A 138,375-nucleotide genomic window follows, 5' to 3' on the forward strand; every position below is an offset into this window, starting at 1 on the left:
GTGCCATAAACAAAGACGTAGGATAATTGTCTGTAGCATATATGGTCCCTGGTGTGCATGTGTCTGTCTAAAGGAAAATGAGTTTGTAAACTACGATTAATCATTCTTTCACTATAAGAATTGTCTAACCACATGGTGTAAAACAAAAGGATTATTATAATGTACAAAAAAAATGAAATGTACACAGGAAAACACAATATGGGTGGTTTATCAAAAGTGGTGTAAGGAAAAAGTAGAGGCAAAAAGCTCAAGGCAACCAATCAGATTCCAGCTCTCAATTTCTAAGGTCCTTTTGAAACCTAAAGTGACCCAATGGGTTTGTCTGGGCCACTGAGCTATATTTAAAAGGGGTACTCCACTGGAAAACATTTTTTTAACACAACTGGTGCCAGAAAGTTAAAACAGATTTGTAAACTACTTCTATTAAAAAAAATCTTCATCCTTCCAGTACTTCTGAGCTGCTGTATGATGCACAAGAAGTTATTTTCTTTTTGAATTTCCTTTCTGCCTGATCACATTGCTCTCTGCTGACACCTCTGTCCATTTTAGGAACTGTCCAGAGCAGGATAGGTTTTCTATGGGGATTTGCTTCTACTCTGGACAGTTCCTAAAATGGACAGAGGTGTCAGCAGAGAGCACTGTGGTCAGGCAGAAAGGAAATTCATGAATATAACAGATTATTATAAAGTAAAACTTCAAAGATGAAGAAGGCAATGCCCAGAGTCACTTGAATGACATAAGACGGACGAGTGTGCAGGACATTTGAATCAGACACTAAAGTCACAGATAGGAAATAAAGAAATGAGAAGCTTAGGAACCATGATGATAAACAGCTAAAGGAAATGAAACTGAGTCTTCGCCAATGGAAGACTGTGGCCTCCCAGAATTGGAAGGAAGTGTTGTGAATTCCGGAGGCACCTCATGCACCTGCACTTTCTAGTTGCCAAAAAGTCACAAACATATTAAAAGCTCTGCTATTAAACTGGCTGTAGCCATCAACAGGTTTAGAGGGTTGTACACAACTACAAAAACATGGCTGCTTTCCTTTACAAACAGTGCTACACCTGTCAATGGGTTATGTCTGGTATTGCAACTCAGGTCCACTGAAGTATGGCTGAGCTGTAATACCACACAGAACCTGTAGACCGGTATGGTGCTCTTTATAGAAAAAAGCAGCCATGCTTATTTTTAACCATATACACCCCTTTTAAAGCCAAGTACAAAAGAAGCCAAATAAATAAACCATTACATGTAGGACATCTACTATGCCACCTACCCTATGACAAGACAGGTAGATAGCATTCAGCATTAAAAACATTTTCCGTATGATGTTCTACCAAGAAAAGGATAGTTTTATTAAAGGGTGTTAAAGGGGTCACCCTACATCAGGATGTTATTCCTTATATATAGGATAGGGGATAACAACCAGATTGTGGGGATCTGACCAAGTTCTGAGCTTGGAAAAGTTTGTTGGTCCCATAGAGAATGAATGGAATTTAGGGGGGCACCATTAAATCCGGGGGGAAAAAATGGTCCCCAACCAACCAATCAGGTTGTAATCCCCTATAATATACATAGAAGATAATAACTCAAGATGGGAATACCCTTTGAATGAATCCACAGCCTGTAATAATTGCGGCCTTATAATAAATCTCTTTACTATATTCTTTTTTCCAAAAGGGGGGGGGGGGTTAGCCCATAATACAACTTCTATGAGTTAAAATGGAGACATTGTACAATAAATAGTGACAGTAAGAATTACCAAGGATGCCCATGAATAAACACACCATGCGGGAAGTCTGAAGGTGAGTGTGTTTTTGTATATTTAGTTTTGCATCTTATTGTGTTTTTTGTATCTTTTTATTATTAGATATATAAAATGATATCAGTTTTCCAGTCAGTTCTTCAGATCTTGTTTTTTAGGACTTAAAGGGGTACTCCACTGCCCCAGTGTTCAGAACATTTGGTTCCAAAAGCCCATTTAGTTCCGCCACGCCCCCTCAATGCAAGTCTATGGGAGGGGGCGTACGCCCCCTCCCATAGACTTGCATCGAGGTGGCGTGGTCGTGACATCACGACCACGCACCGAGCTTTGGGAACTAAATGGTCTGAAAGGTCGGGCAGTGGAGTACCCCTTTAAACAATGCTATGATTTATGGATCCTGTATGAATGCATATCCCAATTCACTGGATGTGAACGGATGCATTATGCGGCCAGATGTTTGCCGTTAGTCAGAACATGTAGCTCTCTATATACAATGTATTTTTTTTTATTCTTTTTCTCTTCTCTTTTTTTTCTCCTTTTTGGTGTTTTGTTTCTGAAAACAGTTTAGGTGTGACATTTATAGGGACATTTCCTACACTTCTAGGCCTCAATTCTTACAAGAACTACATGAAAAAAATCACAACGGATGGTGTGACATGTTACAATGTTGGTGCCATTTTTATTTTTTTAAAAGGGCAAGTGGACAAGTGTTTGGGACGTGGTATTCAGAGATTTAAAAAAAATGTTTTAAATATGTTGCTGTGGGGCCGGTAAAAATGGAAAATAAACTATACTAACCTTACCATGGTCCCCTGCAGCACCTGGTCCAGTGGCTTCTAGTAATCCATTGGTCTTCTCTCGTTCTACTTTTTAGATGTCTCAGCAGGACCTTCCCCTTGCCAATCACTGGCCGAGAAGGTACACCGCAGTGGCAGGCGATTGGCTGAGTGGGCAGGTCCTGCTGAAACATCTCAGCTTGGAAGTTGGAACAAGCAGAATCCAGCGGTGACCAGAAGTCACTGGACTGGGAGCTACAGGGAATCAGGGTAGATGAGTATCATTTTTTTTTAAGGTCTAATGTAAGAGATCCTGTTTTGTATAGGGTTCCTGGTTAGGTAGATAGAGCCTTTAAGCAGTGGTCTTCAAACCTTGGACCTCCAAATGTTGCAAAGCTATTGCTGCCGGGGCATGCTGGTAGTTGTAGTTTTGCACCATCTGGAGGTCAACAGTATGAACATCACAGCTCTAAGGTACCACTGTATGCCTACAATTTCAGTCAATCCATACATTGGGCACCTGACTGAGCATTACACAGGGGCCTTACAGCTCTTGACTAGGCCTCCATACCGGCTCTGTGCACAGATATAACAGTTCCTGTGCACATGTGAGGGCGGCATAAAAAATAATAAATTATTAATATAATCTGAAATAACTTGCCACCATCAATAATTAACTTTTAGCGGTAGATATTGTTGCCAACAACAGAGTCTGAACTAGGGTAAGTTCACTCTGTGGACGATATTCAGGGTCAGAGATTCCATCTGAGCGGACGCCGCCATAATCCTAGGACTGCGTTGACACCACCGACCGCAAAGCAGCCTGCGCATAATTCTGAAGAAAGAATGAACATTCTATGGGAAATGAATTTCCGTGGTGAAATTTTCTGCTGCTGAAATTCTGCAGCATGAATGGGGTCAGTATAAGGGTGGGTTCACACCACGATTTTACTATACGGTTTCGGCATATGGTTTCATAAAAAAAAAAAAAAAAAAAAATATGCAACCGTACAGAAAACTGTGCCCATAGTATATGTATATGGTTGTCTCCGTTTTTCAAACCATACGGTTTTTTACTTTTTTTTTTTTTGGTCCGGGTGAAAAACTGTATTAAACTGTATATGTTTTTTTTTTTAACATGGGAGTCAATGGGAACCGCACAGAACCGTATGTGCGTACGGTTCCATCTGGTTTTCACCATACGGTTTTTGGCTTTGCTTAGTTTTTTTTCTTGGAATTTCAATCAAACAAGTAAAACTTTATTCACAATGGAGTGAAAAGTAAAAAATGTATACGTTTTTTTCTTTACAAACGGATGCAACCGGACATCATTTTTCAAACCGTATACAGTTTTCAACCGTATACAGATAAAAATTTGTACCCACGTTTTGATACAGTTTAGTCAGGTTTTGAGGAATCCGTTTTTCATCAAAAACCTGATACAGGAACTGTCTTGCAAAAACGTAGCGTGAACCCACCCTAAGACCCATTCACACCAATGCTAGATTAGTGCGGCAGAATCTCAGAGCAGAATTCCTGAAGGGAATTCCGCGCAGAGATTCCGTAGTGTCAACGTACCTATAGTAAACATACAATGCTATAGAAATCTGTGTGGTATACCGACATTTGACTGCAAAGTCAGCTATACACTTTAATGCTCCCCGCGTCTTTTTTGAAATCCACGAGTAGGAATATCCTACAAAAAGTGACAACGTCTGCTGAAGCGTCTCTCTGGCAACATTGAAACTGTCCGACGGTTCGCTCCGCTGCCATAGCAACAAGACATCCCACCATTGTTTTGCAAATCCAGCTTTCTTTTTTATTTTATTTTGCCGACGTTTTTTTTCCCTTTTTTTATATAGCTTCGCATAATTAAAGTAGCCTATAGAGAACGTCTGCCGTCAAACCTAGATCACAAGACCCAGTAAAACATGGATGTACACTAAAAGAGCCGGGCATTCCCATACACTAGTATATTGTGCAACAGCAATTCATGAATGCATTCAATGCCCCGGGTTTCCAGTCACCATGGAAACGCCTATAAGAAACTGCAGGCTTGTGGTGCACAGATTCTCTAGGCCTCCATGTTTGTCATGTGCCCTTTACATCATGAGTTTTCACATGATCTCATCTTCCGACCGACACTAACGACACTGAATATAGATGGGGTAGATCTATCAATTTGAAGAGACCTTATCTCCAAGAAAACCAATTCTGTAGATCCTATTCATATTGGTGTTTCCAAACCAGAGTGCCTCCAGCTGTTGCAAAACTACAACTCCCAGCATGCCCGGACAGCCGTTGGCTGTCCGGGCATGCTGGGAGTTGTAGTTTTGCATCAGTTGGAGGCCCAATGGTTAGGAAACACTTGTATACATGCAAAGCTATGGCTGTGTTCACACTGTACGGTCAAATCGCAGCTTTTATGAAACGGACGAAAAAACGCTTTTTAAAAAATAAAAGGGATTTCATTGCACGTGAGAGTTTACCCTAAAAAAGTAGCTGAAAAGCAAATGTAATGTATTAAGTAGATCCTTCAAATGGAAGGCGGGCATAACAAGCGACCCTATATTGAAACCATATGTAGGTAGAAACATAAATAAGGCTAATAGAAGCCAGCAGTGGCCCCATTCTTTTTCTGGAGACAATTATATTGCTTTGTACGTGCCCTGGCCCTATTTTACAAAGCCAAAACATTTTTTTTAAAAGCTGACTGAGCAATCTATGCTCCGGTGATATAGTAAATGGCTATAGAAATATGGTGGGCTGGTTGCTTAGCAACAGATGCTACAGGGAGACGATGACACAGCCAGATCTCCGGGATTCGGAAGAATCATGTGTTGCTATTAGACAGGAGAGAATCATTTTCCCTGATTCACTGATTTACCAGTCCATAGATTATAATGGGATCAATTTGCCTATAACTTTTATTGTAAATCTTTGATTTACAAACTATATCATCAATGCGTTCTAATGGCAGGTTACTTCTGTAAATAAAAATTAAATAAAAAAATGCACAGGCAATAACCGCATGACATGGCGATTTATGGGAAAACTTTAAGGCTACATTCACACTACGGAATTTTAGGGCGGAATTTCCCACCATGAGAATCAGCATGTTCATCGGCGGAAACCAGAGTGCTTGGAAATGGTGACAGAGATGGCAGAGATATTCCAGGCGTAGATTCCATAGTGTAATTGTAGCCTTAGGCTATGTTCAAATGGCGGAACATTTGTGGAAAGCCCACCCGTGCAGACATTCCCCAAAAAGTGGGCGCCTGCTGGAACATGCCGGCACTAGGACCACTTGAAAATGCGCAGTCTACATTAAACAGCGATGCACTTCCAAACAGATTCTGCTGAAAGAATTGACAAGTCAATTCTTACGGCAGAGGCCAGAATCGGGATTTCCGCAGCGGATGTTTTCATTGTGGAAATTCCGCCATGTGCACGGTGCAGCAGATTTCTTTTGAAAACAATGGGACTCTGCTGCAACGTAATTTCCAAGCTGAATTTTTCCACTGAATATCACTTGGAAATTGCTTGTTTTCAAATGTGGTTCTCATCTGCAACAATTCAATTCGCCTTCATTTTAACAATCAATTGAACAGCTGCATTTCTATGAAATGTATTGAGTTGTATATAATCTTGTGAACTGCAGCTGTTATTCACAAAATACTGCCCAAAACACTGCCAAGTTGCCTACGGCTGGAAATATGGAAGCCACTGCAGTTTTCTTTTTTACTCTTGGCCCGACAGCGAATCTGCGACTGCAATACGTCCGTAAGATGTGGCAGCATTTTGTGCAGAAAAATGTGGCTGGGATGAGTCCACATATAACAGCCATAGCTTATACCGGCAAAAACACATGTGGGGAGATTTATGAAAACCTGTCCAGAGGAAAAGTTCCTGAGTTGCCCATAGCAACCAATCAGATCGCTCCTTTCATTTCTCAGAGGCCTTTTCAAAAATGAAAGAAGCGATCTGATTGGTTGCTATGGGCAACTCAGCAACTTTTCCTCTGGACAGGTTTTGATAAATCTCCCCCATGGCCTTTAGCATCAGTTTGAAAGCCACACCAATTTGCATTAAAACTGCATGCTGACCCGTTTGTGTGTTGTTTTTTTTTTTTCTATTTTTTGTTTTTGTTTTTTTTTTGGGGGGGGGGGGGGGGGGGGGGGGGGAGTTTGGCCGTGCTGTGACTGCAATGTCTGGACTCACCTTTGGGACGCTTTCACACTAGCATAATGCAGCCATATATTTGCCTCTATATTATGGCCAAAAGTCCACACCTGACAGCTATCAGTTTGGATCAACAGGCCCGTGGTCAGGCCGGAACTTGTGTCTGTCGTCTGGGTGCAAAAAACCCATGCACATTCCACTAGTGTAAAAGAAGACTAAAGAAAAGATGAGGCATTGGTCATAATTTGGTCGAGTTTTTCCGCTGATAGAAATGACCTGTGTAGTCTTTAGCAGGACAGGAACTAACAAAGGGTTTTACTAGAATGCAAAAAGTGCCCCAGGCAGCCGCTCAATTCATATATGGCTACAGAAATTCCAGAACTAGAACTTCATAAGAAAGAGGAGGCAGATTTTTTTCTTTCAAGGTGCAGGAGAGGTTAAGAACTGTGAATAAACAAGCATGGCCCTACGCCGTGTCATATTTCCTCTACTTATTGTATAGCTATTTCAGGAAATAGGATCCATGTACTGGACACCCCTGCAGGCTGTGGATACAAAGACTGGATAAAGGACCGCAGCTGATAATTTATTCATTTATGCTACATGATTGTGTTTAGGAAGACTGTATGGAAACTGGCAACTGCTACCTTTATACTGTGTTTTGCTAAATCTACTGGTGGCTATGATCCAGATGTTATATTGGATTCCCCTCTACTTATTGGACCAAGAAAAAAGTGTACCATACGGTATGATTTAACTCATGCCTCTGTATGGAATACTGCAGCAGACTGCGCTAATCCATACAGCACAAAGGAATGTATACTTGTCCCACAAAAAGTCAGACAGACATTTTGGCCAATGTTGGGTAAATATGCATGGGGTAGGACCTGGGAGCTTTCCTGGTGCATATGGCAAACAGTCTGACAATGATGAATCTGGTTTGTTGGATTTGGTTACTTATCACATAACTGGTAAATACCAAATTCATTTATAAGATTCTATTCACATCTGTATAATGGTTTCTGTTTAGAATGGAAACCACAGGGCAGTGCTGGATCCATCACATGGCAAACACCAATAGTACCCAATCGAATGCAGATGATAACACAGTTTAAAGGAAAATGGTCACCCGTTCACCCAAACCAAATCCGATACCCCGGGTTATAGTACGGGTGAACAGGAGACCGATGCGGGGTCTCTGACTCGTATACATACCTGCTGTCCAGCGCCCGGTCCCTCTGAAGAGATCCGCTTCTTGCTGTGCTGAATTGCGCCCTGGTGGATGGCCCCCCGTATGGATTTAAATATTCATTGTTACTTGTCACATGAGTGCTCATCGGCCTCCTGTTCACCCCACACTATAACCCGGTATATCGAGTTTAGTGTGGGTGAACGGGTGACCGTTTTCCTTTAAGGGTCTATTCACACGTACAGTAACCTGCACATATTTGACGTGCAGGATTTGAAGCTGCAGAGTTTAATGTAAACTAAATGACTGAACACGGACTCAAATCTGCTGTGAAAACACCCAAAGGTGAGTACTGGGGTGCACTGAGCACCCAGGTATAATGTTGCTGAAAAGGGTAATCCACTGGAAACTTTTTTTTTTTTTTTTTTAAATCAACTGGTGCCAGAAAGTTAAACAGATTTGTAAATGACTTCTATTTAAAAATCTTAACCCTTCCAGTAGTTATGAGCTGCTGTATGTTCCAGAGGAAGTTCTTTTCTTTTTGAATTTCCTTTCTGTCTGACCACAATGCTCTCTGCTGACACCTCTGTCCATTTTAGGAACTGTTCAGAGTAGGAGAAAATCCCCATAGCAAACCATCCTGCTCTGGACAGTTCCTTACATGGACAGATGTGTCAGCAGAGAGCACTGTAGTCAGACAGAAAGGAATTTCAAAAAGAAAAGAATTTCCTCTGTAGTATACAGCAGCTAATAAATACTGGAAGGATTAAAATAGATTTTTTAAATAGAAGTATTTTACAAATCTGTTTAACTTTCTGGCACCAGTTGATTTAAAAAATGTTTTCCAGGGGAGTACCGCTTTAATACAAGATACTCAGTCAAGTGATTTCCAAAACTGTCAGTGGAGCGGGAAGTAACATAAATCATTGATAGCCTCAGGTTAAAATGACCTGATGGACCCTATTGTCTGTGTAAGGTGGAAGTAAGACCTGTGAGCCCTGTCAGGCTTTGGGATATTGCCCATCTGCTCAGTCCTAGAGTGAGAAGCTGTTGTGAAACTACAAGTACCAGCATACACTGACAGCCATCAATGGGTTGACCAAGAAGCTAACAGAGCTAATCAAATGTGCAGCAGATCGCATAATCTATGGGACCCCCAAATGCTGATCCCCACTTGCCGCTGCCCCCACAGAAGTCTATTCACTTTAGCACTGTGTTGTTTATTTGACTTTTTCCAGAACTCCTTTAAAGGTCAATGGAGGGTGAACTCACACATGGCAAAATTTCTATTGACTGTCCCATTCATTTAAATGGGGTTTGTAATCAATCACGGGGAGAGATTTATTAAAACTTGCGTAGAGGAAGAGCGGTGCAGTTGCCCATAGCAACCAATCAGCTCGCTTCTTTCATTTTTAAAGAGGCCTGTGAAAAATGAAAGCAGCAATCTGGTTGCTACGGGCAACTGCACCGCTCTTCCTCTACACAAGTTTTGATAAATCTTCCCCAATGGGGGAAGAATTATCAAAACTTGTGTAGAAGAAGAGTGGTGCAGTTGCCCATAGCAACCAATCAGCTCGCTTCTTTCATTTTTAAAGAGGCCTGTGAAAAATGAAAGTAGCGAGCTGATTGGTTGCTACGGGCAACTGCACCGCTCTTCCTCTACCCAAGCTTTGATAAATCTTCCCCCACGTGTTTGCTGCCGAAACAATCTCATTCAGGTGCTCAAATTTCTGCAACAAATCCTGTGTGCGAATTCACACCAAGCCCAGGTCCAGATTTGCTGTGCGGATTCCAAATCTGAAATTATTTTCAACACCTATGTCACCACCTTAATCGATACTCTAAATCAGTGGTTCCCAACCGGTGCGCCTCCAGCTGTTGCAAAACTACAACTCTCAGCATGCCCGGACAGCCAACGGCTGTCCGGGCATGCTGGGAGTTGTAGTTTTGCCACAGCTGGAGGCGCACTGGTGGGAAAAGCTTGTTTTAGTGATACAGATTAGATTATAGTTTGGTTTGCAGAATATAGGCACTGGTTTCCTTTATCGAAACTTTATAAATCACTAAGAACAGACAACAGTGGATATGAAATAGAACCCCCACATCCTCCTGGCATGACTAGGCTGGAAGCACAGGACTTCCTTATCTTTGACTGCAGCCTCTCTGCCCTCCACATGTTATCAGATTGTACGTTAGATAGCGCATTTCCTACCTTAACCTATCTTTCTCACAATAACACAAATTCAATACGGCAACAATGATCCTAGGCAACAAAGATCTCTTCATTACCTATTTAATTCCTTCACTTGTACGCTTAACCAGAAAGGGTGGGGGTCATTTAATTCAATCCCCCAGCCATTGTATATGGGTGTCAAAGTCAATCAGGCAGCCCCTGTCAGCAGTGAGAGATGACAGCGTTCACACACAACCATTCGGGGGCCCTTAATGCTGTCTGTATGGCTCCCAATAAAGTAACCGGCAAATATACCATTTTATTTTTTTTCCCTCTGGATGCCAGACAGCGAAGCCCCGGAGGCATCAGATTTCTAAAATTTCCACTAGAGATGGTTCGCATTAGTCGATGTGAACTCCCCCCCCCCCCCCCCCCCCCCACAAGGAAGAAAATTACAGAAAATATAGCTGCTGCAGAACCTCCAGCTCTAGTCACAGGCATATGCTAGCTCTCACGCCAAAGAGGCTCCGCAGTAGCTGCTACGACCACAAGACGGATGCCGTTTTTTCTTTTTTAACCCCCATCACCCCAGCTCATACCCTGCAATTTTTCACTTACATTTGAAACATGACCTCATTGAGGAAAACGCCATCCACTAAAGCCACATATTCATCCAGCAGGGTCCCATTTCCTTTGACCAAGGCTCCGAAAGTCTTGATCTGGGGATAAAAAAATAAATAAAATAAAAAAGCACACGTTATTGGAGACATAGCAGCACATGGGTCCGTACCTGCCCCAGCGTTGGAGGGGCAGAAGACAGAGGACTGCTTACCCAGCTCACTAGGGGACTGCTCATGAAATGTTCCAGGATTGGAGTAAAAAGATCATTCTCCATTTTCTTAATAAAACTAGTTTGATAATCCTCCCAGAGATTAAACGTAAAAAAACAATCCAAACAAATAGTCCTAATACAACAGGGTAATCCAGGGTCCGCGATGTAGTAATGCCATTATAGGAAAGGCAAAAAAATATATATATATAAAATGAAGGGAAAAAAAAATAAATAATATATAAATGATACAAATCCTGACAACACGCTTGCGGAAATCTTCTAGGTCCAAATGGGAGATCCTCCTAATAAATAAATAAAATACATTGTAATATAAGAAAAGCCCTGCTTCCCCTCCCTCCCTTCTCTCTGCAGAGGTGCAGAACTAGGGTCTGCATGCAGCACAAGTGGGAGGCATCATCTGGAGACTGGGAAAGGGGGAGGAATAGGAGGGGTGGAGAAATGGGAAAAAGGACTCTAGTCTTCAGCAGCCCTGGAAAGGAAGGAGAAAAAAAATAAAAAAAAGGCTAAATACAGGCGAATGCAGAAGGGCTCCTTCCACATCCACCCAAAGCTGGGTACTGTATAAAGCAGGCAGCATGTGACTCCTCCTCTATCGCGCTGTACGGTATCACTCATGACTCAGAATTGATGACTTTGTTCTCGATATTTTTATATATTTATATAAAACAAAGGATTTTTTTCTAGCCAGTATTTTATGACAAGAGCTGCCCCTGCACCCCTGTACCCCTCCCTTTTTCCTGTCTGCTCTTACATTGTGGCCCATTTTACTAATTCACAAGGGTCAGTGTGTCCCCTCTGGAAAATACAAAATGACAAACTCCTAGAATGCCATTCTGCTACTTAGGTAGCGCTTACTATTATTCTACCTAATGCAGATCCTCCCTCCAGCATGGCAGTATCATGCCCCTTTATTCTCACGTGTAGGGTGCACGATGGGCACCAAGGAAAATAAAATATTGGTCAATAATAAATCAAATAATAAAAGAAAGAAATAAAATACTCATCCGTGATTCTGCTCTGGTGCCAGGAGATCCCCTCTATAAAATGAGAATATGACATCATCTCCATTAATATATAGGATTAGCCTTCGGCTAATCCTATATATTAATGGAGATGATGTCATTATTATAATTTTTTTTCATTTTTAATATAAATTTCCCAGAATCCCCTAAGAGTGAGAAAAAGAAAGTGCAATGTAATTTCCAACGAGACAGCTCTACAGTCTCACAGGACCATGTGCTAAAAAGGGAGGAGGGGAGTGGGAATGATGTGTGAGTGCAGAAAACCTCTTACAGTGTTAGTAGCCCTGAGCAGGAAAAGCCTTTTTATATACCCCTCCCCCAAAGATGATCCAGATCTGCGCCTCAGCCATACATTAACTCCTGACTGACCTTGTGTTGGTCCAGCCGTCAGATAGCACTCACTACATGATAACTCACCGCCCCTACTATATCCTCTATATCCTGTATTATGTGTGTATTTGTAATGCAAAATGTCATATTATGTCTACGGAAATATTCTGTATTTATTGATAGATACATCTGAGATAGATAGATAGATAGATAGATAGATAGAAAGATAGATAATAGATAGTTATGGATAGAGTGCAGTAGATAGTTCTAGAAGGATAGATAGACAGACAGACAGGCAGACAGACAGATAGATAGACAGTAGTTATAGAAGGATAGATATGAGAGAGAGCGATAAATAGATAGGTAATGCTAGTTATGAGGTTAGATAGATATGAGATAGATATATTATAGATAGATAAATATTTATCTCGCTCTCTCTCATATCTATCTGTTTATCTATCTATCTCATATCTATCTATCTAATTTCTATCTATCTATTTATCTATCTATCTATCTCATAGCTATCTAATCTCTATCTAACTAGCTAATTTCTATCTCATATCTATCTATCTCATATCTATCTATCTCTCAGATCTATCTAATCTCTATCTAACTATCTAATTTATATCTCATATTTATATATATATATATATATATATATATATATATATATACAGTGACCCCCCGACCTATGATGGCCCCGACATACGATCATTTCAAGATACGATGGCCTCTCAGAGGCCATCGCATGTTGAAGGCAGCATCAACATACGATGCTTTTGTTTGTCGGGGCCATCGCATATACGGCTATCCGGCAGCGCAGACTGCTTCAGCTGTTGTCCGATAGCTGTTTACGGTGCCCCGACGATCACTTACATGTCCTCGGGGCTCCGGCGCGTCCTCTTCGGGGTCCCCTGCTACACCCGCGCTCTCTTTCAACGTCATCACGTCGTACCGTCATCCAATAGGAGTAGCGTGCGTAGCGACGTGATGGCGGCGACGGAGAGCGAGGATTCCGGGCAGCAGAGACGTTCCGGAGCGACGGGGACACCCCGGTGACGTGGCGACAGCGATGGAGGGCGACATCCAGGACAGCGGTGACGGGTCCGGAGTGGCAGGGACGCGTGAGTATTACCTCCTATACTTTACATTGCACAGATCCCTCAACATACGATGGTTTCAACAAACGATGGTTCATTTGGAACGGATTACCATCGTATATTGAGGGACCACTGTATATATATATATATATATATATATATATCTCATGTATCTTTGTAGTTGGGCCCACACTGTGATCCCACTCTGTAGTTAAGCCCACACACTGTGCAGGCCCCTATAATGTACCTAGGAAAAAAGAAGAACTGTCCTGGAGGCGCTGCTCAGGGGGTTGTCACAAATCGGATAGACTCAGGCCAGCACAGGGCAATAAATATTTTATTTTTGACAATACGGACGACGCGTTTCTGCACACAAGGAGTGCCATCCTCAGGTCCAAAGATACAATGCTAAAAGACAGTGATAATAAAAAGGATACCAGATAACCAGGATATCAGATAGTGGTACAAAAATGTAGGTATATGTATGAATAGCAGTAGTAAATGTATCCATATATGTCCATTAGATATGGTGTTGTACATTAATGTATAATGTCTTAATCACTTTGTTCATGGACACCCATTTTTTATTTATTTTTTAAATTATTTATGTACATATATTGCATATTTTATTGCACACCAATATGGGTCCATTCCATACATGTATTATGTCCAACACATGCGGCATATAATCTCTAACACATTTGGGGAAACCTCCATTTGTTGTCCCCAATAAATACATTTTAATTCCTTCCCTATTTATACATTAATACACAACACCATATCTAATGGACATATATGGATACATTTACTACTACTATTCATACATATACCTACATTTTTTGTACCACTATCTGATATCCTGGTTATCCTTTTTATTATTACTGTCTTTTAGCATTGTATATTTGGACCTGAAGAAGGCATCGTCGGTATTGTCAAAAATAAAATATTTATTGTCCTGTACTGGCCGATTTGTGACACCCCCCTGAGCAGCGCCTCCAAGACCGTTCTTCTTTTTTTCCTGTTACTTGCAATCTTCTGCTGGCCCCAATAAGGGAGTTCAGATCCGGTCCGAGTGCGGCAGCCATCCTTATACCTACCCCCATCCCTACTCCTACTAACCATCTGTGAGCCACGACCCCTAGGAGCCACGGGACAGAGTTACTTCACCCAATTAGCTGAGTATATCTCTTAGGTGTTGTGGAGGGTCGATATACATTACAAGGGAGGGCCCCCTGTTTTCTCTTTTTACCTCTCTCAAGATCATCTAAAATGTACCTATGCTCAGTAGATAGGCCCCCAACATACTGTTCCCCTGCGATGGCCTCTCAGAGGCCATCGCATGTTGAAGGCAGCATCAACATACGATGCTTTTGTATGTCGGGGCCATCGCATAAACGGCTATCCGGCAGCGCAGACTGCTTCAGCTGTTGCCGGATAGCTGTTTACGGTGCCCCGACGATCACTTACATGTCCTCAGGGCTCCGGCGCGTCCTCTTCGGGATCCCCTGCTACACCCGCGCTCTCCTTCAACGTCATCACGTCGAACCGTCATCCAATAGTAGTAGCGTGCGTAGCGACATGATGGCGGCGACGGAGAGCGAGGATTCCGGGCAGCAGAGACGTTCCGGAGCGACGGGGACACCCCGGGGACGCGGCGACAGCGATGGAGGGCGACATCCAGGACAGCGGAGATGAGTCCGGAGTGGCGGGGACGCGTGAGTATTACCTCCTATACTTTACATTGCACAGATCCCTCAACATACGATGGTTTCAACAAACAATGGTTCATTTGGAACGGATTACCATCGTATATTGAGGGACCACTGTGTGTATATATATATATATATATATATAAATTTTTTGTACCACTATCTGATATCCTGGTTATCCTTTTTATTATTACTGTCTTTTAGCATTGTATATTTGGACCTGAAGAAGGCATCGTCAGTATTGTCAAAAATAAAATATTTATTGTCCTGTACTGGCCGATTTGTGACCCCCCTGAGCAGCGCCTCCAAGACCGTTCTTCTTTTTTTCCTGTTACTTGCAATCTTCTGCTGGCCCCAATAAGGGAGTTCAGATCCGGTCTGTGTGCGGCAGCCATCCTTATACCTACCCCCATCCCTACTCCTACTAACCATCTGTGAGCCACGACCCCTAGGAGCCACGGGACAGAGTTACTTCACCCAATTAGCTGAGTATATCTCTTAGGTGTTGTGGAGGGTCGATATACATTACAAGGGAGAGCCCCCTGTTTTCTCTTTTTACCTCTCCCAAGATCATCTAAAATGTACCTATGCTCAGTAGATAGGCCCCCAACATACTGTTCCCCTGCCTTGCACTTTGGGCCCCATACTCTGCCCCTGCTTTTTAGAAAGGCTCCCATATGGAACCCCAAGCCCCTCCCCCCCCTTTCCAATGGGTGGTCCTAAATAGTTACTGTCAAATATTTGTTTTCACAATCATACAAAGAAGGCTGTCAGTCAGGGAGGAGCACCACCCACTGGACTCCTAAGGAATTTCAACCAATAAGTTACAAGTCATACTGAAAATTTTCCCACAATACTGCTCAGCTCCTTCTGTTTTATAACATATACCGGGTTGCTTTCACAGCACTTTTGTTAGGATTCGGCTAGCTGGATGTGGATCCACTGTGTCAGCGAGGGATTGGCGTGGACCGTGTCGGTGGACCGGTTCTAGGGATGCTACTGGTTTTCACCAGAGCCCGCCGCAAAGCGGGATGGTCTTGCTGCGGCGGTAGCAAGGTCAGACGTAGCAGAAGGTTGGGGCAGGCGGCAATGTTCGTAGTCAATGAGGATAGCAGAAGATCTGGAACACAGGCTTTGGACAACAGTAAACGCTTTCTCTGGGACAAGGCAACAAGATCCGGCAAGGAAGTGCAGGGGAAGTGAGGTAATATACACAGGGAGCAGGTGGAAGCCAATTAGACTGATTGGGCCAGGCACCAATCACTGGTGCACTGGCCCTTTAAATCTTAGAGAGCTGGCGCGCGCGCCCTAGAGAGCGGAGCCGCGCGCGCCAGAACATGACAGCCGGGGAGCGGGACGGGTAAGTGGCTTGGGGTGCGATCCGCGAGCGGGCGCGTCCCGCTATGCGAATCGCATCCCCATCGTGAATGACAGTGCAGCGCTCCCAGTCAGCGGGTCTGACCGGGGCGCTGCAGAAAGGAGAGCGCCGCGAGCGCTCTGGGGAGGAGCAGGGACCCGGAGCTCTCGGCGTAACAACTTTCATAGTGACAGGTTCCTTTTAAGTATGTATATACCCATTTGATAATAAGTGTACGAACTGCAAAGTTAGCTTTAAAAGGATACTCTGACAGCAAGTATCGCTAATAAAACACAATGAAGACAGCCTAAATGTCTCAATAAAGATCTATAAATATATGACAGGGAGATGGTGATGTAAGCTGTAGTGGCTGGTCCGAGGTGGTGACATGATTTAGGGGCAGGGCTTCAGCTCAGAAACAAGATCCAACTGTGGTGTCCCAGCACCAAAGGCTGTCCTGTGGCTTTGGACTGCTTCAGGTAGACCTGCAGCCTCGGTGTTGGGCCCACTGAGGGACTTCTTGCCACATTAATTATGTTTTGCACTTTACTAAGAAGTAATATTTTTATAAGTATTTTGTTGCTGTTATCCTTATGTATGTTATTTATGTGTTACTGTGCCTTTAAGCAGAGAGCAGTGTAAACCCCATGTGACCCTGCCTGCCAATGGGAACCCTTAAATTCTAGCCCATGTAGTGGGGGAGGAGTTGCCCCAGTTGAGTTTGCTGCTGAGCACCAGTGTGGTAAAGGTGTGAGGTGTGTTGTGTGCTCTAAAGGAAGGCCAAGATCAAATCTACTTTATCCGGTTATTCTGCAAGGATCGCCCCCAAGGTGAAAGTTCATGCCCTGGCAGAGGAAGCTACAAGACCTTAACAGAACCCTAGGTACCAGGAACATACTCCAAGTCTCAAAAGTCAGTATCAATTTATTGGGTGAAAGCACCACAAGTCCAAGCAAGGCAACAGGTCTCCCAAGGGGTTACGCTGCATCCTCTCACTCTGCACTATACTGACTCTGCACATATGCCATGACTAAGGGTCCAGTTTGACCCGAAACGCGTTGGTGTTATCTGTGTATTCCATGTGATACGTAATAAAGAACCTGTTGCATTGTATCCTGCGCTGGAAATCCTTTAGTCAGTGTAATACCATCTGCACCCTGCTTAGTACAGTTATCCATAACCCGACATTGGTGTGTTCCTTTACTCCCCGTGTCTGGCCCAGGAGAAGCTGTCTTCAACATCGGACCGTGCATATGCTAATGGTGCCCTGGCGTCACAAAGTGATAAAGTATTTCCCTAAAACACCTGTGGCTACCACACAACTACATCTCCTGAAACAGTAGAGGATTATGTGTTGTCTTGGGAGAGAAGGAGAAGCCGAGGAGCTAGAGACAACACCACACTGAAAATTAAAGAAGTACACAACTTCCTGTCAGAGATTAATCACGCAAAAGTACCCTGAAGCCCATACAATTTGTGACAACACCATATTAGTAAGTTATACAGTATGTCTTGGGATGACTGTCTTATTTAAATGCAATTTTCTTAAGCTGGAAAATTCCTTTAGGGCCCGTTCACAGGTGCAGATTTTTGCTGCAGATTTTAGTGCTGATTTTGCTGCGGGTTTTCAGCATTTTTTTTTTCTGCTGCTTATTTTTTGCTGGTAAGTCAGTGATAAAATAAGCAGCAGAAAATAAGCAGCTGAAATTAAGAAGCGGAAAATAAAAAGCAGCAGATCAGCTGCGGAAAATCCGCACAAAAATCTGCTCGTGTGAACAAGCCCTTAGGTTATATTCACGTGTGTATTTTGCTGCAGATTTGCTGAAGCTGATTTTGCTAAGTTGCAGTGCGACCTGAGACATTACATTACTAGTCACTAGTTCAAAAGGAGCCTGTCTCCTTCAAAGGGTAGAGCGACCGCTGGGTGTGGAGATCATTCTCCACAGGGCTGCAGGGAATTGTCCTAGGTGGGCTTCAATGGGTGGGGTGACTGATGTGTGGAAGGGAGAAAAGTGACCTCACACTTACAAACAAGGCATCTGTCACGATTCGGCTTACAGGTTGTGGATCCACTGTGTCAGCGAGGGATTGGCGTGGACCGTGCCGGTGGACCGGTTTTAAGATGCTACTGGTGTTCACCAGAGCCCGCCGCAAAGCGGGATGGTCTTGCTGCGGCGGTAGCAACCAGGTCGTATCCACTAGCAACGGCTCAACCTCGCTGACTGCTGAGAAGGCGTGGGACAGAAGGACTAGGCAGAGGCAAGGTCAGACGTAGCAGAAGGTCGGGGCAGGCGGCAAGGTTCGTAGTCAAAATGGATAGCAGGAGATCAGGTAACACAGGCTTGGACAACACTAAACGCTTTCACTGGCACAAGGCAACAAGATCCGGCAAGGGAGTGCAGGGGAAGTGATGTGATATAGCCAGGGAGCAGGTGGAAGCTAATTAAGCTAATTGGGCCAGGCACCAATCATTGGTGCACTGGCCCTTTAAGTCTCAGAGAGCTGGCGCGCGCGCGCCCTAGAGAGCGGAGCCGCGCGCGCCAGCACATGACAGCCGGGGACCGGGACGGGTAAGTGACTTGGGATGCGATTTGTGAGCGGGCGCGTCCCGCTGTGCGAATCGCATCCCCGCCGGCAATGTCAGTGCAGCGCTCCCGGTCAGCGGGTCTGACCGGGGCGCTGCAGGGAGAGAGACGCCGTGAGCGCTCCGGGGAGGAGCAGGGACCCGGAGCGCTCAGCGTAACAGCATCCTGGGACTAGTAGTTGGAGGGAAGGAACTCCAACGGGAAATAGCCATTTTAACAAAAAAAATCAGCAGCGTTATCGTGGACTCACAACACACATTTAGCCCTAAGACAAGTACAGATCCTTCCTAAGCATGGTCATTAGGTACCTTGTAGTTCCCCCCACATTCGGTAGGCATCATGTTCTCCCACATTAGGTAGGCAGTATAGTTCCCCCACAATAGTAGGCAGCTCCCCCACAATAGGTCGGGAGTTACCCCACATTAGGTCAGCAGTTACCACACATTAGTAGGCAGCTCCCCCACATTAGTAGCAGTTCCCCCACATTAGATGGGCAGCTCCCCCCAACAGACATACAGCTTCCAGCCATATACAGTGTATGGCTGCCGGCTGTATGTCTGTACTGGTCTTCCCCCCACAGTGTTCTGATCACCGCTCCTCCGGGCCCGGGTCACCATCTACTGCTATGGCCTATGGACCATAGCAGTAGGTGCCGGGACCGGGGAGCGGTGACCGGATCACTTAAGATAGCACGGCCAGTCACTCACCAGGCGCGCGTCCTCCTGCGGTCCTCCTGGTCCTGCGCTCCTCTGCCTCTATGGTTGTAGGCACGTGACGTCACTGACGTCCCGTGCGTACAACCATAGAGACGGAGGACCGGACCGCAGGAGGACCAAAGGAGGATCGCAGAGGACGCCGGGGAATGGAGAGTGACCGGCAGACATCCTTATGTCCCGAAAAGATTTTTCGGGACACAGGGATGTTCGGCATAGGAATACCTATGATTATCTGCCCGGACAGCCTTTGCCGTGCTGGGAGTTGTAGTTTCACAACAGCTGGAGGCACCCTGGTTTTTAGTATACAGTATTAGTTTTTACTTGCTCTGGCCGGCCCCCGCCTGCAGCCACACACGGGAGCCGGCCTGGGCAGATAATCAGAAGTTTTCCTATCCCGGACCTCAATACCCGGCGTATAAGACGACCCCCGACTTTTCAGAAGAAAATTCGGGGTTAAAAAGTCGTCTTATACGCCAGGATATACGGTAATTTCTGGCCAAGCAAAGAAATATTTGAACAAAATCCCTTCTAGGTTTTGATTCTGATGGAGCCAGAGATGGGGTTGGGAAAACTGTAAAATTGCTGAATTACTAAAAGAAAAGCCGGATCAGAATCCTTTTAAACCTGGTATTGTTTAAATCACAGATTAGAGCTGGCAGTTCATGACACTATTGTAGAAAATAATACAATAAATCAGTTTAAGGCTTTTATGGAAAGTTAAATGCGGTTTACAGTCAATTTCCCAAAAATGAGTTAAAATAAAAAAAATATTTTTGTTCTTTGAGTATTTAACTGACTGGCAGAACTGGCTGTGGTTGTCCAGTACGGGATGGTGTTTCCCCGTACCTTCCCTGTTCTGTCAGGCAGTGTCCCTCAGTGTCCTCAGGGCTCCCTACAGTTATTTCCCCCATGTAAATAGGTTTATGTATTATATTGTGTATTGTGCCTTTAATAAATGCAACATGTGATTGTTACCCAGGAGGTACTAGTGACCAGCTGACCCCAAAGGGACTTATTGGCTCCCTGCTAGTCTCCCCCATATGAGCCCTGAGTGGAGCTAGTCTCGCTTTCTTTGAGCTCTGCTCTCTCTTTGTGCTGCGGTCCAGTCAAGTCAAGTCGTGCCTATAGTGTGTGTCCAGAGCAGTGGAGGCTCAAGTTAAGTTATGCAGCCACAAGTAAAGTCCTGCAGCCTCAAGTCAAGTCCTGCAGCCTCAAGTCAAGTCCTGCAGCCTCAAGTCAAGTCCTGCAGCCTCAAGTGACGTGCAAGTAAGCTGTGGTCACTGTCCTGTCAGTCAAATCAAGTCTTCTGTCTACTCAGTGTGGCCTGCACTAAATTCTCCTGTCTACTTAAAGTCCCAGCAAACCTGTGTGGTCTCTGTTTCACTGGTCACCTCCTCGGGCCCTGGCTGTACTGTATAGACTGTAACAACTGTCTCCCCTCAGTAAAGCTACCATTGTCCGTAACTTGGCGTCAGTGTCTTCATTGCCCTGTGCCTAGCCCAGGATCCAGCAGTATATCTTCAGGTGGTTAAGGCTAAACCACACCCTGGCATCACAAACACAAGGGGTTAATACCATCGGCCCATAGGGTAACAACATCTGCCCTGCACCACACACCTCGCCACCATACCACAACTTTTGGCATCACAAACAGGATACGGGTGTGTGCCTTATGCCACAAGATCCAGTCTGAACTGTGTCCAGTATTGCCTGCAAGAAAATCGCATGCTGATGCGAGTAAAGGTCGTGCAGGAAGTGTACAGGACTTTGTTTGGTAGAAAGTGTTTTACCCGAGGCGCTTGTGAAATAGAGGGTGAGGTGAAGAAAAGACTGTTGTTTGCTACTGTGGAGTATAAAGAGTCGGTACCTGAAAGGGTTAATTTAGTCCAGTGTTTCCCGTGCGAGCGGTCGCAGCTCCGCCCCGTCAGTCCCCAGCGGTGACTCTTCTTTAGCACAGCGAGGAGGTACCAAAGAGCCGCCCTGTGTTGCACAGGGGAAGACTTTGCGACCGGACCAAAACAGGAAGTTCCCTGGGTGCAGACATATTGGAGGTTCTGACATCTACACCCGGCTCCGCTGTCTTCTATCAAAGTATCCGGTGCAGCGCAGACTCTGCCAACACCAACGATTATCAGCAGCAAGTCTCCGGTGCTGGTAGCTTTCAGCAATAACCCACTAGTGTCCATAAGTCTGGTAGCAAGACAAATTACTACCGGGTGCCTGCAATATAGAGGGGGAGCATCCATTACAGTAACCCTGCTAGCCAAGTCAAAGCCACTGCAGCACTTCCACAATTTTCTTAAAAAAGCTAGCACCTTATTCCTCATAAAATGACAGTGCACTCAAAATCCAACCAGATGTCAGAATCCAGCTCTCCAGATCAACCGGGAGACAATGCCCCTCCATCTCCAGCAGCGGGATCATCACCTGCCCCAATGGCCGGAATGTTGCTAGATTTGCCTGCAGTCCACATCAACAACCCTGGGGTTCCAGCGCCTGCACCAGTATTCATGGGGAACCCTGTCCTCCCTACCTACAATGGAGACCCCTTCACCCTGAGGGATTTCAAAGAAAGGATCCAGAGTCTGTTTGTCTTTTACTCTTTCCCTCCTAATCAACAGGTGCAATTGCTCACAGGACAATTACAAGGACCAGAGCTAGAGGAAGTCCACACCTGGCCAGCCTCCAAGAAGGCAACTGTAGAGCAGAATTTTGAAGGGCTGTACCAGGTATTTGAGTCATATTCTCCATCAGCGGTACGTCTCCGGCTGTATGAAAGGCCACAGAAGCCAGGTGAGACCCTGAGCGTATATGCCGTAGCCCTACAGAATGCCCTAGAGACAGTTCAAAAACTAGACAGTATAACTCCCGAGCAGGGCAATAAAGTGTTACTAGACAGATTTGTTTATGGGGCTCATAATAAATGGGACAAACCTCAGCTGAGAATGTTAGCAGTCCAAACTCAACATGTCATTCCCTGTTTTCAAGAGACAAGAAAATGTGTCCAGGACTAAGTTAGAGGGAGCTTGTCCACCTGTCCAAGAACCACTAGGGGTGGTAGCTAGACCTATACCACCACCATCACCAGCCTTCGCCCCAGTGTCACCTGCTTTGCCCCTCACCGCAGCCTCGGATCTAGGCATGTATCAATCTGTCAAGAAGATGCTGGCCGCCATGAAAGAGGCAGACGTCATTCAAGAAATTCAGAGCCCTTGGGCGGCGCCTCTTGTCCTGGTCAAGAAAAAAGACGGAACCATCCGCTTCTGTGTCGACTACAGGAAACTGAACAATGTCATGCATAAGGACGCTTATCCTCTGGCAAGGATTGAGGAGTCGCTCACAGCCCTTGGGTCTGCTGCTTACTTCTCCACCCTGGACTTGCAAGTGCCCATGGCCATGGAAGACCGGGAGAAGACCGCCTTCGTGACACCCATGGGACGGTTCCAGTTTAAAAGTATGCCGTTTGGGCTATGTAATGCCCCTGCTACGTTCCAGTGTTTGATGGAAAGATGCCTGGGCCACTGAATTTTCAAAGTGTCCTATTGTACCTGTACAATGTAATTGTGTATTCCAAATCCTACCAGGAGCACCTGAGTCATCTGTCATATGTTTTCCAAGTCCTGATCAAGCATGGGCTGAAGATCAAGCCATCAAAGTGTCACTTGCTTAAACCTCAGGTACACTACCTGGGCCATGTTGTCAGCACCGAGGGAGTCCAGCCCAATCCTGAAAAGGTGGAAGATGTCAAGAACTGGCCAACCCTGTGTACGGTGAAAGATGTCCAGAGCTTCTTGGGATTTGCCAGCTACTACCGCCGCTTCATTGCCCACTTCACCCAGATTGCAGAACCCCTCACAGCTAACTTATGTGGTACGGCGAAGGAGAACTACAATGGAAGACTACCTATCGAATGGGCCGAAGAGCAAGAGACAATGTTTTGAGCTCTTAAACGTTTGCTGACATCCTGGCGTATCCAGACTACAGTCAGCCGTTCCAGTTATATACCGATGCCAGTTTCGAAGGTCTGGGAGCTGCCCGGTCAAAAGTCCAGGAAGGACAGGAGCGGGTAGTTGCCTATGTCAGTTGTAATCTGCTAGAAGCCGAGAAGAACAATGCAAACTACAGCTCATTCAAATTAGAACTTCTCGCTTTGGTATGGGCCGTGACTGAAAAGTTCAAAGACTACTTGGCTGCCACGTCATTTACTGTCTACACAGATAATAACCTGTTTGCCTACCTGAACACCACCAAACAACATTGGGCTTCAATATTAGCCAATTATAGTTTCACCATCAAGTACAGAAGTGGTAAGTCGAATGTCAATGCCGATGTACTGTCTCGGATGACCCCCGGCGAAGAACCCCCTGTCCGAAACAGCTCCCAGGTCCAAAAAGGTTCAAGAAGACCTATACACCTGGAATACTCTTCAAGATGAAAGTCGAGTCATGGCGGATCTGTTGTACTACCTGCTTGCAAAAAAGGTACCAACCTGCCTACGCCGGGCCCAGTGTGATTATGAGCTGAAACGTCTGTGACAACAGTGGAAGCGACTGTTTGTGCACAAGGGACTGTTGTACCGAAATTCTTTGGATCCGGTCTTTGGTGATTGACTTCATCAGATTCTGGTTCCCCGAAGAGACGCGGCGATGGTCCTCAACGCATACCATGATAATCAGTCGGGACACTTTGGAATCCACAAGACCAAAGCTACTGTCCAGAGCATATTCTACTGGATCGGAATGTGCAGTCTGTAATGTCACCAAGAATGTAAGCAAAGACACCAAATCACCCTCTATTCCATCCAGAATGAAAGGCCTAACCAGTTGGTCATGCTAGACCATGTCAAGTTGTCTCCTACATGGTCCAGGTACACTTATGCTCTCACCATGGTGGATCACTACTCCAAATGGGTTGTTGTTGTACCCATTAAAGACCTTACAGCCAAGACAGCAGCCCAGATGTTCAACTCCAATTGGGTGCAAACCCTTGGGTGTCCAGAGTCTGTCCTAACGGACTGTGAAACGGCCTCCGAGGCCCAACTCTTTCAAGAACTGTGTCAATTCCATGTATGCAAGAAACTCCAGACTACTGCTTACCACCCCCAGAGGACCTGGCTCTGTGAACGCATCAATCAAGTCTTTATCTATATTTTGTGAGCAGCTTCTGTGTCACGACAAGAAGAGTGGCCCCGACTGCTGCCTGAACTATTGGAGATTTATAATAACACAGGCCACTGTTCTAAGGGGTACACCCCTTTTTTTGATGATGGGGTGCCATGGACAGTTGCCTAAAGACCGAACATTTGGGCTCCAAGCCCCGTTAAACAACTCTCCGCAAGCCTCCCTGAGTGGGTCTCTGACCACCAGAGAAGAATCCAAGAGGCCAAAGAAATTGTCAGTAAGAAGATGGGCAAGGCCCAGCAGAGACAACAGGAAGATTATAACAGTCATGTTTCTCCCAAACCACTTCAATTGGGCGCTAAAGTGTGGCTGCTGAGGTTTCCGAGAACCCATAAATTAGACTCTATCTGGGAGACGGAACCGTACAGGGTGACGGCCATACCCTATCCAGTGTCTGACGTGTACGATAGGTTATGTAATATATTATGTATTGTACCTTTAATAAATGTCCCATGTGATTGTTACCCAGGAGGTACTAGTGATCAGCTGACCCCAAAGTGACCTATGGGCTCCCTGCTAGTCTCCCCGATATAAGCCTGGGTGGAGCTAGCCTCGCTCTCTTTGAGCTCTTCTCTCTCTTTGTGCTGAGGTCCAGTCAAGTCAAGTCGTGCCTATAGTGTGTTTCCAGAGCAGTGGAGGCCTCAAGTCAAGTCCTGCAGCCTCAAGCCATGTTCTGCAGTCTCAAGTCAAGTCCTGCAGCCTCAAGTCAAGTCCTGCAGCCTCAAGTCAAGTCCTGCAGCCTCAAGTCAAGTCCTGCAGCCTCAAGTCAAGTCCTGCAGCCTCAAGTCAAGTCCTGCAGCCTCAAGTCAAGTGCAAATAAGCTAAGGTCACTGTCCTGTCAGTCAAGTCTTCTGTCTACTCAGTGTGGCCTGCACTAAATTCTCCTGTCTACTACAAGTCCGCGCAAACCTGTGATGTCTCTGTGTCACTGGTTACCTCCTTGGGCCCTGGCTGTACTGCATAGACTGTAACAACTGTCTACCCTCAGTAAAACTACCGTTGTCCGTAACTTGGCGTCGGTGTCTTCATTGCCCTCATGCCTAGCCCAGGATTCAGCGGTATACCTTCGGGAGGTTAAGGCTAAACCACGCCCTGGCATCACAAACACAAGGGGTTAATACCATCTGCCCTTAGGGTAACAACATCAGCCCTGCACCACACACCCTGCCGCAATACTGTATAGCCTTGCGTATAGTATATGCCACGTTAATAGCAGGACCGGCCCAAGACATCACACTTGCAAACAAGAAATCATGGGACTTGTAGTTGGAGGGAGGAAACTCAAACAGAAACTAGCCATTTCACAAAAAGAAAGCAGCTGTGTTATGGTAATCTCACAACACAGCCATTTAGGCCCAAGACAAGCATGGATCCTTCCTAAGTATGTCCATTACTGTATGGCAGGTAAGTACTAAAATTCCCTTACCTTTCCACCAAGAAGAAGTTGGTCAGAACTTACACAACCTGTCATAGTCTAAAACACTAATAAAAACCCTACACCCAGTAAATCAGGGCCGTTGTGTATGTTATTTTACAGAAATTGGTTGAAAAAGTGACTTTGATGATCTGTACATTTGTGCCTTAGAAAGCAGATGAATGTCAGGCTCTGTGCTGAATAGCCAGCAAGCCAAGAATATGATTTAGTTTAAACACCTTAATGGCATGTATAACAAAAATTTAGGTTTAACACGGACATACTTTTTAATTCTATTGTCCACTCCATTGGTAAGATATAAGCCATTTTGTTATTATGCAAATGAAGCTCAAGTGCCCAAGGGGTGTTCCTCAGTACAAGCACAACCAGGCCCAATTGCACCTATTTGACTGAAAGCCACAAGATAAAGAAGACATGGGCTGGCCTTAATTGGGCTCTTGTTCTTCTGGGTAACGCCCCCATGGCACTTCTTAAACCTCATTTCGGCAATTTGCTTATATCTCGCCGATATAGAGTACTTTTGAAATAGAAGAGGTATGCCTGGAATCCTGATGAGATGCCCTATATAGAAATGGGATTATTTACACCCAGTGTTCATGCTGTTGGATCAGATATAAGTAAACTAGTTCTTCTTGTACGTGTCACATAAATTCACAGACTAAAGGTTCAATTTACTCGACTTACTTGATGATACTGTGCGCCCTGGTGCATACAGTTCCTTCAGCTTCATGACAGCCTGATCCTGTACGGTGACAGGGAAAAACTGTGGCATTAAAAAAGACATGTAAAAACCGTGATCATAGTTTTTGCATGTGGGGCCATAATGGAGGTTTCCATAGGATCTGTTCTAGGAGTATGAATTTGAGGAGTATGACTATACTGTCAGATTTCTGCTGCATGCTTCATTCTTTGTTTGCTGTGGATTGTGCCACAGGTTTGGATGTGGAATAGTCTCATTCTTTCTTCTTGGCTTCCTGATGTGATTCTGCATGAAATACAGAAGGAATGACATCACTTATTTATCATCAGTGTGACGCAGATTATGGCAATATATAGTCCAATATGATCCTTCTAAGCTGCTTATAAAGGTGGTGACAGCTTGCATGTATAATGGATTTCTCATACAACATATATGCATTTCATTTTACACAACTCATTCAGGTGCCGTATACAGATGAGGACAGGAGAAAATATCCATCCATTTCATTATAGTAATATAATATTTTTGGTGCATTACAAATTATTATGTGGTTCATCATAATATTTCTGAATGAAAAACCTCCCGGCCCAGATATATTAACCTGCCTGAAACCAAACCTGGCTGGTTTTGTCCATAACAACCAATCACAGCTCAGCTTTTATTTTACCAAAGTTTGTTAAGATATGATATGAAAGCTGAGCTGTGATTGGTTGTTATGGGCGAAACCAGACAGTTTTGGTTTAAGGCAGACTGATAAATCTGGGCCATAGCATACCCCCCATGTCACAAGCTGCTCCCAACCCATTAACCTGTTGGCATCAACCCTGATCTTTAGAAGTGGCTCCATTGTTCCATTAAATTAATTGAAATTTATTTAAGCTAGATCCTAATCTATGTGTATTCCCTTAACAGGGAACAGCCCTGCCTGCCTTGTAGTAATGTCCTACTGCAGGATAATTATGAGGCATGGTAAAGTTCTGGTAGTGTTCTGGTGGAAACACCTGCTGCAGAGGTAAGGACTACAGATTTTCACAATGTCTGTATTGGGTGGGTGGCGGTAACCTGGACAATTGCCCAGGGCCACCATACCCAAAGGAGGCCCTCTAGGGATCCGATGTACAAAACTGTAGAGGACCTCTATAAACTGTATGCATGCCATAAAGATGTGCATACACTTGAAATCTATTACGGAGCAATGAGTCTTGCCCTATAACTTAACTCTTATTGACCACAGGGAGCATAATGTCTGCTGCCAATAAAAAGACGGGCGCCACACAGGACGTCAGTGTCTTGGCATACTAGAAGATTGGCGTCGGCACTTCCGTTGTTGGTGGTGCACGTTGGTGAGTCAAAACATAGTAAAAAAAATTATTCCCAGCATTCACCACAATTCCAGGTAAAAGTGGATTTTATTTCATATCCTCAGCAGAGGAAGGCTGAAGGGCTGAAATGCGTCCTGTTTACTCAAGGATATTAAATAAAATCCACTTTTCCATGGAATTGTGGTGAGTGCTGGGAATACTGTACCTACTGAAAGGGGGCCCTACCTACTTGGGGGTACTACCTACCTGCTTAATGGAGGGACTTATCACTGGCAGGATCATTCAGTCCGGGGGTGTGAATGTTGTACATTGAGGGGCCTGCATGGTTTATACACCCCCTGACTGTGTAATCCCGCCAATCACCTCCCGTTATTAAAATTAAGTTCACGCCCATTTGCCTGATTCCCTAAATTGTCAAACTACAGGCAAACAGGCATGCTATATATATATATTTTTTTTTTTTGATGACTCGCTCTTTCAAATTGGTGCGGTTGCAGTATAAAGGCAAGGAAACAGTACTTTTCAAATCAAAGTTCAGTGTTTTATTCACATTTGAAACACAGCAAACAGTCTTTAAATGCAGAACAAAAGAAAATGTAACAAAAGTCCACCTGTATTCCTTAGGTATTTGCTCACACCACAGACCATGCCATGCGGCATTAAAGGGGTAGTCCAGTGGTGAAAAACTTATCCCCTATCCTAAGGATAGGGGATAAGTTTGAGATCGCGAGGGGTCCGACCGCTGGGGCCCCCTGCGATCTCTCTGTACGGGGCCCCGGCTCTCGGCCCAGATAGCGGGTGTCGACCCCCGCACGAAGCGGCGGCCGACACGCCCCCTCAATACATCTCTATGGCAGAGCCGGAGATTGCCGAAGTCAGCGCTTCGGCTCTGCCATAGAGATGTATTGAGGGGGCGTGTCAGCCGCCGCCTCGTGCGGAGGTCGACACGCCCCCTTCCCCCGGGCTGTCGGGGCTCCGTACAGGAGATCGCAGGGGGCCCAAGCGGTCAGACCCCCCGCGATCTGCAACTTATCCCCTATCCTTAGGATAGGGGATAAGTTGTTAACCACTGAGTCACCACTGGACTACTCCTTTAAGCAAGTATTTCCAGGCCTCCAGGCAGACTGTTCACCAGCTTCCAACCTTGGAGCAAACACAGGGAAAAACTCCACATACAGCTCTCTCTGGCAGTGAGAGCAGCAACTAGCAAATCCCTCTCAGTTGGTGAAACAGGTTGTCTTTAAGGCCAACAAAAGGCGGCCTGGATTGTGGGGAATGACCCCTCACCCTGCACTTGGTCATTCCCAGTAAGAGCCGTCCCGGATTGGCCTTCCAGCCATACTACGGCCATAGTGTCAGACTACATTGCAGCACAGACACTGAATAATACCGGCTCTCTTACTTCACCAAAGCCAGGAGCCTTGGTGACACATATCGCCATACCACCACCATACCTTTCACCTTCTCACATATATATATATATATAAGGCAAGCAAAAAAATACAACGCTAGTGTGGTTTTCATTTTTGGAAAATCACAGAAAAAATCCCAGTAAAAACCGTAATGTGAAAACATTGTGGGACAAGTGAATACTGCATAATGAATATTATTGTGATAAGTGGAAAAGAGGAAGAATAAAGGAATTGGGGAAAGGGTCATTTTTTGGCTGTTAGTTTTATAGTTCTTTGCTACTGGTTCTTGTGGTGAGCCACGTGTGTAGTGAGGTAGATGCGGGGCAGGTGTTAGTGACCAAGGGGTAGATGGTATTGACCCCTTCGTTTTTGTGATGCCAAGGCATGGTTTTTCTATATAACCACCTGAAGGTAGTACCGCTAGTCCTAGTCCAAGGACAGGTTAAGGGTAACAGTAGACTTTACTGAGGTTAGACAGATAGTACAGTCTATACAGTTCAGTCAATATCCCAGAGAGGGGGACCTCTCAAGCTTTCTGGGACTTGCAGTGACTTGACAGACTATATTGCAGGCCACGCTGAATAGACAGTAAACTTGACTTGACTGACTTGATGACTGACAATTTGATGACTTTAGCTTACTACAATTGATAGGTGGCTGCAGACTTCAGGCTTGAGGCCTCCAATGCTCTGGACACACTCTGTAAGACGTCTTGACTGCACTGGACCTCAGGAACAACAGAGAGATTGCAGCCCCTCCCTGGTTTTATAGGGCAGCTGTGCAAGGGGCCCATAGGTCACTCAGGGGGTCAACCTGATCACTGGGTTCTCTGGGTAACAATCATATGACTTAAAAATAATCATGTGACTAACAATAAAGGTCCTTTACTCATTATATGAAAACCCTTTATGGGAAACCTATATACACAGGGGGGAGATACTGCAGGAGAGCCCCTGGGAAAGACAGGGACTCAACCTGACGGGACAGATGGACCATACAGGATCATAAACCATACTGGGACACCACATTCTATTGTGCTGCATGTGACAGCTCAAATATATGTGTCATAAATAGACCAGATGACGTTTTCCACCTTGCTGGCCTCCTGGAAGATATGAATCATATCCTTTGTGCCAATTCTTGCTTAGGTCCATTATAATAGAACTAAAACAACCAGGGAACCTGGCAAAGTCAACTCTAACTAAATGCATCAGTGGTTTCTGAATTTAGATTGCCTCCTTCCTACTAATGTCAGTCAGGGGTACAATATTTTCCATGGAGTCTTTCTCTGCAGCTTGGATTTGTAGGGTGTAGACGACACTCCAAAGTTTGCTTACATTGGGGCACAGCAAGTTTAAAGGTTACTGCCACATTAAAGGAGTAGTCCAGTGGTGATTCAGTGGTGAGCAACTTATCCCCTATCCTAAGGATAGGGGATAAGTTGCAGATCGCGGGGGGTCCGACCCCTGGGGCCCCCCGCGATCTCCTGTACGGAGCCCCGACAGCCCGCTGGAAGGGGGCGTGTCGACCTCCGCACGAGGCGGCGGCCGACACGCCCCCTCAATACAACTCTATGGCAGAGCCGAAGCGCTGCCTTCGGCAATCTCCGGCTCTGCCATAGAGATGTATTGAGGGGGCGTGTCGGCCGCCGCCTCGTGCGGGGGTCGACACCCGCTATCTCGGCGGAGAGCCGGGGCCCCGTACAGAGAGATCGCAGGGGGCCCCAGCGGTCGGACCCCCCGCGATCTCAAACTTATCCCCTATCCTTAGGATAGGGGATAAGTTTTTCACCACTGGACTACCCCTTTAAGAGGTGCACTACACTTGGTGGGTTAATTTTCACAATGTATGTAAATTCCCTTGACTAGAAGAACTGGTAAACAGTTGCAGGAATGTAAGCAGTCTGATGTTTTGGCTTGAAGAACTGTCTGCCATGCTACGAGCTGTCTGGAAGTCATATCAAGCCCAAGGTGGTGACCTTCTATGTCGCTAATGATCTAATGGAGAGAACTAAAATGCAGGAACACAGGATGACCATGACAGAGTATGGAGCCAAAGCTTTCTTGGTCAGGAGCCGTGCAGTGCCAGGTAAAGCGCAGTGCCACTGCCAAAGCAAAAACTAGTTTGGGTCAGAATGGAGAAGCACAGTACACACACATTGCACATGGTCCTCCTGCAACAATGACATCACTGGAGTAATATGTACCCAGGACTGGTTCTTAAATAAGCTGGATATACAATTCAGATCATAGCATATGTCCAACATCTCCCTTGTACCCCCCAAGAAACATCCATGGGGAGTACGGGGAAAGGAATTTTGGAAATTTTCTCTCAGGGAAGTAAAACCTTGGTCTACGGTTTTAGGTCCGGTGGGAAAACCGCATACGTTGCAAAAATGAGCCAACCGGAGTCAGTGTTTCACTCCGGTCGGCTCATTGAAATACATTACATACGGGCCACATACGGCAGGGATACGGGAGCTCCCGGTTTTAGCTCCCCCCAGCCTTATGCGGTCCCGTATTGCCTAAAACGTGATGTGAACTCAGCCTAATCCATGTGCCCTCAACAGAGGGAATCGGAGGAAAAGTGAGGCAAGCTTTTACTTTTAAAGGAAGGCTGGCAAACATATAGTAAAAAGGCCCATTTTACACGTCTGCACAAAAGAAGTCTAGGGGAACATTACAATATGTGCCTAATATAAGCCAAAAACAGGGTTTAAAGAATGCCTCAATTGTAATGCAAACCAAAGCCTGTCTTGTACTTGCCACACAGGATATTTTGCTGCAAAGTAAGTAAATAAATAGATAGATAATTTTTTTAAACAGAATAGTCACATCAGTGAGACCCCCTCCAATGTTTTGATGATTATTATTACTATTATTATTAATAATAATAATAGTGATGATAATGGACAACAAAATCAACAGTGCCCTCTAGTGTACCATAATATAACTGCAAAATGTTCATTGGATGCTGAATTCTCTGTAATGTGTTAATTCATCCATATGTGCAATGATGGGATTATCAAGGGATCTTTTTGATTTCATTATTGATTCCTTGTAACACAAAACACACCTTGTTGTGGATATAAAAGAGACCAAGGCAGCACTTATTAACCCATTCATGACCCTGCTAATAGCCTTTATAACCCAGCCCACTTGTCACATGTTAAAGGCAAATTTTGGTTGATACATGCAGTGATTATTTGGAAAAAGCTACAAAATTAAATGAAAATTTAGAAAATATTGCTTGTAAGGACGATTGTCATGGCACATAAATGAGTTAATAATCTACATTTACAATATGTCTATTGTATGTTGGTATCATTTAGTAAATAGCCGCTCACAAGGGGGGTGCCAGGGGCGGACTGACCCGCCGCCACCACTACTGAGGATCCGGGACACTCGTCCCAGATCCCCAGCAGACAGCGCTACATTCTACTGTATGCACAATACATGCACATATACCTATAGGGAAGGGGGGGGGGGGTTACTCTACATATACCTATGGGGGGGTTACTCTACATATACCTATGGGGAAGGGGAGGGGGGTTTACTCTACATATACCTAAGGGGAGGGAGGGTTACTCTACATTTATACCTAAGGGGAGGGGGGTTACTCTACATATATACCTATGGGGAGGGGGGGGTTACTCTACATATACCTATAGGGGGGGGGTTTACTCTCTACATATACCTATGGGGAAGGGGTGGGGGGGTTACTCTACATATACCTATGGGGAAGGGGAGGGGGGATTACTCTGCATATACCTATAGGGGAGGGGGGGTTACTCTACATATACCTATGGGGAAGGAGAGGGGGGTTACTCTACATATACCTATGGGGAAGGGGAGGGGGGGGTTACTCTACATATACCTAAGGGGAGGGGGGGTTACTCTACATATATACCTATGGGGTGCGGGGGTTACTCTACATATACCTATAGGGGGGGTTACTCTCTACATATACCTATGGGGAAGGGGAGGGGGGGTTACTCTACATATACCAATGGGGAGTGGGGGGAAGGGTTACTCTACATATACCTATGGGGAGGGGGGGGGGGTTACTCTACATATACCTATGGGGAAGGGGAGGGGGGTTACTCTACATATACCTAAGGGGAGGGGGGGTTACTCTACATATATACCTATGGGGAGCGGGGGGTTACTCTACATATACCTATACGGGGGGTTACTCTCTACATATACCTATGGGGAAGGGGAGGGGGGTTACTCTACATATACCTATGGGGAGGGGGGTTACTCTACATATATACCTATGGGGAGCGGGGGGTTACTCTACATATACCTATAGGGGGGGTTACTCTCTACATATACCTATGGGGAAGGGGAAGGGGGGTTACTCTATATATACCAATGCGGAAGGGGGGGGGGTTACTCTACATATACCTATGGGGAAGTGGGGGGGGGTTACTCTACATATACCTATGGGGAAGGGGGGGGTTACTCTACATATACCTATGGGGAAGGGGAGGGGGGGTTATTCTACATATACCTATGGGGAGGGGGGGGGGTTTACTCTACATATACCTATGGGGAAGGGGAGGGGGGTTACTCTACATATACCTAAGGTGAGGGGGGGTTACTCTACATATATACCTATGGGGAGCGGGGGTTACTCTACATATACCTATAGGGGGGGTTACTCTCTACATATACCTATGGGGAAGGGGAGGGGGGGTTACTCTACATATACCAATGGGGAGTGGGGGGGAAGGGTTACTCTACATATACCTATGGGGAGGGGGGGGTTACTCTACATATACCTATGGGGAAGGGGAGGGGGGTTACTCTACATATACCTAAGGGGAGGGGAGGTTACTCTACATATATACCTATGGGGAGCGGGGGGTTACTCTACATATACCTATAGGGGGGGTTACTCTCTACATATACCTATGGGGAAGGGGAAGGGGGGTTACTCTACATATACCAATGGGGAAGGGGGGGGTTACTCTACATATACCTATGGGGAAGTGGGGGGGGGGGTTCTCTACATATACCTATGGGGAAGGGGAGGGGGGGTTACTCTACATATACCTAAGGGGAGGGGGGTTACTCTACATATATACCTATGGGGAGGGGGGGGGGTTACTCTACATATACCTATAGGGGGGGGGGTTACTCTCTACATATACCTATGGGGAAGGGGGGGGGTTACTCTACATATACCTATGGGGAAGGGGAGGGGGGTTACTCTACATATACCTAAGGGGAGGGGGGGGTTACTCTACATATACCTATGGGGAAGGGGAGGGGGGGTTACTTTACATATACCTAAGGGGAGGGGGGTTACTCTACATATATACCTATGGGGAGCGGGGGTTACTCTACATATACCTATAGGGGGGGTTACTCTCTACATATACCTATGGGGAAGGGGGGGGGTTACTCTACATATACCAATGGGGAGTGGGGGGGAAGGGTTACTCTACATATACCTATGGGGAGAGGGGGGGTTACTCTACATATACCTATGGGGAAGGGGAGGGGGGTTACTCTACATATACCTAAGGGGAGGGGGGTTACTCTACATATATACCTATGGAGAGCAGGGGGTTACTCTACATATACCTATAGGGGGGTTACTCTCTACATATACCTATGGGGAAGGGGAGGGGGGTTACTCTACATATACCTAAGGGGAGGGGGGGTTACTCTACATATATACCTATGGGGAGCGGGGGGTTACTCTACATATACCTATAGGGGGGGTTACTCTACATATACCAATGGGGAAGGGGGGGGTTACTCTACATATACCTATGGGGAAGTGGGGGGGGTTACTCTACATATACCTATGGGGAAGGGGGGGGGTTACTCTACATATACCTATTGGGAAGGGGAGGGGGGGTTACTCTACATATACCTATGGGGAGGGGGGGTTACTCTACATATACCTATGGGGAAGGGGAGGGGGGTTACTCTACATATACCTAAGGGGAGGGGGGGTTACTCTACATATTTACCTATGGGGAGCGGGGGTTACTCTATATATACCTATAGGGGGGGCTACTCTCTACATATACCTATGTGGAAGGGGAGGGGGGGTTACTCTACATATACCAATGGGGAGTGGGGGGGAAGGGTTACTCTACATATACCTATAGGGAGGGGGGGTTACTCTACATATACCTATGGGGAAGGGGAGGGGGGTTACTCTACATATACCTAAGGGGAGGGGGGGTTACTCTACATATATACCTATGGGGAGCGGGGGGTTACTCTCTACATATACCTATGGGGAAGGGGAAGGGGGGTTACTCTACATATACCAATGGGGAAAGGGGTGGTTACTCTACATATACCTATGGGGAAGTGGGGGGGGGGGGTTCTCTACATATACCTATGGGGAAGGGGAGGGGGGTTACTCTACATATACCTAAGGGGAGGGGGGGTTACTCTACATATATACCTATGGGGAGGGGGGTTACTCTACATATACCTATGGGGGGGGTTACTCTCTACATTATACCTATGGGAAAGGGGGGGGTTACTCTACATATACCTATGGGGAAGGAGAGGGTGGTTACTCTACATATACCTAAGGGGAGGGGGGGTTACTCTACATATATACCTATGGGGAGGGGGGGGGTTACTCTACATATACCTATAGTGGGGGTTATTCTCTACATATATACCTATGGGGAAGGGGAGGGGGGTTACTCTACATATACCAATGGGGAAGGGGGGGGGGTTACTCTACATATACCTATGTGGAAGGGGAGGGGGGGTTACTCTACATATGCAAATGGGGAAGGGGAGGGGGGGTTACTCTACATATACCTATAGGGGAGGGGGGGTTACTCTACATATACCTATGGGGAAGGGGAGGGGGGGTTACTCTACATATACCTATGGGGAAGGGGAGGGGCTACTCTACATATACCTATGGGGAAGGGGAGGGGGGGTCACTCTACATATACCTATAGGGGAGGGGGAGTTACTCTACATATACCTTTGGGGAAGAGGAGGGGGGTTTACTCTACATATACCTATGGGGAAGGGGAGGGGGGGGTTACTCTACATATACCTATAGGGGAGGGGGGGTTACTCTACATATACCTATGGGGAAGGGGAGGGGGGGTTACTCTACATATACCTATGGGGAAGGGGAGGGGGGGGGGGTTACTCTACATATACTTATGGGGAAGAGGGGGGGGTGTAGCTGCATACACCTATGGGAAAGAGGGGAGTGTAACTGCATATACCTATGGGGAAGGGGAGAGGGGGGGGTTACTCTACATATACCTATGGGGAAGAGGGGGGGGTGTAGCTGCATATACATATGGGAAAGAGGGGGGTGTAACTGCATATACCTATGGGAAAGGGGGGGTGTATCTGCATATACCTATGGGAAAGAGGGGGGGGTGTACCTGCTTATACCTATGGGAAAGAGGGGGGGAGGTAACTCTGCCTATGACGAATATTCGTCCATATATTCGCGAGTATTCGCGAATTCGAATATGGCCTATGCCGCTCAACACTAATCATATACTGTGTAAAATCTCCTTCTATATTATGGTTTTAACCTTATATATATATGTCATGCATTTTATATCTATTTTTTTCAATCTTGATTTCTATGCTACTATTCACACCTCACCTACAGGGAGGAGAGCACAATAAGAAACATCTGCCCTCTGTAAATTAAGCTTTGTGTCTAAATTTTAGAAACCAGGACATCACACCCCCTCCCATAGACTCGCATTAAGGGGCGGGGTGTGACATCACGAGGGGGCGGGGCCGTGATGTCACGATCTGAAGCTCGCTCCATGCACAAGATGACAGGGGGTGCTGCAGGAGAGACCGCAGGGGTTCCCAGCGGCGGGACCCCCACGGTCAGACATCTTATCCCCTATCCTTTGGATAGGGGATAAGATGTCTAGGGGGCCGAGTACCCCTTTAAGGGGTTAACAGTAAAAATGACCTGTTATCTGACCCCTATCACTTTCTTATTGCTTTGTATACAGGGCTGTATGAGGGCTCCTTTTTTGTGCTGTGATCTGTAGTTTTAATTGGTACCAATTTTGCATCTATGTGAATTTTAGATTACTTTTTTATTCTTTTTTTTTTTTTCTGGAATGTACTATGACTGAAAATCAGCAATTGTGGATTTTGGTATTTTTTTACGTTTACGTCGTTCACCGTATGGGATTAGTAAAATAATATTTTAATGGATCAGACATTTCTGCACAAAGCGATACTAAGTATATTGATTTATTTTATTTTTTACATTTTTGTTTTTGTAAAAGAGGGGAAAAGAAGAGAGGGAAATTAAATTTTTAGTGGGGGAGGGGCATATTCACTTTTATTCAAACTTTTAGCTTTTTTAGTCCCCATAGGGGGCAAATTCTTTAGATTGCTAGTACCGATCAGTGTAGTTTGCGATCTACTTCTCTAGTCTGCTAGACCACAGATGAGGATTGCAGCAGATTGCCGGGAGCAGGTGGGTATTGCTCACCTATTTATAGCAGCCATTTTTACTGATCAGACCACCAGGCTTTCACTGCGGTTGGTCCGATCAGTCATCTGTATGTGATTTCCCTCTACGGGATATGTTTCTAAAGTCCTGTCAGGTTGAGTCCCTGTACATCCTCAGGGCTCTCCTGCAGCGTTCCCCATAATGTGAATAGGTTATATTAAGGGCAAAGGACCTTTGAAGTGGGTCACATGATTCTTAGTCACATGATAATGTTTGTCACATGTTTAAGTCATATGTTTGTTACTCAGAGAGCACCAGGTGACCCGCAGTTGGCCTATGGGCTCCTTGCTCAGCCCCCCTTTATAAGAGGGGGAGGTACTACAATCTCTCTCGTGTGTTTCACTTTCTGCTGAGGTCAAATCCCATCCAGATGTCTCAGGGTCAGTGTCCAGCACTTCTGGAGGCCTCAACCTAAATTGCAGCACTAATAGTCTCTCAAGGCACTGCAAGTCCCAGCAAGCTGCAAGGTCCCCCGTGTTACTGGTCACCTCTCTGGGATCCTGGCCGAACTGTATAGACTGTACCATCTGTCTACCTCAGTAAAAGCTACCGTTAACCTTAACCTGGCCTTGGACTATTATTTGCCCCTGCTTAACCTAGGACTAGTTCTCACATTCTCTGTCAGAGGTACGTTTCCAGTTGTATGAGAGGCGACAGAAGCCAGGTGAGACTTTAACAGCTTATGCCGTCGCCCTATAGAATGCCCCAGAGCAGGGGTAAACAACCTTTTGGTAGCGCTGTGCCCAAATTTTTTTCCAAGTCTCTTGGTGTTTCGGCAATATGGGTGTGGCCTGTTGTGGGTGTGGCCTGTTGCGGGTGTGGCTTGCTGTGGGTGGGGTTTGTGGGGGTGTGGCTTGTCACAGAATGGGTTTTGTACAGAATTGTCCCTATATATTGTTCTCGCTGTAAGGACCTTACAGTGAAAACAACCATTTTAACACAGACCTGAATAATACAGACCCCAAAATCAGTCCACACCACAATACAGACCCCAGAATCACCACACACTATAATACAGACCCCAGAATAAGTCCTCACCACAATACAGACCCCAGAATCACCACCCACCATAAACAGACTCCAGAATCAGACCCCACCATAATACAGACCCCAGAATCAGTTCCCACCATAATACAGACCCCAGAATCAGACCCCACCATAATACAGACCCCAGAATCAGTCCCCACCATAATACAGACCCCAGAATCAGAACCCACCATAATACAGACCCCAGAATCAGTTCCCACCATAATACAGACCCCAGAATCAGACCCCACCATAATACAGACCCCATAATCAGTCCCCACCATAATACAGACCCCAGAATCACCACCCACCATAATACAGACCCCAGAATCAGTCCCCACCATAATACAGACCCCAGATTCACCACCCACCATAATACAGACCCCAGAATCAGACCACACCATAATACAGACCCCAGAATCAGACCCCACCATAATACAGACCCCAGAATCAGATCCCACCATAATGCAGACCCCAAGATCACCACCCACTATAATACAGACCCCAGAATCAGTCCCCACTATAATACAAACCCCAGAATCACCACCCACCACAATACTGTACCCAGAATCAGACCCCACAATAACACAGACCCCAGAATCAGACCCCACCATAATACAGACCCCAGAATCAGCCCGCACCATAATACAGACCCCAGAATCAGACCCCACCATAATACAGACCTCAGAATCAGACCACACCATAATACAGACCCCAGGATCACCATCCACCATAATACAGACCCCAGAATCACCACCCACCATAATACAGACCCCAGAATCAGACACCACCACAATACAGACCCCAGAATCAGTCCCCACCATAATATAGACCTCAGAATAAGACCACACAATAATACAGACCCTAGAATCAGTCCCCACTATAATACAGACCCCAGAATCAGACCCCACAATAATACAGACCCCAGAATCAGTCCCCACCATAATACAGACCCCAGAATCAGACCCCACCATAATACAGACCCCAGAATCAGTCCCCACCATAATACAGACCCCAGAAATAGACCCCACAATAATACAGACCCTAGAATCAGTCCCCACTATAATACAGACCCCAGAATCAGTCCCCACCATAACACAGGCCCCAGAATCAGTCCCCACTATAATACAGACCCCATAATCAGACCCCACCATAATACAGACCCCAGAATCAGTCCCCACCATAATACAGACCCCAGAATCAGACCCCACAATAATACAGACCCTAGAATCAGTCCCCACTATAATACAGACCCCAGAATCAGTCCCCACCATAACACAGGCCCCAGAATCAGTCCCCACTATAATACAGACCCCATAATCAGACCCCACCATAATACAGACCCCAGAATCAGACCCCACCATAATACCCCTGAATCAGACCCCACAATAATGCAGACCCCAGAATCTGTCCCCATCATAATAAACACCCCAGAATCACCACCCACCATAAAACAGACCCCACCATAATACAGACTCCAGAATCAGTCCCCACCATAATACAGACCCCAGAATCAGACCCCACCATAATACAGACCCCAGAATCAGATCCCACCATAATGCAGACCCCAAGATCACCCACCATAATACAGACCCCAGACTAAGACCCCACTATAATACAGACCCCCGAATCAGTCCCCACTATAATACAAACCCCAGAATCCCCACCCACCATAATACTGTACCCAGAATCACCACCCACCTTAATACAGACCCCACCATAATACAGACTCCAGAATCAGTCCCCACCATAATACAGACCCCAGAATCAGACCCCACCATAATACAGACCCCAGAATCAGATCCCACCATAATACAGACCCCAAGATCACCACCCACCATAACAGACCCCAGACTAAGACCCCACTATAATACAGACCCCCGAATCAGTCCCCACTATAATACAAACCCCAGAATCCCCACCCACCATAATACTGTACCCAGAATCACCACCCACCTTAATACAGACCCCACCATAATACAGACCGCAGAATCAGTCTGCACCTTAATACAGACCCCAGAATCAGACCCCACCATAATACAGACCCCAGAATCAGTCCCCACCATAATACAGACCCCAGAATCAGACCCCACCATAATACAGACCCCAGAATCAGACCCCACCATAATACAGACCCCAGAATCCCCACCCACCATAATATAGGCCCCAGAATCAGACCCCACCATAATACAGACCCCAGAATCAGACCGCACCATAATACAGACCCCAGAATCACCCCCCACCATAATACAGACCTCAGAATCAGACCCCACCAAAATACAGACCCCAGAATCAGACACCACCACAATAAAGACCCCAGAATCAGTCCCCACCATAATATAGACCCCAGAATAAGACCCCACAATAATACAGACCCTAGAATCAGTCCCCACTATAATACTGACCCCAGAATCAGACCCCACAATAATACAGACCCCAGAATCAGACCCCACCAAAATACAGACCCCAGAATCAGACACCACCACAATAAAGACCCCAGAATCAGTCCCCACAATAATATAGACCCCAGAATAAGACCCCACAATAATACAGACCCTGGAATCAGTCCCCACTATAATACTGACCCCAGAATCAGATCCCACCATAATTCAGACTCCTGAATCAGACCCCACAATAATACAGACCCCAGAAGCAGTCCCCACTATAATACAGACCCCAGAATCAGACCCAACCATTATACAGACCCCTGAATCAGACCCCACAATAATACAGACCCCACAATCTGTCCCCATCATAATAAAGACCCCAGAATCACCACCCACCATAATACTGACCCCTCCATAAAACAGACCTCACCATAATAAAGACCCTAGAATCAGTCCACACCATAATACAGACCCCACCACAATACAGACCCCCCCCCTTACATAATGCAGACCCCAGGATCAGACCCAAGTCATGTTGCTCAATAATATACATACAGTTACATTAACTGACTCACAATCGTCTTTACGGTCAGCGTCGGCCTCTTTCCTTATGGCTCAGACCACCATGACAACTTCTTCCAGCCAAAACCCATCACTGCATCATCTGCAGGACGTAGTTTCTGCCTTTTTCCAGTGCAGTCCCCAGAAGTGCAGAATTCGGTGGAGTTTATTCCATTCCAAACAGTGTTGCAGAGCAGGCTACATTTCAGCAACCTGTCTTCGCCTTTGTCAAGCATGAGAGGCGACGAAACGTAGCCTGCTCTGTAACACTGTTTGAAATGGAATAAACTGCACTGAATTCTGCACTTTATACTTTGGTGAGCTATGATTTTCCTTGGATATAAGTAGGTAGGTAGGAAGTTATGCAGGTAGGTAAGTAGATATGGAGGTAAGTTCATAGGTAGGTAGCAAGGTAGGTAAATGGGTAGCTATGTATGTATGTAGGTACCTTGGTAGATAGGTAGGTAGTTAGGTAGCAAGTAGGTGGTTAGGTAATTAGGTTGCTATGTAGGTAGGTAGTTATGTAGGTAGGTGGGTATGTAGCCGGGAAATTCATAAGGTAGGTAGAAAGGCAGGTTATTGTATAGGAAGCCAGGTAGGGAAGTAGCCAGTGCTCCTGTACATCCAAATCATCATCACTTGCACCCCCCATCATCACTTGCACCACCCCATCATCACTTGCACCACCCCATCATCACTTGCAGTCCCCCATCATCACTTGCACCCCCCTTTACCGCTTTCCCCCTCCCGTCACCTTCCCTCCCCTGCAAATTCCAGGATAAAAAAAATAAAACTTTTACTCACCTATATTGCAGGCAGGAATCTCCTGGGCAGCACAAGCTAGCTGCGTTCTTCTCCCACTACAGTGCAGGCGCCGAAGAGTGGCATCATCTTTTCCTGCGCTGCATGCGGGCAGAGGTCACAGGTCTCCTCTCAGTGAAGCCGCAGGTCCTGCAGCTCACACTGAGAGGAAGCTTTAACTGTGTGTGTGTGCGCACACAGATTAAAGCTCCGCTCGCTCGCCTAGGGATTGGGGACAAGTGTCCTGGATCCCCATTAACGGAGCGAGCGCCTCTCCGACCGGAGCTCCACGTGCCACTCAGAAGCACCCCGCGTGCCATGAGTGGCACCCGTGCCAGGGGTTGCCGGCCCTGCCCTAGAGACTGTTCAAAAAATAAATGGTATCATGCCTGAGCAGGGTAACAAGGTGTTAATGGACAGGTTTATTGATGGGGCTCTTAATAAATGGGACAAAGCCCAAATGACAATGTTAGCGGTCCAAAATCCTAACATACCATTTCCCGCTTTCAAGAGACTGGCTATACAAGTGATTGAATCTGGGACTGAGTTAGAGGAAGTTTGAACATTTCTTACACTCCTCCAAGAGCCACTACCACCACCGTCACCTCTCCCCGCCCCAGTGTCCTCTACTTTGCCAGTCACCGCAGTCCAAGCAACCCTGTCAGTCACTACAGATTCAGACCTACAGTGTATTAAACAAGACATTGCACAATTGACTAAGGTTGTCCAGGAGCTCGCCACCTGGCCTGCTCCACTCACCCGTGAACAATCTTTGCCTAGAGAAACCCCCTCTGCTCCTGCTCCTTGTAATCCCAGTTTTCTGTGCTCCTTCACCCGGTAGATATTCTAGGAGTAATAGACCCTTCTGTACCCACTGTAATAAGTCTGGACACTGGACAATGCGCTGCTGGGTTTTAAACGGAATTCCCTCTGGGGTCCAGAAGCATTGGGATGCTCGTGTATTGTGTGAGCCTGAAGATGTTGACCTGAGAGTAGTGGCGGGTAACAGGCAACCAGTACCCAGACATGGATATTGGGAGCCAATAATTCAGTTGGGGATGAATATCATGAAAAACTGTTTCTCTGAAATTGTAGGTTCCTTGCATGCCTCCCTCCCATACATGACCCCTTCAGGCCAGCGGGCTGCGCAGCACCACTGAAAGGTCCTACAGGCAGAGAAGAAGTTTGCCAACCAGCAAGGGGAAATCTGCAGAGTATGAATCCAAGACATCAGGTCGGTGACCTTACAACCCAACACAGAAACGATCATTTGGTGCCGTGGAAAACCTGGAGTAAGAAACAAGGACTATCAAGCCCTGCTAGAGCCCATGCAGTTGGAAGACCATCTCCTAGTCAAAGCTGCAAGAAGCCTTGTCACAGTTATCAATGAGAGAGTTCCAGTCCAGTTAGTCAATCTGCCTGATGTGGCTACAGTCTTATCTAAATACACTCCAGTCGCCCACATGTATCTTTTAGAATTAAGGGACATCTTAACAGAACACAAGGAGGCCCGACAGCGGATGGCCCAAGCGACTCCGGGATCTGCTGTAAGTTCCCCTGAGCCCTGGTGGACACCGCTCCAAGTGGGAGACGAAGCCACTCCGAGAGATCAAATCAGTGGAGTCATCAATGTTGCCAAGAGGCACCACGAGGCTTTCAGTAAGCACCCCACAGACTGGACATATGTCCATGATCCAGCACCGGATTCTGACAGGCGACAGCCCACCTATCAAAGAAAGACACCATCCGGTCACGCCAGGCATGTATCAAACCGTAAAGAAGATGCTGGTTGACATGAAGGATGCGGACATCATTCAAGAGTCAGAGTCCCTGGCCGGCGCCCCTTGTCTTGGTCAAGAAGAAGGATGGAACCATCTGTTTTTTTTTGTTGACTACAGGAAACTGAACAATGTCACACATAAGGACGCTTATCCCCTTCCAAGAATCGAAGAGTTGTTTACAGCCCTCGGGTCAGCTGCCTACTTCTCCACCTTGGACTTAACCAGTGGGTATTGGCAAGTGCCTATGGCCGTGGAAGACAGCCTTTGTAACACCCATAGGACTGTTCGAATTCAAGAGTATGCCGTTCGGGCTGTGCAATGCCCCTGCTACTTTCCAGCATCTGATGGAGCGGTGCCTGGGGCATCTAAACTTTCAGAGTATCCTGTTGAACCTAGATGATGTCATCGTGTACTCCAAGTCCTACCAGGAGCACCTTAGTCATTTGTCAGACATCTTCCAAGTCTTGATCAAACAGGGGTTGAAGATTAAGCTGTCCAAGTGTCATCTGCTTAAACCTCAGGTACATTACCTAGGTCATGTTGTCAGCTCCAAGGGAGTCCAGCCTAATCCTGAGAAGATAGAGATTGTCAAGGACTGGCCTACCCCACGCACAGTGAAAGATGTCAGGAGCTTCCTGGGATTTGCCGGCTACTACCGCCGCTTCATTCCCCACTTTGCCCAGATTGCAGAACCCCTTACAGTTCTCTTATGGGGTATGTTGAAGGAGAACTACAATGGAAGCCTACCTGTTGAATGGGCCGAAGAGCATCCTGGCGTATCACAGAACCACCTATCCTGGCGTATCCAGACTACAGTCAGCCGTTCTGGTTGTATACTGATGCCAGCTTTGGAGGTCTGGGAGCTGTCCTGTCCCAAGTCTAAGAAGGGTAAGAGCGAGTGATAGGCTTTGCCAGTTTTAATCTGCAAGGAGCAGAGAAGAACAATGCCAACTACAGCTCCTTCAAGCTGGAACTCCTTGCCCTCGTATGGGCAGTAACTGAGAAGTTTAAAGACTACTTGGCTTCCATGCCATTCACTGTCTACATGGATAATAACCCATTGGCCAATCTGAATACTGCCAAACTGAGTGCCATCGAACAGCATTGGGCCTCAGGATTGGCCAACTACAACTTCACCATCAAGTACAGAAGTGGCAAGTGAAATGTCAAAGCCATACTATCTCGAATGACACCTGGCGAAGAACCACTTGTCAAAGACAAGTGGGAAGACATGGAGATGCCCCCATTTTACCAGAAGTTCATGAGTCAGAATACTGTGACCACCCTTGAAGAGGGTGAACCCAGGTCCAAGAAGGTCCAGGAAGACCTGGAAGACTCTACAAGACGAAAGTCGAGTCATGGGGGATCTGTTGGCCTACCTACTGATGAAAAAGGTTCCAACCTGTCTACTCCGGGCCCAGTTTGACTACGAGTTGAAATGTCTGTTGCAACAGAGGAAGTGACTGTTTGTGCACAAAGGATTGTTGTACAGAAACTCTTTGAATCTGGTTTCTAGTGATTGACTTCATCAGATTCTGGTTCCCTGAAGAGACGCGGCAATGGTCCTCAAGGCATATCATGATCAGTCGGGGCACTTTGGGTCCACAAAACCGAGGCTACTGTCAGACGAAGGTTCTACTGGATTGGGATACAGAGCAACATCGAGAAATGGTGCAGCGAGTGTGCCGTCTGCAACGTCCCCAAGAATGGGTGCCAAGACGCAAGACCACCCCTCCATTCCATCCAGAGTGAAAGGCCTCATCTGTTTGTTGCACTAGACCATGTCAAGTTGTCTCCCACCCGGTCCGGGTTCACTTATGCTCTCACCATGGTGGACTACTACTCCAAGTGGGTTGTCGTAATGCCCGTTAAGAACCTCACAGCCAAAACCACGGCCCAGATGTTCTACACTCATTGGATACATATCCTTGGGTGTCCAGAGTCTGTCCTAACAGACCAAGGAACGGCCTTCGAGGCCCAACTCTTCCAGGAGCTATGTCAGTTCCACACCTGCAAGAAACTCTGGACTACTGTTTACCACCCTCAATGGAACAGGCTCTGTGAGCGTATCAATGAAATTTTCATCCACATGCTGAGAGCAGCATCTGTGTCAAAGCACGAAGAGTGGCTTCGGCTGTTGCCCGAATTGCTGGAAATTTAGAATAATACAGTCCACTGTTCTACTGGTGCTGTGTAGATACCCTGGGTCAGTTACCCACAAGATAAAAGGACTAACATCATGTACAGTCAAAGTTTAATACAGATTAAAGTAATGTACCACACATAGTCATTAAGTATACACAAATGCATGTACACATGTCTCATACACATTAGGGATGTAGCACTCACTACATCACAGTCTATACAAATGTCTTTAAGTTGTTGCATATGTCTAATGTAATTTCTTGTGTTCACGTGCTCAGGATACTTTGCTGGAAAGAAGGTATTCCTGTACCCACAAAGCACGTAACCTAAAAAGTCAAAGGTAACAAATGTCTAATGTTATCTAATAAATGTCTATACAACCAGTGTTCTGGGGAGAAGTGTGTAATGCTAAGGGACCCCAGTAGCAAAGGCATTGGGCAGAAAGCCTCTGTCACGATGCCGGCTGGCAGGTAGTGGACCCTCTGTGCCAGAGAGGGATTGGCGTGGACCGTGCTAGTGGACCGGTTCTAAGCCACTACTGGTTTTCACCAGAGCCCGCCGCAAAGCGGGATGGTCTTGCTGCGGCGGTAGTGACCAGGTCGTATCCACTAGCAACGGCTCACCTCTCTGGCTGCTGAAGATAGGCGCGGTACAAGGGAGTAGGCAGAAGCAAGGTCGGACGTAGCAGAAGGTCGGGGCAGGCAGCAAGGATCGTAGTCAGGGGCAACGGCAGAAGGTCTGGAAACACTGGCAAGGAACACACAAGGAACGCTTTCACTGGCACTAAGGCAACAAGATCCGGCAAGGGAGTGCAAGGGAAGTGAGGTAATATAGGGAAGTGCACAGGTGAAAACCCTAATTGGAACCACTGCGCCAATCAGCGGCGCAGTGGCCCTTTAAATCGCAGAGACCCGGCGCGCGCGCGCCCTAGGGAGCGGGGCCGCGCGCGCCGGGACAGAACAGACGGGGAGCGAGTCAGGTAGGGGAGCCGGGGTGCGCATCGCGAGCGGGCGCTACCCGCATCGCGAATCGCATCCCGGCTGGCAGCAGGATCGCAGCGCCCCGGGTCAGAGGACGTGACCGGAGCGCTGCAGCGGAGGGAGTGAAGCGAGCGCTCCGGGGAGGAGCGGGGACCCGGAGCGCTCGGCGTAACAGTACCCCCCCCCTTGGGTCTCCCCCTCTTCTTGGAGCCTGAGAACCTGAGGAGCAGACTTTTGTCAAGGATGTTGTCCTCAGGTTCCCAGGATCTCTCTTCAGGACCACAACCCTCCCAGTCTACTAAAAAAAAATTTTTTCCTCTGACCTTTTTGGCAGCCAAAATTTCCTTGACCGAGAAGACGTCCGAGGAGCCGGAAACAGGAGTGGGAGGAACAGATTTGGGAGAAAAACGGTTGAGGATGAGTGGTTTGAGAAGAGAGACGTGAAAGGCATTAGGGATACGAAGAGAAGGAGGAAGAAGAAGTTTATAAGAGACAGGATTAATTTGACACAAAATTTTGAAAGGACCAAGATAGCGTGGTCCCAACTTGTAGCTAGGGACACGGAAGCGGACATATTTAGCGGAGAGCCATACCTTGTCTCCAGGGGAAAAAACGGGGGGAGCTCTTCTTTTCTTATCCGCGAACCTCTTCATGCGTGAAGAAGCCTGTAAGAGAGAATTTTGGGTCTCTCTCCATATAATGGAAAGGTCACGAGAAATTTCATCCACAGCGGGCAGACCAGAGGGCAAGGGGGTAGGGAGGGGGGGAAGAGGGTGACGGCCGTACACCACGAAAAATGGGGATTTGGAGGAAGATTCAGAGACCCTGAAGTTATACGAGAATTCGGCCCATGGAAGGAGATCTGCCCAGTCATCCTGGCGGGAGGAAACAAAATGTCGCAAATAATCACCCAGGATCTGGTTAATTCTTTCTACTTGTCCATTGGACTGGGGATGATATGCAGAGGAAAAATTTAATTTAATCTTGAGTTGTTTACAGAGAGCTCTCCAGAATTTAGACACGAATTGGACCCCTCTATCCGAGACAATCTGCGTAGGCAACCCGTGAAGACGAAAAATGTGTACAAAAAATTGTTTAGCCAACTGAGGCGCAGAAGGAAGACCAGGAAGAGGGATGAAATGTGCCATTTTGGAGAATCGATCAACGACCACCCAAATAACGGTGTTGCCACGGGAAGGGGGTAAATCAGTAATAAAATCCATACCAATCAGAGACCAAGGCTGTTCGGGGACAGGCAGAGGATGAAGAAAACCAGCGGGCTTCTGGCGAGGAGTCTTATCCCGGGCACAGATAGTGCAGGCTCGCACAAAGTCCCCAACATCCGTCTCCAGAGTCGGCCACCAATAGAAGCGGGAGATGAGTTGCACAGATTTCTTGATGCCCGCATGACCTGCGAGATGGGAGGAGTGACCCCATTTGAGGATTCCGAGGCGTTGGCGTGGAGAAACAAAGGTCTTTCCTGGAGGAGTCTGCCTGATGGAGGCAGGAGAAGTGGAGATCAGGCAGTCAGGTGGAATGATGTGTTGCGGAGGGAGATCAACTTCTGAGGCATCCGAGGAACGAGAGAGAGCATCGGCCCTAATGTTCTTATCGGCAGGACGAAAGTGAATCTCAAAATTAAATCGGGCAAAGAACAGAGACCACCGGGCCTGGCGAGGATTCAGCCGTTGGGCCGACTGGAGGTAGGAGAGGTTCTTGTGGTCGGTGTAGATAATAACAGGAAATCTTGATCCCTCCAGCAGATGCCTCCATTCCTCAAGTGCTAATTTAATGGCTAGAAGCTCTCGATCCCCGATGGAGTAGTTCCTCTCCGCTGGAGAGAAGGTCCTAGAGAAAAAACCACAAGTGACAGCATGCCCGGAAGAATTTTTCTGCAGAAGAACAGCTCCAGCTCCTACTGAGGAGGCATCAACCTCCAATAGGAAGGGTTTGGAAGGGTCAGGTCTGGAGAGCACGGGAGCCGAAGAAAAGGCAGACTTGAGTCGTTTAAAGGAGTCTTCTGCTTGAGGAGGCCAGGACTTGGGATCAGCATTTTTTTTGGTTAAAGCCACGATAGGAGCCACAATGGTAGAAAAATGTGGAATAAATTGCCTGTAATAATTGGCGAACCCCAAAAAGCGTTGGATAGCACGGAGTCCGGAGGGGCGTGGCCAATTTAAGACGGCAGAGAGTTTGTCTGGATCCATCTGTAGTCCCTGGCCAGAGACCAAATATCCTAGAAAAGGAAGAGATTGGCATTCAAACAGACATTTCTCAATTTTGGCATAGAGTTGGTTGTCACGAAGTCTCTGAAGAACCATACGGACATGCTGGCGGTGTTCTTCTAGATTGGCAGAAAAAATTAGGATATCGTCCAGATATACCACAACACAGGAGTATAACAGATCACGAAAAATTTCATTGACGAAGTCTTGGAAGACGGCAGGGGCGTTGCACAGGCCAAAGGGCATGACCAGATACTCAAAGTGTCCATCTCTGGTGTTAAATGCCGTTTTCCACTCGTCCCCCTCTCTGATGCGGATGAGGTTATAGGCGCCTCTTAAGTCCAATTTAGTGAAGATGTGGGCACCTTGGAGGCGATCAAAGAGTTCAGAGATGAGGGGTAAGGGGTAGCGGTTCTTAACCGTGATTTTATTAAGACCGCGGTAGTCAATGCAAGGACGTAGGGAGCCATCTTTTTTGGACACAAAGAAAAATCCGGCTCCGGCAGGAGAGGAGGATTTACGGATAAAGCCCTTTTTTAGATTCTCCTGGACGTATTCGGACATGGCAAGAGTCTCTGGGGCAGAGAGAGGATAAATTCTGCCCCGGGGTGGAGTAGTACCCGGGAGGAGGTCGATAGGGCAATCATAAGGCCTGTGAGGAGGTAGAGTCTCAGCTTGTTTTTTGCAGAAAACATCCGCGAAGTCCATATAGGCCTTAGGGAGACCGGTTACTGGAGGAACCACAGAGTTACGGCAAGGGTTACTGGGAACCGGTTTTAGACAGTTCTTGGAACAAGAGGACCCCCAACTCTTGATCTCCCCAGTGGACCAATCCAGGGTTGGGGAATGAAGTTGAAGCCAGGGAAGTCCAAGGAGAATCTCCGAGGTGCAATTGGGGAGGACCAAAAGTTCAATCCTCTCATGATGAGATCCGATGCTCATAAGAAGGGGCTCCGTGCGGAAACGTATGGTACAGTCCAATCTTTCATTATTTACACAATTGATGTAGAGGGGTCTGGCGAGACTGGTCACTGGGATGTTGAACCTGTTGACGAGAGAGGCCAAAATAAAATTTCCTGCAGATCCAGAGTCCAAGAAGGCCACTGTAGAGAAGGAGAAGGCAGAGGCAGACATCCGCACAGGCACAGTAAGACGTGGAGAAGCAGAGTAGACATCAAGGACTGTGTCACCTTTGTGCGGAGTCAGCGTACGTCTTTCCAGGCGGGGAGGACGGATAGGACAATCCCTCAGGAAGTGTTCGGTACTAGCACAGTACAGGCAGAGATTCTCCATACGGCGTCGTGTCCTCTCTTGAGGTGTCAGGCGAGACCGGTCGACCTGCATAGCCTCCACGGCGGGAGGCACAGGAACAGATTGCAGGGGACCAGAGGAGAGAGGAGCCGAGGAGACGAAACGCCTCGTGCGAACAGAGTCCATATCTTGGCGGAGTTCCTGACGCCTTTCAGAAAAACGCATGTCAATGCGAGTGGCTAGGTGAATAAGTTCATGTAGATTAGCAGGAATTTCTCGTGCGGCCAGAACATCTTTAATGTTGCTGGATAGGCCTTTTTTGAAGGTCGCGCAGAGAGCCTCATTATTCCAGGACAATTCTGAAGCAAGTGTACGGAATTGTACGGCATACTCGCCAACGGAAGAATTACCCTGGACCAGGTTCAACAGGGCAGTCTCAGCAGAAGAGGCTCGGGCAGGTTCCTCAAAGACACTTCGGATTTCCGAGAAGAAGGAGTGTACAGAGGCAGTGACGGGGTCATTGCGGTCCCAGAGCGGTGTGGCCCATGACAGGGCTTTTCCGGACAGAAGACTGACTACGAAAGCCACCTTAGACCTTTCAGTGGGAAACAGGTCCGACATCATCTCCAGATGCAGGGAACATTGGGAAAGAAAGCCACGGCAAAACTTAGAGTCCCCATCAAATTTATCCGGCATGGATAAGCGTATCCCAGGAGCGGCCACTCGCTGCGGAGGAGGTGCAGGAGCTGGCGGAGGAGATGACTGCTGAAGCTGTGGTAGCAACTGTTGTAGCATAACGGTCAGTTGAGACAGCTGTTGGCCTTGTTGCGCTATCTGTTGTGACTGCTGGGCGACCACCGTGGTGAGGTCAGCGACAACTGGCAGAGGAACTTCAGCGGGATCCATGGCCGGATCTACTGTCACGATGCCGGCTGGCAGGTAGTGGACCCTCTGTGCCAGAGAGGGATTGGCGTGGACCGTGCTAGTGGACCGGTTCTAAGCCACTACTGGTTTTCACCAGAGCCCGCCGCAAAGCGGGATGGTCTTGCTGCGGCGGTAGTGACCAGGTCGTATCCACTAGCAACGGCTCACCTCTCTGGCTGCTGAAGATAGGCGCGGTACAAGGGAGTAGGCAGAAGCAAGGTCGGACGTAGCAGAAGGTCGGGGCAGGCAGCAAGGATCGTAGTCAGGGGCAACGGCAGAAGGTCTGGAAACACTGGCAAGGAACACACAAGGAACGCTTTCACTGGCACTAAGGCAACAAGATCCGGCAAGGGAGTGCAAGGGAAGTGAGGTAATATAGGGAAGTGCACAGGTGAAAACCCTAATTGGAACCACTGCGCCAATCAGCGGCGCAGTGGCCCTTTAAATCGCAGAGACCCGGCGCGCGCGCGCCCTAGGGAGCGGGGCCGCGCGCGCCGGGACAGAACAGACGGGGAGCGAGTCAGGTAGGGGAGCCGGGGTGCGCATCGCGAGCGGGCGCTACCCGCATCGCGAATCGCATCCCGGCTGGCAGCAGGATCGCAGCGCCCCGGGTCAGAGGACGTGACCGGAGCGCTGCAGCGGAGGGAGTGAAGCGAGCGCTCCGGGGAGGAGCGGGGACCCGGAGCGCTCGGCGTAACAGCCTCCAGCAACCCAATCCGCCAGTGTCATGTCTTAGTCATATGTATAAAGTGTTGTTATATGCATAGTAAAATGTCATGCTATGCATAGTCATAGTCCATAAGTCATGTTTATACTATAGTCATAGGTATGTTGTCATTGCTATACATAGTCCTTATTCTCCAATAATCCTAAGATTATTCATTTATACAATTTATCGGTGCATGTATGGACATTGATACAGAGACTCTCTTGTATTATCAGTTTTTGTCAACAAGAGCCTGGAAATGGATGTTAATTGCAAAGTCCCAGGGCTGCATGTGGCCCCTTCGCTCCTCAAGCCTTCCAGGATGGACGTCGATGGTGACTTTGCTTAAGTAGGGATGTTTGTGATGTCCCACTACGGGATATGTTCCTACAGTCCTGTCCCCGTAGGAGTTCCTGTACGTCCTCAGGGCTCTCCTGCAGTGTTCCCCCATAATCAGAATAGGTTATACTAAGTCCAAAGGACCTTTGAAGTGGGTCACATGATTGTTATTCACATGATAATGTTTGTCACATGTTTAAGTCATATGTTTGTTACCCAGAGAGCACCAGGTGACCCGCAGTTGGCCTATGGGCTCCTTGCTCAGCCTCCCTTTATAAGTGGGGGAGGTACTACAATCTCTCTTGTGTGTTTCACTTTCTGCTAAGGTCAAGTCCAGTCCAGACATCTCAGGGTCAGTGTCCAGCACATATGAGGGCCTCAACCTAAATTGTAGCCACAAGTCAGAAAGTCAAGTCATCTTTATCTGCTGTCATCATCTTCTGTCAAGGCAAGTCAATTGTAGTCAGAGTGGCCTGCACCTATAGTCTCTTAAGGCACTGCAATTCCCAGCAAGCTTTGAGGTCCCCTGTGTTACTGGTCACTTCTCTGGGATCCTGGCCAAACTGTATAGACTGTAACACCTGTCTAATCTCAGTAAAAGCTACCATTAACCTTAACCTGGCCTTGGACTATTATTTGCCCCTGCCTAATCTAGGACTAGCGGTTCTACCTTTGTGTGGTTACATAGGCAAACCACGCCCTGGTGTCACGAACACGAAGGGGTTAATACCATCTGCCCCTTACACCTCACACCCCGTGGCTCACCACATGTACAACCACCACATACTTCAGATGCCGTGATTGGAATTGATAACGACATCTGAAGGGTTAATGGCAGGTATCAGCCTGATCGCATTATGTTATACAGCAACATTCTCACTATGTATGTATTGGACTATGGGGACACCTACTGTTAATATCTGGTTATTACAGCCTTCTAATGAATGACTATGGAGTTCTAAGGTTAGTTTGTGTGTAATTCACGATTAACTGTATGATTTTTCTCCACTTGATCAATTAAGATCTACATTCTAATTACTAATTAATAGTTTATTGTCCACTACATAGAACGACTTCCCTGTAATAATTTACCTCAGTCCTGTTCCCCCCTCAGAGCCTCACTACTTAGCCTATTGTATTGGCCACCGATGTAATTACCAGCTCCACCTGCTGGCCAAGTAGTGTAAATGGTGCTATGGGCAGTGTGAAACTGTATTGTTCCTATCTCTATGTCTATACAGACAATTCAGCTATCACTATATTCATGACTTCAAAGAGTTTTTGTGTTTTAAGACTTCGATTGCATGTCACCTATTTCTAAAGACTATTACAGTGTTATCGCTACTGGGCATGTAACACTTTGGGTAGTGGTAAACTCAATAGCTGTCTATCCTGGCAATAAAAAAAAAATGTTTTTTTTTTCCCTCTCACATTTTAAAGGGGTACTACCATGCTGACAACTTATCCCCTATCTAAAGGATAAGGGATAAGTTGTCTGATCGCGCGGGGTCCCGCCGCTGGGGCCCCCCGCGCTCTCGCACGCAGCACCCTGCTCTCATCATGCCGTGGAGCGAACATCCGCTCCGGGTCTGATGACGGGGTCGGTGATCATGACGTCACGCTCCGCCCCCTCAATGCAAGTCTATGGCAGGGGCGAGGTCGGCAGTCATCGGACCCGGAGCGATGTTTGCTCCGGGGCCTGATGAGAGCGGGGTTCTGCGTGCGAGATCGCGGGGGTCCCCAGCGGCGGGACCCCGCACGATCAGGCAACTTATTCCCTATCCTTTAGATAGGGAAAAAGTTGTCAGCACGGTATTACCCTTTAAGGGACATAACTCATTTATTTCCCCATCCATAGATCCATATAAGGGCTTAATTTTTGTGGGACCAATTGTGGTGCACATTATGGTAAAACTGACATGTAATTTTTATTGTGTAGGTCAATACGATTTAAATGATACCTGTATTAAATAGTTTTTCTATTACAGTACAACTTTTGAAAAGTCTTTGTTGAGTTGTTTGGTATTTGCTTGTCGTATGATGTCTATGGGTCGGGTTTTTTCTTTCTTTGGCCATTGAGGAAGCAAAATTCTGGTCACCATATTAGAGTTACCAGGTCGCTGAAGGCTGATCTGTAGGAATGGCGGACTTTTCTTCGCCAATACAATGGGCATACTGGCTACAGGTCTGAGGAAAGCATTACTGATGCCTTAGGATCCTGTGGTTTTGGGGTCAGAGTGGTGTGCTGCTTCTTTACTGCCGGACTGGCGTGAGGCCATTGTGTACAAGAACCTTACCCTTTTGGAGCTCTTTTCTATTGTGCTAGCTGTTGATATCTGGGGTGCCCAGATATGTGACTAGCACATCTGTTTTTGGTCTGACAACCTGGGGGTGGTTCACTGCATTAATGGTTATACTTTGTCTTCACTGCCTGTTTTGTGTTAGTTTTTGCAACACTTGGTTTAGAAATGTTGACAGTTTGATATTTTCTATTGGTCCCAGCATGTTCCTGGTAAGTCTAATACCATTGCTGATGCTCTGTCTTATTTTTGTTGGCAGAAGTTCCATCATCTTCTTTAAGAGGTGGACATGGTTGGCGAACAACAGCTGCTGTCATTGATTTGGTCTTTGGTGTTTCTGGTGACTTATTAAGGCTTGGGCGGCTTGGCAGCAGTTGTTCGGCTCATAGGCCATGGAGGCCTCTCTTTTCGCGAGGCTGGAGGGGACGGTTTCTTATTTGCTGGCATTGTGCTGCGAAGGCAGTGTTGTGGCGTAGTGTTGTCTTTCTGGGGTTGCTTTTTTATTAAAATGTTGTGATTCGCCAGGCTAAATGGATGGATAAAAATATACATGTGTCAGGAGTGCCATCGCCCGGTTTGTTATTCTTTGCTTTGTTTCTTAGTCTCCTCTTGCACACAGGTTTGTCTGCCGGGTTTTGAGGCTACAGTCTTTTCTGTCTGTTTTTGTAAAGCCTTTTTTGCTGCACTGTGGTTCTGTGAGTGTGTTCCCCAGGGGTCAAGTCCTGGGAAAAAAAGATTGGGAACTCACCCAAGATTTTCATTAAATGGGTACTCTGCCCCTAGACTTCTTATCCCTTTTCTAAAGGATAGGGGATAAGATGTCAGATCGTGGGGACCCCCGCGTTCTCCCTGCTGCACCCGGCGTTCGTTTAGAGTGTTTGGTGACACGCCGAAGGCTCGTGACATCACGGCCCCTCAATGCAAGTCTATGGGATGGGGCGTGATGGCCGTCACGCCGCCCTCCCAAAGTCTTGCATTGAGGGGCATGGCAGTGACGTCAGGAGCCTCTGGACCGTCCTCTTCGGGATCCCCTGTATCTCCGTGGTCGTCATCAGGTCGCCGTCATCCAATAGGAGTGGCGTGCGCAGCCACATGATGACGGCGATGAAGAGCGACGTTCCCAGCCAGCAGAGACGGTCCAGAGCGGTGGGGAAAATCTGGGGCAAGTGACTGTACTATATTGGCTATATAAACAAGTTTTCAAATCTACTGGTGCCAGAAAGTTAAACAGATTTGTAAATGACTTCTTTTTGAATATTAATACTTCCAGTACTTATCAGCTGCTGTATGCTACAGAGGAAGTTGTTTAGTTCTTTCCAGTCGGACCACAATGCTCTCTGTTGCCACCCCTGTCTGTGTCAGGAACTGTTCAGAGCATGTCATAAAACCAAAAAATAAATAAAATGCTTCCATCTTATTCTTTGTATGTTACTGATGCTTCTCCATGCTTTTTTCTGTACAGCAGTATATAGTATATATGGGCACTATACAACACAATATGGGCACTGTATAACACTATTTATATGGGCATTGTACAAGACTATAGATCAGTGTTTCCCAACCAGGGTGCCTCCAGATGTTGCAAAACTACAACTCCCAGCATGCCTGGACAGCCTTTGGCTGAAATACGGACTGAAATACGTGTTGGGTTGGCGGTATTCTGGGACTTGCGCCACGGTTTGGTTCTTTTGTGGTTGGTATACTGATCGTGTTTATACACTGTTCAAAAAAAATAAAGGGAACACTTAAACAACACAATGTAACTCCAAGTCAATGACACTTCTGTGAAATCACACTGTCCACTCAGGAAGCAACACTGATTGACAATCAATTTCATATGCTGTTGTGCAAATGGAACAGACAACAGGTGGAAATTATAGGCAATTAGCAAGACAGGAGTGATTGTGCAGGTGGTGACCACAGACTACTTCTAGTTCCTATGCTTCCTGGCTGATGTTTTGTTCACTTTTGAATGCTGGCGGTGCTTTCACTCTAGTGGTAGCATGAGACGGAGTCTACAACGCAAACAAGTGGTCAGGTAGTGCAGCTCATCCAGGATGGCACATCAATGCGAGCTGTGGCAAGAAGGTTTGCTGTGTCTGTCAGCGTAGTGTCCAGAGAATGGAGGCATTACCAGGAGACAGGCTAGTACATCAGGAGACGTGGAGGAGGGTAAAACCCAACCCAACAGCAGGACTGCTACCTCCACCTTTGTGCAAGGAGGAGCACTGCCAGAGCCCTGCAAAATGCAGGCCACAAATGTGCATGTGTCCACTCAAACGGTCAGAAACAGACTCCATGAGGGTGGTATGAGGGCAGACGTCCACAGGTGGTGGTTGTGCTTACAGCCCAACACAGTGCAGGATGTTTGGCATTTGCCAGAGAACACCAAGATTGGCAAATTCGCCACTGGCGCCCTGTGCTCTTCACAGATGAAAGCAGGTTCACACTGAGCACATGTGACAGACGTGACAGAGTCTGGAGATGCCGTGGAGAACGTTCTGCTGCCTGGAACATCCTCCAACATGACCAGTTTGGCGGTGGGTCAGTAATTGTGTGGGGTGCCATTTCTTTGGGGGGGGGGGGGGGGGGCACACAGCCCTCCATGTGCTTGCCAGAGGTAGCCTGACTGCCATTTGATACCGAGATGAGATCCTCAGACCCCTTGTGAGACCATATGCTGGTGCGGTTGGCCCTGGGTTCCTCCTAATGCAAGACAATGCTAGACCTCATGTGGCTGGAGTGTGTCAGCAGTTCCTGCAAGAGGAAGGCATTGATGCTATGGACTGGCCCGCCCATTCCCCAGGCTTGAATCCGATTGAGCACATCTGGGACATCATGTCTCGCTCAATCCACCAACGCCACGTTGCACCACAGACTGTCCGTGAGTTTTCGGTTGTTTTAGTCCAGGTCTGGGAGGACATCTGCCACCTCATCAGGAGCATGCCCAGGCATTGTAGGGAGGTCATACGGGCACGTGGAGGCCACACACACTACTGAGCCTCATTTTGACTTGTTTTAAGGACATTTCATCAAAGTTGGATCAGCATGTAGTGTGGTTTTCCACTTTGATTTTGAGTGTGACTCCATATCCAGACCTCCATGGGTTGATAAATTTGATTTCCATTGATAATTTTTGTGTGATTTTGTTGTCAGCACATTCACCTATGTAAAGATGAAAGTATTTCATACGATTACTTCATTCATTCAGATCTAGGATGTGTTATCTTAGTGTTCCCTTTATTTTTTGAGCAGTGTATGTATCTCTTCTTCCATGGTCAAATTCAACTTTTACAGCTGCTACACTTTGTACTTGATGCCTATTTGGGGATTTGTCCTAGTAGCTGCTCTGTTTAAAAGGAAAACAGTCACCGGTTTACCCGCACTATAACCCGAAACACCAGGTTATAGTGCGGGTGAACAGGAGACCGATGTGGGGTCTCGGACTGCTATACCTACCTGTAGACCGGAGCCCCGATCCTCGAAAAGGTCCCGCTCTTCCAGCACTGACTTGCGCTTTGAGGTGGGCCCGCCGGCTTAAATATTCATAAGCACTGGTCACATGAGCACTCGTGCCTACTGAGCGCTCACGTAAATTGAAATCTAGCTGGCGGGCCCGCCTCAAAGCACAAGTCAATGCTGGAAGAGGGGTACTTTTGGAGGATCGGGGCTCTGGAATGCAGGTAGGTATGGCAGGCTGAGACACCGGTGACCGCTTTCCTTTAATACATTACGCACAGTTCGTTTTGCAGTATTCGTATATGCCATTCCTCTGTATACATACAGTGGGGCAGAAAAGTATTTAGTCAGCCACCAATTGTGCAAGTGCTCCCATGATTGTTCTCCTAAAAGGAGAGGCCTGTAATTTTCATCATAGGTTATAACCTCAACTAAGAGACAGAATGAGGAAAAAAAAAAATCCATAAAATCACATTGTCTGATTTTTAAAGAATGTATTTGCAAATTATGGTGGAAAAGTATTTGGTCAATAAGAACAGTTCATATCAATACTTTGTTATATACCCTTTGTTGGCAATGACAGAGGTCAAACGTTTTCTGTAAGTCTTCACACACTGTTGCTAGTATTTTGGCCCATTTCTCCATGCAGATCTCCTCTAGAGCAGTGATGTTTTGGGGCTGTTGCTGGGCAACACAGACTTTCAACTCCCTTCAAAGGTTTTCTATGGGGTTGAGATCTGGAAACTTAGCAGAAAAACAGCCCCAAAGCATGATGTTTTCACCCCATGCTTCACAGTAGGTATGGTGTTCTTTGGATACAACTCAGCATTCTTTCTCCTCCAAACAGGACGAGTTGAGTTTTTACCAAAAAGTAATAGTTTGGTTTCATATGACATTCTCCCAATACATTTCTGGATCATCCAAATGTTCTCTAGAAGACTTCAGCAATTTAATTTTGACCTATCAAATATCTGAAAGACACAGTAATACTTCAGTAGTGAAATTAGATTTATTTGATGAACAGAAAATGTGCAATCTGCATCAAAACTAAAGTAGCCAGGGGCTACATAAATTTTGGGCCCCTAGCCATTTTGTTGATTTGAATACCTGTAACTACCGAGCACTGATTCATTGGAACACACAATGGGTCCAATGTCTCATTATCCCTTGAACTTTATAGACAGGTTCATCCAATCATGATAAAAGGGATTAACATGGTCAATTGCAAGTTGTTCTCTTTGACTCTCCTCTGAAGTGGCAACATGTGGGCCTCAAAACTACTCTCAAATTACCTGAAAACAAAGATCCCCAACATTATGGTTGAGGGTAAGGCTACAAAAAGCTATTGCAGAGATTTAAAGGGGTACTCCACTGCTCAGCATTTGGAACAAACTGTTCCAAACGCTGGAGCCTGGAGCTCGTGACATAATAGCCCCGCCCCCTCAATGCTTGTCTATGGGAGGGGGCGTGGTGCTGAGTACCAGAGTACCCCTTTAAGCTGTCAGTGTCCACTGTGAGGAACATAGTGAGGAAATGGAAGACCACATGCAGTTTTTGTTACGCCAGAAGTGGAAGGCCAAGTAAAATATCGGAGAGGTGAAGGATGGTGAGAATGGTCACAAACAGCCCACAGACCACCTCCAAAGACCTACATCATCATCTTGCTGGGGATGGTGTCACTGCATTGTTCAACAATTCAGGACACTTTGCACATGGAGAGCTGTAGGATAGTGATTCGTTAGAAGCCTTCCACATCATGCACGTCACAGAGTTGCTTGGACAAGCCAGCTACATTTTAGAAGAAAGTGCTGTGGACTGATGAAACAAAGTTGGAGTTACTTGGTCATAAAGGGCGTTACGCAAGGCGTAAAAAGTACAGTGTTCAAAGACAAGCACTTGCTACCCACAATAAAATGTGATGTAGGTTCCCTCAAGCTGCAGGGCTGTGTGGCCAGTGCCCATACTGGAAGTCTTGTTACAGTTGAGGGTCACACGGATACTGCTCAATATCAGCAGATACTTGAGAATAACGTAGAGGGATCAGTCACAAAGTTGAAATTATGCAGGGGCTGGATATTTTAAGAGAACAACCAAAAACGCTTAAAAACCTCCTCTGGCATTTATGCAGAGGAACAAGTACAATGTTCTGGAAAGACAATCCCAGGCCTGAATATCGTTGACAATCTGTGGTGTGATGTGAAGCGGGCTGTAATATATAATTACCTATATGTTCCCTGTATATAATATACCTGTATGCCGGATGTCCATGCTCGGCAACCATCAAACCGAACTGAAGATCCTCCATCCAGAATCCAGACCCTCATTACAAGCTATACGAGGCATCTAGGGGATGTTATTTCTCTAAAGGAGGCCTAACTATTTCTGTGATATTTTTGTTGGGGCCCAAATTTATGCACCTGTCTTTTGTTTTGATGCAGATTTCACATTTTCTGTTCATCCAATAAATCTAATTTCACTACTAAAATATTACTGTGTCTTTCAGATATTTGATAGCTCAAAATTAAATTGCTGATCCGAACACCCAAATATTTATAAATGAAAACGATGAATATTGTCAGGGGTGCCTAAACTTTTGCATACAACTAAGATGAATAGAAGCCATCTTTACTGCATGAACCATCTATAACTCTATCCACTATGTCAGAGAGCTGCCAAACTCAACAGCAGCCACTAGATGGAGTCACTGACTACATCTACAATCCCTATACCTGAATGGCCAGTGTCTTTTTAATCCCAAAAACAGCTGCTCTGGCCGATTGACTTCTGGGCGTTCTAATTCAGGATCCTCATCTAGTAAACAATAGCACCTAGTTGTCAATGTATTCATATATTTCCTGGAGGAATAAAAGAAGAATCATGCTAAGTTTAAGAAATGTTTTATGCAATGCAGAGTTTAAGAAATCTTCCTCCAGCAAGTAGTTACTAAAACAGCCTTTGGCTGTCCAAGCATGCTGGGAGTTGTAGTTCTGCAACAGCTGGGGGCACCCTGGTTGGGAAACCCTGCTCTATCCTGTGAATAAGTTGTCTTTTACTGGACAATGCTTTTAACTTATGGGATATCTTACCGTGCGCCCCAAAAGCATGAAAAAAAACTGCAAACACATTTTACTGCTGTTGCATACTGTCACTTTATTAACTGTACAATGTGCACACAAAAAGACACAGTATTTCCTGCTTAAGAGTTGTTAGATATTGGCTACATAATTATACACTGAGAAGGAAGACAGATTGTCCATGATATAGGTTGGAAACTGCAGCATGACATTTTTGCACAACAGCCGACACATGCCATCCACTATTTCTTAATGATATCCCTAAAATCTAATCATTTAAGACACACACAGGACGAGACACAAGACTACAAAAACTATTGCATCATATTACTGTGACACGGAGTAGTATGCATATTCTCACAACTGTGCAAAAATACTGTTTTTCTGATCATCTCAAATGAAAACAAAAATTACCACGTAAAAGAAAAGAGTTTCACAAAAGTCAAAAAGGTACGAAACGGTCAGAGGCTTCAGAAGTGACGTCCCAAGTATAAAATGGGCTGTGCTAAGTGAATCACAAAAAATAAGAAAACGCACGTACAAATAATCAAAGGTAAAAAAAATAAATAAATCTGATCTTGTTGCATGTTTTCCTGTATTGCAAATCATGTCCTGAAAGAATTTCATATGAACATGGTCAAATTTGCCTGCTGGATATGCACAGTGAAAGCAGACAATACTTATACAGAAGAAAAGAACATTTTGGTGATCGAATTGGATAGATATACACTAGATATCTAGATATACACTATTCTCCATAGGATTCATGCTTATTCTTCTGTTCCTGGGACAGTTTCTAGGTTATTACCTCACAGGGAATCTGTCAACTCATATTTATTATGTGTGCTGCAGATACCAACAGAAAGGTGACAGGATGACAATATCAAAAATATATCTTTATTAGTGTTGATTTGTTTTGCCGCAACTTTTAGGTTATGTTCCTACCTGGCATATTTTGCTGCGTATTCTATTTCCCTTTGAAGTCAATGGGTAGGAAAATACGCAGCAGCAAATACGCAGAAAAATACGCCAGGTGGGAACGTACCCTTAAAATGACAATTTTCTCTCCATGCTCAAGTGTCAAGGAGCTGGGGCAGAGCTGGTTACGTGTAGCAGCATCACTTGCTTCTGGGTCCCCAGCCATGACTGGTTGGTTAACGCACAGGGCTTGGCTTACAGTGCCTCCAAATCCATTGCTGTGGCACTTAACCATCTCAGCCCCACCTTCCTGACACTTAAAGGGGTACTCCGCTGTTCAGAGGTTGGAACAAACTGCTCCGAACGCCAGAGCCGGCAGCTCGTGACTTCACAGCCCCGCCCTCTCACAACATCACGTCCCGCCCCCTCAATGCAAGTCTATGGGAGGGGGCGTGACAGCTGTCACGCCCCCTCCCATAGACTTGCATTGAGGGGGCAGGGCATGACATAATGAGTGGGCGGGTCTATGATGTCACAAGCTCCCTGCTCCAGCTTTGGGAACAGTTTGTTCCAAACGCTGAGCATCGGTGTACTCCTTTAAGTCCAAGGTAAATTTTATCATTTTACATTTTGTGAAAAACCCATCGACACTAACAAAGGTACGTTTGATATCTTTGTACTGTCGCCTAATGGACATTGTGTGCAGCTAATATCACATATACACGTGCTGACAAATTCACTTCCAATCCGGTAAACATGGAAATCTCACAACGGTACCATAATATACCATGCCGCCCCTAGCCTACATCCGAATAGCATACCCTCTATACACAATAAATTAGCCAAAAACAAAATTCTACATTATAGTTTGGTCCATAGATTAACCATTATAATACAACTCTTTACTATATTCATATTATTATTTTTAAATAAAATCTTTGATAAACCATTTTCTTCCAACACCTTCTCAGTCCAACCAGGACTTAAAGGGGTACTCCGGTGGAAAACTTTAATTTTTTTTAAATCAACTGGTGCCAGAAAGTAAAACAGATTTGTAAATTACTTTTATTAAAAAAAATCTTAATCCTTCCAGTACTTATTAGCTGCTGAATACTACAGAGGAAATGCTTTTATTTTTGGAACACAGAGTTCTCTGCTGACATCTCGAGCACAGTGCTCTCTGCTGACATCTCTGTCCATTTTAAGAACTGTCCAGGAGTAGGAGAAAATCCCCATATCAAACATATCCTGCTCTGGACAGTTCTTAAAATGGACAGAGACGTCAGCCGAGAGCACTCAGCAGACAGCTCTGTGTTCCAAAAAGAAAAGAATTTCCTCTGTAGTATTCAGCAGCTAATAAGTACTGGAAGGATTGAGATTTTTTAATAGAACTAATTTACAAATCTGTTTAACTTTCTGGCACCAGTTGATTTAAAAAAAATAAAAATAAAAAAAAATTTAAAACAGTTTTCCACCGGAGTACCCCTTTAAACTATAACCAAATCTTTCTATATGAAGTATGAGATATGCAGAGATCAGCCCATTATATGACTTATATAGGATACATATGTTTTTGGAGTTCTAAACAGTTAAGCCCTTATGCTATAGTCTGTCAATAAGGCCTAGTAAGACAGTGCTATGTCTTTAAAGCAACGCCGTGAAGAATCAGTAATCCACACTTATTATTAATCAGATTTTTAGTTGGAGGACTTCTTTAAATGGCACTCCGGTAGAAGATTTAGACTTACGGAAGCCGCGATCATCTTTGTCTATACTTCTTTATGAGCCACGTGATATAATCATTGAACACCCAAGTGACTTCAACACATACTATATTAGGAGAGTCCAAATCATGGCTGCTTCCACTGTGCAGAGGTGGGGGTCAATTCTAAAAAAATAAAAAATAAATTACACTGGACTCCTACAGCTACTGGCTTTACATATTATTCATCTCCTCCATCCTCATCAATTTTATTTTATTTTTCTTTAAATAATTTAATTTACTATGAAATCCCTTCAGTGCTCGATGACATGCAGCCATTAACATCGTGTTGTACTACAGACTAGACTGGCACTGAAATGTAAAAGGAAACTGAAACGGCAGAGATTGGAACAAAGAGGGACCAGACATGTGTTCACTGTAATTCCCTTCCTCATTTCAAGTCCCCGTCGCCATCTCCTTGGATCGATTTCTTGATGCGGAGTAACATAGTAGTCAGCCATTGGTCCAAACGGGATATGGAGTCGAATTCCTTCACCTGAAAAAAAAAACAAAAAAAAAAAAACATACATCTCTATTACTTTGTTAATTTTATCCTTGTTTTAGGGGAGTGTTTCCCAACCAGGGTGCCTCCAGCTGTGGCAAAACTACAACTCCCAGCATGCCCGGACAGCCGTTGGCTGTCCGGGCATGCAGGGAGTTGTAGTTTTGCAACAGCTGGAGGCACCCTGGTTGGGAAACACAGTTTAAAGCTCAATTAGGATGCACTGGGAAATAGATTAGCCAGGTGAGTTTTGTTTTCGGTAGAAGGATCAACCAATTCTTCAAATATCCGCTCAGGATATTTTAAATGGGACCTGTCAGATTCAAAAACTTTTTATATGTGTTTTGCATCCCAGCAAAAACATTAATCTTTCTAATATGCTTCATTAAAAAAATGTAATTTCCTTTTTATAGAAATTATGGCTTACAAAAAAAAGTCCACTAGGGGTCCCCATACCCTGTAGAACATGATCCTGTCCGACTGCAGCATCATCTTTGTCCAGGCTGAAACAAAGTTCAGGAAGTGAGGACAGTGCTCACTCTTGTCCTGTCTATCGGACTCCTGGAGAGGAGGGGGTTACAGAGCAGCCTTCAGTGACTGGATGAAGAGACACAGCACAGCAGACTCAGGGAGGAAGTGAATGCATGGTGAGTGGGAGGGGGGTGCCAACTAACTTGCTAGCAGAGATGGCAGATAGCCGCCAGGACCACCCAGCTATGACCCACGCTCAGCTCCTGAACGTTTGTCATAGAAGGGGAGTGGGACACTGTCGTCCACAAGAGGTTAAAGGTTGAATTGTGGAAGGTAGAAGTGATTCCCACGCCTACTGGTAGGTGGTATAAGCTTTGAGCCTAAAAAAGTACCTTTGCGCACAAAATAGCGACTTTTGACAAAAGTCGCAAATGATAAATACGCGACCACTGCATGGTCAAAAAAAAAAGTTCTACGGGTAGGCAAAATGAGTGAAACTGTATTTTAGGAACTGTCCAGAGCAGCATATGTTTGCTATGGGGAATGTCTCCTACTCTGGACAGTTCTTAAAATGGACAAAGATGTCAGCAGAGAGCACTGTGCTCGTGTTGTCAGCAGAGAGCTCTGTGTCCCAAAAAGAAAATAATTTCCTCTGTAGTATTCAGCAGCTAATAAGTACTGGAAGGATTAATATTTTTTTTTAATAAAAGTAATTTACAAATCTGTTTAACTTTCTGGCACCAGTTAGTTGATTTAAAAAATAAAAATAAAAAAAAATTCCTCTCTGAGTACTCCTTTAACCCCTTCCCGCTATTGGACGTATGCATACGTCCAGGCGAACTACACGTTTGCGCAAATGGACGTATGCATACGTCCAAGCGATCTCCTGCTCTGCCGCGGGCAGCGCAGGAGATCGCGGGTGGGACTCAGCTGTCAATCACAGCCGGAGTCCCACCGCAGCTACCGGGGCCGCGATCGTGCCGGTCCCGGCAGCATTAACCCCATAGATGCCGTGATCAGTTCTGATCACGGCATCTATGGTGTTTGCAGGGGGAGCGCTCTCCCCCTGCCCATCAACTGCGGCGCCGCGATAAAATAAGGGGGATCGGGGGTGTCCAAGACACCCTCGATCCCCTTGAAGAGATAGGAGTGAGGTGGCAGGGTTGCCACCCCTCCTATCCCTGCTATTGATCGGCGGAGCGACCGACCAATAGCAGACTGGGGGTGGGGGGGTTAAAGTTCGGTTCCCCCCCGCTATGCCCACCCATCGGTGTCCGGGCACAGCGGGGGGAACCGTGTAGTAGCGGCGGCGGCAGCGGTGGTCACTTACCCGGCGGCGGCTGTGATCATGGCGGCGGTGGAGGAGAGTATGGCGCCGTGTGTCCGGGAGTCTGTTGCCTAGCAACATCTGCAGGGCGACAGTTTAGAGAGTGGTCTCTAAACTGTGGCCCTCCAGATGTTGCAAAACTACAACTCCCACCATGCCTTGACAGCTGTTTGCTGTGTTGGCATGCTGGGAGTTGTAGTTTTGCAAGATTTAGAGGGGTTCAGGCTAGAGATCACTGACAGTGGTCTCTAAACTGTAGCCCTCCAGATGTTACAAAACTACAACTCCCAGCATGCCCAGACAGCAGTTTGCTGTCTTAGCATGCTGAGATTTGTAGTTTTGCAACATCTGGAGGGCCACAGTTTAGAGACCACTGTCAGTGATCTCCAGCCTGAACCCCTCTAAATCTTGCAAAACTACAACTCCCAGCATTCAGGAACAGCAAATGGCTGTCTCGGCATGCTGGGAGTTGTACTTGCGTGCCTCCAGCTGTTGCATAACTACATCTCCCAGCATTCCCTTTGGCAATCAGTACATGCTGAGAGTTGTAGTTCCGCAACAGCTGGAGGCACACTGGTTGGGAAATACAGAGTTAGGTAATAGGTTCTATTACCTAACTCAGTATTTTCCAACCAGTGTGCCTCCAGCTGTTGCAAAACTACAACACCCAGCATGCACATTCTGTCAGTGCATGCTGGGAATTGTAGTTTTGCCCCCCCCCCCCCCCCCTCCCATGTGAATCTACAGGTTACATTCACACTGGCGGCGGATTACAGTGAGTTCCCCGCTTCAAGTTTGAGCTGCAGCCGCAGCTCAAACTCCTAGCGGGAGACTCAGTGTAATCCGCCGTCAGTGTGAATGTAACCTAAAAACACTACACTAACATAAAATAAAGAGTAAAACACTACATATACACACGTACACTGCCCCCCCAGCACCACCAACCCCCCTTCCCCCCCCCCCCAATAAAAATGAAAAACGTATTCTACATCAGTGTTTCCAAAACGGAGCCTCCAGCTGTTGCAAAACAAAAACTCCCAGCATTTCCGGACAGCCATTGACTGTCCAAGCATGCTGGGAGTTTAGCAACAGCTGGAGGCACCCTGTTTGGGAATCACTGGTGTAGAATACCCCTATGTCCACCCCTATGCAAATCCCTAATTTAGGCCTCAAATGCGCATGGCGCTCTCACTTTGGAGCCCTGTCGTATTTCAAGGCAACAGAATAGGGCCACATTTGGGGTATCGCCGTACTCGGGAGAAATTGCCTAACAAATTTTGGGGGGGCTTTTTCTCCTTTTACCCCTTATGAAAAGGTAAAGTTGGGGTCTACACCAGCATGTTAGTGTAAAAAAAAACATTTTTGTACACTTACATACTGGTGTTGCCCCATACTTTAAAATTTCACAAGCGGTAAAAGAAAAAAACCCTCCAAAATTTGTAACGCAATTTCTCCTGAGTACGGAGATACCCCATATGTGGGCGCAAAGTGCTCTGGGGACGCACAACAAGGCTCAGAAGGGAGAGTGCACCATGTAAATTTGAGGTCTAAATTGGTGATTTGCACAGGGGTGGCTGATTTTACAGCGGTTCTGACATAAGTGAAAAACAAATACCCACATGTGACCCCATTTTGGAAACTACACCCCTCACGGAATGCAATAAGGGGTACAGTGAGCATTTACACCCCACAGGTGTCTGACAGATCTTTGAAACAGGGGTCTGTGAAAATGAAAAATAAAATTTTTAATTTGCACAGCCCACTGTTCCAAAGATCCGTCAAATGCCAGTGGGGTGTAAATTCTCCCTGCACCTCTTATTACCTTCCGTGAGGGGTGTAGTTTTAAAAATGGGGTCACATGTGGGGGGGTCCACTGTTCTGGCACCACATGGCCAAATTCTCTCTCCAAAAGCTCAATGATGCTCCTTCTCTTCTGAGCATTGTAGTTCGTCCCCAGTGCACTTCACGTCCACTTATGGGGTATTTCCATACTCAGAAGAGATGGGGTTACAAATTTTGGGGGGTATTTTCTGCTATTATCCCTTGTAAAAATGTAAAATTTGGGGGAAAACAAGCATTTGTGTAAAAAAAAATTTTTTTTTACATATGCAAAAGTCGTGAAACACCTGTGGGGTATTAAGGTTCACGTTACCCCTTGTTACGTTCCCCGAGGGGTCTAGTTTCCAAAATGGTATGCCATGTGGTTTTTTTTTTCTGTCCTGGCACCATAGGGGCTTCCTAAATGCGGCATGCCCCCAGAGCAAAATTTGCTTCCAAAAAGCCAAATGTGACTCCTTCTCTTCTGAGACCTGTAGTGCGCCAGCAGAGCACTTTTCATCCCCATATTGGGTGTTTTCTGAATTGGGAGAAATTGGGCTTCAAATTTTGGGGGGTATTTTCTGCTATTATCTTTTTTTTAAATGTAAAATTTTTGCTAAACCAAGCATTTTTGGTAAAAAAAAACATTTTTTTTTACATATGCAAAAGTCGTGAAACACCTGTGGGGTATTAAGGTTCACTTTATCCCTTGTTACGTTCCTCAAGGGGTCTAGTTTCCAAAATGGTATGCCATGTGTTTTTTTTTTGCTGTCCTGGCACCATAGGGGCTTCCTAAATGCGACATGCCCCCCCGAGCAAAATTTTCTCTCAAAAAGCCAAATATGACTCCTTCTCTTCTGAGCATTGTAGTTCACCCGTAGTGCACTTCAGGTCAACTTATGGGGTACCTCCATACTCAGAAGAGATGGGGTTACACATTTTGTGTGGTATTTTCTGCTATTAACCCTTGCAAAAATGTGAAATTTGGGGGGAAACACATTTTAGTGAAAACATTTTTTTTTTTTTTTTTTTTTTTTTTTTTTACATATGCAAAAGTCATGAAACACCTGTGGGGTATTAAGGCTCACTTAATTCCTTGTTACGTTCCCCAAGGGGTCTAGTTTCCAAAATGGTATGCCATGTGTTTTTTTTTTTTTGCTGTTTTGGCACCATAGGGGCTTCTTAAATGCAACATGCCCCCCAAAAACCATTTCAGAAAAACGTACTCTCCAAAATCTCCTTGTTGCTCCTTCGCTTCTGAGCCCTCTACTGCGCCCGCCGAACAATTTACATAGACATATGAGGTATGTGCTTACTCGAGAGAAATTGGGCTACAAATTCAAGTATACATTTTATCCTTTTACCCCTTGTAAAAATAAAAAAATTGGGTCTACAAGAACATGCGAGTGTAAAAAATGAAGATTTTGAATTTTCTCCTTCACTTTGCTGCTTTTCCTGTGAAACACCTAAAGGGTTAAAACACTTACTGAATGTCATTTTGAATACTTTGGGGGGTGCAGTTTTTGTAATGGGGTCATTTATGGGGTATTTCTAATATGAAGACCCTTCAAATCCACTTCAAACCTGAACTGGTCCATGAAAAATAGCGAGTTTGAAAATTTTGTGAAAAATTGTAAAATTGCTGCTGAACTTTGAAGCCCTCTGGTGTCTTCCAAAAGTAAAAACTCATAAATTTTATGATGCAAACATGAAGTAGACATATTGTATATGTGAACCCCAAAAAAATATATTTGGAATATCCATTTTCCTTACAAGCAGAGAGCTTCAAAGTTAGAAAAATGCAAAATTTTCATTTTTTTCATCAAATTTGGGGATTTTTCACCATGAAAGGATGCAAGTTACCGCAAAAATTTACCACTATGTTAAAGTAGAATATGTCACGAAAAAACAATCTCGGAATCAGAATGATAACTAAAAGCATTCCAGAGTTATTAATGTTTAAAGTGACAGTGGTCAGATGTGAAAAAAAGGGGCTGCGTCCTAGAGGTGAAAATGTGTCCTTAAGGGGTTAACAATGTAACACAATTTACTGAAAACTGATCAGTCCCTTTAAGACGAGAGGCAAAAATAATTACTTACAGCTTCGGTATACGCTTCGCTGTTCTGTTCTTCATGAGCTTCAAGCAATTTCTAAGGGAAAGCACACAGTAATGTCATGTGAGCACATGAACACACAATGGGGGAGATTTATCAAAACCTGTCTAGAGGAAAAGTTGAGGAGTTGCCCATAGCAACCAATCAGATCGCTTCTTTCATTTTTCAGATGCCTTTTCAAAAATGAAAGCAGCGATCTGATTGGTTGCTATGGGCAACTCAACAACTTTTCCTCTAGACAGGTCTTGATAAATCTCCCCCACTATATCCAGATGGGCACTTTATCAAATGCCTGTAGACATGTGCCAACCGCACTCCAATACGATTGGTACATTCACCCCGAGCCCCCGCCTCTACCCCCCACACTTACCTTTATAAGCTTGCATTCTCTTGAATCTGAAAATGCAGGGAACATTTCTTCATACTTCTCCACGGCAAGCTGAAAAATACCAGGAGACCAGTCACCATCCAATGCCAGCAATCCGGGGTGTCATGAAGCTAGATCAGTGGTCTCCAAACTGTGGCCCTTCAGATGTTGCAAAACTACAACTCCCAGCATGCCCGGACAGCCAACGGCTGTCCGGGCATGCTGGGAGTTGTAGTTTTGCATCATTTGGAAAGTTTGGAGACCACTGAGCTAGATCGTAGTGTGTCAGTATAGGAACACGTTCAGTTAGGCCTTGTTCACACCAAGGAATCTCCGCACGGAATTCCGCTGCACCAATGGTGTGAATGGGTCTACCGCTGATCTACCTACATTGCCGAATATTCCGCCACAAAAAAATCACCCACGTTCAATCTTTCGGTGGAATTTCGTGCAGACCGCATTGCGGCAACGGTGCAGGTCCGCGTTGTCCTAGTGCCGAAGGATTTTGGCGGCGGCCACAGACAGAATCTCCAAACCCAGAATATCACTGGGCAGAGATTCCGCAGTGGGAACATACCCTTAGTGTGAAAGCTCTGCTGGGCCTGGAACCAGTTTCTATGGGTTAAAAGGGGTTATCCAGGAAAAGAAAACCAGAAGTCATTTCTTCCAGCGCCACCTCTGTCCTCAGGTTGTGTGTGGTATTACAAGATGTCTCCATTCAGTTCAATGGAACTGAGCTGTAATACCAAACAGAACCTGAGGACAGGGGTGGTGCTGTTTATGGAAGAAATTTGCTCTGGTTTTCTATTCCTGGACAACCCCTTTAAAACTCTTTGCAGTGTAGTAACTAGAAGTTTACAAAATCTAAGGGGCAAGTCAAGCAGGGTGCAGCAAAGTCTGCAAGAGTGATGGGACATAGAGTACTGCTGTAGAAAAAAAGACTGCACTGTCATGTCAAACTGTTTACTGCTGCGGCTTGTGCTTTATATTACAGTCATGAGAAGAAGAAAGTGCACCATCTTAATTGTATGGTTTTGCATTAGGTCTTTAGAAGGTCTTAAAAGACGCGAACATTAAAAGGGGTACTCCAGTGGAATATTTTATTTTATTTTTTTTTTTTAAATCAACTGGTGCCCAAAAATTAAACAGATTTGTAAATTACTTCAATTTTAAAATCTTAATCATTCCAGTACTTATCAGCTTCTGTATACTACAGAGGTAGTTTTTTCTTTTTGAATTTCTTTTCAGTCTGATCGCAGTGCTCTCTGCCGACACATCTGTCCATGTCAGGAACTGTCCGGAGTAGGATAGGTTTTTTATGGGGATTTGCTTCTTCTCTGGACAATTCCTGACATGGACAGAGGTGTCAGCAGAGAGCACTGTGGTCAGACAGAGAATAAATTCAAAAAGAAAAGAACTTCCTGTGGAGCATACAGCAGCTGATAAGTAATCGAAGGATTACGATTTTTAAATAGAAGTAAATTTACAAATCTGTTTAACCTTCTGGCACCAGTTGATTTAAAAAAAAATAATTATTTTCCACTGAAGTACCCCTTTAACTTTGTGTAATTTGTGATTTACAAAAAGTAGGTAAAAATGAAGAAGTAAAGTGTGAAAAATGTAGTACATCCTTACTGGTTCCATTAGAATAAAGAAGGTAAGTAGCAGCAAAAGAAATTCCACATGGAGTTCCCAGGCTCCCCAGTTCACTCCCCAGTACACATGGAGTTCCCAAATCTTACCTCTAAGTAAAGCAGATGCACAATCTGATTGGTGGAAAATACCACCAACCAGATTGACTGAGTACAGCGACTGATGTAAATGGTGTGTATGTTACTTATATGTAAAATAAAAATATAAACTGCTCAAAAAAAAATAAAGGGAACACTTAAACCACACAATGTAACTCCAAGTCAATCACACTTCTGTGAAATCACACTGATTGACAATTTCACATGCTGTTGTGCAAATGGTACAGACAAGTAGAAATTATAAGCAATTAGCAAGACACCCCCAATAAAAGAGTGGTTCTGCAGGTGGTGACCACAGACCACTTCTCAGTTCCTATGCTTCCTGGCTGATGTTTTGGTCACTTTTGAATGCTGGCGGTGCTTTCACTCTAGTGGTAGCATGAGACGGAGTCTACAACCCACACAAGTGGCTCAGGTAGTGCAGCTCATCCAGGATGGCACATCAATGCGAGCTGTGGCAAGAAGGTTCGCTGTGTCTGTCAGGGTAGTGTCCAGAGCATGGAGGCGCTACCAGGAGACAGGCCAGTACATCAGGAGATGTGGAGGAGGCCGTAGGAGGGCAACAACCCAGCAGCAGGACCGCTACCTCCGCCTTTGTGCAAGGAGGAGGAGGAGCACTGCCAGAGCCAAGCAAAATGACCTCCAGCAGGCCACAAATGTGCACGTGTCCACTCAAACGGTCAGAAACAGACTCCATGAGGGTGGTATGAGGGCCCGTCGTCCACATGTGGGGGTTGTGCTTACAGCCCATCACCGTGCAGGACTTTTGACATTTGCCAGAGAAAGCTAAGATTGGCAAATTCGCCACTGGCGCCTTTTGTTCTTCACAGATCAAAGCAGGTTCACACTGAGCATATATGTGACAGATGTGACAGAGTCTGGAGACGCCGTGGAGAACGTTCTGCTGCCTGCAACCTCCTCCAGCATGACCAGTTAGGTGGTGGGTCAGTAATGGTATGGGGGGGCATTTCTATGGGGGCCACACAGCCCTCCATGTGCTTTCCAGAGGTATCCTGACTGCCATTAGGTACCGAGATGAGATCCTCAGACCATATGCTGGTGTGGCTGGCCCTGGATTCCTCCTAATGCAAGACAATGCTACACCTCATGTGGCTGGAGTGTGTCAGCAGTTCCTGCAAGAGGAAGGCATTGATGCTATGGACTGGCCGCCCCTTCCCCAGACCTGAAACTGATTGAGCACATCTGGGACATCATGTCTCACTCCATCCACCAACGTCACATTGTACCACAGACTGTCCAGGAGTTGGTAGACGCTTTAGTCCAGGTCTGGGAGGACATCCCTCAGGAGACCATCCGCCACCTCATCAGGAGCCTGCCCAGGCATTGTAGGGAGGCCATACGGGCATGTGGAGGCCACACACACTACTGAGACTCATTTTGACTTGTTTTAAGGACATTACATCAAAGTTGGATCAGCCTGTAGTGCGGTTTTCTACTTTGATTTTGAGTGTGACTCCATATCCAGACCCCCATGGGTTGATAAATTTGATTTCCATTGATATTTTTGTGTGATTTTGTTGTCAGCACATTCAACTATGTAAAGGTGAAAATATTTCATACAATTCGTTCATTCATTCAGATCTAGGATGTGTTATCTTAGTGTTCCCTTTATTTTTTTGAGCTGTGTATGTTTGTGCTATATCAGTAACCAAAAATGAACAAATGTGCACTGCTATGTACTGTGTACTGACACATTGTATGGTCACTACTGTAAAGTGTAAGGACACTTCTGTGGCAGGATTAACTTTACTGTAGTGCAGCATTACGCTGGAACCAGTTGGAACAGTTTTCGGCGTTGAGCACCTACGCTGATCGAAAGGACTCAAAAAGGGAAGGTTGTATGACAAACATATGTATAAATATATCAGGGGACAGTACAGAGATCTCTCCCATGATCTATTTATACCCAGGACTGTATCTACAACAAGAGGGCATCCTCTAAGTCTTGAGGAAGGAAGGTTTCTACACCAGCACAGACCGGGATTCTTTACTGTAAGAGCAGTGAGATTGTGGAATTCTCTGTCTGAGGCGGTGGTCATGGTGAACTAAGTAAGAGAGTTCAAAACGGGTCTGGATGCATTTTTGGAGAGTAATAAAATTGCTGGTTATGTATACTAGATTTATAGGGACAGAACGTTGAGCCAGGGATTTATTCTGATTTCCTGCAGAGGAAGGCAAAAAAAACCCTCATACTAGAGGTAAAAATACCTCTAGTATGAGTTTTTTTTTGCCTTCCTCTGGATAAACTCATTAGGGACTCATTAGGGTTATAGGTTGAACTTGGACTCTTTTTTTCAACCTTATGAACTATGTTACTTACTGCAGGGACATATCATAGATCATTTTTTCCTACAATAATTTCTGGAGTAGCTAATGAAAACATTGTATTACATAATATTAGAGAATAGAAAAGCTGAATTGGAAATTTGAGCTCAGGCCATAAATTTCTTTAATACGGGTGATTCATTGTATTGATCTCATCGCTAAAATATTATATATATACACACACACATATACACAAATCAAAAATGTTGCAGTATCTTGTAATACCTTTTTTATTGGACTAACAGAATTTTGTAGAGACGAGCTTTCGGGATTCCACCCTTTATCAAGTCCAAAGCAAATCCCGAGATTTGCTTTGGACTTGATAAAGGGAGGAATCCCGAAAGCTTGTCTCTACAAAATTCTGTTAGTCCAATAAAAAAGGTATTACAAAATACTGCGAAACTTTTTGATTTGCATCTGCATCACTGCACTAATACGGCTACTCAAATTGTAATATAATAATATATATATATATAATATATAATATATAAATATATAAATATATAAATATATAAATATATAAATATATAAATATATAAATATATATATATAATATATAAATATATATATATAATATATAAATATATATATAATATATAAATATATATAAATATATATAAATATATATAAATATATATATAATATATAAATATATATATATATATATATATATATATATATATATGTACTCACCTTAGCATTCAGCTCATCTACGATGAAATGACAGAGGGCAGCTTTGAAGAAATATTCTTTTGCACTATACTTCAGCAGAGGATTATCCATCGTGCTTGTACCGACCTAGAAAGAGAGGAATTTGGACTGAATGACAAGAATCACATAACATGAATACAAACACAACATGAAAACAGGTTCTCCAGTGATCATACACGAGTGAGAATATTTATACACATTTTAGGGTCATTGTCAGGCCCAAGGCCTGATTATTAAAATCCAATATGTGTATTATAATTATAACTGTGTGATGTATTATCCAAGCCATGGGTGAGAGGTCATTCAGACTGTGGGTTTGTGTATTGCATTTTATTGGGGGTCTGGCTGTTTGTTTACATCTCCTTTGAAGTCAAAGGCTTTTTTGAAGTCATGCACTCTGGTCCCATCCTATAATCAAACAGATAAGGGGCCAGGAAGAGAGAAGACCCCCTGGTGGGATCAGAGGGGAGGGGGGAATGGAGTCTCCCTCCCAAGAAAGCAGATATGATATTTAAAACAATGCTAGACTCAGGGTGTTCAATGCTGTGCAACAAGCTGACAATACCATCCTAAGAACAGCTGGACTCTCACTCTCATGGACTGCTATATCATCATGCTGTAAGAACTTCATCTTTTGTTTTCTGAACTTGTCTTGCTAAACTCTTTTATATATTTTTGTACCTGTATGTCATTTGTTCCTGTATTTATATATATTTAGCACTGATACCTTTTATCAGATTACATGTTTAATTAATCAGCTCTGGTCTTTGATCTCTAAATATAGGAGCTCACCTTTCTGAAGGCAGCTCTGGTGGAAACACGTTTATCTAAGGGTTAATTTGGTGACTTGCTGGGACCAGTAGTGGATACCCAGAGGTCTGGCGGCTCTAACCCTTGCACCATCACACTCTCTCTAGCGTCTTGGTTGGACTGATAGGGTGTGATCGTGACAGTCATGTTTACACAATAAATGCAGACCTGTGCATTATACGAGTGACGATCTAGTAGATCAGCTATTGTTTAAAAGGAGACTAGAATATGGCTCAACTATTGTGTAGACAGCACAAACAATTGCTGGATCACTTGTGTGTCCCTTTATGTACACCATTGTCTGCAGCACATCATCTATTACCCAGGGTGATGTGCGGTCGATCAATTAACTTTTTAAAGAGGTACTCTGCTCCTAGACATTTTATCTCGGGGGTCCTGCTGCAGGGGACACCCACGATCTCCCTGCTGCACCCGGCATCCATTTAGAGTGTCTGTTAAGCGCCGGAGGCTCGTGACGTCACGGCCACAACCCGCTTGTGCTGTCACACCCCCTCCCATAGACTTGCATTGAGGGGGCATGGCCGTGACGTCACGAGCCTCCACCCCGCATCCCCAGATGTCTGGGGTGCCACAGCCAAGATCACTTATCCCCTATCCTTTGGGTAGAGGATAATATGTCTTGGGGCAGAGTACCCCTTTAAACTGCTTAAAAGATCAGGTGACGAACATGTTGCTCATTCATGGACTTTGATATCTGGGCCTATTACATTGCATTGCATTTTTCGGCTAAACAGGCTCATATTGCCCCATGTGATAGGGTCATTAAACACAAGTACAATGCTCCCATCTGAATGGGGCCTTACTCTTGTGTCATGACAATTACACATTCCCTAGTAATATGACTAGTGAGTAAGGCCAAGTTGCAGTTCTTGCAAGAGACTTAACATGCCCATTTTAGTGAAATAAATAAGGACACCCTCATTCTTGCGATCAGTGGGGTCTGACTGGTAGTCCCACAACTACTCTTATTTGGCATAAACCGTTAACACCATGTACAATACGTAAGGCTGGAAAAGTTGTAAGCAGTAACACTTCAGAATTATAGCTTATATCCAATGTTCAATGACAGACGACTACAAACCTGTTCATATATTTCTATTGCTTTTTGATACTGTTCCAGTTGAGCAGCATACGAAGCCACCTTTAGCAGACACTTGTTTGCAGAGCTGAAGTGAGATATTAAACAAAGAAATGTGAACAGGATGAAATCCTCTAACACATTAGCAGGTCATATACAGTAACAATACAAAGCAAGAAGAGCAGTAACCGCACCATACATGTACCTGTTGGACTCTTCCCCTTTATAATAATCTGCTGACTGCTCATAATGTGCAACAGCCTATACAAAAGAGGAAAAACAGATTGTAAGGATGACAAAGTAATTACGGGACGCCTGCATCTACATTTCTACTTTTCACTGTATATTCACTTAACAGTAGTTGAATGGACCAAGGGTTCACGGCTGTCACGCCCCCTCCATAGACTTGCATTGAGGGGGCATGGCCGTCGCTTCACAAGCCCCCGCCCCACATCGCCAGTCATCCGGCACGGAGTGAAGTTCGCTCCATGCACCAGATGTCGGGGGCGCTGCAGCCGAGATCGCGGGGGTTCCCAGCGGCGGGACCCCCACGATCTGACATCTTATCCCTTATCCTTTGGATAGGGTATAAGATTCCAACTTAAAACACTTATCCCTTTAAGGGGCTAAGTGTCATATCATGGAGGTCTGCTGGGACCCCCTGCTATCTCCAGAATGGGGACCTTAGTCTCACCTTGGAAATCATTCAAATCATTGTGTATGGGAGTGCCGTACTCTGGTGCTCCTACAGATAATAAAAACGTGACTCAAAAATTTAATTTGGGTCCCAGTATTGGACTTCCTGCGATCTGACACTTCAATTCCATATTCTGTGGATAAGAGATAAGGGTTTTAAGTTGAAAAACTCATTTATAGTTGCAGCTTTCTTTCGAAAATTGCTCCCCACCAGGGGAATTTATGGGGATGAAAAACAATCCTAAAACCAGTGGTATGGGTATGGCTACCCATATTTTTTTAATCCAGGATAACTTCTTTAAAGAGACACCCTATGCACCCTGACGTGTACTCCAGTGTTTTGAGAGGTGGAGCTTCTCCTGGGCACCACGGATCTCTCCAAGCCTCTTACTCAGTCTTGTACCCTTCTCATTTCCTATATGGGTTGAGGATATCCCTGGTCTCTCTGAGAGTCAGTGGAGGAGGTTGAGGGCTCTTATTATGCAATGGTGATTAGCAGTAGGGACATGCTGATCCAATCTAGATATGTCCTACATTTGTACTACACCCCTGCAGGCTTAAGTGTATTGGGCTCTCCCCCTCTGATTTATGCTTCCGGTGCTCCTCTGAAGTTGGCACCTTTTTTACATGCGGTGTGGGAATGTCCCATTATAGCTGGCTTCTGGAGGGAAGTGATGGGTTTTTGGAGGAGCATTTAGAATTTCCTTTTCTACTTGACCCGAGGGTATGTCTGCTGGGGGTACTTAATGAGATGATCTCTAGCAATCATAGATGTTTACTAATACGTTTCCTACTGTTTTGTGCCCGTAAAGTGGTTGTCATGACGTGAAAGGTATTCTTTGTCTAGGTGGTTAGCCCTGGTAAATAAATATGTTCCGCTGTATCAGGCCCTGTATCTCAGTCGGAGGTGCCCCAAGGTGGTGCCCGCAGGTGCCCGCTGCATTTGGGGGTTGGGGCGGGGGGGGGGGGGGGGTTGCCAGGAAGTGTGTATGGTTGTATGTCTGGTTGTCTGTATGTCTTCAGTCTTCCCTGGTGGGTCTCAGTTGCACCTTTGTTATATCCGCATGACTTATGTTCTACTCTCCCTGCTTGTTGCTGTTAGAAGTTGGGCTCTGGGACCTATAGGGAGTGATTTTGACTGTATGGTTCTTATTCCGCCATGTTGGCGTTGTCTGTTATTACGTATTGCAAAACTTAAATACTTTTTTTTTTTTTTTTTAATTGACTAGAGCCGGACCTGAGGGAATGTGCTTTCTGTATTATGAGCTGCACTGTAAGGCATAACAATATCAGTTTGCCTGGAAAAACATGCCATCGAGAGAGGTTTGCTCAATTTCCTGTTCACCACAAGGTGGCGGTGTTATACCAGCAAATACGGATTTCCTAACCTGATCTTTGATCGTAACAGATCAGCTGCTCTTGTTGCAATCCATAACCTTAAAAGGGTATTCCATGAAAACTTATTTATTTATTTTTTTATATCAACTGGCTCCAGAAAGTTAAAACAGATTTGTAAATTACTTCTATTAAAAAATCTTAATCCTTCCAATAATCAGCTGCTGAAGTTGAGTTGTTCTTTTCTGCCTGGCAACAGTGCTCTCTGCTGACATCTCTGTCTCGGGAACTGCAAAGAGTAGAAGAGGTTTGCTATGGGGATTTGCTTCTACTCTGGACAGTTCCTGAGACAGGTGTCATCAGAGAGCACTTAGACAGAAAAGAACAACTCATTTTCAGCAGCTCATAAGTACTGAAAGGATTAAGATATTTTTTTAATAGAAGTAATTGACAAATCTGTTTAACTTTCTGGATGCAAAACCATATATTAAAATTGTGATGTGAATGTTGCTTTAGTAAATCAAATACAGCACTTTTCTATTTAGCACACAAGAGTCTTGCTAATCCATATAAGAGACAAAGAGACCTTAAAAAGTACCGGTACCTGTCACCAAACTAAACTTTTCATTTATTGTTCCTTATGTAATTATAAGACACTTTGCTATTTACTTCCTGTTAAAATTTTCAACCTTAATATGTTTTTAATGTGAGTAACAAAATGGCCACTAGGTGGCTTTGTTCTGTTCCCTGCCACAAGTCAAACAGTTACTGTAGTTTGGTCTCCTCCTGGCCTGGCAGAAGACCAAACTCAGGAAGTGTGTGCAGGGCATGGTGAGGCACAGCTCTCGCAAGCTTCAATGACATTGTGCCTGCTGGGAAACGCCCACTTTCTCCTGCTGGGAGCTCACAAAATGTGAGCAAGGGGAAAGGTATAATACAGAGATTTTTAAAGCGAGGGAAAAAAAATTTCAAGGGCAGGAGGGTGTTCGGAGTAGTTAGGAAATATAATCGGAGTTAGTTTAGAAAACATGGTTTGATGACAGGTACTCTTATAAGACATCCAATTTGAGTAACCCCCATCTATTTTTGTGCACTGATAACCATACTGCACTTTATGGAATTATTTTTGGCTATCCCCACAATGATGTGTATATATTGGGACTATAAATACCGGACTATATTGATTTCATTACTGGCCAAACTGATATCTATTAGCTTGGCTTTGGTTTCTGGATGTATATCTATGGTAGTGTTTTCTCCTAACCAGAATCCATGGAATATTAGCAATTTAAGAGAGAAACTTAAAGTTCTATTTTAGAAAACCAGGGAAAGTATTTTGTTACCACCTTTCTGCACAATGATAGACATGACAGTATATTCTTACCTTTTCAATATCTACAAGTTCCGTTTCATAAATCTCAGCAATGGTAATGTGATGTTTAGCAGCAATCGTAAACCTTCCCTGCATACGAAGAGACAAGATATTCAATGTTCTAGACGTGGACATCGCACAGGTTCACCCTCCATAGTACATCTACAGGCCATAACAGGTCATTGCTCCGATTACCTAACAAGTGACTTCATACAACATGGAAACATAAAAACAGTGTAATATACAACAGCGGAGGTCATAGAGGGTATATACCCCGTCAGGACGTATATGAGACCCATATAAACTAATAGTGATTGTACTCACAAATCCATATAGGACTCTTCACTAGACCTACTGACCCCAACTCTGAGGTTTCCTGGTAGATCACAATCTACTAGCAGTTACCATGGGTGCAGAGGGATTTCTATAAACCATGTTCAATCATTATATGCATTATGTGCAATAAATGGAATTTCCCACCAAAAACACTTAAAGGGGGTACTCCAATGGAAAACTTTTTTTTTTTTCTCTCTTTCTTAATGAACCGATGCTAGAAAGTTAAACAGATTTGTAAATTACTTCTATTAAAAAATCTTTACCCTTCCAATACTTTTTAGCGGCTGTATGCTACAGAGGAAATTCTTTTCTTTTTTAATTTCTTTTTTGTCTTGTCCACAGCGCTCTCTGCTGACACCTGATGCCCGTATCAGGAACTGTCCAGAGCAGCATAGGTTTGCTATGGGGATTTTCTCCTGCTTGACAGTTCCTAATAAGGGTATCAGGTGTCAGCAGAGAGCACTGTGGACAAGCAAAAAAAAAAAAAAAATTCCTCTGTAACATACAGCTGCTAAAAAGTACTGTTTAACTTTCTGGCACCAGTTGATTTAAAAAAAATATATATATACGTTTTCCACCGGAGTACCCATTTAACACCTATTGCAAGACCGCTGTGACTCCCTTTGATATTGAGGACAGGGGTCCTATAATGAAACATAGAGCAGCATTCTGTGGATAGGTGACACATTTTGGTGGAGAAAGTGGTTGCATGGTCTTGAGATTACATTTATATAGGGCTGGGGGCATGATAAAAATAAAAAAGTAGTGATACCTCCCCTGATCCCCTGCAGCTGTCTGGATGGTCCCTGCTTGTTCCCAGTTCCTGTCATACTTTGTGCCCACAGGAACTGCCCTGCTGAGCCAATTGCTGGCTAGAGCCATGTCCCACCTCGACAGTGATTGGCCAAATGGGGCAATTCCTGTGGGGAAAACACATCACAGGAAAAAGCAGTGATGAGTTTATAAAGGATCCCACCCAAAAATCCCTGTGGGTGATCAGGGGAGGTGAGTAAAAGCCAAATGGAATTTTTTTCTTTACAATATTTTATATATATATATATATATATATATATATATATATATATATATATATATATATATATATACATACATATACATATATACATACACACACATACTGAACAAAAATGGCATGTTGTGTTCTAACAGCAAATTACCTTAAAAACCTCAAAAACTTTTCTTTAAACCAAACCATTTACTTTATATACTATGCACAGCTCAATTTCACAGCTTCAAACCAAAATAAACATCTAAACTAGGATCGACTCCATTGTAGTCATTAGAGATGAGCGAACTTACAGTAAATTCGATTCGTCACAAACTTCTCGGCTCGGCAGTTGACGACTTATCCTGCGTAAATTAGTTCAGCCTTCAGGTGCTCCGGTGGGCTGGAAAAGGTGGATACATTGCTAGGAAAGAGTCTCCAAGGACTGTATCCACCTTTTCCAGCCCACCGGAGCACCTGAAAGCTGAACTCATTTATGCAGGAAAAGTCATCAACTGCCGAGCCGTGAAGTTCGTGACAAATCAAATTTACTGTAAGTTCGCTCATCTCTAGTAGTCATGCTATTGCTTTAGCACCAGCTAAGAATAGATGTGACTATACCAATTTGGCCAGTACTGATTAAGAGAAAAAATAATAATTGCCATATGTTGTGTTGCTCTGCAGTAAACAAGTGCGTCCTCCATGATTTTAGTGCATTTATAATGTATGAGATGTGCTACGTTCTCTACAGCTTCACCATGAACAGTAATTCAGTGGCCTGGGCATTCAAGGACATTTTAGGACAGGGAAAAAGACAAATCCGTAGACACAAATCTACAGAAAATACCCTTGAATTCTCGTACACCATAGAAGCAGAGCATGTTGCTTACACTATACCAGTGTTTCCCAACCAGTGCGCCTCCAGCTGTTGCAAAGCTACAACTCCCAGCATGCCTGGACAGCCGTTGGCTGTCCGGGCATGCTGGGAGTTGTAGTTTTGCAACAGCTGGAGGCACACTGGTTGGGTAACACAGTACCTCAGGTTATGTACTGGCTAGTTTAGACATGATACTGCTGTATTTTAACATCTATATGACAGGCAACGGCTGGACCATGAATGGTATTCCACGGCAAGTGGATTCTGTTTGAAATTAATTCCAGGCGAAAAATCTGTAGTGTGCATGTGCCCTTATACTGAACAGACACTGATCACCATAGGGATGTGCAGTGTTCTACGTTCTGCTCAGTGTAAGGGCTCACTCACACTATGGAATCTCCAGCCAAAGATATTAAAGGTGGAGATTCCGTCTGGAACAGACTGCGGCAAAACAAGCCGGTGCTAGGATCGTTCTGATATTTGCTGTATATGATGTCTCCATAAACGACAATGCATTGTAGAGTGGCTTCCACCAGAAGAATGGGAGGCCAAAAGAATGGGAACAATGGGAGGCTGCTGTACTATATTTTAACCCCTTCCCGACCCATGACATACATGTAAATTATGTAGATACTTTATATTCCTTAACAGGAGCAAAGCTGATACCAGGGAACATTACCTGAAAAGGTGATGTAATGAGCTGCTTTGCATATTCCCCTACCCAGAATGCCCACGGAGTGCTTAATGGCCTTCTGAAGCTCCGTTACACCAGGAGTGGTGGCCTCGCCCTGAGGTAAATACTCAACCCATAATATATTATATATATATATATATATATATATATATATATATATATATATATATATACATACATACACACATACATACTATAAATATATACATACATACTATAAATATATACATACATACACACACTATAAATATATACATACATACACACACTATAAATATATACATACATACACACACTAAATATATACATACATACACACACTATAAATATATACATACATACACACACTATAAATATATACACACACATATATATATATATATCAAAACATACATATATATATATATATATATATATATATATACACATACATACATACATACATACACATACACTAAAAATGTAATTGTACCCAAAAAAACAAAACTTTTGTAGAAAAATTTGAAAAAAAATATGCTCATTTTATTATAAGCCTTCTAAAGTCGTAAAAAGGGAAAATAATGTTTAACAAATGATGTCAGCATAAAGTATACATGTTGTGGATGTGAATTAATAACTAAAATTAATTTGGCATGATTATTTCTCTTACGAGTAGAGAGTTTCAAACAAAGAGAAATGAAAATTTGTCCAATTTTTCACAATATTTTTGAGTTTTTCACAAAAATCGCTTCAGGTATCAACAAAAATGTACCACTAATATAAAGTACAATATGTCTTGGAAAAAAAACAAACTCTCTCCTAATCACTTTGCCAGGTAAAAGCAGTTCAAAGTTATTACCACTTAAAAGAGACACATGTCAGATTTGAAAAAACAGACTGGGTCATGAAGGCCAAAACTAGCTGGGTCATGAAGGGGTTAAAAGTGGAAATCCACTCTGAAAATCCAATGTGAATAGGCCCTAACTGTGGTCGTTGCAAATTTTGCACAACTAATACTGGTGTTAAAAAGCGGCAATATTCATGATGTCTTAACCCAGCCTGAAACAGACACGTTCCACCATGTTTATATAGAAAGTTATTCCTTACCATATCAGTGTAAATATCGATGGCTGCATTTAAGCAGTTGATGGCCTCTTTGGTTAGCATTTAGGAAAGACAAGGAAAAGTCAAGCGACCAAAATAATGCATTTACATTGCTGAGATAACATTAAGTGTCCAGAATGAAACCCGCTATTTAGAATGAAAAATATGAAAAATAAGAAATCCCCATTTGTAATGATCTTACAAACATTAAAGGGATAGTACCATTGCTAATTCTAGGGTATGCTGCCACTTTATGGTCTAAAAATACCCTGGTTGGTTGGCCCCACTAATATTCCCTACACCACATTCTCCTTAGTTCTCACTAAAGACACATTTTAAAAAATACAGGGGTTTGTCAGCATTAAAGTATTCAATTAGAATATGGTTCTTGTCATTAAAAAAAAATTTAAAATTACATTTTGACATATTGCAGTGTTTCAGTATTGTGACCCCCACCAATTATTTAAATTAACAGGGAGAAGCGCGCGGTTATGCGCTTCACTGCCCAACTCACATTCATCTCCATCTATTATGGGGCCATCAAGTGAAGCACATAATGTGGTTCTCCCCTGCTTGTTCTAATGATCTATGGGGGTCTCAGCACTAAGACCATGAATGATGAAATTTTAGATGTGCCAAAAGTTGATTTTTTTTTTTTTTTTAAATGGTTCCACTAGAACCGTAGCTGCAGCCTCATTTACTGAAACTGGGTCATCTAAAAAGTTTTCTCTTTCTGCCACATAAAGAAAGAGAACAACCAACCCATGAAGATATAGGACAGTGGTGTCCAAACTGTAGCCCTCCAGCTGTAGCAAAACTCCAACTCCCAGCATGCCTGGACAGCCGTTAGCAGAGGGAATCAACCCCCCTGTGCATTGGTCCATCTAATGTCCAGTGCACTTATGTGTTTTTTTTTATAATAATAATAAAAGTACACCGAAACAAGCATGTGGATGGTGAGTGCCATCTTCATTTCTCATTGCAAGTTGGGTTTAAATAGTAATAATTTACAAATATGTATAATTTTCTGGCACTAGTTGATTCAAAAACAGTTTTTTTCCTCCGGAGTACCCCTTTAATAGAGGGAGTGGATCCTCTGTTCAGGATCATCATCTCTTGGACAGAGGGAAGACTGGCCACAAAGAGCATCTCTCGCTTTGAAGGACCAGTCCTGTATTACCCAGATGACCCATTCATGGGTGCCTTGTAATGCTTTACCTTCCATGTGGTGGCGCTGCAGGGAAACTGAATATCTAAGGTCAGGTTTTCCCCATAGATAACAGCTGGTCGCTGGGGGTCTGAACAGTGGGATGCATTGTCTTCTACTTATTCTTAATGATATACCAAATCGGAGAGCCCCTATAATTTAGCTTCATTTATGGAGAACCCTGATCATCTATTAGGGTTATTTTCACTCAGGACACATTGGAATAATCTCTATGATATATCAAGAGGTCACATTAAAGCCTTGTCTGATATATTGACTAAATAGGATGTGAAATAAAAAGTTGAAAATGTCGTAACAGGGGGAACACTACCTTGAGGATCAGATTTCTTAAAGGCATTCCCAGCGTCGACAAAACTTGTGGCCGCATCATGTTTACTCTGAAGTTGCATGTGGAGTTTGGCCGCCTGACAGAATGCATTTCCTGCAGCTATAAAGCAGATAAACAGAAATTAAAACAGTGACATACCCCAAAAAGTAACAATTACATCTTAAATATTTAAGTTCCTCTGACCAAGACTAAGTATGACCCTAATGACATATCATCAAGGCTAAGTATTTGGTCTTTTCTGGATAATATAAAGGCATTTGGGAAAAATACAGTTTGGTAGATGTGGGTTTAGGGTGATGTCCCTCTAAATCCAGTTACTGTAGAATAGTAACCTTACTTGCTGGGCGTAACACTAGAATGAGTAAAGAAAAAGTAGTATGACGTTCCAATTACTGTCTTATTATTCCATTAAAATGCAAGAATACAAACATTCTCAAGCAGGAAAATTTTATACTGTGCGGCTCTTTAGGTGATAGTCCAAAGGTCTGCTTGACGCGTTTCGTAGTTTCCCACTTAAAGGGGGCTAATCTGCTGCTCAGCGTTTTGAACAAACTGTTCCGAACGCTGGAGCCGGTGCCGGGAGCTCGTGACGTCATAGCCCGGCCCCCTCATGAAGTCACACCCCGCCCCCTCAATGCAAGCCTATGGGAGGGGGCGTGACTACATCACGCCCCCTCCCATAGGCTTGCATTGAGGGGGCTGGGCTATGACGTCACGAGCTCCCGGCATCGGCTCCAGCGTTTGGAACAGTTTGTTCCAAACGCTGAGCAGCGGAGTACCCCTTTAACCATAAGCCTGGCTTATGATTTAATGAGCAACCACAAAATGTGCCAAGGAGCTATGTTCCCTGCTTGAGATTATCTAACGGAAAAAGGAGTCTTCTCAACTGAAGAACAGAAGCAGACCTTTGGACTATCGCCTACATGTTATCACAGATGATCCAGCTAACATGTTATTCCTATCCCATAGACAGCGTTCCGAACATTTTGTTCCAAATGCTGGGTGCAGGCTGGGGGGGTTGTGAGGTCACGGGCACGTCCCTCTTTATATCACGGCCACGCCACTCAATTCAAGTCTGTGGACCAATGCAGTCTGTAGACTTGCCTTGAGGGGCGTGGTGTGACGTCACGAGGGGCGTGGCCGTGGCGTCACGACATCCGCACCCAGCGTTCAGGACAAAAATGTAAAGAAAATAGTAGTATGCTGCACCTATGGTGACGTATGCTGCACCTATGATGACGTATGCTGCACCTATGGTGATATTTTTGCCCCAATATCCAGCCTTGTGTGGAATGCAACAAAAAAATATATAGCATTGTTAAATATCGATTTAGATATAATCCAGAGAGAGCATAAAGAAGCCAGGAAATGTTTTTCTTTCTTGCTTCCATAGTGCACCATAGGTTATTAGAGAACAGTGTAGAGGGTCTTGTATATGCCTTGTGCTTACCTGTTTTAGCTGAAGGAGGGGGTCTGACCTCTGTGGTCTACCACCATCTTCAGAATTGAACCTGACTATCTACTCTAGGCCTCTACATCTGAGATACACATGTCCCGCCCAATCCGCCAATCACCTACTAAGGGGCCGGAGCATTCAGTGCTAAAAGATGGGCCCCATTCTGAAGATCCTGGATGGTCCCAGAGGGCAGACCTCCCACAATCAAACAACCTCATTGTGCAGGTAATAAAGAGAAGGGTTAATCCAGGAGCACATGACGTTTCTTTTACAGATGCTTTTCATATTACCCATGAAAAGCAGACGGACTGGATAGAGAACATCATCTTGCAGCAATTACTGTCCAATTATAATACAATACACCTAAATGTTAGCAGTTTACAGGCATATGTCTGACCCCAGGATAGTTTCCACGCTATGTAATCTTATAGTTGTTGACTGCGCACTGCTGTTCAGTTATCACTATATACTGATGTAGCCATAGTTAACACAGCAACGTGTTATGTTGCGATATCCTAATGTATCAGGGAATTAAAAAAAGGTATGGTAACTGAGGAAGAATATTAAAATTAGACTTGTGTATTGTGTTAGAAGAATTTATCCAGAGTAGGAGCAAATCCCCATAGCAAACCTATCCTGCTCTGGACAGAGGTGGCAGCAGAGAGCACTGTGGTCAGATGAAGAGAAAATTCAAAAAGAAAAGAACTTCCTCTGTAGTATACAGCAGCTGATAAGTACTGGAAGGATTAAGATTATTAAATAGAAGTAATTTAAAAATCTGTTTAACTTTCTGGCATCAGTTGATTACAAAAAATGTTTTCCAGTGGAGAACCCCTTTAATGCACCAAGGATCAAGATCAGGTTTATATCTCACCATACGCATGACTTGAAAAATATTGTTGACCCATCATAGTGATTTATGCAGAGCAGTGATCATAAAACGAGACCCAGGAGCAGTCAATAAAACAATAAGAATTTCTCCAGAACAATCTCCAGAATGGGGCTCTGACTCTCCCAGCTGCATAAAGCAGCAGGCTGCACTGTCTGTACTTTGGATATCTGGTGCTCCCATAGACAATGCATAGAGCGGCAGACAGCACCTTGTTGACATTTTAGCCATCATGACAGCACCACCTGGCTATTGGAGGTTGCAACTTGACCCTGCTAGAAAAGGAAGTACACAGAGGGTAAAATTGGATCCCAGAGAGTAGGAGTTAAACTCCCAGATTTCTGGAAACTAGCGTATATACTCGAGTATAAGCCTACCTGAATATAAGCCGAGGCGCCTAATTTCACCCCAAAATCCCAGGAAAAGTTATTGACTCGAGTATAAGCCTAGGGTGGGAAATACATCATCCCCCCTGTCATCATCCAGACCCCCGTCATTAACACCCTCATCATCATCACCCTGTCATCATCACTGCCTGTCATCATCCCCTTATAATCCCACCCCCCCCATCATCACCCCCTTGTCATAATCCCACACCCCCCCTTCATCATCCCCTTGTCATCATCACCACATGTCATCAGCCCCCCCCCCCCCCCCCCCATCATCACCGCTTGTCAATGTCCGATACAGTGGTCTTCAACCTGCGGACCTCCAGCCATCGGCTGTCCGGGCTTGCTGAGAGTTGTAGTTTTGAAACCTCTGGAGGTCTGCAGGGCCCGGAATAGAGGCGTTGCCTTGACGACGATGCAGAGGGACGTTGGTAATGAACGTCCCTCTGCGTCGTCGTCAAGGCAACCTGACTATTCCGGGGCCGGGCCCGAAGCGCGGAGAAGAGGCCCCCCCGGTGAAGATGGCAGCCCGAAACCACTATCCCACCGGACGACCTCCCCACCGGACAGTCCTGAAGCACCGGACCAGCGTCCCGCCGAGCGGAGATGAGTACAGAACTAAAGGGGATGAGAGGAGGGGGGGGGGGCTGGATGATGTCGAAGGCCGCAGTGGTCTTCAACCTGCGGACCTCCAGAGGTTTCAAAACTACAACTCCCAGCAAGCCCGGACAGTTGCTCGAGTATAAGCCGAGGGGAGTGTTTTCAGCACGAAAAATCGTGCTGAAAAACTCGGCTTATACTCGAGTATATACGGTAGTAGACAACTGGGGCCTTCCAGATATTGATCTGCTTTCCTTAAAAGGGGTATTCCACTGACCAGCGTTCCAAACCTTGTTTTCGCGCTGCGGGTCGGCCACTCCCCTCGTGACATCACGGCCACGCCCCCTCAATGCACTCCACCCACTGTCATCACGCCCCCTCCCATAGTCTTGCATTGAGGGGGCATGTCCATGACGTCACGAGGGCAGTGCCCGACCACCACAGCACGATAAAAGTGTTCGGAACATTTAGTTCCGAACCCGTGCCAGTGTAGTACCCCTTTAAATAATAACAGGAAAATGAACTGTTCTTACTAGCTAGATCCCAGAGCAACCGGAAACAGTAGATGCTCTTGAGCCTCTCTCACCCACTGCCGGTATTTGTAAAGGCTTTGTAGAACATTCTAGTGCTTGAGTAATATTCATTGCTCCATTATGGCCAAAATGCAGCTGATTGAGCCTGCTAACATTTCTGGTGATCCAAGAGGGAGGGTCTTCTAAACACAGGGCCCCATCTACCATTGGGGTCTGGAAAATCTACACCCTGCGGCCTAGATATTGAAAAGTCCTCCCAGCCAGTAGAGACCATTCTTCCAAGGCGATTACTGAGCTATCTAAATGCAAAAAAAATAAAAAATCTACCTCTTCTATCTATTTAGAACAATGGAAAATATTTGTAAAATGATGTGATTAAGATTTTTTTTAATAGAAAATCTGTTTAACATTCTGGCACAGTTGATTTAAAAAAAAATAAAAAAAAATAAAAAAAAAATAAAAAGGTGTTTTCCAGGGGAGTAATAATATTAAAAGCCCATTACCTCTTATAGGGATTTTTCACTCCGATAGCCCTAAAGGTCTTATAGGAATTCTCTATACTTATTTTATTACCACAAAATCCTCACAGACCCCTTCTTCCAGGAGAAGAAGAGAATACTGGAGGGTACACCTGCCTCTTCTTTCTGCTGAGGATAGGCAGGCTCTAATACTATGATGCCACAAACAGCCACATCAAAATGACCCAAATATACTGCAATATATCTCCCACCCCTGCGGTTAGGTCATATAGGTAGTTTCCTGTCTGGTACCCATCAGAGGTGTTTTAGTCCGAGAGCAGACCTATGGCATCTAATCTGGCAATGTCCCGTTGTGTCCTTCTGGTGAAAAATAACCCAGGTATTGTCTGCGATCCTTTCTGTCCCAGTACCTCTAGCTCCTCTTCCATACCCGTACAGGGTCTCCCCCACCCCAAATGCTCCGGTCCCGTGATCGCTAGTAATCAGCATGTTTGCTCCGGGGACTGATTGTAACAGGGTGCTGCGTGCGAGATCATGGGAGTCCCCAGCGGCGGGACCCCCGCGATCAGGCATCTTATCCTCTATCCTTTGGATAGGGTATAAGATGTCTTAGCGTCGGGGTACCCCTTTAAGCAGCAATAGAGATTCCGGCTGCCCAACAGACCCCCTTTAATGCAGAGACAGACGCTTACCATTCCAGTTCTTGACCATCTTGAACATGTTTGCAGCCCTCGCATACATTTCACAAGCTTCTTCAATCTTTGTGTTGCCACTAGAGAAAAGGAAAGGGGAAAAAAAGGCGATTAATGTTTCTTGTTCATAGTATTCATATCTTCCTATAACCTAGTTATCTTTCATAGAAAGTTAAGGCGCAATGTAATTAAATTAAAGCGTACCCGTCAGATCCAACAAAATATATATATTTTTTAAATAGATTACTCAGTACCTAATCCTGACCATATACATACAAAGTTTTATGTGTCTAGCACTTTATTTTATTACTCTTAATTTCGCTCACTAGTCTGAATTCCTCTCAAATGGAGGGGGTGTGGCCTCACTGTGCAGGTCTCCACCCCCTCCCTCAGTATGCTGTCTGCTCACATCTCCCCTAGTATTAGCAAAACTACAACTCCAGCTTGTCCTGACTGACAGTAGTGGGACACAATCTGACAGCAGGAGGATTGTTCCTCCACGTGTGAGCCCTGCACTCACAGCTGTCAATCAAGGAAGTGTGTCCATGACATAGGTGATGACGCATGGACACAGCTGGACTAGTATGTGTCCAAGCAGGCAGGGGGGGGGGGGGCATTGTTTGACTGGCTTTTTCAGTATGAAATACTGAAATTTTTCAACATATTAAAAGTTTTTTTGTCTGACAGTGCCCATTTAAGATATTAATATAAAATATACTCGGCAAGAACACTAGGTTTGCTTTTCTTTCTGCTCTTGTTTTCTATTGATACCTTTCTCTTCATTAATAAAAGCCTACAGAAGGTGGTGGTGTACCTACATAAAAGGAAACCTCTTTGTTAATATCTTGATACAGAGCGCCACGTTGTCACATTCACCCACTTTTATTGCTGTATAAACCCCAAAAAGTACAAAAATTATAAATTCAACTTCTCTTCTGATATATGGGATTTCTTTAGGGAAACCTGTCCTCACTTTTATGCTACCGGAAACACGAGTCATTGGTTCTCCCCACCCCTATACCCAAACAGGGAGAGATCCAACAACGTGTATACAAGTGTTCATTTTTATTTGGTTCCACACTTCTAAACTCTTCAGTCAAGGCTGGTGAGGTGGGGAAAAGCTGCCAGGGACCGCCCCAATGACTCATTGTTTAGGCAGCATGAAATAGATGACAGGTTCCCTTTAACGTGCATCTGTCACTGCTAATAGGGGTTTTTGAGTATTCGAATAAAGTAAAAGTGTGGAGCAGCTCACAACTTAGTAAGCCAAGATATAAAATGGTTAAACACATACACCTTAGGTGTAAATTGAGTTTGTAGAAAAAGAGAAAAAAATTAACCATAACCTCAAGGCTAATATCAAATAAATTGATACATGATGCATAAATCGTGCTTCAAATTTATGATGAATTCTTATAAAAATGTATTAAACACATAATTAAAAATAATAATATTAATAATCCTCCTTTCACAGGGCCCTTGTGAGGAGGTGATATAAAACAAATTATATAATCACACCACTGAGAAAAGTACAAAAAGTAAAAAAAAAAAACTTTCAATAGTCCGGCATTTGATAGTTCAGAACAATGTTAGTTTACCACAGTCCGTGCGTTAGGTGGAATAAATTGGAATGTCCGAGTCCACATGGTAGAAATATATTGATAGATGTACATTTATCAGCCAGATGAGGTTTTGGAGATGAAATGGCTTCCAAAGATACTGGTGCCGGCAAGCACCTGCCCAAGCTGGGGTCTGCGTGTGCTGAATGCAGACGCTGGCGTACGCTTCTGTGGCTGGTCTGCCTGCCGCTGTTGTAACGGAGAGAGCAGCTTGCAGATTCCAGGTGGCTGGACCTCATAGAGTGTCCTTGCGTCTGACGTCAATGGTAGGAATGATGGGCCGGCTGGTTACAACAGTTGAATGGTGCGGTCGTGAAAGTCATGGTTTGCGCAGGTGGACTTTTCAAATCACAGTGGTGCGTTAAAGATCCGATAAAAGGTATTCTAGACGCGTTTCAGGGTACTTAAAAGTATCAACAACCCTTTCCTCAGTTTTTCAGTATTCATTTAAGACATATTGACAAATTTGTTATGAAACTAGGAGCGAAAAAAAGAAAAGATAGGAGCCACGAAGCACCTTATCTCCCCTGTGTGCCAGTTATTAGTGTCCTCTCATCTCTCCCCTGTGTGCCACAGTTATTACAGTCCTCATCTCACCAGTGCCTATTATTAATGTCCCCTTATCTCTCCCCTGTGTGTCAGTTATTAATGTCCCCTCATCTCTCATGTGTTATTGTTCCTTCATCTGCCCCCTCCATGTGTCACAGCAATTACTGTCCCCTCATTTCCCTGTGTGTCAGTTTTTAAATGTCCTCTCATCTTCCACCCTGCATGTCACAGTTATCAATGTCCCCTCATTTCTGTGTGTGAGTTGTTAATGCCCCGATTTGCCCCCCTATGTGTCACAGTTATCACTGTCCCCTCATTTCCGTGTGTGAGTTGTTAATGCCCCCTGATTTGCCCCCTATGTGTCACAGTTATCACTGTCCCCCTCATCCTCCCCTGTATGTCAGTTATTACAGTACCCTCATCTGTCCCCCATGTGTCACAGTTATACTGTCCCTTCATCTGCCTCGTGTGTCAGTTAGTAATGTCCCCTGCTCACTTCCCCCACCTGTGTTTCTTTACTCTCCCCTCATCTGCCCCCCACTCCCTGTAAGTCACAGTTATTACTGTCTCATCATCTCCCCCATGTGTCAGTTGTCAATGTCCCCCCCCCCACAACCACCGTGTCACGTCTATAAAAAAAAATGTTTTACTTACCTCGGCCTCAGTTCCTGCGCTGATCTCCCTTTGGGTTCCTGCGCTGATCTCCCTTTGGGTTCCTGCGCTGATCTCCCTTTGGGTTCCTGCGCTGATCTCCCTTTGGGTTCCTGCGCTGATCTCCCTTTGGGTTCCTGCGCTGATCTCCCTTTGGGTTCCTGCGCTGATCTCCCTTTGGGATCCTGCGCTGATCTCCCTTTGGGATCCTGCGCTGATCTCCCTTTGGGTTCCTGCGCTGATCTCCCTTTGGGTTCCTGCGCTGATCTCCCTTTGGGTTCCTGCGCTGATCTCCCTTTGGGTTCCTGCGCTGATCTCCCTTTGGGTTCCTGCGCTGATCTCCCTTTGGGTTCCTGCGCTGATCTCCCTTTGGGTTCCTGCGCTGATCTCCTGTATTCAGCAGCGAATATCTCCAGTCAGCACTTCAGTGGCAGGTGACTGTTGCAGCCAATCAGCAGCCTTGTAGTGACGCTCTGTACTCCTGAGTATTTAGAGTCACCCCTGAGGAGGTCCATGTTGTACTCGCTTAAGAAAGTTTAAAAGAAGAGTTCTGCAATCCTTTTCTAACATGTACTTGCTTTAGGTTGTGGATCCGCTGCTTTTTTTTGAGGCTTCTTCCCTGCAGCAAAAACTATTCTCCTAATCTCATACAACCAAAATGTCCGTCCTCTGCACCAAATATAGGAGGTATGACTTTGACATCAGGGATGGTAAGAAAGAATAGTAATGATGCTGACCAGAAATCCTCCCCTGCTTCAGTATAAGGGACATGGCGCACAATAAAAGCTAAAAGACTCCTGACCTCAATCTTCATCAAATCAAGTCTGGATTAACAAGTATCAACCGGAGTAATGATGGGTTGTGCGTCCCTACGGATCTGACGTCCCCGGAGTACATGATGGAAAGGGAGGACTGTAAACACGAAGCTAGGCCGGGTTCACGGATCAGAAATGTTCCATTATCATATCATAAGGATTCTAGTTTCATGCAACATAACACGGAACTAAGACAACAGGGCTGATTATTCCCAAAACCATGGAGGCGGCTTTATAGTGGTTGGGTCTGGAACTGCAGGTTTTTGAAGTTAAAGGAGTTATCTGGTGAACAAAAACTCATCCCCAATCCTGTGTATAGAGGATAAGTGTCCGATTGCTGGGACCCCCTCTCCAGAATAGGGACGGGGGGGGGGGGGGATTTATCAAAACCTGTGCAAAGAAAAGTTGCCCAGTTGCCCATAGCAACCAATCAGCTTCCTCCTTTCATTTTACAAGAAGCCTCTGAAAAATGAAAGAGGCGATCTGATTGCTTGCTATGGGTAACTAGGTAATTTTTCCTCTGCACAGGTTTTGATTAGAGATGAGCGAACTTACAGTAAATTCAATTCGTCACGAACTTCTCGGCTCGGCAGTTGATGACTTTTCCTGTATAAATTAGTTCAGCTTTCAGGTGCTCCAATGGGCTGGAAAAGGTGGATACAGTCCTAGGAAAGAGTCTCCTAGGACTGTATCCACCTTTTCCAGCCCATTGGAGCACCTGAAAGCTGAACTAATTTATACAGGAAAAGTCATCAACTGCCGAGCCGAGAAGTTCGTGACGAATTGAATTTACTGTAAGTTCGCTCATCTCTAGTCACTTCTATTACTTCATCCGGCCTTTCTCAAAGTCTATGCGCTAGAGGTGCGGTGCAAGTGACCTTCAGAGATCATTCATATGGATCCGGATGGAACAGTTTGCTTGATGCTTCCAAGGCAGCATTTCCCAACCAGTGTGCCTCCAGCTGTTGCAAAACTACAACTCCCAGCATGCCCAGACAGCCTTTGGCTGTCCGGGCATTCTGGGAGTTGGAGGCACACTGGTTGGCAAATACTGTTCTAAGGGCTGATCTCATCAGGGGTCAGGTTCTAGGGGGAAAAAAAAAAAGTGTTGGAACTCAACCAAGATTTCTACTGAAACGCGATGTCCTGCACAGTTCCTGACTTCTAGGCCGCAGGCATACAGCTGCCTATGGTCTATGAAACTTTAGTGACGGGCAAGACTCCGTCACAGATTTCAACTGTATATGCATCTTTATGACAGGTTAACCCTCAGTGCTATCTTACTAGGGGGCTGTTTACATCACGATTTATCCTTACGCTCAGGGTATGAGAATGGGTTGCCAACACAAACTGTGGTGTACTGGCAGTAGCCTTGTTCACTTTAATGGCCCAAACATAGTCAACAAGGGCCTACATTTGCTCCATTTCCTGCATGTATATGTTTAGTTTGCAGCACTCTAAAGGAGGATATTCCAGGCAAAAACTTTTTTTTATAATTATATATATATATATCTATATCTCACAACTGGCTCCAGAAAGTTAAACAGATTTGTAAATTACTTCTATTAAAAAATCTTAATCCTTTCATGAGCTTCTGAAGTTAAGGTTGTTCTTTTCTGTCTAAATCCTCTCTGATGACACGTGTCTCGGGAAACGCCCAGTTTAGAAGCAAATCCCCATAGTAAACCTCTTCTAAACTGGGCGTTTCCCGAGACAGGTGTCATCAGAGAGGATTTAGACAGAAAAGAACAACCTTAACTTCAGAAGCTCATAAGTACTGAAAGGATCAAGATTTTTTTAATAGAAGTAATTTACAAATCTGTTTAACTTTCTGGAGCTAGTTGATACATATAAAAAAGTTTTTGCCTGGAATACCCCTTTAAGTGACAATAAGTAAGTATATACATGCAGAAAATGAACTAAATGTAGGCACAGTATTTGTTGGCACCTTTTTATGACAGAATGTCAATGTTTACCCTGAGCATAAGGTTAAATCGTGACATTAAACAGTCCCCTTGTAAAGGACACATACTGTCTCTTCCTTTCTTCCTCGTCTGGCTGCTCCTTTCTCCATGATATTTAATGCATGCCTATACATTTAACATTTACACTACTTCTCTTCAGATATTGCTGTAACACTAGCTGCAGGAGAGCAGTGAAAGGGTTAAACCTTGGGCTGAAAGATGGGAAACCGATTCTAGCTGCACGAAAGGAGTGCCGGGAGGTGAGTTAAAGTGGGCTGTCCCATGCCTTCATTCAGGAAAGTGGGGGCTGGAGTACGCTAAGAACACGTAAGTAGCCAGGGTCCTGTTTGCGGGGGTCCCAGTGGTTGGACCCCAGCAAGCAGACACTTATACCCTATTCATGGATAGATAATAAGTGTCTAAAGGTTCAGTTTCATGGACTACTTTAAAGGGGTATTCCGGGCAAAAACATTTTATCCCCTAGCCAAAAGGATAGCCGCGGGGACCCCCCCCCCCTCCCGTGATCTCCCTGCAGCATCCGAATTCTATGTCTCCCCCTCCCATAGACATGAATGGAGGGGGTGTGGCGTGACGTCACATCCCCAGTCCCGGAAACACAGAGGTTTCCGAAAGTGGAGACGCAGCGATCATACATCTTATCCCCTATCCTTTGTATAGGGGATAAAATGTTTTTGCTCGGAATACCCCTTTAAGTATACCTGCCAAAAGCTTACTTATCCTAATTCCCTAGTTTATGTTGCTCACACTGCATTCAGTTCACAGAAGGAGGGGGCGTTCCCTTGCTTAACCTCACATCTCATGTGGGAACTTCCTCCCTCATTCCTCAGAGCTGATAGCTGGCTGCTCTGTGCACTGAGGCTCTGTGACATGTTCCCGACTCACACAGCAGGCTAATTGACAAGCCAGGAGCCTACACTTCCTGTATTTTGTCTCTGCACAGAGACAACCAGGAAGTAGCCAAAGGGACAGTACAGGGATCCCTAGTGGTTTTTCACCAAAATATAATAAAAAGTTTTGGAAGTGACAGTGCCCATTTAAAAAAAATATGTTTATCATAAAAAACTGATTTAGACAATAGGTCTTCTTCTGATTAAACATTCCCTTAAAGTGGTACTCCGGTGGAAAACATTTTTTTTTTTATTTTTTTTTTTTAAATCAAATGGTACCAGAAAGATAAACAGATTTGTAAACTACTTCTATTTAAAAAAAAAAAAACTTAATCCTTCCAGTACTTATTAGCTCCTGAATACTACAGAGGAATTTTCTTTTCTTTTAGTAACACAGAACTCGCTGCCGAATCACGAGCACAGTGCTCTCTGCTGACATCTCTGTCCATTTTAAGAACTGTCCAGAGTAGGAGAAAATCCCCATAGCAAACATATGCTGCTCTGGACAGTTCCTAAAATGGACAGAGATGTCAGCAGAGAGCTCTGTGTTCCAAAAAGAAAATAAATTATTTTAAGCTCATAAGTACTGGAAGGATTAAGATTTTTTAATAGAAGTAATTTACAAATCTGTTTAACTTTCTGGCACCAGTTGATTTAAATTAAAAAAAAAATAAATAAAAGTTTTTCACCATTAAAGGGTACTCCGTCCCTAGATGTCCGATCGCCGGTCCCGACGTTCTGAATATTTATGTTCAGAACACCAGCTTGAGGACTTCTATGTTTGTGAGGTCACCACAGCCGTCACACCTCCTCCAATCATGTCTATGGGAGGGTGGCGCGATGGCTGTAGAGTGGAGTACACAGATGTCCCGCCCCCTCCCATAGACATGAACAGAGGGGCATGACGGCTGTGGTCGCCTGTCATCAGGCATGGAGCGGAGTTCGCAGGCATGGAGCGGGTGCAGCGCATCAGACATCTTATCCCCTATCCTTTGGATCCGAGTTGGAATACCCCTTTAAGAGAGTATGGAGAGGGCTTGGGACTTGAGCTCGCCCACAGACACCTGCTGTGGACCGAACACTGGAGCCAGGAGCTTGTGACGTCATAGCCCCACCCCTCATGATGTCACACCCCGCCCCCTCAATGCAAGTCTATCACACCCCCTCCCACAGACTGGCATTGAGGGGGCGAGCATGACGTCATGAGGGGGCGGGGCCATGACCTCACGAGTTACCGGCACCGGCTCCAGCGTTTGGAACAGTTTGTTCCAAACGCTGAGCGGCGGAGTACCCCTTTAATCATTTAGATCCATGTTTCCCAAACAGGTTGCCTCCAGGCATTGCAAAACTACAACTCCCTGCATGTCCGGACCACTTTTGGTTGTCTGGGCATGCTGGGAGTTGTAGTTTTACAAGGGAACCCTGGTTGGGAAACATTGATTTAGATGCTGCTGTCATAGATGACAATAGCATCTAAATGGCTGTTACAAGTATTACAGCAGTCCATTGTCATGGCAAGGAGACTAAAAAAAATCTAAAATATATAAATATATGTTTTAAAAAATATCAGTATACCCCTATAAAAATTTAAAATCACTACCCTTTTTCCAAAACAAAAACATATTTGGTATGTTCATGTGCGGATATGTCTGAACTTTTAAAATACAATATTTATTTAAAAAAAGAAAAAAGTAAAGTAGTTGCCCATAGCAACCAATCAGATCGCTTCTTTTTTCAGAGGCATTTTTAAAAATGAAAGAAGCGATGTGATTGGTTGCTATGGGCACCACTTCCTCTGCGCAGGTTTTAGTAAACCTCCCTAATTGATCCCACATGGTGAATAGTGTAAATGTAAAAGACAATGCCAAATGCCAGAATTTCATTTGGGGTTTTATTTTTTGGTCACATGACATCTCGGAAAGAAATAAAAGAGCGACTAAAACATGCGATCTATGCCAAATAGACACCGATAACTAGTACAGATCGCACCGCAAAATACAAGTATAAAATAAATGCATCAAATAATGGATTCTGATAATAATCCTTAGTTGCAGCCCCAGTTTCTGTGACAGTTTTTGTGGCAGTGTGAACATGCCCTAACCTGAACAATGAATGGCGGGGGTGCAGAACCAGGCCTCCACCCCCCCCCCCCCCCCCCCCCAAGGGGGCTATCCTGGCCCTAGATCAGTGTTCTCCAACCAGGGTGCCTCCAGCTGTTGCAAAACTACAACTCCCAGCATGCCCGGACAGCCAAAGGCTGTCCGGGCATGCTGGGTGTTGTAGTTTTGCAACAGCTGTAGGCACCCTGGTTGGGAAACACTGATATAGATTAATGGTCTCCAAACTGTGGACCTCAACTACAACTCCCATCCCAGATTATATCCATATAAAATCACTATAAAGATTTATCTGCACAGAGGGATTTCATTTCATCAAGTAATGATGATGTCATCAGTAACCAATCCTCCATTATGATGACATCACATGACACATATCCCACAGTAGTGACATCACACGACCCCCTCTATATATCCTACAGTAGTGACATCACACGACCCCCTCTATATATCCTACAGTAGTGACATCACACGATCCCCTCTATATATCCCACAGTAGTGACATCACATGACGCCCTCTATATATCCTACAGTAGTGACATCACATGACCCCCTCTATATATCCTACAGTAGTGACATCACACGATCCCCTCTATATATCCCACAGTAGTGACATCACATGACCCCCTCTATATATCCTACAGTAGTGACATCACATGACCCCCTCTATATATCCTACAGTAGTGACATCACATGACCCCCTCTATATATCCTACAGTAGTGACATCACATGACCCCATCTAAATATCCCACAGTAGTGACATCACATGACCCCCTCTATATATCCTACAGTAGTGACATCACACGACCCCCTCTATATATCCTACAGTAGTGACATCACACGACCCCATCTATATATCCTACAGTAGTGCCATCACACGACCCCCTCTATATATCCTACAGTAGTGACATCACACGACCCCATCTATATATCCTACAGTAGTGACATCACACGACCCCATCTATATATCCTACAGTAGTGACATCACACGACCCCATCTATATATCTTACAGTGGTGACATCACATGACCCCATCTATATATCCTACAGTGGTGACATCACACGACCCCCTCTATATATCCTACAGTAGTGACATCACACGACCCCCTCTATATATCCTACAGTAGTGACATCACACGACCCCCTCTATATCTCCTACAGTAGTGACATCACACGACCCCATCTATATATCCTACAGTAGTGACATCACACGATCCCCTCTATATATCCTACAGTAGTGACATCACACGATCCCCTCTATATATCCTACAGTAGTGACATCACACGACCCCCTCTATATATCCTACAGTAGTGACATCACACGACCCCCTCTATATATCCTACAGTAGTGACATCACATGACCCCCTCTATATATCCCACAGTAGTGACATCACATGACCCCATCTATATATCCTACAGTAGTGACACACACATATATATATATAGACACACACACACACATATATATATATATATATATATATAGTAGTGACATCATTACGCAGTCCATGAGGACAGTTCATCTATCGGGTGGTGACACATCATTCTCCATGATGACAGCCATGACACGGTATCCCCGCTCCCGAAGACACCTCTCCCTCCTCCTCCTCCTCCATGAAGCCGCCGGCCTCCCCTCCCCCTTCTCCCGGCTCTCACCCGAACAGACCCCTCAGGAAGGAATGCGAGGACTTCACCCTCTTCTCGGCGTCGGCCATCAGCTGCACGGCCTCCCTCTCCTTACCGGCGTTATCCATGTCTGCTCCTGGGAATCTACGCGAACCTTACAACCTGCAGCGTAGCCTGACCTGTCTCCTGCGCCAATACACCAACACTGACCCTCACCGGCCTCCGTCTATGACAGCTCAGGCCGCGCTGCGTCATGGGAAATGTAGTACTTTCAATCATTTTGTTGCAGAGCTGTCAGCGGCCATATTGATTAAGGGCAAATGCATCCATCTACTAAAAATAATCATGTTTCTCTGCATTGTATAGTAAAGCTATAGAGATCATCGTATTGAGCGCAGCTTATTTCTATACCAGTGTTTTCAAACAAGGATACCTCCAGCTGCTGCAATACTATAACTCCCAGCATGCCTGGACACTCTTTGGCGGTCCTAATGCCAACTTGTTGTGGCGGCACCTGCAGCCTGTGGAATAACCGTCTGGAAATTTTCCAAGTGGACAATCTGCCCTGTGAATGGAGCCGGGTTCACACTTATGGCCGGGTTCACACTTATGGCCTGGTTCACACTTATGGCCGGGTTCACACTTATGGCCTGGTTCACACTTATGGCCGGGTTCACACTTATGGCCGGGTTCACACTTATGGCCGGGTTCACACTTATGGCCGGGTTCACACTTATGGCCGGGTTCACACTTATGGCCGGGTTCACACTTATGGCCGGGTTCACACTTATGGCCGGGTTCACACTTATGGCCGGGTTCACACTTATGGCCGGGTTCACACTTATGGCCGGGTTCACACTTATGGCCGGGTTCACACTTATGGCCGGGTTCACACTTATGGCCTGGTTCACACTTATGGCCTGGTTCACACTTATGGCCGGGTTCACACTTATGGCCGGGTTCACACTTATGGCCTGGTTCACACTTATGGCCTGGTTCACACTTATGGCCTGGTTCACACTTATGCCGGGTTCACACTTATGGCCGGTTTCACACTTATGGCCGGTTTCACACTTATGGCCGGGTTCACACTTATGGCCGGGTTCACACTTATGGCCGGGTTCACACTTATGGCCTGGTTCACACTTATGGCCGGGTTCACACTTATGGCCGGGTTCACACTTATGGCCTGGTTCACACTTATAGCCTGGTTCACATGGTCAGGAAAAATTCCGTCCTGAGCTTTTGAGTGTGGCCAGCGATGACTGAATCAGTCGGCACTAAGACTGCGCAGACATTGCTGTTCCTATAGACGAGAATGACTGCAGAGTGGATTCCATCCAAACAATGAACAAGGTCTTTCTTTTGGAGGTGGAATTTCAGCAGTGATACATCAGCCCCTGAAGTTCTGTGGTGTGCACTGTTCAGTGGAATCCCATTGGTAGTAATGACACTCTACTGCACCAGAATTTCCAATTCGGAAATTCCTTAGTGTGATCTTAACCTATTGTGGTGTCACGGTACAGTATTGCACACCATACTTTGTATGGTGGTCCCCAAAGTCAGAGTTACTACGTTCAGGTAGGGTCCCCCAGGTGGGACAGCCCCTATTAGCCTTTTTATTTTCTAATTTTGTAATGTTTAAATGTATATATTTAATATAATGAATATTAGTATGCTTACCTTGGTACCGTCGCAGGACCTTTGGTCATGTGACTATGTTAATTCCTCTATGTCACAATTCGGCTCTCTGGAGGTGGATCCTCTGTGCCAGAGAGGGATTGGCGTGGACCGTGTTGGTGGACCGGTTCTAAGTTGCTACTGGTATTCACCAGAGCCCGCCGCAAAGCGGGATGGTCTTGCAGCGGCGGTAGCAACCAGGTCGTATCCACCAGCAACGGCTCAACCTCTCTGACTGCTGAAGGTAAGCGCGGTACAAGGGAGTAGGCAAGAGCAAGGTCGGACGTAGCAGAAGGTCAGGGCATGCAGCAAAGATCGTAGTCAGGGGCAACGGCAGGAGGTCTGGAACACAGGCTAGGAACACACAAGGGAACGCTTTCACTGGCACAATGGCAACAAGATCCGGCGAGGGAGTGCAGGGGAAGTGAGGTATAAGTAGGGAGTGCACAGGTGATAACACTGATTAGGCCTGCTGTGCCAATCAGTGGCGCAGTGGCCCTTTAAATTGCAGAGACCCGGCGCGCACGCGCCCTAAGGAGCGGGGCCGCGCGCGCCGGGACAACACAGATGGGGAACGGGTCAGGTACGGGAGCCGGGATGCGCATTGCGAGCGGGCGCCTCCCGCGTCGCGAATCGCATCCCGGCTAGGAGTGATATTGCAGCGCACCCGGTCAGCAGGTCTGACCAGGGCACTGCAAATGAGAGGATGCTGCGAGCGCTCCGGGGAGGAGCGGGGACCCGGAGCGCTCGGCGTAACAGTACCCCCCCCCCCTTGGGTCTCCCCCTCTTCTTGGAGCCTGAGAACCTGAGGATAAGACTTTTGTCTAGGATGTTGTCCTCAGGTTCCCAAGATCTCTCCTCTGGGCCACAGTTCTCCCAATCCACCCAAAAAATTTTTTTACCTCTGACTATCTTGGAGGCTAGAATCTCCTTCACAGAGAAGACGTCAGACGAACCGGAAACAGGAGTAGGAGAAACAACTTTGGGAGAGAAGCGGTTAAGGATGAGTGGTTTAAGGAGAGAGACATGGAAGGCATTGGGAATACGGAGAGAAGGAGGAAGAAGGAGTTTGTAAGAGACAGGGTTAATCTGGCACAAGATTTTGAAAGGACCAAGATAGCGTGGTCCCAGTTTGTAACTGGGGACACGAAAGCGGACATACTTAGCGGAGAGCCATACCTTGTCTCCGGGAGCAAAAATGGGGGGAGTTCTTCTTTTTTTATCAGCAAATTTTTTCATCCGGGAAGAAGCCTGTAAAAGAGAATTTTGGGTTTCTTTCCATATGGTGGAAAGATCTCAAGTCACTTCATCCACAGCGGGCAAACCAGAGGGCAAGGGAGTAGGGAGGGAAGGAAGAGGGTGACGGCCGTACACCACGAAAAATGGGGATTTAGCAGAAGATTCGGAGACTCTGAAGTTGTATGAGAATTCGGCCCATGGTAGAAGATCTGCCCAGTCATCTTGGCGGGAGGAAACAAAATGCCGTAAATAGTCACCCAGGACCTGATTAATTCTTTCTACTTGCCCATTGGATTGGGGATGATAAGAAGAAGAGAAGTTTAATTTGATCTTGAGCTGTTTACAGAGGGCCCTTCAGAATTTAGACACGAATTGGACGCCTCTATCCGAGACGATATGCGTGGGCAAACCGTGAAGGCGAAAAATGTGTATAAAAAATTGCTTTGCCAACTGAGGAGCTGAAGGAAGGCCAGGAAGAGGAATAAAATGTGCCATCTTGGAAAATCGATCAACGACCACCCAAACAACTGTGTTGCCACGGGATGAGGGCAAGTCCGTAATAAAGTCCATACCAATCTGTGACCAAGGCTGTTCAGGAACAGGCAGAGGATGAAGGAGACCAGCAGGCTTCTGGCGAGGAGTCTTATCCCGGGCACAGACAGTACAGGCCCGCACAAAATCAACAACATCCGTCTCCAGAGTCGGCCACCAATAAAATCGAGAGATGAGTTGAAAGGATTTTTTGAATCCAGCATGGCCTGCGAGGTGGGAGGAGTGTCCCCACTTGAGAATCCCGAGACGCTGGCGTGGAGAAACGAAGGTCTTCCCTGGAGGAGTTTGCCTAATGGAAGCTGGAGAAGTGGAGATCAGACAGTCCGGAGGAATGATGTGTTGCGGAGAGGCCTCTACTTCAGAGGCATCAGAAGAACGAGAGAGGGCATCGGCCCTAATGTTCTTGTCAGCAGGGCGAAAATGGATTTCAAAGTTAAAACGGGCAAAGAACAACGACCACCTAGCCTGGCGAGGGTTCAGTCGTTGGGCAGACTGGAGATAGGAGAGATTCTTGTGATCAGTGTATATAATAACTGGATATTTTGATCCCTCCAGCAGGTGCCTCCATTCCTCAAGCGCCAATTTAATGGCCAGTAGTTCTCGATCACCAATGGAGTAGTTTTTCTCCGCCGGAGAGAAGGTCCTAGAAAAAAACCCACAAGTAACAGCATGCCCGGAAGAATTTTTTTGTAGAAGGACAGCTCCAGCTCCCACTGAGGAGGCATCTACCTCCAATAGGAAGGGTTTAGATGGGTCAGGTCTGGAGAGCACGGGAGCAGAAGAAAAGGCAGACTTGAGATGTTTAAATGCGTCTTCCGCTTGAGGAGACCAGGACTTAGGATTGGCATTTTTCTTGGTTAGAGCCACAATAGGGGCCACAATAGTGGAGAAGTGTGGAATGAATTGTCTGTAATAATTGGCGAACCCCAAAAAACGTTGGATAGCACGGAGTCCGGAGGGGCGTGGCCAATCTAACACGGCAGATAGTTTATCTGGGTCCATTTGTAGTCCCTGGCCAGAGACCAAGTATCCTAGGAAAGGAAGAGACTGACATTCAAAGAGACATTTTTCCATTTTGGCATAAAGTTGATTGTCCCGAAGTCTCTGAAGAACCATGCGGACATGCTGGCGGTGTTCTTCTAAGTTGGCAGAAAAAATCAGAATATCGTCCAGGTAAACCACAACACAGGTATATAGGAGATCACGAAAAATTTCATTAACAAAGTCTTGGAAGACGGCAGGGGCGTTGCACAGGCCAAAGGGCATGACCAGATACTCAAAGTGTCCATCTCTGGTGTTAAATGCAGTCTTCCATTCGTCCCCCTCCCTGATGCGGATGAGATTATAAGCACCTGTTAAGTCCAGCTTGGTAAAGATGTGGGCGCCTTGTAGGCGATCAAAGAGTTCCGAGATAAGAGGTAGCAGTTTTTTACCGTGATTTTATTAAGTCCGCGGTAATCAATGCAAGGGCGTAGGGAGCCATCTTTTTTGGAGACAAAAAAAAAATCCAGCTCCGGCAGGAGAGGAGGACTTGCGGATAAACCCCTTTTTTAAATTCTCCTGGATGTACTCCGACATGGCTTGGGTTTCTGGAGCAGACAGAGGATAGATTCTGCCCCGGGGTGGAGTAGTACCCGGGAGGAGGTCAATAGGACAGTCATAAGGCCTGTGAGGAGGCAAAGTCTCCGCTTGTTTTTTGCAAAAAACATCAGCATAGTCCAGATAGGCCTTAGGAAGACCAGATACCGGGGGAACCACAGGGTCACGACTGTGAGTACTGGGAACCGGTTTAAGACAGTCCTTGTGACAAGAAGTACCCCAGTTCTTGATTTCCCCTGTGGTCCAATCAAGGGTTGGGGAATGGCGTTGAAGCCACGGTAATCCAAGAAGAATTTCTGAAGTGCAGTTAGAGAGGACCAAAAATTAAATTTTTTCGTGATGGGGTCCGATGCACATTAGGACAGGTTCCGTGCTGTAACACGCGGTACAGTCCAATCTTTCATTGTTAACAGAATTGATGTAGAGGGGTCTGGCGAGACTGGTCACCGGGATGTTGAACCTGTTGATGAGAGAGGCCAAAATAAAATTTCCTGCAGATCCGGAATCCAAGAAGGCAATAGCAGAGAAGGAGAAGGTACAGTAAGGCGTGGAGAAGCAGAGTTCACATCAAGAGCTGTCTCACCTTTGTACGGAGTCAGCGTACGTCTTTCCTGGCGGGGAGGACGGATAGGACAATCCTTCAAGAAATGTTCGGTACCGGCACAGTACAGGCAAAGATTCTCCATGCGGCGTCGTGTCCTCTCTTGAGGTGTCAAGCTAGACCGGTCAACTTGCATAGCCTCCACGGCGGGAGGCACAGGAACGGATTGCAGAGGACCAGAGGAGAGAGGAGCCGGGGAGAAAAAACGCCTCGTGCGAATAAAGTCCATATCCTGGCGGAGCTCCTGACGCCTTTCGGAAAAACGCATGTCAATGCGGGTGGCAAGATGAATGAGTTCATGCAGGTTAGCAGGAATTTCTCGTGCGGCCAGCCCATCTTTAATGTTACTGGATAGGCCTTTTTTAAAGGTCGCGCAGAGGGCCTCGTTATTCCAGGATAATTCAGAGGCAAGAGTACGGAATTGGATGGCGTACTCGCCAACAGAAGAATTACCCTGGACCAGGTTCAGCAGGGCAGTCTCGGCAGAAGAGGCTCGGGCAGGTTCAGGCAGTGACAGGGTCATTGCGGTCCCAGAGCGGTGTGGCCCATGACAGAGCTTTCCCAGACAGAAGGCTGACTACGAAAGCCACCTTAGACCTTTCAGTAGGAAACTGGTCCGACATCATCTCCAAGTGCAGGGAACATTGCGAAAGAAAACCACGGCAAAACTTAGAGTCCCCATCAAATTTATCCGGCAAGGATAATCGAAGGCTGGAAGCGGCCACTCGCTGCGGAGGAGGTGCAGGAGCTGGCGGAGGAGAAGATTGCTGGAACTGTGGTAATAGCTGCTGTAGCATCACGGTCAGTTGAGACAGCTGGTGGCCTTGTTGCGCTATCTGTTGCGACTGCTGGGCGACAACCGTGGTGAGATCAGCGACAACTGGCAGCGGGACCTCAGCGGGATCCATGGCCGGATCTATTGTCACGATTCGGCTGGCTGGAGGTGGATCCTCTGTGCCAGAGAGGGATTGGCGTGGACCGTGTTGGTGGACCGGTTCTAAGTTGCTACTGGTATTCACCAGAGCCCACCGCAAAGCGGGATGGTCTTGCAGCGGCGGTAGCAACCAGGTCGTATCCACCAGCAACGGCTCAACCTCTCTGACTGCTGAAGATAAGCGTGGTACAAGGGAGTAGGCAAGAGCAAGGTTGGACGTAGCAGAAGGTCAGGGCAGGCAGCAAGGATCGTAGTCAGGGGCAACGGCAGGAGGTCTGGAACACAGGCTAGGAACACACAAGGAAACGCTTTCACTGGCACAATGGCAACAAGATCCGGCGAGGGAGTGAAGGGGAAGTGAGGTATAAATAGGGAGTGCACAGGTGATAACACTGATTAGGCCTGCTGTGCCAATCAGTGGCGCAGTGGCCCTTTAAATTGCAGAGACCCGGCGCGCGCGCGCCCTAAGGAGCGGGGCCGCGCGCGCCGGGACAACACAGACGGGGAACGGGTCAGGTACGGGAGCCGGGATGCGCATCGCGAGCGGGCACCTCCCGCGTCGCGAATCGCATCCCGGCTAGGAGTGATATTGCAGCGCACCCGGTCAGCAGGTCTGACCGGGGCGCTGCGAATGAGAGGATGCTGCGAGCGCTCCGGTGAGGAGCGGGGACCCGGAGCGCTCGGCGTAACACTCTATAGTATGTTGGAGGACCTTTGGAGGTCCTTGGGTCACGTGATTACCCACAACTCTTTGTACAGATAATTGACAGGAGTATTGGACCAATCAGCTTAAGGCCAGCCCCTGCCCATATAAGGGAGCTGCAGCCAATGATCGCTCTCTTGGGTTCCGGACTATCAGAGAGGACAGATCCGTGCAACTTGCAAAGACAATCCTAGGCCTGAAGCCTGCTGGCCTCAGCGTGAACTCAAAACGTGATGTATATAAGAGACAGGCGGGCTCAGCATCATATAAGAAGGGGTGCTATTAAGCGTACCAAACAACAATTACTACACCAAAGAAGAAAAAGAAATACGCAATATAATGCACACCCACGGTAGCTATAATCCAAAAAATATCTTTATTGCACATAAGTATTACAAAACGCAGACAATACAAATAAAACCAATTAAAAAAGGCATAAATGGCCACTGAACAAACAAGGGGGGGACCCCCTAACAAAAAGGGGGGGAAACCCCACCCAGGGCACCTGCCTCCACAAATAAACAGGTTGTTAGCCTATCATGTAACAAGAATGTTAAATCAATACAGTCCTGTCCCCACAACTCTGATAATATGTATACAACCTGAGTATCCTTCATATATAGCACAGGGGACTAGCAGTGGAGGACAATAGATGGAGGAGTAGTACGGCAGGTGCCCCCCTAGAGACCCCACGCGTTCCGTTGCCCGTCAGCAACTTCCTCAGGGGTGTTTATTTGTGGAGGCAGGTGCCCTGGGTGGGGTTTTCCCCCCTTTTTGTTAGGGGGTCCCCCCCTTGTTTGTGCAGTGGCCATTTGGGCCTTTTTTAATTGGTTTTAATTGTATTGTCTGCGTTTTGTAATACTTATGTGCAATAAAGATATTTTTGGATTATAGCTACCGTGGGTGTGCATTATATTGCGTATTTCTTTTTCTTCTTTGGTGTAGGAACTCAAAACGTGAGTCTTAGGGCTCGTTCACACGGAGTAATTCAAGAGGAATCTACTCGATTAATTCCTCTTGAATTCTCTGCTCCAAATCAATGCACATCTTCTGCTAGCGGAATTCCGACGCTGAATTAAGTTCCGCTGGAAGAATGAGCATGTTCATTCTTCAAGCAGAATCCTCTAGCAGAAATCAAAAGTCAATGGTCAAAAAAAATTCCGCCCAACATCGTTTTTGCGGGGAATTTGCGCGGATTTCACATGGAAATGTCTGAAAAACCCTTCACTTCTTTCTCCCCCATTTCCGCGTGCAATTCTGTGTGCAATTCCGCACGCAATTCTGCACAAATTGCGCGCAAAAATAAAATTATTTTTTCCGCCCATAAATTTTTCACTGTGAATTACTCTTGATTTACTCTGTGTCAATGTAGCCTTAAACTGAATCCCCGCTAAAGTTGGCATGACTGCTGGACCTCAACTAAATCCAGCGGAACAGCGCATATCAGTCTACGGACTCTAAAACGCTTAATGTCCCAACCACTGTCAATCTCTAAGAGACTTTGCTTGTATAGAGACTGTTTTGGTTATAAAGCTTGCATAAAATCTTCAGTAAAAGTTCCCACTGTTTTCAGCAAACTCTCCGGTTGTGGACATCAATTATTTCATACCTCCCTATCGATTTTGCGAAGGGTCGCGGTAGGACAAGCATTGCAGAGGACCCCTTAACCTGGCATCAGGAATACAAAGGGTTAATCAGACCCCATTAAAGTACCGCACAGCTACACCCCATATAACCTACACCCCCAAGCTACCACACTATTATGTGTGAGCACCTTACACTTTTGTGTCCCGCGGGATGTCTGACGTTGGTGTGTGGTTGGAGAGGTGTGCACTTTCTTTTGGGAAGGGTGGCTTTCTTTTTTTATCTAATTTTGACAGCCAGAAAATAAAGGGGGAAGGGGTTATAGGAAAAAATAACTAACTGCTTACCTATCTTACCTAGGTAGGTATTCTTACCTACCTACTCAAATGTCTTCCTATTTACCTACCTAACTGTATTCCTACCTACCTACCTTACTGTCTTCCTATCTGACTACCAACCGGAATATCTATCTACCTACCTGGATGTCTTCATACCTACCTAGCGACCTACATGACAACCTAGTTACCTGGCTACCAAACTACCTGGCAAACTAGCTGCCTACCTACCTGGTTTTCTAAGAAAATAGAAAAGAGCAGCACAACCTCTCATGGGTGTAGTTACGGGTGCAAGCAGTAAAAAGTTCCGGGTCAGGGGTCCCATGGATATCCACACCAAGAGAAACGAGGACCGCAGCACTCCAGAAGTGAAGGTGAAAAAGATTTATTGACCTGACATCAAGGAACAACGTTTCAACTGCCCAATTGCAGTCTTTCTCAAAGCTCAACAACCAGTGAACATCACAAAGTATTTATACATAAGATATTCATCAAGTTAATTGTTTAACAAGGTGAACATAAGTGATTACATTCATATTTTGAAAGACATATTAATAAAGTGAATTAATGAAAGTGCATGGTGTAACACTGATGTAGTGCAAATAGCTAGGATGCTTTGCACTCCATAATGCTCTGCATTAATTACTGTCAGGTACAGTGATTACAGTGACAATATAGAAGAGAAGAAGGCAAATCATACATGAATCTATCAAGATACAGTATATAATTACTAGTGTTGAGCGGCATAGGCCATATTCGAATTCGCGAATATTCGCGAATATATGGACGAATATTCGTCATATATTCGCGAATATTCATTATATTCTCGTTTCATTACCATATGTGAATATTAGTATATACAAAATTAGCATACGCGAAAATTCGCATATGCGAATATTAGCATATGCTAATTTTGCCATATGCGAATATTCACACGCCAGTCTCACACAGTAGTATTACAGCCTTCTTTACACCACACAAGCTGGAAGCAGAGAGGGGTGATCACTGTGATGTGTACTGTGAAAAAAAAAAAAAAAAAAAGAATATTCGTAATTACGAATATATAGCGCTATATTCGCGAAATTTGCGAATTCGCGAATATGCGATATTCGCGAATAATATTCGAATTGCGAATATTCGTGAGCAACACTAATAATTACCATGTAAGACGTCTGCATAATGGCTGCTGGGGTGGGGTGGGACGCCGCTCGTCCTTCAGGCATGTAGTGCCGTCTAGTGAGGCAATGCGCATGCGCGTGAACTTACTCGTTCAGCGCATAGCCAATAGCGAGCAGGTGTCGCTGCAACCATGGTAGCAAGCTTCACTATGCTGTGCGCAGGCGCAGCTGCATGATTGAGTCCAATGTTGCCATTAGAGGGTACGGCAACCCTCATGTGAATTAATGAAGTATGGGCAAAAGTAGCAAGGGGAATGGTTGTACCAGGGGCTCGCACCCTGTGCAGGGAGGGAGGCCAAATCGTGCATGTGGAACCCGATTCAACGGGTAGCCACAAAGTGCGTGATGGTACATACCCCATGGCTTCGCCCTATTGCAGGTGTATAGATGCAGGCAACCCCGACCTCTAAATGCTTGTAGTGGAGGATGCTTGTCAAGACACTTCTCATGGTGCTTTCTTTGTTCAGTATGTTGCCTCTTCTGGAAAGTGATCTAAAAAATTGCAAATAAAACCAAGCATGAGAAATAATACACTAAAATATGTATACACATATATTACACTCATATAAAAATGGTTCATATAACATAAGATTGGTTGCTAACGGCAACGTACATAAAAATAGCTAATATTCTTAATATTAAATTACATTGAGGATACCTGGGGTGACCACCAATTCCACATTTAAACCATGTGGTCTCAAAGCATTAAGTGTATGGATCCACCGTAACTCTCTCTTTTTCAAGAGACTGGTACGGTCTCCACCATATTTGAGAGGGGGAATATGGTCCAATAATGTGAACCCAATGTCTTTCTCTGTATGCCCAGCCTCCAAAAAATGCTTCGAGACTGGTAGGTCTGTTCGTTGCTTTCTTATAGTGTAACGGTGTTGGTTGATCCGATTTTTGAAGGGCAACGTTGTCTCGCCCACGTAAATGTAATTGCAGGGTCAACTATATTACATAGACCATGGTGCATGTCAGGTATGAACGAATAGGGAAAACTTGACCAGTTCCTGGATGAACAAAATTGGGACCTTTAATCATGTATTTGCAATTTATGCATTGTCTGCACGGATATGACCCTTTGTTTTGTACTGTAATGAAAGATTGGTTGGTATGCTGATTGAGAGAAATATCAGCCTTAACTATTTTGTTACGGAGGCTAGGGGGTCTCTGATAGGACATTAAAGGGGGTGTCTGAAATTCCATGATGTCAGGAAAACTTCTGGATGATATGCCAATATCTGCGTATGATATCAGCTATTTTGTTGGCACTAGGACTATATGTAGTGACAAAGGGGATGCGGGTGAGTGACTTGGTGGATCTGGTATAGGACAGTAGAGTTCCTCTATCCATTTCCCTCACTTTCTTTTTTGCTCTGTTCTACCAGAATGGAAGGGTAGCCTCTGTTGGTAAAATTATTTGCCATGCGTTCTAAGGTTGAATTGACATTATTTTCCCTACTGACAATGCGACGTGCCCTTAGCATTTGGCTCGTCAGTAGGGATCGGGTTATGTGTTTGGGATGTAAACGGCTATATCTGAGTACCGAGTTGCAGTCTGTACTTTTGGTGTAAAGATCTGTATGTAGTTTATTGTCATGAAAAGAGACTGTCGTGTCAAGAAAATTTACAGAGGTGTAGGACCAGTCGAGTGTGAACTGAATGCGTGGATTGATTTGGTTCAGGAAGGAGTGAAAGGACAACAACTCCCCTTCACTACCCCTCCAAATCAAAAACACATCATCTATATATCGCCACCACTTGAGCACTTGACAAAAGTGGGGCGATATATAGATGGATGACTCTTCCATGGTGCCCACGTATGTGTTTGCATACGTGGGCGCCACGTTTGTGCCCATCGCGGTTCCCGCTATCTGGGCATAGAATTGATCATTGAATGAGAAGTAGTTATTTTCAAGGATGATGGTGGACTCAATCATGCAGCTGCGCCTGCGCGCAGCATAGTGGAGCTTGCTACCATGGTTGCAGCGACGCCTGCTCGCTATTGGCTATGCGCTGAACGAGTAAGTTCACACGCATGCGCATTGCCTCACTAGACGGCACTACATGCCGGAAGTACGAGCGGCATACCACGCCACCCCAGCAGCCATTATGCAGACGTCTTACATGGTAATTATATACTGTATCTTGATAGATTCATGTATGATTTGCCTTCTTCTCTTCTATATTGTCACTGTAATCACAGTACCTGACCGTAATTAATGCGGAGCACTATTGAGTGCAAAGCATCCTAGCTATTTGCACTACATCAGTGTTACACCATGCACTTTGATTAATGCACGTTATTAATATGTCTTTCAAAATATTAATGTAATCACTTATGTTCACCTTGTTAAACAATTAACTTGATGTATATCTTATGTATAAATACTTTGTGATGTTCACTGGTTGTTGAGCTTGAGAAAGACTGCAATTGGGCAGTTGAAACGTTGTTCCTTGATGTCAGGTCAATAAATCTTTTTCACCTTCACTTCTGGAGTGCTGCGGTCCTCGTTTCTCTTGGTGTGGATATGCATGGTTTTCTAGCTTCCTAGCCACCTGGCTGTCTTCCTAACCGAATGACTACCTACCTACCTGGCTATCTATCTAACTTATTATCTGACAACCTAGTTGCCTACCTACCTGGCTGTTTTTCTACCTACCTGGCTATCAATCTACCTAGCTACCTGAAAACCTTCTGCACTTGTCTCCAGGTATCTTGGACCACTCCTCATAAGATCCTGCTCCAGCTGTCTCAGGTGTGAAGGTGTCTTCTCCAGACTGCATTCTTCAGCACCTTCCATAGATGTTCTATAGGATTCACATCAGGGCTCATAGAGGCCATTTCAGAATAGTCCAATGTTGTATTTCACCTTGTGGTACAAATAACATAAATGCATTCTGTGGGTTGAGATGGCAACACTAATATTTAATTTGTATGTGTTAAGCCTGTTAAAAGGGTACTCCGCTGTTGAGAAAGTTGAGAACATTAACCCCTTAAGGACGCAGGGTTTTTCAGTTTTTGCACTTTCGTTTTTTCCTCCTTACCTTTTAAAAATCATAACCCTTTCAATTTCCCACCTAAAAATCCATATTATGGCTTTTTTTTTGCGTCACCAATTCTAATTTGCAGTGACATTAGTTATTTTACCCAAAAATTCATGGCGAAATGGAAAAAAATCATTATGCGACAAAATCGAAGAAAAGACGCCATTTTGTAAATTTTGGGGGCTTCCGTTTCTACGCAGTGCATATTTCAGTAAAAATGACACCTTATCATTATTCTGTAGGTCCATACGGTTAAAATGATGCCCTACTTATATAGGTTTGATTTTGTCGCACTTCTGGAAAAAATCATAACTACATGCAGGAAAATGTATACGTTTAAAAATGTCATCTTCTGACCCCTATAACTTTTTTATTTTTCCACGTACAGGGCGGTATGAGGACAAATTTTTTGCGCCATGATCTGAAGTTTTTATCGGTACCATTTTTGTTTTGATCAGACTTTTTGATCACTTTTTATTCATTTTTTATGGTATAAAAAGTGACCAAAAATAAGCTTTTTTGGAATTAGGAATTTTTTTTGCGCGTACGCCATTGACCGTGTGGTTTAATTAACAATATATTTTTATAGTTCGGACATTTACACACACGGCGATACCACATATGTTTATTTTTATTTACACTGTTTTATTTTTTTTATGGGAAAAGGGGGTTGATTCAAACTTTTATTAGGGAAGGGGTTAAATTACCTTTATTAACACTTTTTTTTTGCAGTGTTATAGCTCCCATAGGGACCTATAACACTGCACACACTGATCTCTCATCCTGATCACAGGCGTGTATTAACATCCCTGTGATCAGTGATATCGGTGCTTGACTGCTCCTGCCTGGATCTCAGGCACGGAGCAGTCATTCGTCGATCGGACACCAAGGAGGCAGGTAAGGGCCCTCCCGGTGTCCTGTAAGCTATTCGGGACGCCGCGATTTCACCGCGGCGGTCCCGAACAGCCCGACTGAGCAGCCGGTTACTTTCACTTTCACTTCAGATGCAGCGGTCAGCTTTGATCACCGCGTCTGAAGGGATAATACAGGGCACCACCGCGATCGGTGATGTCCTGTATTAGCCGCGGATCCCGGCCGTTGATAGCCACCGGGACCGACCCGATATGACGCGGGGACACCGCGTGAACCCGCGGCATATTGCAGGAGCCAGCTGAGGACGTAAATATACGTCCTTCGTCATTAAGGGGTTAAAAGAGAGAGAAAAAAAAGTGTACATATGCGCACGTGCCTGGCATCTACAGGGGTGTGGAAATTTTATTAAAAAAACTACTTGTCCACGGGACTAAAATGGAGCAAAATCTACTTGTCCCTCATGACGATCCACTTGTCCGGGACAATTTTCGCTTTTCCACGCTCTAGTTTTCCCCCCTTGCCCTATAATAGCCATAACTACCTACTATAAGGATATCTTTTAATTTTTCAATAACATATTCTCCGAACCAAAAAAAAATATATAAATATATATTAGGTGAAGTGAAATTGAAATAGTAAAAGATAATTTAGCAGATTTGGTGGTTTTCTTTTCTGCGCCATTTACCTTGTGGTTGAGGTAACATGTTAGTTTTATACTTTAGGCGCCTGATTACAGCGATACCAGATTTGTATAGTTTACGTCATGTTTTACTAATTCTGAACTTTTTCAAATTTTTTTAATTGCCATTTTTTAACCCCTATAGCCTTATTTTTTTCCGCATACCAGGCTGTATGAGGGCTCATGTTTTGCGCCATAATCTGTTTTTTGTATCGGTGCCATTTTGGTATTGATCTGACTTTTTAATCGCTTTTTAACTTTTTTTTCTGGGATATTATAATAATTGCAATTCTGTGGTTTGATATTTTTTTACATTTACCGTACGAGATACATAATGTTATATTTTAATAGGTTGTACAATTAGGCACGAAGCGATACCAAATATGTTTATTTTTATTATGTTTACATGTTTTTATATAGGAAAAGGGGGTGATTTGAACTTTTAACATGGAAGGGGTTAATGCAGCGGTCTTCAAACTGTGGCCCTCCAGATGTTGCAAAACTACAACTCCCAGCATGCCCGGACAGCCAACAGCTGTCCTGGCATGCTGGGAATTGTAGTTTTGTAACATCTGGAGGGCCACAGTTTGAAGACCACTGGGTTAATTTGCGTCTTTCAAACTTATATTAAAACTTTTTTTTTATTTTTTTTTACACTTTATTACACTTATAGGAGGAATAATTAGATTCCTCAGACAGATGAATAGATTCTATTGAACTCTATTAATCTGTGTGCTCTATGATCCATTGATAGAGCCTGGTCCGGCCAGGATCTATCAATGACAGAGCCGGGACAGGAGGAAGCAGAGGTAAGTCCTCCGGCTACCTCCATAGTGGATCTCCCCCCCGTGATCGCGCTGCGGGGGGGGGGGGGGGGTCGATCCACCCCACTGGCCCACCAGGGAGCATTCACATGTCCCTTTTAGACGCCGCTGTCAGCTTTGACAGTGGCGATCTAAAGGGTTAATAGCCAGCCGCAGCGATCACCGCATGCTGGCTATTAGCGGCGGCCCCCGGCTACTGAGAACAGCCGGGGGCTGCAGAGTATGGAGCGCTCCATACACACTGCAGAGTGCCGCATGCATCTCCCCGTGCAGACGCGCCTCCTCCCCTCAGCTCTCCGAAGCTACAGCTGGGGGGAGTAAAGGCAGAGGACGCAGGTCTGCATGGGGAGCAAGAAGCCACGCCCCCTCATCTCCCCCCACACGTCTGCAGAGCAGGGGAGAGAAGACATACACAGCTTCTCATCTCCCCTGCTCTGCTTCGGAGGACTCAGGTTTTTACAGCCGGGGTCTGCAGAGTATGGAGCGGGCAGGAGTCGGTAGCCCGCTCCATACAGACTGCAGAGGTCCGGCCCTGCTTGCCCGAAGCCGGGCTAAGGGCCGGACAAATTTACCTGCCCGGCGCCCAAAACTGCTTGTCCCGTGCGTCGGGCGATAGGAATTCCACATCCCTGATCTATAATACGCACACGTTCATCTCATTTTACCATGCATACTTCTATACCATACGCAGGACATGATAGTAAGTCCATACATTCGTTCATGGCAGTTATAGCAGGTTTGCTGTTCATAGCGTTTTACATGCATAGCATTTGGTACCATGCACTCAGGCATAGCAACAATTCTGTACATACGTTCATAGCAGTTATGCTTTGCAGATGTTCACTGTGTTTTCTACCATTCATAGATTTATACTGTTTTCTACCATTCATACCATTGTTTTATACCATTTATACCATTCATAGAAGTCATAGCTTTTTATTCTGTGCAGACAGTTATAGTGTTTATTCGGAGCATTTATACCGTTTACTGGCCATACACACGTTCCTAATTTTGGTTCCGTGTTTACGATATAATGTTTATGTCATTCATAACATAGCACTTATTCCGTGCATACATTAATAGCACTTATACTGTGCATACGTTACTAGCACTTATACCATGCATACCTTAATATCACTTATACCGTGCATACGTCTATAGCATTTATACCGTGCATATGTTTATAGCATTTATACCGTGCATACATTTATAGCATTCACACTGTGCTTTCGTTCATAGCTTTTATTCTGGTCATACGTGCATAGCATTCAGTTCTTGTATGCGTTCATAACATTTTACCATGCTTAAGTTTCTAGCATTTATTCGGTGCCTACAGTTGCAGCATTTATTCTGTGTATATGCTTGTGACCCTTGTTCTGTACTTACGGTTTCAGATTTTATTCTGAGCCATGGTTATAGCATTTCATTCTGGGCCTGCATGTATAGCATTTACACGGTTCATACGTTTTAGCAATTATTCTGTATGTTTTGGTTTCTTATTTGGTGCATATGTTTATAGTATTTATTTGGTGCATAGATTATTGCATTTGTTCTGTGCATGTAACATTCAGTCTGTGCATATGTTATAGTATTATTCTGTGTATATGTTCATAGCATTTAAATCATACTTACGTTCATAGTAGTTATATTTGATTCGTTGACAGCATTGTTATCATGCATACGTGCGTAGCATTTTTCATCATTCAAAGATTCTTCGAATTTATTCTGAATACGTACATAGCTTTCGTAGCATGCATACGTTCATAGCATTATTTCTCTGCTACAATATAGTACAGTGACCCCACGACTTATGATGGCCTCGACATATGATCATTTCAACATATGATGGCCTCTCAGAGCCCATCGTATGTTGAAGGCAGCATCGACATATGATGCTGCTGTGTGTCGGGGCCATCGTACAAACAGCTATCTGACAGCACTGACAACTTCAGCAACTGACAGATAGTTGTTTAATGTGCCCCGTGTGCCCCGTTCTGCCTCCTGTTACTCACATGCTGTCCTGCTAACTCACGCAGGCTTCCACTGTGAGCTCCGTGTAAGCCCCGCCCCCCCAGTGCAGCTATAGCCAATAGCCTGCAGCATCTTGCTGCAGGCATCCAATGAGCTGCTGGCTGCCCTCCCCTTCCTTTCCTATAGAGCTGTAGTTGGCAGGATGGTAATGGAGGACATTCTGTCCCCCCTGAAGGTATTTAAAGAACTGTACAGTACTGTATGCGATGTCACACATCACATACAATACATATACACACTATACACACCATACATCAATGTTTCCCTATCAGTGTGCCTCCAGCTGTTGCAAAACTATAACTCCCAGCATGCCCAGACAGTCAATGGCTGTACATGCATGCTGGGAGTTGTAGTTGTGCAACAGCTGGAGACACCCTGGTTTGTTAAACACTCCCCATACACTCCACATACAATGGTCATCCCAGAACCAATTAGCAGTTTCCCATAGAGATATGTATTCAACATACAATGGTTCCGAGGCCCCAGAACCAATTACCATTTTTACATAGACATATGTACTCGACATATGATGGTTTCAACATATGATGGTTCTCCTGGAACCAATTAATATCATATGTTGAGGGACCACTGTATTATTCTGTGTATATGTAATATAATTTATTCTGTACATAAATTTAGCATATATTATGTGTGTATGTGCATAACATTTATGTCATACATATGTTCTTAGTATTTGTCATGCATACGTTGCTAGCATTGAGGTAATGCATAGGTTCATTGCACTTATATCATGCATACATTCATAGCATATATATGATGCATACGTTTTTGGCATTTATATCACGCACGCATTAACCCCTTCCCTCTTTGGCGATTTTTGCACTTTTGTTTTTTCCTCCTCACCTTCTAAAAATCATAACACTTTCAATTTTCCACCTAAAAATCCATACGAGGGCTTTTTCTTTGCGCCAACAATTTTACTTTGTAATACCATTAATAATATCACCACAAAATCCACAGCGAAACCAGGAAAAAATTATTTGTGGAGCAAAATTGAAAAAAAAAAGAAGCCATTTTTAGCGGGTTCCGTTTCTATGCAGTGCAGTTTTCGGTAAAAATTGCACCTAATATTTATTCTGTAGGTTCATACAGTCGCAAAGATACCCAATTTATATAGGTTTGATTTTATTTTATTACAAAATTTTTTTTATAACTACATGCACCAAAATTAATATATTGAAAATTGGCCTCTTCTGACCCCTATAACTTTTTTATTTTTCTGTATATGGGGCTGTATGAGGGCAATTTTTTTGTGCCGTGATCAGAAGTTTTTATTGGTACCATTTTTGTTTAGATTGGACTTTTTGATCACTTTTTATGATATATAAAGTGAAAAAAATATGCTATTATGGACTTTGGAATTTTTTTGCGTGTATGCCATTGACCGTGCGGTTTCATTAATTATATATTTTTATATTTCGGACATTTCCACACGCGGTGATACCACATATGTTTATTTACACAGTTTTTTTTTTAAATGGGAAAAGGGGGGTGATTCAAACTTTTATTTGGGAAGGGGTTAAATGATCTTTATTAACTTTTTTTTACACTTTTTTTTGCGATGTTATAGCTCCCATAGGGGGCAATAACATTGCACACACTGATTTAATGCACTGATCACTGTTATGTAATAAAATAACACTGATCAGTGTTATCGCCCCTTGACTGCTCCTGCCTGAATCTCAGGCACGGAGCAGTCATTCTGCGATTGGACAGCGAGGAGGCAGGTAGGGATCCTCCTCGCATCCTGCAAGCTGTTCAGGATGCCGCTATTTCACCGCGGCAGTCCTGAACGTCACCGCTGAGCTAACCGGCACATTTACTTTCGTTCTAGACGTGGCGATCAAATTTGATTGCCGCATCTAAAGGAATGTCCGGCATTTGCCGTGGGTCCTGGTTGCTTATATCAACTGGGGCCCGTTGGTTATAATGCGCGCTCACCTGCTGAGCGCGCACCATACCTCGGGAGCCGCAAATGGATGTTGATAAACAAGGGGTTAATGGTATTTACATCATGCATAAGGTCCTAGCATTTATATCACGCATACGGTCCTAGCATTATCCTGTTAACATTGTATAGTATTTTCTCTGTGCTTTTGTCGTAGCATTTGTTGTGCATGCACGTGATATAGTATTTATGCTACGCGGATGTTTTAGTATTTATTCTGTGCATATGTTGGATAGCATTTCATTCTGTGCATACAGTTGTAGCAGTTATTCTGGGCATACTTCATGGCTTTTATTCTGTGCATGCATTCATAGCATTTGCATCATACATACGTTCATAACATTTATATCATGCACACGTTCCTAGCATTGATGTCATGCATACATTCATAGCGTTTATTCTGTGCATATGTTATAGCTTTATTGTGCACATCTCATAACATTTGTGCTGTGCTTACATTTATAGCATTTATCCAGTGCACGCGGTTATAGCGTTTTATTCTGTACATATGTTATAGAATTAGTCTGTGCATGTTTTAGCATTTATTTTGTGCATGTGGTTATGGCATTCTTTCGGTGCATTCGACTATTGCATTTACTTGGTGCGTATAGTTATAGCAGTTAGTATGTGAATGTTATAGCATTTATTCTGTGCAGAAAAAAACAATATAGCATTTGTTCGGTGCATATGTTATAACGTCTATTTGGTGCTTGTGTTACATACATTCTGCTTCAATAGAGGTACAGCGTGTTGGCACTGCTATCCCTTAGTGTGTCTCCCTCAAGCTGTCCATGTACAAAGTTCAGCTAGCAGTTTGTGCTTTGCATCTGGTGGTGCTCATGTACTAAGAAATGCAGGTATTCACAAATCCGACAAAGAAGATAGAAGTACAGGCAACTCACTACGTAGATGTCTTAAAACTTCGTGCTTTATTGCTGGGACATGCAAGCAAAGCGGCTACCGTGCCGCACCGGGATGCCGAGCGCTAGTGTGTTATACGATGACAGCTGTTTCCTTCCGTTCAGAACAATCTGTTGAAGTTCCTGAATGGAAGGAAACAGCTGTCATCGTATAACGCTCTAGCGCTCGGCATCCCGGTGCGGCGCGGTAGCTGCTTTGCCTGCATGTCCCAGCAATAAAGCACGAAGTTTTAAGACATCTATGTGGTGAGTTGCCTGTACTTCTTTCTTCATTGTCGGATTTGTGATTACATACATTCTGTACATATGGTTAGCCTTTATTCTGTGCATACGATTAACATTAGATACGGTTAATGTGGTTACGGTTATAGAACTTTTCTGTGCATACTGTTTTTCGCATTATTTTTGTGCATACGGTTTTAGCTTTTCCGGTTTATACGGTTATAGCATTTAGTCTGTGCATATAATATGGCATCGATTTCTCTTAGGTTAAGCGTTTAGTCTGGGCACACGGTTTAGCATGTAGGCTGGGCATACGTTATAGCTTTATCCTGTACATACGGCTATAGCAGATATACAGTGCCTTGCAAAAGTATTCACCTACTTGACTTTTTTTATATTTTGGTACATTACAGCCTTACGTTCAACATTTTGTTAATCTGATCTGAATGTTTATGTGATGGTTTAGAACACAATATTCTAAGTTGGCAAAGTGAAATGAGAAATCTATATGGGTGATTGGGTGATTGTTACTAGTGGGGTACCATAGGGGTCCGTCTTGGGTCCTGTTCTATTTAATATATTTATTAATGACCTTGTAGAGGGGTTGAATAGTAAAGTAGCAATCTTTGCAGATGATACTAAACTCTGTAATGCGGTAAACACTATAGAGGACAGTGCACTGTTACAAATGGATCTGGATAGTTTGGGGGTTTGGGCTGAGAAGTGGTAGATGAGGTTCAACACTGATAAATGTAAGGTAATGCACATGGGGAGGAAAAATCCGGGCCGGGGTTATATATTAAATGGGAGAACACTTGGGACGACTGATGTGGAAAAGGACTTAGGGGTCTTAGTCAATAGGACTTAGGGGTCTTAGTTAGCTGTAGTGACCAGTGTCAGGCAGCTGCTGCCAAGGCAAATAAAATCATGGGGTGCATCAATATGGGCATGGATGCCCACGACAAGGAAATAATTCTACCGCTGTACAAATCAATAGTCAAACCAGACATAGAATACTGTGTACAGTACTGGGCACCAGTGTACAAGTGGAGCTGGAGAGGGATAAAAGACGGGAAACCAGAGTAATACGAATGGAAGGACTACAGTACCCAGAAAGATTATCAGAATTAGGGTTATTTAGTTTAGAAAAAAGAAGGTTTAGGGGAGACCTAATAACTATGTATAAATATATCAGGGGCAGTACAGAGATTTCTCCCATGATCTATTTATACCCAGGACTGTACCTATAACAAGGGGGCATCCTCTACGTTTAGAGGAAAGAAGGTTTCTACACCAACACAGACGGGGGTTCTTTACTGTAAGAGCAGTGAGACTGTGGAATTCTCTCCCGGAGGAGAGGAGGTGGTCATGGTGAACTCAGTAAAAGAGTTCAGGGGTCTGGATGCATTTTTGGAGAATAATAATATTGCTGGTTATGTATACTAGATATTTAGGGCTAGCATGCTGATTCAGAGATTTATTCTGACTGCCATATTTGGAGTCGCGAAGGAATTTTTACCTCTAGTATGAGGTTTTTTTGCCTTTCCCTGGATCAACTCAGTAGGGACTAATTAGGGATATAGGTTGAACTAGATGGACTTTGGTCTTTTTTCAACCTTATGAACTATGTTACTATATAAATAAAACTATTGGTTAGAAATAAAAAACAGAAAATTGGCATGTGCATATGTATTCACCCCCTTTGTTAGGAAGCCGATAAAAAGTTCTGGTGCAACCAATTACCTTCACAAGTCACATAATTAGTGAAATGATGTCCACCAGTGTGCAATCTAAGTGTCACATGATCTGTCATTACATATACACACCTTTTTTTGAAAGGCCCCAGAGGCTGCAACACCTAAGCAAGAGGCATCAGTAACCAAACACTGCCATGTAGACCAAGGAACTCTCCAAATAAGTAAGGGACAATGTTGTTGAGAAGTACAAGTCAGGATTAGGTTATAAAAAAAATATCCAAATCTTTAATGATCCCCAGGAGCACCATCAAATCTATAATAACAAAACATGGGACAACAGAAAACCTGCCAAGAGTCAGATGCCCACCAAAACTCACAGACCGGGCAAGGAGGGCATTAATCAGAGAGGCAGCACAGAGTCCTAAGGTAACCCTGGACTAAAGTATCTGTACATAGGCCGACAATAAGCCATACGCTCCATAGAGATGTGCTTTATGGCAGAGTAGCCAGAAGAAAGCCATTACTTTCAGCTAAAAACATATAGGCACGTTGTGAGTTTGTGAAAAGGCATGTGGGAGACTCCCAAAATGTATGGAGGAAGGTGCTCTGGTCTGATGAGTCTAAAATGTTATCTTTTCGTCCATCAAAGAAAACGCTACGTCTGGCGCAAACCCAACCCATTACATCACCCTAAGAACACCATCCTTAGCAGCCAGGACTGGGAAACTGGTCAGAATTAAGGGAAAGATAGATGGTGCTAAATACAGGGATATTCTTGAGCAAAACCTGTACCACTCATTGCATGATTTGAGGCTAGGACGGAAGTTCACCTTCCAGCAGGACAATGACCCCAAACACACTGCTAAAGCATCACTTGAATGGTTTAAGGGGAAACATGTAAATTTGTTGGAATGGTCTAGTCAAAGTCCGGATCTCAATCCAATCAAAAATCTGTGATCAGACTTAAAGGGTTACTCCGGTGGAAAACTTTTTTTTTTTTTTAAATGAACTGGTGCCAGAAAGTTAAATATATTTGTAAATTACTTCTATAAAAAAGATCTTTATCCTTCCTGTACTTATTAGCAGCTGTAAGCTACAGAGGAAATTCTTTGCTTTTTTAATTTCTTTTTTATCTTGTCCACAGTGCTCTCTGCTGACACCTCTGTCCGTGTCAGGAACGGTCCAGAGTAGCATAGGTTTGCTATGGGGATTTTCTCCTGCTCTGGACAATTCCTGGAATTTCCTCTGTAGCATACAGCTGCTAAAAGGTACTTAAAGAATAAAGATTTTTTCATAGAAGTAATTTACAAATCTGTTTAACTTTCTGGTACCAGTTGATTTAAAAAAAATGTTTTCCACCGGAGTACCCCTTTAAAGATCGCTGTTCACAAGCGCAAACCATCCAACTTGATGGAGCTGGAGTAGTTTTACAAGGAGGAATGGGCAAAAATCCCATTGGTAAGATGTGGCGGCTCATAGAGACTTATACAAAGAAACTATGGCCGATACTACAGCAGGATTCAGATCTATGTAAGTTATTACCAGCACAGCCCCTGGTGACAGCAAGACGGTGCAAATCACTAAGGGATATTCTGGTTAAAAGCCACTACATCCCCTGGGGTTAAATGAGAACACTAGTTTCTCCTGTTTTCTGTAGGTTCACATACATTCTCTGTAGTATATATTTTTTTGTATTTATAGTGTTTTTAGTATTTTTTCCAGCTAAATTTTCCCTAAGGGGACCCATAGGAGCCAGATAATGTGAAATGTGGCTGTCCTGTACATTATCAGGTTAGAACTTTAGGAGATCGAAACATGAAGAATGACCTTTCGGGGCCGATCTGGACATCATATGCTTATGCATTATGTTTATCATTTAATATTTATTTCTTATTCTTTATTTTTATTATTTTTATTATTCTTACTCATCTATTAAAATTTTTTTAGTTTTTATTTATTTATTTTTTATTAATTTATTTATCACTTATTCATTCATTAGTCATACTTTATTTAAACACATGAATTATGTATCTAGTATTTATATTTATATAATAAAATTCTTTACACAGTAGCACACTTATTATTACTTTTCATGAATTTTTGCATATTTATTTATTCTTTTTTTTTTTCACTCACTCATATATAAATTTTTTGCACACACACACACACACACACATTCACTTATATATTTATAATTTTTTTGCACATATGTAATATTCATTTTTATCACTCTATTATTATTCATTATGTATACATATGTATGAGGTCTTTTTTGTGGTGTTTTTGCATTTTTTTGCACATCTTTTTGCGTATTTTGCACATTTCCACATACACACAGTCTCTTTCAATAAATTTTATTTATTCATTCACTCACACTTTATTATCATCCATATTTTTCATTTAATCACCTTCAATTTTGTATTATCTGTGTATTCCATTGCTCAGAATAGCAAGTCCATATGGAGTTTTATTCATTTTCAGTTCTGTGTATAATGTTATCTGTGGACCGGCATCTCAGGGCACTGTTCCCTTACCTGATATGGAATGTTGTGCGCTGTGCGCTTGAGTGCGCATGTCGGTGTTTCCCGCTGCGCCGGACCTCATTCTCCTCTCTCGGATGACATCGCTATTGCGGCAGATCTCGCGAGATAACGACGTATGTCCGGTTGAGCGGTCTGGAGGTGGCATTTTAAGTGCCCTGGTAGTTGGCGCCAACGTCTTTCTTTCTGATTGGTACGTACTGGATTGCCCCCACATAAATAGCTCCTGGTGTCCCCATCACTCCTGGACGAAGCGGGGCAAAACACGTTGGAGTGTGAGGTGGGGGAGCACCGGAGTTTTAGGTCATACTTACCACTTGGTTTGTATCTTTAATCTTTTCCATGTATTTGTTTGTGGCATATGTGCAATATGGACTGATGAGCACTAGTGATATTTAGACAGTGAGGCACCTTTTTCGCTGCTATATGCACATATGCACTTTACTTTCTATTTGTTTACTAGTATGGATATGCTGGGTCCAGGTTTTGAATTAGGCAGACTGATTTAAAGGGGTTCTCCGGTGCTTACACATCTTATCCCCTATCCAAAGGATAGGGGATAAGATGCCTGATCGCGGGAGTCCCGCAGCTGGGGACGCCCGTGATCATGCATGCTGCACCCCGTTTATAATCTGTCCCCGGAGCGTGTTCGCTCTGGGTCTGATTACGGGCGACTACAGGGCGGGCGGCATGTGATGTTACGCCTGCGCCGGCGTGTGACGTCACGCTCCGCCCCGCAATGCAAGCCTACGGGAGGGGGCGTGATAGCTAACATGCCCCCTCCTGTAGGCTTGCATTGCGGGGCAGAGCGTGACATCACACGCCGCCCGTCCTGTAGTCGCCCGTAATCAGACCCGGAGCGAACACGCTCCGGGGACAGATTATAAACGGGGTGCTGCGTGCATGATCACGGCCGTCCCCAGCTGCGTGACTCCTGCGATCAGGCATCTCATCCCCTATGCTTTGGATAGGGGATAAGATGTTTAAGCACCGGAGAACCCCTTTAAGCCGCACATGATTATACATTTGGTCCCAGCATATACCATATATATCTTGATTTATACATGTGAAACACATCCGACTCTGTGTTCCCCCACTGCTGCTGTGTTATTTAACTTTCTTAGTGTATATGTTTTCTATGGGTGGGTCAATTATGTCATTAATTCTGGGTTTCTAATAAAGATTATCTATTTGCCATTACTTGTGTATCAATGTTCCTTTGTTTATATAAGGTTAGAAACTTTTGTAGGTTATTATCACTTATCCAAAGGGACTTGGAGCTGTGATTGCCACAAAAGGTGGCTCTACAAAGTATTGACTTTAGGGGGTGAATAGTTATGCACATTGACTTTTTCTGTTATTTTGTTCTATTTGTTGTTTGCTTCACAATAAAAAATAAAAAAATAAAAAATCTTCAAAGTTGTGTTCTGTAAATTAAATGATCAAAATCCTCAAACAATCCATGTTGTGAGGCACCAAAATACGAAAAAAGTCAAGGGGGTGAATACTTTTGCAATGCACTTGTAGCAGATATTCATATACGACTATGGACAGATTTTCATAGCATCTATACATACATAGGCCCAGATTTATCAAACATTGTGAGAGAAAAAGTGGAGGGATTTTCCCACCGCGACCAATCACAGCTCAGCTAACAAGCTCTGGTAAAGTGAAAGCGGAGTTGTGATTGGTTGTTTGGGAAAATCTGTCCACTTTTTCTTTCACACCGTTTGATAAATCTGGGCCATAGTGTTTCCTACCATGCATTAGTTATTATGAAGCACAGCCATCATGCTGCAGAGGAGATGCACTATTTAGTTTATGTTGTTATCACATCTTCAGAGCAATAACCTCTCGACACATAGGCGGTTGAATACCTGTCATGCCTGCCACGTCTGCCGGGGGATGCACTGCATAGTTATTGTTACTGAAACATCTTCAGAGAAATAGCGACACATATGCAGTTGTATACCCATCATGCCTGCCACGTCTGCAGGGGATGCACTGTATACCGTATATACTCGAGAATAAGCCGAGTTTTTCAGCACAATTTTTCGTGCTAAACCCCCCCCTCGGCTTATACTCGAGTGAACTCTCCGCCTGTCAATCCCTTCATCAGTGGTCTTCAACCTGCGGACCTCCAGATGTTGCAAAACTACAGTTCCCAGCATGCCCGGACAGCCATCGGCTGTACGGGCATGCTGGGTGTTGTAGTTTTGAAACCTCTGGAGTTCCGCAGGTTGAAGACCACTGCGGCCTTCTTCATCATCCAGCCCCCCCCCCCTTTTGTTTTGTACTAACCCCCCTCGGCGGGAAGTTAGGGTGAGCTGGTCCGGGCCATCTATGCTGCAGAGACCATCCGGTGGGGATGGTTAGTCATTCCGGGCTGTCCAACTTCACCTGGGGGGGCCTCTTCTCCACGCCCGGCCTCGGACTAGTGACGTTGCTTTGACGACGACGCAAAGGGACGTTCATGCGCAACGTCCCTGTGCGTCGTCGTCAAGGCAACGTCACTAGTCCGGGGCAGGCCCGAAGCACAGAGAAGAGGGCCCCCCCCCCCCCCCCCCCAGTGAAAATGGACAGCCCGCAATGACTAATCCTCCCCACCGGACAGTCCCTGCAGCCTAGATGGCCCGGACCAGCTCACCCTAACTTCCCGCCGAGGGGAGGTGAGTACAAAACAAAAGGGGGGGGGGGGAGCTGGATGATGATGAAGGCAGCAGTGGTCTTCAACCTGCGGACCTCCAGAGGTTTCAAAATTACAACACCCAGTTGTAGTTTTGCAACATCTGGAGGTCCGCAGGTTGAAGACCACTGATGAAGGGATTGACAGGCAGTGATGATGAAGGGGGGGGATGATGATGGGGGTCTTGATGATTACATGGGGGGATGATGTATTTCCCACCCTAGGCTTATAGTCGAGTCAATAACTTTTCCTGGGTTTTTGGGGGTAAAAATAGGGGCTTCGGCTTATATTCGGGTCGACTATATATGGTAGTTATTGTTACTGTCATGTCCTCGGAGCAAAAATGTTGTGACACATAGGTGGTTGTATACCCATTGTGCCTGCCACTTCTGCAGGGGGATGCACCACATAGGTTATTGTTACGGACACATCCTCAGAACAATAACATCATATAGGTGTTTGTACAAGTCATTGTTACTGCCATAGTTTCATTGGCAGTCACATGGTACAGCTAAGGGTAGACTGACTATAGTCTGGTTAGCCTTCAGGTAAGGTCTTGTCTAGTCTACAGGCAAACTGGCTTTGCAAGATCTCCGTCACCAAACCATTTTGTGAGGTTCTTGCGTATCATTCATCTAACAGTTTGGGTTTTGCCTCTCAATGGCTGGGACATGGGATAGCACTGTATTCATGCCCGACAAGCATCAAATAATTTCCCTCTTGCTATGCTTAACACGGGTAAGTCTGTCAGTATGTACACATCAGCTAGTGTGTCAGTCTGGTCCGGTCTCGGGCCATTCCTTTAGAATAGGTATGGCTACTACAGCTTTTCAGCACCACGTAATGGCTTACGTGGTCAGTTGCTTGGCAGATACTACTCTTTCTGGCATACCAGATATAATCCAGCGTATAGTATGTGATGGTTGATGCGGCAAATGTGTGGTATTATATGTATGCATCATTTACAGCCACAAGCACAAGTGTTAAGCCTGTTAACGCTTTGTTTGTGTGAGGGGCGTGAGTATAATGCCCCCTGCACCTCAGGGTGGGGCATATGGGACTATTTATAGTAAACTATTTATTGCTCATACTGTTCAGCACTGATCAGTTATCTGCGATTCACCTGTATAATCTGCCTGAAGGTGGAACATAAAAATGAGTCTTGACTCAACGGTCCCTTGCAATCGCGCTGCTAGTGGTCTGATGAGCCTCTCTAATATTTTAGATGTCATAATAAGTATTGATCACGGCAATCAGCGGCAATGATGGACATCAGCATAATCACTGATGTCCGCCATTAGAAGCGGGTTCGCGCTGCTCCGGTGCTCGCTTCATAGATGGAAAACCCGCTGGGATGTACATGTAGGTACCTGGGGACTTAGACATTCATGTATGTCACTTGTCCTCTAACAACGGCTGGCTACTTTCCAGACAGACCTTGTATTATGCTTGACAGTGTAAGGCTGGGTTTCCACACAGGTTTTTTTTTTACCTTTTTTTTTAATAAATATATATATATATATATATTTTTTTAAACTGCTTCTGCAGTGTATGAGCTAAAAGCCATAAGTGTATTCAAAAGGGAAATATAAAGGTAGGACTTCTACTTCTCCTTCCTACTGGAACTGCAGTGATAATTAAAAAAAAATGCCAGAAAAAGCCTTAAACTAACAGCCTGTTAGATCCTGGCCCTGACATTGCCCAATAGACTTTTGTACATGGCAAGCATGCTGATCATTGTAGGGGCTTTGACTGTCATGTCAACCCACTGGGGTGTTGTGGGGTGTTACTGGGCTTACTATGAGAGTCCTCCGCCTCGGTCTAACTACCTCTAGGTGCCAGGCAAGTACTGACCGAGGCATAAACAACCATCAGATTTCCTGAGCCTCCCCACAAATGTTCCAGAAGAGAGCTACCCACATTGTACTATTACACCACTGTGTGGGAAGGGGTTATAGAAACACCTCACATGCGTATGAAACCAAAATAAGGTTTGTGCGTCTACTAAAAAAAATTGCAAATTACCGTATTTTTCGCCGTATAAGATGCACTTTTTCTTCCCCAAAGCTGGGGGGAAAAGTTGGTGCGTCTTATACGGCGAATACAAACCTATCGGGTCGGTCCCGGCGGCCATCAACAGCCAGGACCCGCGGCTAATACAGGACATCACCGATCGCGATGATGCCCTGTATTAACCCTTCAGACGCGGCGATCAAAGTTGAACGCCGCGTCTGAAGCGAAAGTGACACTAACCCGGCTGCTCAGTCGGGCTGTTCGGGACCGCCGTGGTGAAATCGCGGCATCCCGAAAAGCTTACAGGACACCGGGAGGGACCTTACCTGCCTCCTCGGTGTCTGCTCTGTGCCGGGATCCCCTGCCTGGCTGGCGCTCTACTTCGACGTCATCACGTTGTCCCGTCATCCAATAGGAGCAGCGTGCATAGCGACGTGATGACGGCGACGGAGAACCTGGATCCCGGGGAAGAAGACGTCCGGAGCGTCGGGGACACCACGGTGACGCGGCGACAGCGATGGAGCAACATCTAGGGCAGCGGTGACGAGCGGTGACGGGTCCGGAGTGGCGGGGACACGTGAGTATTTCCTCCTATACCAGTGGTCTTCAACCTGCGGACCTCCAGATGTTGCAAAATTACAACTCCCAACGGCTGTCCGGGCATGCTGGGGGTTGTAGTTTTGCAACATCTGGAGGTCCGCAGGTTGAAGTCCACTGTTGGGTTCAGAATCTTTTTTTTTTCTAGATTTTGCACCTTTAAAATAGGGTGCGTCCTATATGCCGGTGCGTCCTATAGGGCGAAAAATACGGTACTCGATTTTCCTGTGATCTTACTTAACATTTCCCACAAAGTACAAACTCATTAAATGAAAGGTGTCAAGTCCTTTCTACCAAACACTTACATCTAAAATGTCATGAAACATTTAATGCTGGAAGAGGCGATAATGACTTGATAAGTTTCCTCTAGAGAACTCAATGTATTTGTGACTGCAAACAGAGCTTATAAGACCAAGTCAATGGCAGCGAGCAAAATACGGAAACATACTGATCCTCAGCCGTATCAAGACTCTTATACGCCCTTAATAGCTGCCAATGTCAAGCACAAGCCTGTAGGTGATAAAGTGGAAATGTCCGATTTTATGGGGCTCAGTGGGCACGAGAGAAGACGCTCAGGGTGACTCCTTTTCAGAGTGGAAACAATATAGAGGCACCAATCCATTAAAGTGCACAGATACTTACGTCTAAGCATTCCCACTGGGGTTGTACTTCCATATCATTTTATGCTGGAGATTCCCTTTAACCATCTTACTTACCAGCAGTTTCTTCATTATAATATATGCAGATTATTCATTGGTTAGTAAAGGGGTGGGGGAGGGGGGGGGGCTGATCATGGAAAACTCTTTTGGGCACTTTAACGTTTTCTTAAATTGATGCAGCTTTTTACCTTTGCTTTTATTCTGTTGACAACATTGTGAGGTTATGTGCCCATTTTATTGGGATTGTTGGGTGTTTCTTATAATAATATTTTTGCTGTTAAAGTAATGAAACTTATGTTTTGACTTCCCGGAGAGCTAAACTCTGTAGAATATACACTGCTCAAAAGAATAAAGGGAACACTAAGATATCCTAGATCTGAATGAATGAACTAAACGTATAAAATACTTTCGTCTTTACATAGTTGAATGTGCTGACAACAAAATAACACAAAAATTATCAATGGAAATCAAATTTATCAACCCATGGAGGTCTGGATATGGAGTCACACTCAAAATCAAAGTGGAAAAACACACTACAGGCTGATCCAATTTGATGCAATGTCCTTAAAACAAGTCAAAATGAGCCTCATTAGTGTGTGGCCTCCACGTGCCCGTATGACCTCCCTACAATGCCCGGGCATGCTCATGATGAGGTGGAGGATGGTCTCCTGAGGGATGTCCTCCCCGACCTGGACTAAAGCATCCGCCAACTCCTGGACAGTCTGTGGTGCAACGTGGCATTGGTGGATGGAGCGAGACATGATGTCCCAGATGTGCTCAATCGGATTCAGGTCTGAGGAACGGGTTGCTGATATACGGGGGTGCTGTAGGAGAGATCGCGGGGGTCCCCAGCGGCAGGACCCCCATGATCAGACATCTTATCCCCTATCCTTTGTATAGGGGAAAAGATGTCTAGGGGTAGAGTACCCCTTTAAAATGAACCTTTAAGGGCGCTATGCTGAGGGCAGAATATGATACAGGTGAAGAAGCGGAGTTCAGTGATATATAGGATAACATCATTTGGAGTAGGGTTGCCGAGTAAAAAGCAAAGTAAAAATGTAAGGCATTACTTTTCGAACAGTATGTCTCCAGCTGTTGCAAAATGACGACTCCCAGCATGCCTGGATAACCTTTGGCTGTCCGGCATGCTGGGAGTTCTCGTCTTGCAACAGCTGGAGACACACTGTTTGGAAAACACTGTCCTAAGGGTTTTAAATGTCAGAGCCCATTTGAATTTAACAGCTCCTTGTGGGAGGGGAAAAAGTAAGGCGAAGGCATTCCAGCCCCCAGCACTACAGGGCTTATGATCCCACGTCCACACACGGAGTAAGATTTCTTGGCGTTTATATTCCTGACGCAAACTATCTTGTAGAAATTCCACAGAGAACACAGGGTTAATTTTCTCTGGATACCTACCAATTTTTAGATGGCTTATGGGTAAGAGGGCAGGATATTCCTAAGACCATCATCACATGAACATATATAGAAATAAGTCTGTAATTATGGACAACTTATTACCGATAATTTTTACTTGCTATACAGTTATGGCCGTAAATGTTGGCACCCCTGAAATGTTTTTAAGAAAATTAAGTATTTCTCACAGAAAAGGATTGCAGTAACACATGTTATGCTACACACATGTTTATTCCCTTTGTGTGTATTGGAACTAAACCAAAAAAGGGAGGGAAAAAAAAAAAAGGCAATTTGGACATAATGTCACCAAACTCCAAAAATGGGCTGGACAAAATTATTGACACCCTTCCAAAATTGTGGAAAAATAAGATTGTTTCAAGCATGTGATGCTCCTTTAAACTCACCTGGGGCAAGTAACAGGTGTGGGCAATATAAAAATCACACCTGAAAGCAGATAAAAAGGAGAGTTCACCAATCTTTGCATTGTGAGTGTGTGTGTGCCACACTAAGCATGGACAACAGAAAGGAGAAGAGAACAGTCTGTGTACTTGAGAACCAAAATTGTGGAAAAATATCAACAATCTCAAGGTTACAAGTCCATCTCCAGAGATCTAGATTTGCCTTTGTCCACAGTGAGCAGCATTATCAAGAAGTTTACAACCCATGACACTGTAGGTGTCAACGCAGGATAGTCCAGATGGTGGATAAGCAGCCCCAAACAAGTTCCAAAGATATTCAAGCTGTCCTGCAGGCTCAGGGAGCATCATTGTCAGCTTGAACTGACATTTAACTCCTTAACGGCGCAGGACGTATATTTACGTCCTCCGCCGGCTCCTGCGATATGCCGCGGGGTCACGCAGTCTCCCACGCGTCATATCGGGTCGGTCCCGGCGGCTATCAACAGCCGAGACCCGCGGCTAATACAGGAAATCACTGATCGCTGTGATGCCCTGTATTAACCCTTCAGACGCGGCGATCAAAGCTGACCGCCGCGTCTGAAGTGAAAGTATCCCGGCTGCTCAGTCGGGCTGTTCGGGACCGCCGCGGTGAAATAGCAGCGTCCCGAACAGCTTACAGGACACCGGGAGGGCCCTTACCTGCCTCCTCGGTGTCCGATCAACGAATGACTGCTCCGTGCCCAAGATCCAGGCAGGCGCAGTCAAGCGCCGATAACACTGATCACAGGCGTGTTAATACACGCCAGCGAGCAGCATGAGAGATCAGTGTGTGCAGTGTTATAGGTTCCTATGGGACCTATAACACTGCAAAAAAAAAAAGTTTAAAAAAAAGTGATAATAAAGGTCATTTAACCCCTTCCCTAATAAAAGTTTGAATCACCCCCCTTTTCCCATATAAAAAATAAAACAGTGTAAATAAAAAAAATAAATAAACATATGTGGTATCGCCGCGTGCGTAAATTTCCAAACTATAAAAATGTATCATTAATTAAACCGCACGGTCAATGGCGTACGCGCCAAAAAATTCCAAAGTCCAAAAAAGCGTATTTTTGGTCACTTTTTATACCATTAAAAAATGAATAAAAAGTGATCAAAAAGTCTGATCAAAACAAAAATCATGCCCTTAAAAACTTCAGATCACGGCGCAAAAAATGAGTCCTCATACCGCCCTTTACGTGGAAAAATAAAAAAAAGTTATAGGGGTCAGAAGATGACATTTTTAAACGTATAAATTTTCCTGCATGTAGTTATGATTTTTTCCAGAAGTACGACAATATTCAACCTATATAAGTAGGGTATCATTTTAACCGTATGGATCTACAGAATAATGATAAGGTATAATTTTTACCGAAATATGCACTGCGTAGAAACGGAAGCCCCCAAAAGTTACAAAATGGCGTTTTTTCTTCGATTTTGTCACACAATGATTTTTTTTCTCGTTTTGCCATGAATTTTTGGGTAAAATGACTAATGTCACTGCAAAGTAGAATTGGTGACGCAAAAAATAAGCCATAATATGGATTTTTAGTTGGAAAATTGAAAGGGTTATGATTTTTAAAAGGTAAGGAGGAAAAAAACAAAAGTGCAAAAACTGAAAAACCCTGAGTCCTTAAGGGGTTAAATGAAATTAAACACTATGGCAGAAGACCCAGGAGGACCCCACTGCTGACACAGAGACATAAAAAAGCAAGACTACATTTTGCCAAAATGAACTTGAGTAAGCCATAATCCTTCTGGGAAAACATCTTGTGGACAGATGAGACCAAGATAGAGCTTTATGGTAAAGCACAGCATTCTACTGTTTACCGAAAACAGAATGAGGCCTACAAAGAAAAGAATAGTGTTAAATATACCAGTCGTTTAGGACACGGGCACCATGGAGACCAAATGAGTTCTTGCTTGTATAAAAAGGTTTGTGTTGGATTGGAATGTCCTAAGATGGTCTCCTCTGTTAGCATTCATCCTTCATATGGCTGGCTTTGCCCGACCCAGCCTTCCTTCCTCCTTTGTTAGCTTGGCTTAGCTTCTATCTTCATTGGCTTCCTTGTATTACCGACGACCCTTCTTATATACCCTTAACCCTTTAAGGACCCAGCCAATTTTCACTGTAGGACCCGGCCATTTTTTCCACATCTGACCACTGTCACTTTAAGCATTAATAACTCTGGAATGCTTTTACCTTTCATTCTGATTCAGAGACTGTTTTTTCGTGACATTCTACTTTACGTTAGTGGTAAAATTTTGTCGATTCTTGCATCGTTTCTTGGTGGAAAATTCCAAAATTTGATGAAAAAATTTAAAATTTTGCATTTTTTTTTAATCTTTGAAGCTCTCTGCTTATAAGGAAAATTAATATTACAACTAAATTATATATTGATTCACATATACAACATGTCTACTTTATGTTTGCATCATAAAGTTGACATGTTTTTACTTTTGGAAGACACCAGAGGGCTTCAAAATTCAGCAGCAATTTTCTAATTTTTCTCAAAATCTTCAAAATCAAAATTTTTCAGGGACCAGTTCCGTTTTGAAGTGGATTTGAAGGGTCTTCTTATTAGAAATACCCGATAAATGACCCCATTATAAAAACTGCACCCCCCAAATTATTCAAAATTACATTCAAAAGGTTTGTTAACCCCTTTAGGTGTTTCACAGGAATAGCAGCAAATTGAAGGAGAAAATTCAAAATCTTAATTTTTTACACTGGCATGTTCTTGTAGACCCAATTTTTGAATTTTTACAAGGGGTAAAAGGAGAGAAATCTTCCTAAAATGTGTAGCCCAATTTCTCTCGAGTAAGGAAATACCTCATATGTGTATGTAAA

At 44.7% G+C, this 138,375-nt stretch overlaps 2 protein-coding genes across 11 annotated transcripts in view; both read right to left on the bottom strand.

Annotated features, from left to right (window-relative positions):
• Positions 1-11,491, bottom strand: part of CCDC88A (coiled-coil domain containing 88A) — a 215,999-nt gene extending 204,508 nt beyond the window's left edge. For 4 of the 9 annotated variants that reach the window (XM_056567803.1, XM_056567802.1, XM_056567801.1 and 1 more), the window contains exons 1-2: positions 10,918-11,488; positions 10,704-10,804 (exon numbers count right to left, since the gene is read on the bottom strand). In XM_056567803.1, the coding sequence (XP_056423778.1) occupies positions 10,704-10,804; positions 10,918-10,980 (164 nt within the window). In that variant the 5' untranslated portion in view covers positions 10,981-11,488. Of the gene's footprint in view, positions 1-10,703; positions 10,805-10,917 lie in introns of all 9 variants that reach the window. The other 5 variants (XM_056567799.1, XM_056567798.1, XM_056567805.1 and 2 more) reach the window with 3 other exon arrangements.
• A 50,829-nt stretch (positions 11,492-62,320) lies between these two features.
• On the bottom strand, positions 62,321-102,729 carry LOC130362784 (beta-soluble NSF attachment protein). Of its 2 annotated transcripts, none has more exons than XM_056567806.1 (11): positions 102,542-102,729; positions 92,261-92,340; positions 87,205-87,321; positions 85,670-85,716; positions 81,683-81,760; positions 78,473-78,528; positions 78,271-78,355; positions 76,341-76,445; positions 71,554-71,622; positions 71,169-71,219; positions 62,321-65,446 (listed from the first exon to the last, which is right to left on the bottom strand). In XM_056567806.1, the coding sequence occupies exons 1-11, from the start codon at positions 102,637-102,639 to the stop codon at positions 65,342-65,344; spliced, it is 891 nt and encodes a 296-aa protein (XP_056423781.1). In that variant the 5' UTR covers positions 102,640-102,729; the 3' UTR covers positions 62,321-65,341. The 2 variants fall into 2 exon arrangements, with proteins under 2 accessions (XP_056423781.1, XP_056423782.1); XM_056567807.1 differs by lacking the exon at positions 102,542-102,729 and adding an exon at positions 102,387-102,469.
• Between the last annotated feature and the right edge of the window lie 35,646 nt (positions 102,730-138,375).

This window comes from Hyla sarda, chromosome 3, assembly GCF_029499605.1.
Source record: "Hyla sarda isolate aHylSar1 chromosome 3, aHylSar1.hap1, whole genome shotgun sequence".
In the NCBI taxonomy this organism is placed as follows: Eukaryota; Metazoa; Chordata; class Amphibia; order Anura; family Hylidae; genus Hyla; species Hyla sarda.

Bases quoted from the DNA above. Each gene is read 5' to 3' on its own strand.
- LOC130362784 (XM_056567806.1), bottom strand. From the start codon at position 102,639: ATGGATAACGCCGGTAAGGAGAGGGAGGCCGTGCAGCTGATGGCCGAC. The intron at 85,717-87,204 runs GTAGTGTTCCCC...TGCTAACCAAAG, and splicing joins TAAGAAATCTGATCCTCAAG to AGGCCATCAACTGCTTAAAT. The intron at 65,447-71,168 runs GTAAGTAATTAT...TTTTTTTTTCAG, and splicing joins GCGAAGCGTATACCGAAGCT to GTGAAGGAATTCGACTCCAT.